Below are 144,179 nucleotides of genomic sequence, written 5' to 3'. Positions count from 1 at the left end.
TAAGGGGAGGTAGGTATAGGACAGATGTCAGGGGTAGATTCTTTACTCAGCGAGTCGTGAGTTCATGGAATGCCCTGCCAGTAGCAGTGGTGGACTCTCCCTTTTTATGGGCATTTAAACGGGCATTGGATAGGCATATGGAGGATAGTGGGCTAGTGTAGGTTAGGTGGGCTTGGGTCGGTGCACCATCGAGGGCCAAAGGGCTTGTACTGCGCTGTATTTTTCTATGTTCTATGTTCTATGAAATCATAGCACCCAGAGGAAACCCACACAGGCATGGGGAGAATGTGCAAACTGCACACAGACAGTTGTCCAAGGTGGGAATTGAACCCGCGTCCTTGGCACTGTGAAGCAGCAGTACCAACCACTGAACCACCATGCAGGAGTTATAGAGAATGCAGAGTTCGATGATGACTGACAATGAAATGCCAAGCTTTGCTTAAATTCAAACCAAGCAGGTTAACTCTGATTTATCAAAGGATTGCCCTGAGGAATGAACCAGAGACTAGCTGCTAACTTAAAAATAATGTGACAAATACAACGTGCATATATGTTCTTTCTGTCTACAAAGACCTGGTTAAATCTGTACAACAAATGCAACAGATTGCCAATTCTGGAAATTTCAAATAAAAACAGAAATTCTGGAAATACTCAGTATTCTGGAGATAAATACATTAAGGAATTTGAAGACGGTATGGAAACATGAATTTGAGATGGTCAGCCATGATCTCGAGAAGTGTGGCAAGCTTTACCAGCTAAACAGCATACTTCTGCTCCCCTGTTCCTAAATAATCCTGAGTCTGGTAAGAATTGCAGATGATCCAATTAAGATGGTCAGTCAGGCTCACAATCTGGCATACCAGTGTGTGTACTGGAAAATACACATAGTACTACACAAGCCTGTGTTCATTAACTCAATGCTCTCTCCACAGGTGCTGCCTGACCCTTTGAGAACTTTCAGATTTTCTGTTTTTATTTCAGATTTTCAGCCTTGTCAATATTTGGCTTTTGAAGAAAGTGAGGACTGCAGATAGAGTCATAGAGATGTACAGCATGGAAACAGACCCTTCTGTCCAACCCATCCATGCCAACCAGCTATCCCAACACAATCTAGTCCCACCTGCCATGTTGGAGATCAGAGTCAAAACGTGTGGTACTGGAAAAGCCACAGCTGGTCAGGCAGCATCCGAGGAGCAGGAGAGTCGATGTTTCGGGCATAAGCCCTTCATTCCTGACTTTTCCAGCACTTTTTGTTTTGGTGTGCAGATCTAAGCAATGTGAAATGGTTCTAATGTGAATTCCCATTTAATGGCATAGCTTAGTTTAAGCAGAAAATAGCCTTATGACAAATTTTGAGGATATGCATATTCATGTGGATGCACTGTATATGAAATGTTGAAGTGTCAGTAATGATAATTGTTAATCCAGTATATATCACTAAATCTGAAACCACCACATCTCAATTATTACCTCTCTGTTGAATCATCATGAATATGTCAGCTAGCATTTTAATTCAGCCTTTGACCTATGGATATGCAAATTTCTCATTCCCTTCATTTGTCCTGAGCACAATCAACATTGGCACTGTGTGAACTGTGGTAAATCACTTTTTTTCCAACACTACATTTAATCTGCTGGTATTCTTAAAACCTGTCCCACAAATTAAAATACTGATGTATCACTTCAGAATTAGATGTGTGCAAAATTTTCTAAGTAGAATTAATCTACCTCTTCTTGATGCCTATGCATTCCAATAGCAATCAGCCAAAGGACTGTTTCTCATTAAGTGTCATGGATTATTAACTAGAATGTTGGATGGATTTTGTTACATTGAATTTGTTATGTTCATTCACAGATGCGAGCATCGCTGGCTGGATCGGTATCTATTGCCAATCCCTAATTGTCCAGAGGGCAATTAACAGTCAGCCATATTGCTGTGGATCTGGAATCACATTTAGGCCAAACTAGGTAAGGATGGCAGATTTCCTTTCTCAAAGGACATTAGTGAATCAGATGGGTTTTTATGGTAGTGAGCAGTAGTTGCATGGTCGCTATTTATTTTTATTGAATCCAAGTTACACTATCTGCCATGATGGGATTTGAGTCTGTGTCTCCAGAACATTAGCCTGGGGTCAAGGATTATTATCCCACTAGTCCGCATTACCACTACCTTACAATAATGTCAGACACGACCTTAATGTCCAATCTCATCTATTATGTTTGATAACAATGCAACCTTGGATCATCATAGACTTACCAGAACAAAGAGCTGCTCTTTCATTGGAAAATGACGACTAGCGGTATTTTGACCTGAGGTCCACTAGGAGAGAGGTTGAGAAGGAGAGTCCTTCATGGTAATCTCAACCAATGATGAGAATTGAACCCACAAGTTCACGGTCCAGCCAACTGAACTAACTAATCCCCAATGCAACTTCAATTCTATAAGGGTACAGGAAATTTTCAGAAGCGTTACTTTTAATTTTGTAGCATTAACTCTCCCATTTTGCTGCCAAGAATATGCGTGATCTGAAATGTGGGCTGCAACTTTCTTGTTGTGGGAGACAGATAAAGCCTCACTTATTGGATATGTTAAATGTTAAATACGGTCTCTGGGGAGTGTTGTTATCGCACTTTAAGTGTTCAGACATTAAATAGAATACATAGTCTGGTCTAATGTGTTGTTACACATTTTTAGAGTATTTCATGACTAATTTAAGATCAACCAATTGTAGAAACTATCAAATGTGATCAGAGTAAATTACTGACAAATATTCTCAGACAACTGGCACCTCATCAGCCAGGCTACTTTGGTGTCTTGTGAACCAGTTTTTTTTTGTCAATTATTGTATTTACTGCCTGAAATCTTCACCAGAAAAGCAATCAGTGGAGCCCATTAAAAACACGTTTAAAGGACAGCTGTTCGTTCTAAGTGTTTTAACTGGATCTTACTGTGAAATTGTTACTGCACACATGGACTGATGTTTAAAAAGTGCTTTCAGCTAGCAAGATGCTTGCATATGTCTTATTCCCATGTGTAGGTTTAGATACCAGCTCACTGTGTTGCTTGAATATTGAACTTTGAATAATAGTGTAACCTCAGAATTTCTTTTAACACACATACCACATATCCTTAGGTATATCCAGTGCACTGGGCATTCCAATAACTGGATCATGAACAATATGTAAGTAATGTCACTTAAGAATTATCTATCCTAAGGATTTCATGAATATTGCTTTATTTGTAAGCCTGTCTAGTTTGATTGGGCCCCTCTCAAATAACATGAGAAAGAAGAAACCATTGATTCGCAGAAATGCATGACTAAATAAAACAGCATGTGCGCAGCCAAACTTCATAGCATTCCTGTCACACATAATGAAATCATTCTACTAATTAATCCATGGTGCTGGCTGAAATACATCCACAGAGGTCAGTGTCCCATCACAAAGTCACCCTTTATTTACATGTGCATAGTCCACTGGCTTCCTCAGAGTGAGCAGAATCTCTGACGATCCTGATTGATCTGTCAGCCAGAGTTCCCGGATTCAACCAGATTAACAGCCCAAATCAGGAATCTCATATTCTATGAGGTCTGTCTGGTTGACCCAGTTACAATCACTACACTAGCACTGTTTCTTGATCCAGCAAAGAAAATAATTCAACAATATTTATTTATAAATAACATATAAACTTTATACATTCTTTTACAGATAAAGTTGGATTTTGAGTAGAATATGAGAAATCATGTCTATTTTTTGATCCAGTCACCAGTATCAGTATGCAATGTAATGTAACACTGCAATTTTGCTCATTATTTCAGGCTTCCAGCACTGACATCTTTGCAACAGTCCATTGGATATATCATGTGTATATTATTATTTGGAAAACGTTTTTATTTGAGTACACTGTGCTGACATTCTCTGATGAGAAGATTTCCAATGTTCACTGATTCCATTGGAGTACCTTTTGAGCAGTATTCCTGTCTACTGTCTACACTAAGCGTGGCTGATTGCATGTTTGAAACTAAAAAATCAGCATAAGTACCTCCAGGTGAGAAAGGAAGTGGGTAAGAAAGTGAGAAGATAAGCAACAAATGTTCCTGAACCTACAAATGAGAACTAGCTAAATTAATTGTAGCTTCAGAACTTCTCTCAGTGTGGCTGTAAAAGGGAGCTTTGACTACTTAAGGGTACAAATACAATATTCAGGTATGATTTGGAGATGCCAGTGTTGGACTGGGGTGTACACCAGTTAAAAATCACTCAACACCAGGTTATAGTCCAACAGGTTGAGTTGGAAGCACCAGCTTTCGGAGCGCCGCTCCTTCATCAGGTGGTTGTGGTGTACACAATTGTAAGACACAGAAACTTTTAGTATAAATTCTGTGTCTTACAATTGTGTACTCCACGACCACCTGATGAAGGAGCAGCACTCAGAAAGCTAGTGCTTCCAATTAAACCTGTTGGACTATAACCTGGTGTTGTGTGATTTTTTAACTATATTCAGGTATGTTTTGGTGTAATGGAAAGAGGTCCAGCGTTGTTGGGGATCTGTCCTCTGGCATTGTAGAAGGTTATTAGCTCGGTCATGTGCTGACTGAGTTTTAATGGGTAAATTCTGATTGGAAACAGTCAACTCTACAGAAGGCAGTAACTGACTGAGGTTTAGTAGGTTTGTTGTCATTGCCAAGCAGAGTCTATCATTTACCCAGCATAACTGCAGCAAAACACTCAAATTGTTTGTTACAATAACTGGATAACAAATTCTTGAGAACTCTTCATGCAAGGTCTATATTTTGCAATTCTTTTATCAAACCAAATTTAACATGATTGTTTACTTTTATAAGCATCTGGGGAAGAACCCTATAAATAAGTGTTATGGACAGCATATGCAACATCACCATCTACCTTTTTCATTTCAGTCTGAAAAATCCTGATTTTGTTCAGTGCTAATCAGGCTGAAATGGTTATTGCTTATGTCAACTTCAGGAACAATAACATTGCTTTTGATATCGTGCACTGAGCTACTGGTATAGACAAGGAACAGGGTGGGGAAAATACGCTTCCTGAAGGACTTGTTGTTAAGCTGTTGCAATAAGAGGATTTATGTAACAGGAAGTTATTTATATTCCCTGACAGAATTACATATCAACCACATGTCACCAGCCTGTTGCTTTAGGCTTCACGTTCATGATCATGCAACTTATTTTTTCTGGAACACAAAACATAGAAACTGAGAGTGCTGTGTTAAAATCAGGTGAGGAGGTGTTGGATGTCTCTGGTTATGTGGTATGATCATAAAATAACCACAAGGACAGGTTTCCTTGAGCTAAACAATGAGATTACTTTTATTATCCTTAAACTCATTGAAGTAATATAAGAAAATACATGCTGAATTTTGCATGTGCAAACATACACAGTCAGCATTCAACAACAAATCATAGAGTGGGGAGGTATAAGGTGGTCAAATTGTAAAATGTCTTAAAAAAGGAAGAGCCTGTAGTTTGGTGCCTTGGCTTATTTCAAATTCAATAGTTTTGGTGTTTCTAATTTAAAGACATCAATGATTGAATTAGTTGTTCCTCTGGAGGCAGTATTGTTCAGTTAAATTCTTTTAATAGATTTCTTTCTGCAGGACTTCCCTAAATGATCATAGTCAGAAAACAGAATTTAAACTCACAGCCCAAGAAAGCTATCAGGTGAGTTGAAGAATGAAGGAGGCAGTCTGTGTAAGGTAATGTGTCTTTAAAGGTTAATTATGGAGTCTGCATAAGGCTCTACCCAATCTGATGATGTCACACAGTGGGTGGAGAATCAAGGACCCAAGCTCTGTATCTTGATAGGGCTAGACATGACATTGAAATCGACGTTTCAGGCAAAAGTCCTTCCTGATGAAGGGCTTTTGCCCGAAACGTCGATTTCGCTGCTCGTTGGATGCTGCCTGAACTGCTGTGCTCTTCCAGCACCACTGATCCAGAATCTGGTTTCCAGCATCTGCAGTCATTGTTTTTACCTCTTAGACATGACATGTCTGACTACTGATGATATTAATAAATATGTCCAACAAGGCAATATAATTTGTACCTATCTTTATCATGCACCATCCTAAACATTGTTCTTAAAACAAGTGCCTCTTCTTGTTAAAACTCATTAGGAATTCATCCTCTTCTACTGTTAACTGAACAGATCCTTAGATCCACTATAGAAAAGATGAGTAGTGGCAGTACTTTACCTTAACATCAGGCTGCCAATGTTGGCAGGAGACATCCCACCTCAGTCTTCTCCCTAAAATTGTGTCTTTAATTCTGCTGCAGAAGCACATGATTAAAACTTATAAAATGGTTGACTTTCCTGTGATCTGCTAGAGGGATCAAAAGCAAAGATTGCCTGTATGTTCCAAAATTGACATCCTTAATTCCTGTTGGTTACCTAAGAGTTCATTGTCCAAGCAATTAGCCTTAATGACTTATATTCATGAGTTGAACAACTCAGACGATTGCCTAGATGCTTTGCTAATGAGACAGGAGATGTGAGTAAATCACACTCCTTGAAGTCAGTGACTTTGATGGGTTTTGCAGACAGACTGCCTCCATTGCATTGAATTGGAATGTAGAATGCATAACAATACAAATGGAAATAGTCATATTGGGCTGAGTTCAAGTCACTTCAATCTCTATCACTGGAAACATCACAGCTCTATATAACAAGAATCGAAATATGACATTCTAAATGTTAAGCAAATAAGTCTGATTTTCCACCCAAATGAGGCAATCGTTTTGCTTCCACAAGATCATTAGCATGCATTAGCCATGTCATTATTACTGCCTCATTTATATGCAGAACCCCCCCTTGTAATGCTGAAAAAGCACAGTAGATAAGGCAGCATCCGAGGAGCAGGCAAATCAACATTTTGGGCAAAAGCCCTTCATCAGGAATAGAGGCAGGGTGCCTGCAGAGTGAAGAGATAAATGAGAGGGGGGGGAGGTGGGGAGAAAGTAGCAAAGAGTACAATGGGTGAATGGGGGTGGGGGATGAAGGCGATAGGTCAGAGGGGAGGGTGGAGTGGATAGGTGGAAAGGAAGATAGGCAGGTAGGACAGGTCATGAGGGCAGTGCTGAGCTGGAAGGCTGGAGCTGGGGTGAGGTGGGGGAAGGGGAAATGAGGGAACTGGTGAAATTCACATTGACGCCCTGGGGTTGAAATGTTCCAAGGCAGAAGATAAGGTGCTCTTCCTCCAGGCACCAGGTTGTGAGGGAATGGCGGTGGCGGAGGCCCAGGACCTGCATGTCCTTGGCAGAGTGGGAAGGGGAGTTGAAATGTTGGACCACAGGTGGGCACCACTCCCCACCTCTTCCTCCGCTACATTGATGACTGCATTGGCGCCACCTCATGCTCCCGCGAGGAGGTTGAGCAATTCATCAACTTCACCAACACATTCCACCCTGACCTTAAATTTACCTGGACCATCTCTGACACCTTCCTCCCCTTCCTGGACCTCTCCATCTCCATTAATGATGACCGACTTGACACTGACATTTTCTACAAACCCACCGACTCCCACACCTACCTCTTGCAAAAATGCCATCCCGTATTCCCAATTCCTCCGCCTCCGCCATATCTGCTTCCAGGAGGACCAGTTCTACCACAGAACACACCAGATGGCCTCCTTCCTTAGAGACCGCAATTTCCCTTCCCACGTGGTTAAAGATGCCCTCCAATGCATCTTATCCACATCCCGCACCTCTGGCCTCAGAAACCACCCCTCCAACCGTAACAAGGACAGAACACCCCTGGTGCTCACCTTCCACTCTACAAACCTTCGCATAAACCAACTCATCTACCGGCATTTCTCACACCTCCAAAAAGATCCCACTACCAGGGATATATTTCCCTCCCTACCCCTTTCCGCGTTCCGCAAAGACCATGGACCTGACTATCTGGTCAGGTCCACGCCCCCCTACAACCCACCCTCCCATCCTGGCACTTTCCCCTGCCACCGCAGGATCTGTAAAACCTGCGCTCATACCTTCTCCCTCACCTCTATCCAAGGCCCTAAAGGAGCCTTCCACATCCATCAAAGTTTTACCTGCACATCCATTAATATCATTTATTGTATACATTGCTCCCGATGCGGTCTCCTTAACATTGGGGAGACTGGGCGCCTCCTAGCAGAGCGCTTTAGGGAACATTTCCGGGACACCCGCACCAATCAACCACACCACCCCAACATTTCAACTCCCCCTCCCACTCTGCCGAGGACATGGAGATCCTGGGCCTCCTTCACCGCCACTCCCTCACCACCAGATGCCTGGTGGAAGAATGCCTCATCTTCTGCCTCGGAACACTTCAACCCCAGGGCATCAATGTGGACTTCAACAGTTTCCTCATTTCCCCTTCCCCCACCTCACCCTAGTTCCAAACTTCCAACTCAGCATTGTCCCCATGACTTGTCCGGACTTGTCCTACCTGCCTATCTCCATTTCCACCTATCCACTCCGCCCTCTCCTCCCTGACCTATCACCTTCATCCCCTCTCCCACTCACCCATGTACTCTATGCTACTTTCTCTCCACCCCCATCCTCCTCTAGCTTATCTCTCCACGCTTCAGGTTCACTGCCTTTATTCCTGATGAAGGGCTTTTGCCCGAAACGTCGAATTCGCTGCTCATTGGATGCTGCCTGAACTGCTGTTCTCTTCCAGCACTACTGATCCAGAATTAAAATATTGCTGCCAATCCACTTTGTACACCAAAAAGCACCTATCATATGCATTAGAATAGATTGCTTCTCACGGTTCTTCACTTACATTATTCATGCACAACTCACTTTGTTCCTACCAGATAACACTTCTGCCTCCAAATCTATTTGAATTTAATCCCTGCCCTCCCATCACTGTTTGATCACACAGCATTGCCCTTTGATGTGAAGGGCACTGCTTGTCACTGGCCACCCGATTGCTTTCCTATCTTACTGGTGGTGGAAATTGAAAAAAGATTTGTACACTTTGTGTCTTTCACTGTGTCTCACACCTGCACACACACACCATGGGTGCTGGGGAAAAAATAAGCACTACCGCAGTTAGGCGGTAGTGTGGGGGGTAAAAAAAGAAAAAAAAAGAAAAATAAGAAAAAAAATCAGGAGTGGAAGGGCACTGCTGAAAAAAAGAAAAAATAAAACCAGAGTGTAAATCACACAGCATTGCCCTTTGACGTGAAGGGCAGTGCTTGTCACTGGACAAAAAAAAAAGAAAAAAAGAAATAAAAAAAACACCTCTGCCTTGCCTTGGCTTTTTGCACATTGGTCCCTCATTCAGAATGTCTATCTTACAATGCTTCTGTTTTGCATGCTAGTCAGACAGCTTGTCATGTGTGTCACCAGTAATCTGTCCAGAGGGTGAATGTTATTTAACCGAAGTTGAGAGGACATTCCACATCATCCACCCTTAAATTCCTGCATGCCTACCAGTTTGACTCCCGAGATGCCTCAAAGAAGCTGATGTTAGATCTTCTGCCGAGGCCACTCCTCTCCAACCCCACCAATTCCCTTCAGGTAAGAGATTCTAGGGGAGTTGAGAAGGGTAGGCAGAAAGTCAAGGGACATTCTCTGACTAAGATCGAAATCTCAAAGGAAGAAGGCAGGGTTCAGCTCAAGGCCTCTGATTTGGACGCCAGTGCACTTCTGTGGAAAGGGAAAACAATTCAGTTCTTGAGTAAAGGTTGTATTGATTTTTTTTTCACCATGTATTGTTCTCTGAACAATTCTGATCAGCAATTCAATATACATTTGTCCTGAGCTATTGGTAGATGTCTGATTGACAAATCTTTGGGACAGTATCAATGCTACAAAAGTATTGATACTTTTGCTATTTAAAGCATATTGTGCCAAAGAAGTCTGAATGATAAAGTTGTGTAATCTACAAAATTGAATTGTTTTCTAAATGTAACAATTTCTTTATAGCCACCTAAACTCAATTGATCACTCTGTGATTAATTATCCATCGAGAATCTGCCTTGGGCCTCCAATTTCACCAGTCCTTCTGTTACTTTACTGTAATGCATATAAATGTAATGAAAAAAAGATAAAATCTGCATTTGTGCAGTATCATTCATGGTGTTCCAACTTGCTTTACAGGCAAATTTAATTACCTTTGGCTCGTGGTCACTTGGATAGTATAGGGAATGTTACTAAATTGTGGAGGAGATGCAAGGATCCAAATGACCTATTCCTGCTCCTAAAACACATCATAAAATACAGCATGGAAGCAGGCCATTTGGCCCAATTCCACACCTACCCTCCAAACACTAACCCAGCCAGACCCATTCCCCTAACCTGCACATCCCTGAACACTATCAGCAATTTCACATTCACCTAATTTGAACGTTTAGACTGTGGGAGGAAACCCATGCAGACACTGGGAGAATGTGCAAACTTCACACAGACAGTTGCCCAAGGCTGGAATTGAACCCAGGTCCCTGGTGCTGTGAGGCAGCAGTACTAACCACTGAGTCACTGTGCTGTCATATGTCCAAGTGTTACTTTGGATGGATGAGTTGAGCTGGGCTAGATGTCCTTTGTGAGTATGTTGTGAACAAATGCTGGCGTAATTGGCAAGGTGACTCAGTGGTTAGCACTGCTCCCTCACAGCACCAGGGTCCCAGGTTCAATTCCAGCCTCGGGTGACTGTCTGTGTAGAGTTTGCACATTCTCCCTGTGTCTGTGTGTGTTTCCTCCGGGTGCTCTTGTTTCCTCCCACAGTACAAAGATGTGCAGGTCAGGTGAATCGCCTATGTTAAATTGCCCCTAGCATTAGTCAGAGGGGGGTGGGTTGCTCTTCGGAGGGTAGCTGTAGACTGGTTGGGCTGAAGGGCCTGTTTCCACACTGTAGGGAATCCAATCTATAATGGTTGAGGTCCTCCTGTTGTAAGTGAAGGTTTGCCGTTAGTAGGTTTTGTGGGTGAAATTGCAACAATGGGACTGTATAATAGGCTCACAGCAAAGCACTAACATGCATACATGGCACATGATTCTCAAAAGTATTTACATTTACATCAATTTTGTCCCATTGTCAATTTTACTATAATCACACTCTATTCTGGTGCTTATATATGCTTTCAGTTTTTGTGCTAAAATTGTGTTGCATAGTAGACATTACAGTGGGAAGCAAAAATCAACAGAATCTTTACACTTGTCCATCAAGAATACTGATACAAAACTGTACACCATTTAGACTCTGAAAAGTTACATCACACAGAGAGACCTGAGGGCTCCAATGCTGCTCACTACTCATAACGATCTTTGTTGTTAAATCATTCTATATTGTTGCTCAGGAGTCATTAGATTTTTCTGGGATTACTGATACTCTACAATGCAATAACATTTCCCCCGCCCCCTTGTATGAAACAATTATCCTGAATAATATTATGCACCCGAGAGGAGGAAGTCTTCGACTTTTATAGAATGGGAAAGATCTTGTGCCGTTTACCCGTGTTGCAGGTATTGAATTATTCCTCCAAATATCCATTTACTGTCACCAAGTACATTTTGTGGAATGTGCAAAACATGTTTGTGAGGACTGAGGCTGTCGCTGAAATCAGTGTCCTTATCTGTACAGAGTTACAAACAACTAATGAAATCATTTCCTGTAAAATTAACAACATTGCATGAGGCTGATAAAATAAAATTTGTCCGCTTTAGTTTGCTCAATACAGTGTGATCAATGATAGGGTATGCAAAACCTAACACAGTTATAACATAGCTGTGGTAATGTTAACATTAATGATACATACTGCCAATAAGCAGCAGTTGTACTGGGCCATGACCATCTCCAATATGAGAGAATCTAATCACAGCCGTTTGTCACTTAATCACAGAATCACCCACATTCTGGGGAGCAGAGGGAGTCCATTTGGCTCATCATGTCTGGACTAGCTCTCTGAGCTTTTTGACTCATTGCCAATCGCTTATCTTTTCCCCATAGTCTTGCATGTTGTTTTTGTTTAAATAAGAATCAAATGCCCTTTTGAATGCCTCAGTTGAACCTGCCTCCAGCACACTTTCTGGCAGTGCATTCCACATATTTGCTACTCTTTGAGTGAAAATGTTTTTTTCTCACATCACATTTTCTTCTTTTGTAAAGCATTTTAAACCTGTACCCTTTCCCCATCCCTGGTCCTTTTACGAGCAGAAATGCCTTCTCTGTCCAGGTCTGTCCTGATTTTGTAAACTCTTGTCAAAGTTGCTGTTAGCCTTCTACTCTCCAAGCAAAACCATTCCAACTTCTCTAACCTATTCTTATATTTGTAGTTTCTTATTTCTGCAACCATTCTTGTAAACCTCTTTTGCATTCTGTCCAAAGCATTGACATTCTTTCTGAAATGTGGCACCCAGACTGTACTTAATGTCTTATATAAATTTAATGTAACCTCTTTGTTCTTGAAATTTATACCTCTAGTAATGAAGCCTAGGATGTGCTATGCTTCATTGACAGCTAATTCTACCTGTTCTGCCACCTTTAATGATCCAGGTCTCTCTGGTCCGACAAATAATTGAATATAGTATCTCTATTTTCTTTCGTTAAAACTGTATCATCTCACATTTCTCTACATTGAACTCCTCTGCCACCTGTCTGCCCATTCACCACCTTGTCTATGCCCTTTTGGAGTACTACTTTGGAGTGTATTTTGTGCTGTCCATGTAGGAACTTTGGTCCTGGGAAAACGCTGTCTCATTTTTACTGTATCAGTTGCAAATGGTAGAAATGGCAAATAAAAAGCCACTCTACTCTACTCTACACTGTTTTCCTCACAGTTTAAAATGCTCCCAAATTTTGTTTTGTTCACAACTTTGAAGTTGTCTCCTGCATGTTGAGATCTAGGTCATTTATAATGGCATTACCATCACAGAACCTTCCATTATCAATATCTTGACGGCTATCATTGGCTAAAAGCTGAACTGGAATAGCCATATAAATACCATGGATACAAAGAGTATGATGTAAGCTAGGAATGAATAACTCACCTCCAGTTTCACCAAGGCTTGTCTACTATCTACAAGTTAAAGTCAGGAGTATAATGAACACAACTGTGCACTTGCCTGGATGAGTGCAGTTGCAACAAACACTCAAGAAGCTTGAAGCCATCCAGGACAAAGTATCTGTTTGATTGGCACCCCATTCACAACCTTCTACATTTACTTCCTTTACCACAACGAACAGAGGCAGCGATGTGTACAATCTACAAACATACACTGCTATAACTCACTAAGGTTCCTACAACCAAATCTTTTAAAGCTGCAAGCTCTACCCACCTCAAATAGCAGAGGCAGCAGAAGTATGGGAACATCAACAGTTTTGAGTTTCCCTCCAAGCCATACACCATGTTGTGTCTGAACTATATCACCATTCCTTCACTGTCAGAGAGTCAAAATCCTGGAACCCACTTCCTTACAGCACTCAGGGTGTACCTACCACCCAGAAATGCAGCAATTAAAGAAGACTGGTCACCACCACCTTCGCTGGATTATTAAGAATGGGCCCTAAAGGTTGGCGCAGGCAGTGATACCAACATCCTAAGAATGAATAAAAGAATTCCACATGCTATTTGTTACTAGCTGACAACAATGGATATTTTCATTTCTATGCTTGTTTGATGAATGCTGGAAACAGAAGCATTGATTATTCAAAGGGCCATATAAGATGTTGTGAGAGTGGGATGTTTCACAGGAAAGAGTGGCCGGTAAACAGGAAAAATACCAGTGCCCTTAATTTCCCTTCCTATATCTGCCCCAGTCCCTCATTGACCCTTACCTGTCTACCTGGTCTGATTGAAATCTGGACGTAGCTGAGTTTCCTGCAATATGGCTCTTCTTTATTGGAGCTGGATCCACAGGAGCCAACTGGACCTCCCAGTCACCATCCATTTCAATTCCTCCAACCGCTGCCTTTCTGACATGACCAGTCTTAGCCAAAACAAACCACAGCTCCTATTGGAGGAACACCACCTTATCTTCCACCTGGGCACCCTACAATCTGGAGGACTCAACATTGAGTTCTCCAATTTAAAATAATACCCCTCCTCAACACCAGACTCCCTTCCCAGCCCCTTCACCTCCCTGCCATTCCTCCCAGCCACCAATCGGATTCACTCCTTTCATTGACCAACCAGGTCGTACCCTCTACCTGTCTTCACCTATCTCCCCTTCACCACCTAGTCTCTGCCTCCCCATTTCTCCGCAGCTCCCCCACATCCACCCCCGGTCCTGAAGAAGGGTTATACTCGAAACCTCCTGATGGTGCCTGGCTTGCTGTGTTCTTCCAGCATCCTGCCTGTCTACTTTGGATTGCAGCATCTGTCTACTTTGTCTTCTTTATTAGAGACTGACTATAGTGAAACCTGTGGCTACTGCTGTCAATGATGCTGCTCGGACTAGATGGCCAACAATTGTGGGAGGGACATCTCACCCTGAACCTTGTCGGTGGGCAAGCCTTCACTTAAAACTCTCCCACAATGAGTGTGCAATAAAGTGACAGGTGAAGTATAATGTAGGGAGGTATGAGAGTATTCGCATTCTTCATGAGACTAGAGAAGCAAAATTCCTGCTAAAAATTGAGGAAATTGGAAATGTTGGTCTTCAGATAGATTGGAAAGTACTCGAATAAATAGCACAGAAAGCAAGTATGCAGCATGGCAAAGATTTGGAAGTTAAATTGCAAGGGCAATTCATTAAAGGGCACCATATCATAAGATTAATGAAGTCTTGCTCCCAGGCCTTGTTAAGGCTATACCTGCAATACTAAAGTTTTGATCTCCATATCTAAGGAAGAATACACTCACCTTGAAAACATAACAGCAAATGTTCTCTAAATTGAAGCTTCAAATGAGAAGCCTGTCCTACAAAGAAAGACCAATTTTTAAAATTAATTTATGGGATATGGATATTGCCAGCAAAGCCAGCATTTTTTGCTTATTCCTAACTGTCCTTGAACTGAGTGGCTTGCTCATCCATGCCAGAGGCTGGTTATGAGGCTGAAGTCACATGTAGGCCAGACCAGGTAAGGTTGGTAAATTTCTTTTCCTAAAGGATTTTAGTGAGCAACTGTTTTGAAACACAGTTATTTACAAGGATGGCTGCAGGTTGAGGAAGTAAGGAATTTAGTTCACTTAGTGAATTCTGTGCAGCTGTGGGTTCCAGGTAGATTGGATCTGAGAGATTGTTTACAAGTGAAGCTGTTTGGTCCCCAGTCCAAAAACCAACGATAGAAGACAAAGCTTCTCTGTCCGTCAACAACTATGTGATTGATTGTCAGGTAGCTAAACAGCTTGGGCTGTGAACAAGACAGAACTTTGTCAAACGAGAAGAGAAGATCAGAGCAGCAGCCAGAAAACTCTCTCAGTTCTCTACATTAAACCACTTTAAGCTGAAGTAAACCAGCTTTTCTTTTCCTTTAATGGATCCCACAATTTGTAGGTTGAATCAAATAAGAGACCTTTCAAAAAATGAAACAGCCACCTTGTGCCTCATGCAAACCAGTGGAAGTAATTCAGAAAAAGGATGATCAAGGAGAAATCTTCAGATAACAAGAAACAGTTTTCCAATGCTTATGTGTTTCTTTTTGTTCTGTTTTTGCATGTTTGTCTGTGTCTATATAAAGGGGAGATTATATGGAGCTTAAAGTTTTAATTTGTTGAATGTACCTAATTTAGTTTATTTATTCATTTACTGGTGGCTAGAATCTAATTACCTGTAATAAATAGTGATTCTTGTTAAGTACAGAAACCTGGTCTGTGTTTTCAGTCAACCTGGGTCTCAAGAACAGGAGTTTGGAGTTTTTTTTATATTTCTTTGAAATACTTTAACTTTGTGATGACATTGGGAATACTAGGGTTTGATTTCTAGTGCGCTATCCCAGTGAATCATGACATTATGTTTCTACATCCAATTCTTCCGTGCTTCATTTTGGTTCAGCTGTTTAAATTAAATATTTGGCATTTGGCCCTATATTTCAGCTGGTGTTTGAGTATATATGGCATTCATCAGCTCTACCCTGAGTGAAGTGACAGAGTCACTTATATCACAGCTGAAAATTCCAAGAAATGCCAACAAGAAGATAATCATTATTATTGGTAAAACAGAATTGTAGATAAAACATAAACTCTTGAACATGATCTGGCTCATACTATTTTCCAGACACTGCATAAGTTTTGATTGCCCTCATTAATAAAATTCTTAAATGGTGATATATCGTATATAAGGATAATTACGGGATTTTCCCTGAGATTAGTGGGCTTTTTCAATAAATATTACAAAACTTGTTTTCTTGTGAATAAATTGAATTGGTATGTTCCTGTATTGTCCCAAACATCTGGTCATTGTGGAAGCAGTAGAGGCAAATAATTGCTTATTGATGGGTCACTAAGATTGAAAATGTACCCATAGTCCCTTTTATGTCAGTCGGACTTAAACTCTGCCCTTAGTTTTTCAAGATCCAGGGTCTGATTTTCTGAGGAGTAGTAATCTCAGGCAGTTTGGCAAACCATGTCCCTTTTCAGAGCAATCAGCTGTGGTATTCTGAAATTTTAAAATCCTGACAGCTGCAGTCAAACTATACGTAACCATAAAAATGGAAAAAAATAAGAGCAGGAATAGACTATGTGGCCATTCAAGCCTGCTTTGCTATTCATTACAATCATAGCTGATCATCCAACTCAGTAGCTTGCTCCGGCTTTTCCCACCTATCCTTTGATCTCTTTAGCCCTTTTTCCAACTCCTTCTTGAAATCATAACATGCTTTGACTTTGACTGTTTTCTGTCGTAGTGAATTTCACAGGCTCACTACCTTCTGGGTGAAGAAATTTTCCTGGCTAGACAGGGCAGTTAATAAGGTGTTTAGCACACTTGTCTTCATTAATCAGACCTTTAAGATTTGGGATGTAATTTTGAGGTTGTACAGGATATTGGTGAGGCCTCTTCTAGAATACTGTGTGCCATTCTGGTCGACCAGCTATAGGAAAGATATTATTAAGCTATAGATTCAGAACAGTTGGTTCAGAAAAGATTTAACAGGATGTTTCCATGAGTGAAGAGTTTGTGTTATAAGGAGAAGCTGGATAGACTGGGACTATTTTCAATGGAACGTAGAGGTTGAGGGGTGACCTTATAGATGTTGATAAAATCAGGAGTGGGGGGGGGGGGCTAGGATATAGATTGGGTTAATGGTAGATGTCTTTTCCCTACGGTTGAGGATTTCAAAACTAGGGGGCACAATTTTAAGGTGAAAGGAGAAGGATTTTAAAAAGATATGAAGAGCAACCTTTAATACACAGAGAGTCATTTATATGTGAACTTCCCGAGGAAGTGATGGATGCAGGTACGGTTACAACATCTAATAGACATTTAGATAAGTACAAAAATAAATGTTTGGAGGGATATGAGGAGAAAGTGAGGACTGCAGATGCTGGAGATCAGAGCTGAAAATGTGTTGCTGGAAAAGCGCAGCAGGTCAGGCAGCATCCAAAGAGCAGGAGAATCGACGTTTCGGGCATGAGCCCAATTTCAGGATATGAGCCAAGTGCAGGCAGGTTGGACATGTTTACTTTGGGATTAAGATTTGTATGGATTGGTTCAATCAAAGGGTCTGTTTCTGTGCTGTACAGCTCTATGACTCTATAACTCCAAATCCTTAAATGTTCGTCCCTGGCTCTGGACTCCCTTGTGATTAGGAACACCCTTCCTGCATCTACCCTGTCAAATCTTGTTGTAATTGTATTACCTTCCAGGGGATACCCTCTTGTTCTTCTGAACTCCAGCAATGTAATCCTCATCTGTTCAACCTCGCTTCATATGTCAGTCTTGTCATCTCAGGAATCAGTCTGGTAACTATTCACTGCAATCCCTCTATTCCAAGAAGATCCTTCCTCAGATAAGGAGATTATAACTGCATGCAATATTCCAGGTGTTGCCTCACCAAGAGCCTGTATAATTGCAGTCAGTCGTCCCTGCTCCTGCACTCGAATCCCCTAGCTATGAAGCCCAATGTGCCATTTGCCTTCCTGTGGATTGAAGACTGAGGCTTTAGCTCAGGAGTCTTTGACAAGGAGGTTGAGTGAAGTGATTACGCCACTGTTGAAGAGGATGAAGACATGATTGCCAAGCTGGTTCAGTAAGCTATGTGCTTGATGTGGGAGGTCAACGACTCTGGTGTGTGGCTCGTATAAGTGTGGAAAGTGTGTGCACGTTCAGCTACTGACAGAGCATATTGCAGTACTGATGAAAGAACTCGAGGACCTTAGGCTCATCCGAGAGAACGAGATCTTTCTGGACAAGACCTTCAACGAGGTTATTACACCGACCATACCAGAAAAGAGCAGAAGAGAGCAGACGATGAGGAAGGCAGAGAGGAGACAGGTGCAAGAGACCCTGGAGGAAGTACCTGTCAGGAACATATTGAATCTTTTGGAAACAGTAGAGACAGATGACACTGCTAGTCCGCGAGGCGGTCAGGTCTGTCAATCAAAGGTTGACGTGGAGGCAGAGCGGAAGAGTCGGACTTCGCACAGAGCCGTGGTAATAGGGGACTCCATAGTGTGAGGAACTGACCAGGGCTTTTGTAGCAGCAGATGGGACTTAAGGATGGTGTGTTGCCTTCCTGGTGCCAGGGTTAAAGCCATCACAGACAGACTGCAGGAAATCCTCAAGAACGAAGGTGAAAAGCCAGAGGTGGTTGTACATGTCAGCACAAATGATGTCGGGAAGAAGAGGAGGAACATACTACAGCGGGACTTCGGAGAACTAGGAAGAAGGCTGAAAAGCAGGATGTCCAAGGTGGTTATCTCTGGTTTGCTTCCAGTTCCTCGGGCTGGAGAGGCCAGAAACAGGGAGATAATGGACTTGAACGTGTGGCTGGGGAACTGGTGCAGGAAGCAAGGATTTAAATTCTTGGATCATTGGGGTATGTTTTGTGATAAGCATAAATTATACAAGAGAGACAGTTTGCACCTTAATAGATTAGGGACCAGCATTCTGGCAGGCAGGTTTGCTACTGCAACACAGCTACGTTTAAACTAAGTAGCGGGGGGATGGGATAAATTGGATGTTTAAGAAGGAAATCAAAGGGAAAGTTAGAACAAGGGAAGTCAAGAAAGACAACTGTATCAATGAGGCAAAAAACTCAGAAAGGGATCATGCTGTAAGGTTGAGTGAAATAGGAGTTGATGGGAAGGGTGAGGACAGTAACAAATTAAAAGTACTATACATGAATGCACAAAGCATTAGAAATAAGATAGATGAGCTTGAGGCTCTTTTGGAAATTGGCAGATACGATATTGTGGGGATAACTGAGATGTGGCTTCAAGTGGACAGGGCCCGGGAAATGAATATTCAAGGCTACATGTGCTATCATAAGGACAGGCTGACGGGCAGAGGGGGTGGGGTGGCCATGTTGGTAAGGGATGATATTCAGTCCCTTGCGCGGGGGTACCTAGAATCAGGGGATGTAGAGTCAGTGTGGATAGAACTGAGAAAGTCTAAGGGTAAAAAGATCCTCTTGGGAGTTATCTACAGGCCCCCAAACAGTAGTCTGGATGTCGGATGTAAGTTGAATCAGGAGCTGAAATTGGCCTGTTGCAAAGATGTTACTACAGTTGTTATGGGAAATTTCAACATGCAGGTAGACTGGGAGAATCAGGATGGCATTGGACCTCAAGAAAGAGACTTTGTGGAGTGCCTCCGAGATGGATTCTTAGAACAGCTGGTGCTGGAGCCTACCAGGGAGAAGGCAATTCTGGATCTGGTATTATGCAATTAACCAGAATTGATCAGGGACCTCGAAGGGAAGGAGCCATTGGGAAGTAGTGACCATAATACAATAAGCTCCAATCTGCAATTTGAGAGGGAGAGGATACAATCAGAAGTGACAATATTTCTGTTGAATAAAGGGAACTATGGAGCTATGAGGGAGGAGCTGGCCAAAGTTCAATGGTGCAACACCTTAGCAGGAATGACATTGGTGGAACAATGGCAGATATTTCTGTGTATAATGGAGAAGTTGCAGGATCAGTTATAGAGTCATAGAATCATAGAGATGTACAGCATGGAAACCAACCCTTCCATCCAACCCGTCCATGCCGACCAGATATCCCAACCCAATCTAGTCCCACCTGCCAGCACCCGGCCCATATCCCTCCAAACCTTTCCTATTCATATACCCATCCAAATGCCTTTTAAATGTTGCAATTGTACCAGCCTCCATCACATCCTGTGGCAGCTCATTCCATACATGTACCACCCTCTGCATGAAAAAGTTGCCCTTTAGGTCTCTTTTATAACTTTCCCCTCTCATCCTAAACTATGCCCTCTAGTTCTGGACTCCCGACCCCAGGGAAAAGACTTTGTCTATTTATCCTATCCATGCCCCTCATAATTTTGTAAAACTCGATAAGGTCACCCCTCAGCCTCTGATGCTCCAGGGAAAACAGCCCCAGCCTGTTCAACCTTTCTCTTGGCTCAGATCCTCCAACCCTGGCAACATCCTTGTAAATCTTTTTTGGACCCTTTCAAGTTTCACAACATCTTTCCCATAGGAAGGAGACCAGAATTGCATGCAATATTCCAACAGTGACCTAACCAATGTCCTGTACAGCCACAACATGACCTCCCAACTCCTGTACTCAATACTCTGACCAATAAAAGAAAGCATACCAAATGCCTTCTTCACTATCCTATCTACCTGCGACTCCATTTTCAAGGAGCTATGAACCTGCACTCCAAGGTCTCTTTGTTCAGCAACACTCCCTAGGACCTTACCATTAAGTGTATAATTCCTGCTAAGATTTGCTTTCCCAAAATGCAGCACCTCGCATTTATCTGAATTGAACTCCATCTGCCACTTCTCAGCCCATTGGCCCATCTGGTCCAGATCCTGTTGTAATCTGAGGTAACCCTCTTCGCTGTCCACTACACTTCCAATTTTGGTGTCATCTGCAAACTTACTAACTGTACCTCTTATGCTCGCATCCAAATCATTTATGTAAATGACAAAAAGTAGAGGACCCAGCACCGATCCTTGTGGCACTCCACTAGTCACAGTCCTCCAGTCTGAAAAACAACCCTCCACCACCATCCTCTGTCTTCTACCAAAAAAGGAAGAAAGATCCTAGGAGGAGGCATGGGTGGCGGTGGCCAACGAGGGAAGTTAAGAAACATATAAAGTTAAAAGAGAAAAAGTATAACATAGCAAAGATAAGTGGGAAAACGGAGGACTGGGAAGCTTTTAAAGAACAACAGAGGATTACTAAGAAGGAAATACACAGAGGAAAAATGAGGTACGAAGGTAAACTGGCCAAAAATATAAAGGAGGATAGCAAAAGCTTTTTTTAGGTATATGAAAGGCAATAAAAATGGTTAGGACTAAAATTGGGTCCTTAAAAACAGAAATAGAGGAATATATTACAGGGAACAAAGAAATGGCAGAAGAATTGAATCAGTACTTCAGATCTGTTGTTCACTGGGGAAGACACAAGCAATCTCCCTGAGGTAACAGTGGCTGAAGGACCTGAACTTAAGCAAATTTATATTTGCCAGGAATTGGTGTTGGAGAGACTGTTAGGTCTGAAGGTTGATAAGTCCCCAGGGCCTAATGGTTTACATCCCAGGGTACTGAAGGAGGTGGCTCGAGAAATCATGGATGCGTTGGTGATTATTTTCCAGAGTTCGATAGATTCGGGATCAGTTCCTGCGGATTGGAGGGTGGTTAATGCTGTACCACTTTTTAAGAAAGGTGGGAGTGAAAAAGCAGAAAATTATAGACTAGTTAGTCTGACCTCAGTGGTGGGAAAGATGCTGGAGTCTATTATAAAGAATGAAATTACAACACATCTGGATAGTAGTAACAGGATAGGACAGAGTCAGCATGGATTTATGAAGGGGAAATCATGCTTGACTAATCTTCTGGAATGTTTTGAGGATGTAACTCTGAAGATGGACGAGGGAGATCCAGTGGATGTAGTATACCTGGACTTTCAGAAAGCTTTTGATAAAATCCCACATAGGAGGTTAGTGAGCAAAATTAGGGCGCATTGTATTGGGGGCAAAGTACTAACTTGGATTGAAAGTTGCTTGGCTGATAGGAAACAAAGAGTAGTGATAAACGGCTCCATTTCTGAATGGCAGGCAGTGACCAGTGGGGTACCGCAGGAATCAGTGCTGGGACTGTAGCTTTTTACAATGTATGTTAATGATATAGAAGATGGTATTAATAATAACATTAGCAAATTTGCTGATGATACTAAGCTGGGTGGCAGGGTGAAATGTGAGGAGGATGTTAGGAGATTACAGGGTGACCTGGACAGGTTAGGTGAGTGGTCAGATGCATGGCAGATGCAGTTTAATATGGATAAATATTTGGTTATCCATTTTGGTGGCACGAACAGGAAGACAGATTACTACCTAAATGGAATAAATTTAGGTAAAGGGGCAGAGATCTGGGTGTTCTTGTACACCAGTCAATGAAGGTAAGCATGCAGGTATAGCAGGTAGTGAAGAAGGCTAATAGCATGCTGGCCTTCATAACAAGAGGGATTGAGTATAGAACCAAAGAGGTTCTTCTGCAGCTGTACAGGGCCCTAGTGAGACCACACCTGGAATACTGTGTGCAGTTCTGGTCTCCAAATTTGAGGAAAGACATTCTGGCTATTGAGGGAGTGCAGCGTGGGTTCATGAGGTCAATTCCTGGAATGGCGGGACTACCTTACTCTGAAAGACTGGAGCAAGTGGGCTTGTATATCCTTGAGTTTAGAAGACTGAGAGGGGATCTGATTGAGACATATAAGACTATTAAAGAATTAGACACTCTGGAGGCAGGAAACATGTTTCCGCTGATGGGTGAGTGCCGAACCAGAGGACACAGCTTAAAAATTCAGGGTAGACCATTTAGGACAGGGGTGAGGAGAAACATCTTCATCCAGAGAGTGGTGGCTGTATGGAATGCTCTGCCCCAGAGGGCAGTGGAGCCCCAGTCTCTGGATTCATTTCAGAAAGAGTTGGATAGAGCTCTCAAGGATAGTGGAATCAAGGGTTATGGAGATAAGGCAGGAACAGGATACTGATTAAGGATGATCAGCCATGATCATATTGAATGGTGGTGCAGGCTCGAAGGGCAGAATGGCCAACTCCTGCACCTATTGTCTATTTTTTATTCTATTGTTACCGCTTGCTGTACCTTCATGCTTCCCTTCAGTGACTGGTGTACAGGAATACCCAGTATATATATGGTAAATGTGATGGTAGGATTCCGGGAGTGTTGGGTACCAGATGGGTAAGGAGAGCCAGATAAGCAGGCTGTCAGCTGGGGATCCATTGTGTGCCAAGGGTAGAATGTCGGATGTGTCTGGGATAAAATGCCAGGTTATTAGGATGCCAGCTGGGTAGGGAGCCAGTTTGGAGTAGGGTGCCAGGTGGGTAGGGTTAGATTATGCACTTAATAGTATAATGTCTCTGATTCAATATTTTCCTTAATTTCATCCGAACTCTCCAAAGTCTCTTATTTAAATAGAAGCTTTCAGGGGTTCTAGGAGTAGAGGGATCGCCCAGTGAAAAGTTCAATTTCGTTGGCAATTCCTTCAGACTGTGCTATAATGGGGATTCAGCTGGGGTTCCCATCTGCAACGTTAATCTACACGTAAGTTACAACTGCATGGGCAGTGGGAAATCTACACTCCTCCCCCTCCTGATCCGTACAACTATTAGAATTATCATAGAATCTCCACAGTGTGGAAGCAGGCCATTCAGCCCATCAAGTCCCTCTGACCCTCTGAAGAGCATCCCAACCAGACTCATCCCCCTGTCCTATCCCTGTATTTCCCATTGTTAATCCACCTAGCCTACACATCCCTGGACACTAGGTGCAATTTAGCATGCCAATCCACCTAACCTGCATATTTTTGGATTGTGAGGAAACCAGAGCACCCAGAGGAAACCCAGGGAGACACAGGGAGAATGTATAAACTCCACACAGACAGTCGCTTGAGGCTGGAATCAAACCCGGATCCCTGGCATTGTGAGGCAGCAGTGCTAACCACTGAGCCACTGTATTACCCATGTGCTCTAGACAGCATTATTGTTGTAATTTTAAATGTATATCCCTGACATAGAGTTGAAATTACTCTTTCACGCTGTTTGCTTTTTGAAACTGGATGAAAGGACATAGGCTATGGAAAAAATGGGGGAATCGCACAAGATGTCTAATGAGGCATTTCTTTATGTCGAGGTAAATTGCATTTTGCAACAGATTTCCAGGTGTCAAGATGAGATTCTCTCCAGGCAGTGGTGAGATATCTGTTAACAAGGATTATTGCTTATTCTCACCTTCATTAACTGCACACCTCACCTCAATAATATTTGCCTTCCTATATTATCACCCACTGTGTGGAAACTAGATGCTGAGAAGTCTCAATGTGGACATTTGAGCAGATACTTGGCGAGTCCATCTCACTCCTTGCTCCTCCAGATTACTCGCATCATCTCTGCCCAGCCTAGCCGAGCCATGACATTAGCTACATTAGCCAAAGCCGAAATGGTCACTATCCTGCCCCACTCACTATTGAGTGTAGACACAGAGTCAGGCTGCCCATCCTGATTGTCAGTTATGTTCAGTCCAGGGGTAGACATCTCGTACAGTGCACGTCAATCTCAATCCCCACGGCATGATCAAGCTGCCTGCATAGCAAACACACTGCACCACATTTCAAAGTCTGTGAGGAGTAATCCTCAGTCAAGTTGATGAGGGTTGCTGTCAGGAGTCCTGGAACAGTTAGCCAAGGGCAGATTCCACACACAGCTCAGGGGCTTGGTCACTGTCTATCATTCGCTTGTGGCATTCATGGTCTTACCACAGTCCAGGGAGTAGGCCACAGTCAAACCTCTTGAGCCATTGTAAAGCAGTCAGGGTGTTCATGTAACACCAGTTAGGGAACTGCACTGAGAGCACTCAGGGGTCTTGTCAGTCTGTATTGAGAGCTGATGTCAAAGTCTAACAGGAGGAGGGAGAGCAGTCAGTCCTAGGGGAGGGGGTGGGGTGTCCATACTTTTAGGAGGTGAAGGGAAAAGGGACTGGGGGAATAGCAGGTGCTCTGATGCAATAGTGGGAGCATTCAATGCTGTTTTGGGGGGGGATGCAAAAGCATGTGTTGAGGAAAAGACAAGTATAGTGACATGGTGAGTCTCGAAATATGAGGCGGAGAGTTGGTGGACAATGGGAGGGCATGGAAGTCTATGGGCTGGTATATTACTTGGAGTGACACCATCATGATGGACATCAACAGACTAGTTCTGGGGTTCGGGGGTAAGGAGCGAAATTGGAGGTAGAGTGTAAATGTAGGCTGACTGAGTAAAAGGTAAAATCAGACATGGAGCCCTGGTGGCGTACCTGACAACTAGGCTGAGGCCAGTGCTGAGTTTGTTCACAGGATCTGAGATCCTTGCCATCATTTTCTGATTGCTAGAACTGGAAATTGCCAAAGACACTGCCCAGGATGGGCAAAGTCAGGTTGATGGACAAGGTCACAAGTTCATATCTGCTCACTGAGAGACCAATGAAGCTGCAATGGCATCAGTCATACACTTCCAGATTACAGCTTCACATCATTTGCAATCACGTCATTGTGCATCTGATATGCAATTATTGTTCACAAGTGATGTCCACTGTACAAAGGTCCTTTCAAATTGCACATAGACATCTCAATGAATCAGAACCAACTTTAAAGCAGGCAGATATGGGCTACTTCCAATATAATTCTCCCGCGATGTCCAATGGCGCAGTGGGGCACAGAACTGAATCCTGCTCCATGTGCACTATGACTATGATAATTTACACTATCAGTACATAGGAACTTACATGGTTGAAATGGGGCTGAAACGGGAGGGGTTTAAAGTGTATGGAGCACTCCCAACATGCTGTCATGTGTTTGTCACCCAATCAGTAGAGCTCCTCTACAAAGTAATTCCCTCTCAATATGCCATCATACCTCAATACGTGGCCCTCTTTCTCTGGATAATGCATGTTTTATTACATGGAGAAATATGTACAATTGTCATCTGCAAGGTAAGTCAATGCTAACTCTTCTCAGAGCTAAGAACCTGTTCTGCTTCTTATGATCCCAGCGCAGGCTATTTCTGAAAGGATCAATGGGTCGAGCCATAAGTGGGATGCCCATTACAGTAGCAACTTGCTAAGGAAATACAGGCAGGTGGAGGAGGACCAGAGGCAACAGCAAGCCAGGAGCAGCAGCAAGTGTGATGGAGGGTGAAGAAGAGACTCCAGCACAGGAAGACGTTGCTGCTGTAGGCTGCATTGGGGAATGCAAAGGCCAGAATCTTTCATCCTCAAGGACATTTCCTCAGGATAAGTGAGGCACAGTGTTGTCACAAGCTTTGTATGCCCAGGGGCACCATAACTGAACTGTGCCAGCTGTTGAGTAGAGCCTGAGACCTCCCGGAGTGGTAAAGGGCACCCTCTCCCATTGGCTCATGCTGAGTATAAATGGAAGATAACCTTCGGTGTTATTTCAATGCTTCCATTATGTGAAGGTCCATGAGTGGACAATGATAAGATGTTTGTCTGCAGTAACCATTAGAGAAAACAGGAGGATATGGGCTGATGATTAAAAAATGATTTGGTGGTGTATGTGCAAGGGAGTGTCAGCTATCCCAGCTCAGTGCCATGAGCAGCCTGAGTCTGTGTTTGCTGTGCCAATATATTGATGGCAAAGGGTAACTCCAGAGTGCCAATGCTTGGCCAGGTGTTTTCCTGGGATTGCAAGGCAGCACAGAAACCAGGGATGCAGATCCATTCCAGAATGTCTGGGAGGTGTTGAGTTTTTCTGCCCAGGTTGAGTGGGGGAATCAAGCTAGCACCAGACAAGGGGAGTACCATAGAGGCAGAATATGTAGACAAGTTTGGAGTGGTAGAGCAAGGAAACAAGTCAGGTCTCACTGAGAGTAACTCTCCTTAAAATTTGACAAAATTGACACCACCAAAAAAAATTTAGATTCACCCCTTCCTCTTCATTTGTTTATCATAATAATATACTAACTTAAGACATTAGACGGAATAGACTGTATGGACTTTGAGCAGGAAAATCGATGTTTCGGGCAAAAGCCCTTCATTGGGATAAAGGACCTTTGCCTGAAACGTTGATTTTCCTGCTCCTCGGATGCTGCCTAATCTGCTGTGCTTTTCCAGCACCACTCTAATCTTGACTCCAACCTCCAGCATCTGCAGACCCACCTCTGCCTATAAGGGCCTTGAGCCTTTCCACCATTCAGTGTGATTATAGTTGATCTTGAACCTTAACTCACCTTCCCACCTGTTCCCAAATCAAAAGCTTCCTGGCAGATTGCACACTGGCACACACTGAATCTACGTGCACTGGTGATGGAGGGAATGGATCTGAAGGTATTGGTTCAATTACCAATCAACAGGCTACTGTAGTGGATGGTGTTGAGCTTCTTGAGTGTTGCTGGAATTGCATTCATCCAGGTATGTGGAGAGTATTCAGCACAGTCCTTATTTATACCTTGTAAATATTAGCAAGCTTTTAGGATAAGTATGTAAATTAGCTCACTGATCTTGAAGGTTTGTTTTCATCAATGAGAGTCTTTGGTGAAGCATTGATGGTATGTCCCATCTTTCTATTTATAGGTCTTAGTTTCCTAAGGTGGGTGATGTCATTTCTGGTTCTTTTTTTGAGGGAAGGTAGATAGGATCAAAATTAATGTGTTTATTGATGGAGATCTGGTCAGAATGCCATGTCTCTAAGAATTCTCGTGTTTGTCTTTGTTTTGCCTGTCCTCGAATGTGTGTGTTGTCCCAGTGAAAGTGGTGTCCTTCTTTGCCTATATGTAGTGAGGAAGTGAGTCACTCACCTCAAAGTTGCAACCCTCTGATCTGCTGTTATAGCCACTGTATTTCCACGGTTGGTCCAGTTAAGTTTCTGAGCAGTGGTACCCTCCGTGATCATGATGGTGGGAGATTCAGCAATGGTTGAATGTCAAGTGGAGATGGTCAAATTCTCTCTTGTTAGATACAAGTTAAGACACTTGTATGGTATGAATGTTACTTGCAGTAACTTTATTATTCCAAACTCCATGAGACATATTTCACATATTAATCTTTTACATGCCACCTCCTCAAACGCCTTGTGGAAATCCAAATGTATTACAGTTTCTGGGTTCCCTTTATCTAGTCCATTATTTAGATGCCCAAAAATCTCAAATAAATTCGTGAAACACGATTTCCCTTTTGTAAAATTATGTCAACTCTGTCTGATCATACTGATTTTTTATATGCATTGTTAATAACACATTTATTGACAGTGGGTTCCATTATGGTTGTAACTCATATCAACTTTTTTTATTTCTTGTCCATTCTTGTCAGTAAGTCAGCAAGCCTCATCTCAATCCTATCCTGGTGATATCAATCTAATTGATCCACTCTATTCTTGCTAAAAATCCCAAATGAAAAAATTGATGATAACGACAACTGTTTACCATAAACACTGTAAATAAATCTAATTCTTTTTTAAAAATACACCCGTGTTTTTAATTAAAAGTACAATTTGCAAGTACAGTCCATTAGAGACAGCATAACGATAAGAAAATTAGAAAAGTAGAGAGGGGGATGGGACTAAATTAAAATGGGAAAGTGCCAGTTTTAAAGTTATCATTGTAACACCAAAGCAATACAGGGTTCAAAGAATCTATTTGAATTGATTTCTAATAAACTCAGTTAAAGTTGCTCAGGTTTCAGTATCACAACAAACTTGTATGAAGAACCAATATAATTTAAGTCAATCTGAACTAGCATTTTTGAGAGTCATGTTGAAAGTTCACCAGCTCTCTTAGAAGCACCACATTAGACCCTCATTGTGAGATGTGTTGGGAGGAGGTAGATGGAGGGGGATTAATGATACTGAAAGTAAGAAAGTCAAGTAAGAAAAAAAAGACAAGAAAAAGAAGGCAAATGAGTTCAATAAACATTTAACATTCAAATATAGAAGATTCAATGGACACTAAAGCCTGCTTATATTGTCCATATTAAGGACTCATTCTTAGATTGTGAGTTGGGGTGTTTGTCACTTTGCAAATGAGAATGCTCTATCTTTGCTTGTCTGATTCTTATGATGATAGAAGGAGGATGTAAACAGAGGGCTGATAGGTGATATGATAGCGATCTTTGAAATGTATAGGGTTATCATAGAAAAGATGCTGCAACTTGTGGGAAGAGATTGAAACAAGATGTCATAAATACAAGATCATCAGAAATATCTGAAGAAATTAATGAGAATAACCAGAGAGTGATTAATATGTTAAGTTTGCTTACCACGAGAAATAGTTGAGACTATTAACACAAGCTACAGAAATACATGAGGAAAGAAGGAACAGAATGTTGTATTGATAAAGATGAAGTGAGGTGGGAGGAGGTTCATATGGAACAAAACACAGCATGTGTCAGATGTTTAAATGGCTGTTTCTGTGAGGTAATTCTGTGACAATCAAACTTAAATCATGTAACTGTACCAGACATAATAAACAAATCCTGATGAAAACTTTCATCTGGCCTTTATTGCTTCATTTCAACATTCAAGTTGTTTTTTTCTTAATTGTTATATATGCTACTTTTAACATATAATCTTCTGGTTTGCTAATCTAGTACTGTAGCATTAACAGTTGAGCAACTTGATAACAATATATTTATAGCTCATAGGAAACGTGCACTTTCCACACTGACACTGGGGTTTATTTCCTCTCCTGTAACTAAAATCATAAGTAAAATCTATTTAAAATGGAATCACACCCTGTTTCCTCCTGAATTGGCCAGATCCAACTGGGTTGATCCTCTGCTGAGAGTGGCTCCTGCACTGTGGGGAATCAATTGAATGATCGTCACATGTTAGCCCAACTCCAGATGGTTTCAGTGTTCCCATAAAATCATAATTGTTTTAATTTCAAGCGTTATCAACTTTACAAGTATGTGTCTTGCTGATCTTTGAGGTCACAGGCTCACACAGACTTTCTTTTGTTTTTTGATTTCCCAATGCATATGGAGGGCATTGGGGAGGCTTTGAGCAACTGATTACACTCAATTACCCCACAACTAACATTGTGGTTATGTTGCTGGTCTAAAAATTCAAAAGTCTAAATCCTGTAATAGCAACCTATGAATTCAGTGACTCTTGTCACTTGTTTCCTGTTATTGGGAAATAATAATGAAGACTGCTGGGTTGTTATTAAAACGCATCTGCGTCACTAATCGAATTCAGAAAAATAAGTCTTCCACTTTACTAGTCTTCCCTACAACATGTCTCCAATCTCACACAATGCAGTTAACCCCTGATGCCCGGTTGAGGATCCCAGTATCAGTCATCTCCTAAACACAAATAAAAATGTGCAGTGTGCCACCGTTGGTAACAGAAATATAACGGTGCAAACTTGACAAAGATGTACAATTATTGCACAATTACCAAGGCCAACTTGCTGGTCTCACTTCCTCTGTTCAATTCCATTTATGTCTGTACAAAATATCCTTCTTGTGCAACCAGGTTTCTCCACATATATCTTTACTTCCATTATGTTGACACTACTAGAATGTGGGCTTCAGCAACTCGGAAAGGAAACCAAACTATATCATTTATCTTTCCTCCCCCATTTTACAAGTTGTATGAGACCTGCAGATCCATTTTGTGGGTGAACTCTGAATGAGAATCCCAAGCATTAACTGGCTAACTGGTTGAAGATAAGCTGTTAAGTTTGGAGATGGATTGTGGAGGATCCAGCTAAAACATCAGGTATTGAACGGTCCAGCCACACCACAAGGTCCTGGCCAGTTTCAATTATATCAACAGTTCCTGGTCAACCTGAACTAGACTGCCAGTTTTTGGTTATCACACAGATCACTGGAAATTCAACAATTTCAACTAGACCACCATCTGCTGGACTTGAAAATGGACTGGTATTATTGAATAGATCTCACTGAACCATCATGTATAGATGAAGAAAAAATATGTAAAGCATAGAAACTTTACAGCACAGTATTAGTCTGTTATCTCTTGATCTGTAATACTGTATGTTATGGTATTTCAAACGTACATCCAAGTAGTTTTTAAATGATTCCACTGTATCAGTAATTGTGTTGCAAACTCCTGTGGGTGAAAACAATTTCTCCTCAACTTCTCCCTGGCCTTCCTGTCATTGACTTCAAATATATGTACCTTCATTATTGCCTCTTTTCTAAGGGAATTAGATCCTTCTTATCCATTCTACCTAGGCACATCATACTTCGAGATACCTCAACCTAAGTATTCGTTCGTCTCCTCTGTTCCAAACATCTTAAAGCCCAGCTTAACCAAGCTTTTCTTGTCGGTAAAAAGCTCTGTTACTAGCAACATCTAATAATTCTTATTTGTACCCTCTCTCATACAAGCAAATCTTCCTGTAATGCAGTGACCAGAATTGCATGTAATACTTTAGCTGTAAATCTAATTAGTGTTTTTATACAGTTCCAGTATAACCTCTCTGCTCTTATATTCTATGCTCAGCTATTAAAGTAGGTATACCATCTGCCTTCTTAACCATATTACTTATTTGTCCTTCTATTCTTCCAGGTGTTTTAGAAGCTGTTCCATTGTTTTGGAACTTTGAAGAAGAATCAAACAATGACACTTAAAAACAAATGGAAAGAATGAGAGCAGGTACCACGTGGGAGGTGAAAACAAGGAGCATTGAACCTGCACAGTTGACTGACCAGGCAGTGAACTTTTACAGCATCTCTGGACATCAGAGTTCAGTCTATGCAAAGCATGGTGCATATATGGAATGAACTGCCAGAGGAAGTAGTGGAGGCTGGTACAATTATAACATTTAAAAGGTATCTGGAGGGTATAAGAATAGGAAGAGTTAAGAGGGATGTGGGCCGAATGTTAGTAAATAGAACTAGATTAATTTAGTATTTCTGGTCAGCGTAGACAAGTTGGATCAAAGGGTCTGTTTCTGTTTGGTACATCTCTCTGACTATGACCTGTGGACATGCAATCTAATTTCCCTCTATTTCCCAACAATTCTTACTATTTTAACATTTATTGACCTGATCAATTGTTATAAATTCAGAGGAAGATTTACAAAAAGCTTTGCTCAGAGCTCATCCATGGTTTCCATAAATCTTCCACTGAAATTATAGGGGACCAGGGAATTCCCAGAATGAATATTAGCAAGTTATTCAGCTACTGGAGCAGTAGAGCCAGATATGACTCTGTTCTCATTCAATACCATACAGACCCTCCCAAAGTGTAGAAATGTTAGCACATTTTCCCACTCCCTAATACAAAAGAATTGATGCTAATTAGAGTACTTTCTTGACTAAGCTAACCGACAACATAGTTAACCCGCGACCATCTTGACCTGGTGGCTCAGTTCCACATGAGCCATTACTTTTACTAATATAGCCCTAATGAGACTTAGCAATTATTAGTATTTGGAGACATGGTTGGTCTGTAATCTCTGGTGTGAAACTCCATGGTACAATAAGCCACAATGCAATGCCATATTTCTGTTGAAAGGAACTTGCCGACGTAACAAGCCCTGTATAAATTAGATGGTTTTGACAGCTGACACACTAACATGTACAGGAAAATTTCTCTGGATGTAGAGCTGGAACTGTGTGCATTGGGAGATGTCTCAGATGTGAAATGTTGTACAAGCGAGGTTGGAGGATGATCCTGGTCATGAGCCGATGCTGTAACAATCCCTGTGCATTGTAATTTTTACTCTGCAGCGCTGGTATTGTGTTATAAACAAGGCCTGTGTAAGTAATGTATTTGAGTTTAGCACCAATGTGGGTTTTTTCTCTTGGACACATACTTAGTAGCTTCTTTTTGACTTATTGATTTTTTTTCCACTTCTACTCAAAACATAACTTTAAAGTTGTGTCTGGATGTTGGTTTGACATAATTGATGATCATTTGACTCCCTAAGCTGCATAAAATGTTTCTGGTATTTACCCTTTGTAATCTGTGTTTTTAATCTGTTAACTTGTTTTTTGCAAAGATTGTTAAGGCAATACTAAGGGTCTGCATGTTCTGGATAAGGCTGGCAGTCTAAGAGGTCTAGTTTTATGTGTGTGAGATTGTTCTCCTCCCTTCCTCCTGGCAGATTGACAGACTTTATTTACAGTAGTGCCTCAATTTCTATGGAACATTGCTATGCTTACTACTACAATTCAAAGAGGCAATTTCCTTTCAGTTAACTTAAACATCAAGCAAGGAAGTATTTACTTTGGAAAGGACTAAGGATTTGGCACAAGATTCGTGGAGCTTATGGAAATTTCCTCAAGATCCCGCATTTAAGGGAACAAACCTGGATGCTAAGACGCGCAGTTTTATTCATCATGCCTGTGTTGGTGCGGTTATCCAAACAATGATCCAGGACACCAACAGTCATGTGATGGCTACATCATCCTTCTTGCAATGTTGCAAGGAGCCCTATCTTTTCAATTAAATGTAACAATGGGAGAGTATTAAATATTTAAAATTGAAGACAGAGATTTTCTTATGAAGCTTTCCCTTGTCCTTTGTCCCAAAGCCAATAAGAAAAATACTTTTATATATTTTTAAGACATTGGTGGAGCTGAGCAACATCATAGTTATGGAAATGTACAATCTATGTGCAAGTTTGCATTTTACATCTTTATATGGGAAGTGCATAGGAATGCAGATATATCAATCAAACTTACACTGTTGTTTTCAGCAAGAATAAGCAGGCTGGAATCCATTGTGTAACTTCTCTTGAATTTATGTAGTACCATGATGCAATGCAATGTTCATGCTGAGGTTTTTCACTGTCTAGCCTCTTGACTATAACCAGTGAACCATCAAAAGCTTCAACTTCATCATTAGTCAAATGTAATTGTCACAAAGAATAGCAAAAGTCTGGAATGGTCTTCTCAGAAAATATATGGAAGCTGAAGTTTTCAAGATTGAGGTGGAAAGGTATTTGTTAAGTAAAGGACATCTAAGGACATGGTGTAAAGATGCATAATTGGGGTTGACGTAAAGGACCACAAGATCAAGCTAATTGAATGACAAGAAGGAAGGTTCAAGACATTAAATATTGAGGGGTATCAATAAGGGGAATAACAAGTGTCTTTTCCCTAAAGTGGGGGATTTCAAAAGCTGGTGACATGGTGGAGAGATGGTGTTGGAAAAGCACAACAGGTCAGGCAGCATCCAAGGTGCAGCAGAATCGATGTTTCAGGCTAAGCCCGTCATGGTGACATGGTGCAATGAGAACCACGTCTCTCTCAATGTCAGCAAAACTAAAGAACTGATCATTGACTTCAGAAAGCAAGGAGGAGAACATGTCCCTGTCTACATCAAAAGAACTGAGATTGAGAGGACAGAGAGGATCAAGCTCCATGGATAACCGACAACCTGTCCTGGACTTCCCACATAGATGCCACAGGCAGAAAGGCACAACAATGCTTCTTCTTCCTCAGGCTGTTCGGGAAATTTGGCATGTCTGTAGAGACCCTCACTAATTTCTACAGATGCACCATTGAAAGTATACTGTACGGGTGCATAACAATCTGGTATGGCGAATGCTCTGCCTAGGATTGTAAGAAACTACAGAAGGTGGTGCGCACAGCCCAGACCATCATGATAGTCAACATTCCATACATGTACTCCACTTACACAGCTCACTGCCACAGAAAGAATGCTAACGTCATCAAAGACACTTTGACCCTGATAATGATGTCCTCCAAACTCTTCCATCAGGCAGAAGATATAGAAAGCTGAACACACTCCACAAAGCTCAGGAACAGCTTCTCCACTGCAGTTATCAGACTGATGAATGGATTCTCTAGCCTAAATAATGCTGATCTTGCTAAAGCTGATCTCGGCTAGTGTACGCCCCACACAATATAACCTGTATGCTTCAAAGTCTTTTGACCTGTACATTCTTGCTTACTATGATCTGCCTGTACTGCTTTTCAGCAAAGCTTTTCACTGTACTTTATACATATGATAATAAATAAATAAAACAATCAATCAAGATTAGGGGACATATTTTTAAGGTGAGAGGAGAAAAAATGACATGAAGGGTAATTTTACACAGAGATTGGTTCGTGTGTGGAATGAACTGCCAGAGGAAGGAGTGGATGTGGGTATGGTTACAACATTTAAAAAGCATTTAGATAAGTACATGAATAAGAAAGGTTTGGAGGGATGTGGGCCAAGCACAGTCAGGTGGGACTAGCTTGGTTTGCGATTATGGTTGGCATGGACTGGTTGGGCCAAAGGGTCTGTTTTGTGTTATATGACGATATGACTCTATAAGTATTCTTCTCCTGTTATAATGTTCCTAAAAATGGAATATATTACAAGATAACTTTAATGCCAGGAACAATAGGATCTAAGCTACAGTCAGAAACTTAATATATCCTTAATATGAAAGTTTTATCAGGTCTGATTCTGGTAGATTGGCATCTTGAGCAAATTGATTATCAAATAAGTAAAATGTTTATAGTCTTTGGGAATGATCAATTATCACAAGTTGTATCAGCATGTGACGCCAACAACTGTACACATGTGACTGGATAAATAGCTGCCACTATTCTCATTTTCTGATTGGGTCTACAGGGCCTACTTAGTCTAAATGTTAGAGGTAAATCACTAGGTAGTCTAACGAAAATATGCCCTTGTCTCAAACAAAGGTTAGTTAATTGCGTGATAGCAATCAGTTGCAAGTTACATTAGTAAGATGGACATTGATACTAAAACTTTTGGGAGACTTAAAATAACAGACCTGTTTCCCTTATAATTTTAAGATATTCTGCCTTTTCCAGTCAACCGCAATGAAATAGTCAAATTGTATTGAGCTTAATATAGTTTTCAGTATTAACCCTTGAAAATTCATCACCTTCTGCTAACGCGGAGGCCTATGACCAGTGGAGTGCCACAGGGATCGGTGCTGGGTCCACTACTTTTCATCATTTATATAAACGATTTGGATGTGAGCATAAGAGGTATAGTTAGTAAGTTTGCAGATGACACCAAAGTTGGAGGTGTAGGGGACAGTGAAGAGGGTTACCTCAGATTACAACGGGATCTTATCAGATGGGCTGAGAAGTGGCAGATGGAATTCAATTTTGATAAATACGCGGTGCTGCATTTTGGGAAAGCAAATCTTAGCAGTACTTATACACTTAAAGTAAGGTCCTAGGGACTGTTGCTGAACAAAGAGACCTTGGAGTGCAGGTTCATAGCTCCTTGAAAGTGGAGTTGCAGGTAGATAGGATAGTGAAGAAAGTGTTCAATTTGCTTTCCTTCATTGGTCAGAGTATTGAGTACAGGTATTGGGAGGTCACATTGTGGCTGCACAGGACATTGGTTAGGTCACTTTTGGAAAATTTGTGCAATTCTGGTCTCCTTCCAATCGAAAAGATGTTGTGAAACTTGAAAGGATTCAGAAAAGATTTACAAGGATGTTGCCAGGGTTGGAGGGATTTGAGCTATAAGGAGAGATTGAATTGGCTCAAGCTGTTTTCCCTGGGGCATTGGAGGCTGAGGGGTGACCTTACAGAGGTTTATAAAATCATGAGGGGCACAGATAGGGTAAATAGACAAGATCTTTTCCCTGTGGTGGGGGAGTTCTGAACTAGAGGGCAGAGGCTTACGGTGAGAGGGGAAAGATATAAAAGGGACCTAAGGGCAACCTTTTCATGCACTCCATACATGTATGGAATGAGCTGCCAGAGGAAGTGGTGGAGGCTGGTACAATTACAACATTTAAAAGACATCTGGATGAGTATATGAATAGGAAGGGTTTGGAGCGATATAGGTCGGGTGCTGGCAGGTGGCACTAGACTGTGTTGGGATATCTGTTTGGCATAGACAAATTGGACCGAAGGGTCTGTTTCCATGCTGTACATCTCTATGACACTATGACTCTATGTTAATGATAAAGGTCAAATAAACAATCACTCATCAAGGATTAATCAACTGCATAGATTAGTTTATTTAAACCACATTATAAATTATAATGAAGGCATTAAACGAAAGCAAAGAACTATGAATACTTGAAATCTGAAAAAAGGTCTTAATGGACTCTGCTTTTTCTCCACAAATGCTGCCAGACCTGTTAGTTTCTCCAGCAATTTCTGTTTTTATAATAGGAGAAATATTGCTTTCTTCGTAATTTAAAGGTAAAGCACATTAACTGAAAACTAACATGATATACACCACAGCGGATCATGGAATCGATAAAGATAAAGTCTCTTAACTGCTAAATGTGCATAAAACATCCCCATTTTTAGACAAAGAAAGTTTAAATAATTACAAATCACGTGAGCCTGTCAGGCTTTACAATGCATACGTAATGTGCTGCTTTGATCTTTAAGAGCTTCTATGTCTTTTTAAAGTTCATGATTTTCAAACTAGTCTAATTCTGTCAAAGATTTAGCCTGCTGTCAGCCCAGTATATATTTTTTTCTTTATACTCTGCTCTAACAATTGTTCAGTGTCCTCAACTTCATTCTTTTGTCTGTTGAATTTCTTTAGAGCCTTGACCTCTCCCAGTTGCCAGGTTTGGAGGATTTGAGCTCTAGGGAGAGGCTGACTAGGCTTGGTCTGTCTTCACTGGAGCATTGGAGGCTGAGCAGGTTTATAAAATCATGAGGGGCATGGATAGGTTAACAGACAAGGTCTTTTCCCCAGGGTGGGGTAGTCCAAAACTTAGAGGGCATTGATTTAAGGTGAGAGGGGAAAGATTTAAAAGAGACCTAAGGGGCAACTTTTTCACACAGGATTGTACGTGTATGGAATGAGCTGCCAGAGGAAATGGTGGAGGCTGGCATAATTACAATATTTAAAAGCCATCTGGATGGACAAATAAATAGGAAGGGTTTGGAGGGATATGGGCCAAATGCTGGAAAATGTGTCTAGATTAAATTAATATAACTCTTGGGCATGCACAAGTTAGATTGAAGGCTCTGTTTCTGTGCTGTACATCTCTATGACTCTATGACTCTATTTTTGTTCTAGTGATTGTCAGGTTTCCTTCATGCCCTACTTGAATGCTTTCACAAGACCATCAGTGCTGGTATCTATTCTATAAGGATATCTCATCAATGTTTTGCAGCTCTTTGTTGTACGTACTGATCCTCTCCACCTGTTTCTCCAACATTACTTCAAATTCAAATCAATGTTTCCGTACCTGCTTCTGCTGAGCCTATTCCCTTTTATATGTTGGTTAATCCAGATCTTCCTGTAAACTGGCAATCTTTTCATTAGTTTGATGATGCAGAGCTTGTCAATAATCTTGCTTCTTTCTTTCTTGCTCAGCTTGAGCTGTGAGTTGAATGGAGGTGTCCTCTGATTCATCATCTCATAGATGGTATTCTCAAGTTAGGATTCATCCTGAGCCTTTTCCTCCTGAACTTCCATTTTTTTCTCCATAGCTGAGAATTTAGCTCCAATAATTCAAAAGGAAATGCAATGTTGCATTCTTCCTTTATGTTCAGTTCTACAAATGCTTCTTCAATTGACAGATGCAGTTCCTGTTGTGTCTGTGATGTCTGACTGATTCCATAGATTGTGAATAGTGCAAAGACACAGCATACTTGCATAGATGCAAATGCTTGTTCAACTGTGTCTTCAATGTAGAATATCTCAACATTTCGGTTCATTGGTTGTATTGACTGCATTATTAACATGGAACTGGTGAACCATTGTATACTAAATGTTTTGCATTTATGGATTTCTTCATGGCTTCCTGTGCCAATTAGTATGTCTCTTAGAATTTGCAGGGATAGTATATTGGCAATTGCCTCTCTGTCAAATTTAGCTATTTTTACTTTTGCCTTTGAGATTTGAAACATCATCAGCTATAGTGCAAATTAAATACAAAAGTATACTTATTTGTTCAGGTTCTGATTTAATGTCTAATTTCAAAGCAATTGTGAATATTAAGAACTGTTTTCTCTAACAAGTTCAATTCTGTGCTCTATTTAGACCATATCTGAAATGAAATCTTCCTAACAATATTACCTCCCTTGAATTTCTCTCAATCGCTCCTTAACATGATTATTCATTTTTCTCACTTCAAAGTTTTGCAACTCTACAGTGTTGCTGACTCAAAATTCTGGAAGTCCTACCATATGGGAATTGTGGGTCAAACGACAGCATGGGAACTACAGGCAGTTCAAGAAGGCAGCGCACTACCATATTCTCAAGGGACAGACAATAAACACGAGACAATGAGCGACGCCAACTTCTCATGAATAAACTAAAAAAATTACATCCTGGTGAAGGTGAAAGACTTGAAAATCCTGGGTATATGTATTTATGTTGATCTGAAGTGGGAAAATCAAGGAATCTGTATGCTTTCAAAAATAAAGAGATGTTCATCCTCAGATCCATCTTCCTTTCCAGACTACATGTCCATGCTCTATTACTGTTCTTCACTGGTTACCTCTGTCCCTGAGTCGAGCACACTGTGCTTTTGTGACACCCTGGTCTCTCAGTACGCAAACCACCTAAATTCAAATAATATAGAAGCATGTGTTCAGTGTGATGTTTGGATCTCAATACCAAATTTCATGGCACAAAGCTCAAAAATCTACAAACAAGGAGAATTAGCATTTCTGTTAAATTCAGCAATTATTTGATGCAATCCATCTAATTTCAGAACTGGTTACCCTCACCTTACCCAGAACAATAAAGATAACTTTGACGTTTGTCTGCATTAAACCCCATGAGTCGCAGAATAAGACGGTCGTGATATTATGTAATTTATACATGCTTTAGGACCTATAATGTAAAAATAGTGAATTGGTTTGTAACTTTAATGTAACCTTATTACAGCATTACCCTTATTTTAATGTCTTGTTAAATGTCCTGGCTAACTAACAGGAAACAACAAAGATGAATGGGTCATAGTCAGGAGGGCAAACTGCAAACAATGGAGAACTACAGGGATAAGTCCTGGAGCTTCAACTTATTTAGAATCTAAGTTAATGACTTGGATGATGGGACCAGCTGTACTGTAGCCAAATTTCTTGACCTTACAAAGCGTGATAAGGCTAAAAGAATTCTGCAGAGAGATATAGATAGGTAAAGCAAATAAGCAAGAAATTGGCAGATTCAGAACTTATACACTTTGGCACATAGAATAACAAAGGAGAATATTATTTAATTGGTTAGAGACCACAGAATGTTGCAATATCAAGGGACCTGGATGTTCTTGTGTATGAATGATAAAAAGTCAACATGCAGGTCCAGCAAGTAATTAGAAAGGCAAATAATACTGGTATTTTTTGCAAGGGAGATGAGTATGAAAGTCAAGAGGTCTTAGTACAACTTTACGGGGCATTAGTGAAATCATACCTAAGGTACGTGCTCAGATTTGCCCTACTTAATGATTTACATACTAGCTTTGGAAACTGTTCAGAAAAATTGCTGAAGAAGAGTCACTGCACTCAAGCATTTACTTTGTTTCTCTCTCCATAGATGCTGCCAGACCTGCTGACTTTCTTTAGCGATTTCTGTCTTTGCTTCAGACAAAATTTACTCGGCTGATTCCCGGCAAGAGCAGCTCATTTCATAAGGAAAATATAAGTAGAGTAAGCCTTTACTCATTGGACTTTAGAAGATTGAGAAGAGATCTAATTGTAACATACAAGGTTATGAGTTAGGTTGACAGGATAGATGCAGAGGGGTTGGGGCAGGGCTGAATTTTCCCAGCCATTGAATAATGTTAGCATTGATGAGAAAGCTGGAATAATAAGTAGGGAAATCGCTGATGCCAAGAGGAAAAAGTTCCGTTTTCCAACCAAATGTTTGAAGAGCAAGATGTCACACTTGCTAGGGATTGCCAGACGCCTTTTTATGATTAATTCCTGGGACATAGATGTTGCTGGCTGGCAAACTCAGGAAACCCCAGCGATCCCACTGGTGGCTAATACTTTGCCTGTTTGCAAGCATGCAGTTTATTTACTGGTAACCTCTTATGGTTTCTAACTTTTGTCAACTGTAGCAGACAGCATCACACTGTAGAAGAATGCAGGTAATACATTTTGAAACATAAATATACCTACTTTGGAACTCTCTGGATCAGAAAGCAATTGAGTTGGGCCTGTAAAAGATTTTTAAGGCAGGAGGAGATAGATTCTAGTTAGGCAAGAGAATCAAATTTGATCAGGCGATAGATGGGAATGCGCAATTTGGAACACAAACAGATGTGTGTGATCTTACTGATGGCAGAACAACCTTGAAAGGTCAAATGGTCTATTCCTGTTCCTAGTTTGTATGGTCATATAGCAGAATGTTAAACTGAGACAGAACAGGTCTCACAGCACCATTTTGCAGAGTGAATAGGTATCTCCAGTGTATGCCCAACAACTACCATCATTATTTGCAGATCCAAGTATTAGTTCTCGCACTGAAGTGTTAACTTGGAAACCTTTGCTATCCCACTCTTTGGCCATATGAGTCATTTGGCAGACTTGATCCTTGTGACAGAATTTCTGTATGGAAATTAATTTCTTTTGTTGTTAATGTGAAGTACTTAAATTTCAAATTAGATCACACTAAAGTCACAATATATTTGAGAATTCATTCCAAGACACATCAAGTAGGTTTTGATTTGATTCAGTTTAAAGAACAATATAGTCTTCGAGAGGATAATTATGCTATTGTTCTGCAGGAACAATGATAATAGATTTATTGGTATTTCAGAAATGTGTCAGTGACACATAATTCATTTAGTAGGTAAAGGGGTGTATTTTTGGATTTAACTGAGAATAAGAAATGGTAGAATTTAACATGTAAACAGAATTTAGCTTCATTCTTCAATAAATAAACAAAAAATTCTGAAAATGCATTATGTATCAGTCAACAACTAGTAGAGATTGGAAGTTAATATTTCAGCAGGTACTTTTCATTAACTTCTTAAGAAATTTGTCCTTGACATCATCTTTGACTTATCTTAAACTGATCTCTTTAAGCTTTCAGTACTTTTTTTGTTCTTACTTTCAGATTTACAGCATCCGTGCTTTCTTTCTCTGGGTCATACATTGTGAAAAATGAAAAGGCAATAATTTCAATCGTTGTTATATAATAAAAACCATGCTGCTAAAGGTAACAAATTAAAACACCGACAGCCAAGCTATGTTCCTGTCCATTCAGTATTAGTCCTGTACTTCCTTTTTCCCAGTCTCCAGTAGCACTAACCCACCCAACCCAAAGACCCCTGTCGAGTTCAGACTTCCTTCCACACGGCCGCCTCCAGTGTTAGCTAAAATCATTAGTCAGTCTTTGCTGTTTTTGTGACTATTTCCTGTGCAAATCCCTTCCTGTGCACTGGGACACAATACTGACAGAAAGAACATTTTCCACAGTCTCTGCCAGTCATCACTGCTTTTTCCCAATCTGGAGATTCGCCTGTTTCACTCACATCTTTCTCTCTGTGCCACAGTCTGCACTGCTGCAAACAGATGTAATTACCACTACCTTAATATACTGTTTGATTCTATGCTGCATAAAACAACAACTCCAAAACTTGTTCAGACCAACTTAATGAATTTTTCTGGAATTGTCAGCAGCGTAGGGGTTAAGACTGTCTGCTAGAAATTGTGGAATTAACAGCACAAAAAGACAACATTATTGAGGTGGATTCAAAGCTGTCAAAGGTATAGATGATATAGACCTATACCTTTCCCATCTAACCTTGAAGCAAAAAGTAGGGGATGTTATGCCATTCTGTTGCTCAAATGATAAATTTAGGCAGACTGCATGAAAAATTGATATAGCAAAGCATATAATTGAATTTGTAATGATAAGAATATTTGAAAAAGGAGCAGAAGAGGACCTTCAGGCCCAGAAAGCCTGCTCCATCATTCAATGTGATCTTGGCTGGTTTTGTAGTAAAAAATGAGGTCTGCGGATGCTGGAGATCACAGCTGAAAATGTGTTGCTGGGTAAAGCACAGCAGGTTAGGCAGCATCTCAGGAATAGGGAATTCGACGTTTCGAGCATTTGTAGTGTTAGGTTTTTACAGGTTAATGTGTGTTACTGTGTAAATACCACCTCCCATTATGGTGTTATAAAAAAACACATGACTGAGACACTTGGAGAGAAAATGATCAGGCTTCACCAGTGAATGACCTCTTCATGAAGAGCAGTATACAATCAAACAGAGGTTGCTTGAACATACCAATAGTTCAGTAATCATTCCCAAGCTAAACTGATTAACATGCAAAACAAAGTCAGTAGTGCTGGACTGCAAACAGAGTTTTAAACAAGTTGAGAAAGTGATGCCAAAACTGCAGAACTCAGGAACAGACAGTTGAGGAACTCTATTTGTCTAAGGAGCGACTTTAAAGGTCTTAAGAGTCAGGAAATCAACTTTCTAAGTTATTCACGGCTGCACCACACATGCATGATGGTCTGTGAATAAAACTCCCACCCATTGATTACAAGCTGTAAATCAGAGACCCAAGCAAATATCATGGATTTGGTGAGCCACCCTACAGTTATACTCCCACCAAAACCTCATACAATTGTAGCAAGATTTCTTTATTTTTATATTCCAGCCCACTTGCAATAAAGGCCAACATGCCATTTACTTTCTGAATTGCTTGCTGTAACTGTAAGCTAACATTTTGAGTTATTTGTATGAATACACTTTTAAATCTCTCTGGCTATCAACCCTTATAAGTTACATAACTTTCACAAAATACTTTGCATTTTTGTTCTTTCAATCAAAGTGAATAATCTTTCAGTTCCCCCATTATACTTCATCTGCCACGGTTACTTATTCTCTGTCAATTCTTTTGCAACTTCTTCGTGGTGACGTCACAGCATATATTTTTACCTAGCTCAATAGCATCAGAAAACTTTGATATGCTACTCTCTCTCTCTCTTTCTCTCTCAATGTGAAATTGCTGTACACTCGTGATGAACCAATCCTCTATCGATGCTAATAAATCACACCCAACTCTATGATCACTTATCTTATAAATTAAGCTGTTGTGCAGTACCTTATAGGAAGCCTTTTACTGGCTTCTTAGCTTTTTAGTTACATGTTCAAAATACTCAAACAAATTTGCAAATGGGTTTCTCTTTCTTAAAACTATATTGACTTTCTAAACATGTTTTGGTTTCAAATTGTATTATTAAAACTTCCTTCATAAAAGGTTTTAGCAAGTAGCCAATGACTGAAATCAAGTTGATTGTCCTGTGGTTCACTGTTGGGTCTCTGTTTCCTTGCTGGAAAGTGCTGTTATATTTGCTGACTTCCAATCTGCTGAGACCATCTACGAAAAAGATGATTTTATTCTTTGTTCAATGTCTGCCATTTCCTCATTCCCTGCAATAATGTCTCATGGCTCTCCTTCTAATGGACCAATTTTTTTTTAGCTACACTCTTACTTTCTATATGCTTGTAAGCTCTCTTACAATCTGTATTTTATTCTGACTAGGTTAGTATTACAATCCATTCTTTCCCCTTTATATAATTTCAGATTTCTAAAACACTTTCCATCAAACTTCTTTGCAAAATAAGTCTCTTATTTTCATTGAATATTGTCCTTTACCTTCTTAGGAATGCACAATGGATCTTTTTTTGCTGTGTTTTTGTTCTACAACCTAATGTATTTCTGTTGAATATTTTGATTTGTTTCTGTTTATTTACTGTCATAAATTTGAGACTCTTTACCCAATGAATCTTAGATAACTTTCCCTTCATATCTATTTAATTGATTTTGTTTAAGTTTAAGATTCTCATTTGAAATTTGCACTATGTCACTTTCAAACTTTATGTGGAATGCGGTTGTATTACAATCACTATTTCTTGTGCATCCTTTACTATTACATTACTAATTATTCCTGTACCATTACACAATACTAGATCTACATGGGAGCCAAAACAATTTTATCTTTAGTTGATTCCACAGCAAATTCCTCCAGAAAATGTCACAAACGCATTTTCCAAAAATATCTTCCAGATCATCTTTGATAATTTAATAAATCTGATGGTAATGAAGATCCAGCTCCCCCATAACTGTTAATTAGGGCGGAATCTTCCCAGTCACTGAACAACATGAGTATTGGCAAGAAAATGATATGAGAAGGCCAGTGAAAAGGTTTTCAATGTCAAAAGTAAAATTTCTCACCAAGTACTGAACAACAACATTAGATTCTCACTAGTGAGATGTAAGAGATCTATTTGCATGTTTACTTTGCATTTACAGTTCATTCTTACCTAACCTCATCTCATTTATGCAGTTTTCCAATCTGCAGTCTGCCAGATAGAAATTTAATGCTGAGAATCCTCAGTGTAAAAGGGAGAGAGATAAATTGTAACTCTAGCTTGCCACTTGCTCCTCTGAACTTCCAGCTTGAACACATAACACCAATATTTTAGGGGCAGGGCTCAAGGGTGGAGGAGCGGGAAGTGGAGGAGATGCGGTGGAGGGCATCGTCGATCACGTCTGGGGGGAAATCTGCGGTCCTTGAAGAAGGAGGCCATCTGGGCTGTACGGTATTGGAACTGGTCCTCCTGGGAGCAGATGTGGCGGAAACGAAGGAATTGGGAATATGGGATAGCGTTTTTACAGGGGGCAGGGTGGGAGGAGGTGTAGTCTAGGTAGCTGTGGGCGTCAGTGGGAGTCACCCCGTGGCTCAACACTTTAACTCCCCCTCCCACTCCACCAAGGACATGCAGGTCCTTGGACTCCTCCATCACCAGACCATAACAACATGACGGTTGGAGGAAGAGCGCCTCATCTTCCGCCTGGGAACCCTCCAACCACAAGGGATGAACTCAGATTTTTCCAGTTTCCTCATTTCCCCTCCCCCCACCTTGTCTCAGTCGAATCCCTCGAACTCAGCACCGCCTTCCTATCCTGCAATCTTCTTCCTGACCTCTCCGCCCCCACCCCACTCCGGCCTATCACCCTCACCTTGACCTCCTTCCCCCTATCACATCTCCATCGCCCCCCCCCCCAAGTCCCTCCTCCCTACCTTTTATTTTAGCCTGCTGGACACACTTTCCTCATTCCTGATGAAGGGCTTATGCCCGAAACGTTGAATTTCCTGTTCCTTGGATGCTGCCTGACCTGCTGCGCTTTTCCAGCAACACATTTTCAGCTCTGATCTCCAGCATCTGCAGACCTCACTTTCTCCTCCAATATTTTAGGACACACTTCATGAACATTCCCTGCCCAGGGACTTTGGCATCTGGTACATACCTGCCTCACCGCACTGTTATGGCATATCTCCTACTCCACTTGCAAGATGGTTCAGCACTTCAATGCTGCACTTTGGAGCACATTGGCAGTACTCATTGGAATGCTGCTGCCTGGATATTTTGACACTCATCGTACTTCTGTCTTAGATTAGATTACCTACAGTACGGAAATAGGCCCTTCAGCCCAACAAATCCACACCGATCCTCTGAAGAGAAACCCATGCAGACCCATTCCCCTACCCTATATTTACTCCTGTCTAACACAGCTAACACAATGGGCAATTTAGCATGGCCAATTCACCTAACTTGCAGATCTTTGGATTATGGGAGGAAAGTGGAACACCCAGAGGAAACCCCATGCAGACACAGGGAGAAAGTGCAAACTCCACACAGACAGTTGCCTGAGGCTGGAATTAAACCGGGTCCCTAGTGCTGGGAGGCAGCAGTGCTAACCACTGAGCCTTGCCTTTTAGTACACACAAAGCCAGCCAGTTTGGTATGCTTGTCAGTAATCATTCAAGGAGGTCAGCATGATGCTGTACATCAGTCTACATGTGCTATGTCATTAACACAATTGTACATGTTGGCAATGCTTTTTACTTGGTTGCCAGGACCTGGGGGTTTCAGCATCATCACATGAGCAATATTGATCCTCATCAGCCAGCACCAGGATCCTCTTATCTTAGAGGGTGAGGAGACAAATGTCACATGTCCCACCACCCACCTGACTCTCTCCACGCAATAATGGGCCATTTTCTTCTACAATATGACAAAGGAAGAGATTGAGGGAGACGGAACTTTATGGAATAACTTTAGTACTGGTGCAGGTTGGAAAAGAGAATTCAGTGTCTGAATGTGTAGTGATTGGAATGAGGTTGGTCAAGTGGATCTCACTGAGTATGAGATCCCTGATTGGAGTTGTTAACCTGGGCCAATCAGGGAGTCCTGGCTGACAGATATAAACAGGAGTCTCATATTCTTAAAACCCTTCTTCTCTGGTTTTGGTTGCACTTCAGCCCCATGCTCCTGATCTTCGGATACCCACTGTGGATGGGGTTGGGTAGATCGTGAGTCTGCTCCTGGGCCTGACCAAAACTGGTTCAGTGGGTTGTGGATGGGGTTGTTAGGGCTGACTGACTGCCCTTCTTCCGTGGTTATATCAGAGCCCAGGTGTCCCTGGAGAAGGTGCACCCGGTGTCATAGAGATGTACAGCATGGAAACAGACTCTTTGGTCCAACCCATCCATGCCAACCAGGTATCCCAACCCAATCTAGTCCCACCTGTCAGCACCCAGTCCAAATCCCTCCAAACCCTACCTATTCATACACCAACACCAACACCTCAAGATTTTCAGGGAAAGGTAGGCATCACAGGGAGTGGAGTGTATTATTTCCCCCTCCAACTCTATTTTGATTTAATCCCAGCACCCCCTCCCCCTCACATTGTTTGATCACACAGCATTGCCCTTTGAGAAGGGCACTGCTTGACACTGGCCAATTTGGTGTTTCCTAAAGAAAAAAAAACAAAAAAAATTTTAAAAATACGTGTCTCTGAATAAAAGTAAACAGGAGTCTCAGAGAATCTCCTCATTCTAGGAATTGACACTAGGTTAACAAGTCAACATAGCTGTGCTTAGGTAAATAAGAGGTGACTCGATGATGGGATACCAGCCTCTGTGCAGTTATTTCAGATTGAGTGATTTAGTGGTGCAGGTTTAGTGGTGTGGAACATTGGTCTGAGTGAAAGCAAGAAACAGAAGATGTAATGAGAGAGGTAGACAATGGTGGCACTTAGCATGGTAGAGTGAAGAAGGTCTTTGACCTTCTTGTGGCATTGCTGAACATTTCTCCAGTCTCTGGAGATTACATTGATGCAGGTGGCAATCTCAGACAAGGGTGGCATTGTGACCTCCTCTGCTGCTCCTGGGGGATGAAAACAGTCCTCCTCTGTGCCATCCTTTCCACCAGGATCTCCGGGGCTCTGTCTATAGTGCGAGGCACCAAATTTCTCTTGTCTGCTATGTCTGTGAAAAATAACATGAATGGTGCACAGTCTCTCTGGAATGACAGTGCTTGACCAAGTGAACAATTGCCTTTAAAATGGCATCAGCACCAGGATTCCCAGAAAGTGCCAGCAGTGGCCAGTTTTTATTAATGGTGGGTGAGAGAATATGTTGGGTGGGAGGCTATAGGGGCAGGATGCATAGATAATGAGGTGAATTTGGGAAGATAGCTTGAGAAAATTTGCTAAACCTCGTAGACAAACATCCTCCATGAAACTGGCTACATTTGACACTTAGCTGATTTTTGATAAGTTTCAGCCCGTCTTTATTATAGCCATCAATAATTTTTTTTATGATCTATCCAGTGTTATAACCGCGACTAAGATGCCTATAAATTAGTTTCACCAGTGTTCCCTGACCTTTGCTGTTCCAAACTTTCATTTGCGTTGATTCTATTTAATGATTCCTCAGTCATGGTTCTTTCTCACCAACTTTATGTCATCATTTATTAAGAGAGTTACCCCTTGTTCTTTCCCATTCTGCCAATCTTTTCAAAATGTTAACCAGAAGAACTGTGGATGCTGTAAATCAGAGTCGAAAATAGAAATTGCTGGAAAAGCTCAGAGACTGAGGTAGGGTGACTCAATCCAAAATGTTAACTCTGATTTCTCACCATAGATATTGCCAGACCTGCTGAGCTATTCCAGCAATTTTTGTCTCTTTTCAAAATGTTAGCCATGATGTGGAGGTGCTGGTGTTGGACTGGGGTGGACAAAGTCAAAAATTACATGACACCAAGTTATCGTCCAATTGAAACCTGCACCTCTATTCTCACTGATTAAAGACTTAATAGTTGTCTAGATTCGTTCAATATATTTGCATAAGTTGTATGACCGTTTGATCTTGTACTATATATTCTGTGTCCAATGTATTCTCTCTCACTAGCTGCCTAAGGAAGGAGCAGTGCTCCAAAAGCTTGTGGTTTCAAATAAGGCATTTGGTATCCTTTCCTTTGTTGGTCAGAGTATTGAGCACAGCAGTTCGGAGGATTGTTGCAGCTGTACAGAACATTGGTTGGGCCAAAATTGGAATATTGCTTGCAATTCTGGTCTCCTTCCTATCAGAAAGATGTTGTGAAACGTGAAAGGGTTCAGAAAAGATTTACCAGGATGTTACCAGGGTTGGAGGATTTGAGCTATCGGGAGAGGTTGAATAGCTGGGGCTGTTTCCCCTGGAGTGTTGGAGGCTGAGTGATGACGTTATAGAGGTTTATAAAATTATGAGGGGCATGGATAGGATAAATAGACAAAGTCTTTTCTCTAGGGTGATGGAGTCCAGAAATAGAGGGCATAGGTTTAGGGTGAGAGGGGCAAGATATAAAAGATACCTAAGGGGTACCTTTTTCACACAGAAGGTGGTACATGTGTGGAATGGGCTGCCAGAGGAAGTGGTGGAGGCTGGTACAATTGCAACATTTAAAAGGCATCTGGGTGGGTATATGAATAGGAAGGGTTTGGAGGGATATGGGCCGGGTGCTGGCAGGTGGGACTAGGCTGGGTTGGGATATCTGGTCGACATGGACAAGTTGAACCAAAAGATCCATTTCCCTGCTGTACATCTCTATGATTCTGTGAATGGAAACAGAGAAAACGTAAGTTCACCAACTTTTCTTTAATGGTTCCATACCTATTGAGAGACTTTTCTTACCCACCTATTGATACACATCAATCAAGCTGATTTAAAGAAAGTTAGGGGAGAGAAGGACAAAACTCACAGAAAACGTAGAAATAAAGTAGCCACAGAAACTCATCTGAGATTGTAAAAAACTGTTGAAGAATCTTTATGATGGTGAGAAGAGCGTTAGGAAGAGTGTTTAGTGAAGGCTTCAGGATCTTGGAAATATCTTATGGTTAAACTTCTCCTATGGGAAATAAATAGCATGGTGTGGGCGAGGTTATTCAGATACAATGTGCATTGTTCAAAGATCAATAAGGTGCAGGGTGTCCCTTACAATGTAGCAATAAGATCAGAACCACATCGACCTCAGATTGCCATCTACAGTTGGACACAATGTTCCTTCTAAGCTACACATGTGCTTAGCAGTGCTGAGGTTCCATGTATGTTAATTGACTTGCTGACGAAGTTAGGTTTTGAAAGTCCATGCTGTTTATGGATCTCGGAGGACAGCTCACTGAACTAAACTTTGGAAGGAGTTTTGGTTGTATATGGGGTTAACATGCAAGAAGGAGTTCTAAAGAACACTAAGCCTGAAGATAGCACTTTACATACCTCTCCCAGACTAGTCTGTCCTGAACCCAAACACTAAACCATAAAACCACACAACGTAAGAGTAATGAGGTAGATTTTCCTTTACAAATGGGTGTAATGTTGCAGTGAATTTGGCAGTTGGACGGTTTGAATAACAGACTGTGGCTCAGTAGCACCAGTTTTGTGCCAAAGTGGTATAATTCTTGCCTCTTAAGAGTACCTCAATTTTGCAAAAAGATCTGGGAATCTGTGAGAATGCTGACTTGAATAACTTGCCACAAGGCTGAGGTAAATTTATATGCAGGGCATAAACCTTCAATCAGCTCTACATCCTTTAATTCTTAACATTCATTTAAAAAGAAAACACTTAGAGTTATTAATAGATCAGGAGGCGAGGTGGGACCTGCTAATGATTTAAAGTAACTGTCCTATTTTAGCTGAGTTATGACTCAGAGATGAGATGCTATCTTGGCAGTGTAACAGTCCCGGGGATTACTGTTCCTTAGTGATGTTCCGGACGGGAATGATGTGGAGGGTAGCACTCATGTCTGGTACAATCCTTGCTCTCTTGAATCACCGCTTCTCTCGGCACGAGTGACGCTTTTCCTCTTTGCATTGAGTCCAGCAAACCACTGTGCGAGGGGGGAACGCAAGATTCCCAGGAGGAAAATGGAAATAGGTCTTACTCCCAAACAATCTGCTCGGCTTTGATAAAGGCTTTGACAACCACCTTGATGAAGGAGCGGTGTTCTGAAAGCTACTGTGCTTCCAATTAAACCTGTTGGAATATAACCTGGTGTTGTGTGATTTTTAACTTTGATAAAGGGACTGCATCAAAGAGCCATTCTTGACAGCAGAAGCTAAAGTCTCAGCCGGACCTAACCGCACGCTCTGTTCGTGGGAGAACTTGGGGATTGTACAACATTCATTTCCAACTCCTGGATTTGCTCGCTGTGTTATTTTTATAACCATGTTTGTGTGCCGGCTGTACTCTTTGACGTTCGCTTTTCATCTAACAGGTAAAACTTCCAGAATCACTTTTTTTTTCGTTCGTTGGTTTTGGTGAAAGTTGCATTTTGTGTTTGGAAAAAGATTTCTCCAGCACACTATTTCATCTGCAATATACACCCTCCCAGGTTTCCCTCGATGGTGACTGGGGGTGTCCTGAATAGAGCTCTGTCGATTTGGAGGTGAAACAGTTTCTGCAGCTTCTGGACAGAGCCCCCAGTCCTAGAGGTTACAGCGCAGAAAGCTGGAGGAGCAAGATGTAAGGCAGATCTCATTCATAAGTATTTCATCGGGCGGCAAAAGAAGGATGAACAGGGTGTTTTCTTGCTCCACTACAGTCAAGTGTTACCATTTTAAGATTTGAAGGTCTTTGTTTTTGCATTTTACAGAGCAGTGCTCCCCCTGTCGAATAAAAGGGCCTTGCTCCTGGAGCCTGACTGGGATATGGGCAATCTGATGTGATTTACAAATGAAAATGTTGCCCCTCCAACTGAGGGATGGATATTCGTCCCTTGTTCACACCAACTCAAAGGAGCAAAGCCAGTGTGTGTGCCAGTTCAGGGACTATTTTGATCACTAACTTGCTGGCAACTCGGGGAGCAAGTGTCCCTTTGCAGCAATTGAACCTGACTGAAATTCTTACTGAGAAAATGAATGAGGAAGCTTTGATACATTTATGATTTGGAGATGTCGGTGTTGGACTGGGGTGTACAACATTAAAAGTCACACAACACCAGATTATAGAGGTAAAAACAATGACTGCAGATGCTGGTAGTCCAACAGGTTTAGTTGGAAGCACTAGCTTTCTGAGCACTGCTTCCACAACACCTGATGAAGGAGCAGCACTCCGAAAGCTAGTGCTTCCAATTAAACTTGTTGGATTATAACCTGGTGTTGTGTGATTTTTAACTCGATCCATTTAGGAATAGCTCATTTGAATTTGTAATCAGAAGAAGCTCATATAGAAGATTCTAAGCAATTTTTCTTTAATTAAGGTGAGTCAGATTATTAAAAATATAATTTTTAAAATACAGTATATTCAGTAGCATCTGTTGTGACTTCAGAAAACAGTGAAGTCACAGCCAATTAAGTGCTTTGGAAATATAAGCACAAATGTAACTTAGGATGCACCGGAGTGTATCCGTACAAAGCAAGCTCCCACAAATTGATTGATGATCAAGTATCTTTTATGATGCTGATAGAGTGGGAAATGTTGGTCAGGACATGGAGGATAGTTCACCTATTCATCTTCAAAATATTGTCAAGTGATCTTTGGTGCCCACCTTATAAACCAGACAGGGTCTCAGTTTAGCATATGAACTGAAAACAGCATCTCCAGCAGCGCAGCACTCTTCACTCCTGCAGTGAACTGGTTGTCATTCTTTGGGAAGGATGTGAAGGCTTTGGAGAGGGCACAGAAACACTTTACCAGGTTGTTGTCTCGTTTGGAGGGTATTAGCTATGAGGGAAGATTGAACAAATTTGGTTTGTTTTTACTTGAACATCAAAGGATGGTGGGCGACTGAATTGAAGTTAACAAAATTATGAGATATGGATAGAATGGATGGTCGGATCTTCTTCCTGGTGTGAAAATGTCAGGTACTAGGGGACGTAGGAGTAAGTTTAAAGGAGATGTCAGCTCAGTTCTTTGCGCTCATATCTTGAGAGGGGAACATGAACTTTCAGAGTCAAAAGTACTACCAACTGATCCTTGGCTCACCCAAAAGAATCACATCCAAATAAAAACAAAATCACTTTTTACGATGGTATATCCGTGCAAGTTGTTGCGGAAAGACCTATATAAAGTGGTGGAATTTATGGAGAAAGCATTAACAAATGGTAAATATTGTAAATGGCAGAACCCCTTTGTAGCAGTATCAACATACAGAGGGGTCTAGGCATACAGGTTTATAATTCTCTGAAAGTGGCAATGCAAGTGGATAAGGTGCTCATGAAACCATACAGCATGCTTGCTTTCGTCAGTCAGGGTATAGAGTAGAAAAAGGGACAAGTCATGTTGCAGTGCACAGACCTTTAGTCAGGCCACATTGAGAATATTGTACATAGTTCTGGTCACCACAATGCCAGAAGGATGTGGAAAGGATACAGAAGTGGTTTACCAGGATGTCGTCTGGTTTGGAGGATATTGCCCATGAGGAGAGATTAAACAAACCTGGCTTGTTTTCACTTGAATATTAGCAGATGAAGGGAGACCTACTAGAAGTTTACAAAATTATGAGAGGCGTAGATAGAATAGATAATCAGAGTCATTTTCCTGGTGTAGGAATGTCAAGTATTAGGGGAAAGAAGTAAAAGGGATAAGTTTAAAAGAGATTTGAGAGGTAAGTTTTTATCCAGAGGGTGATAAGTGCCTGGAATGTGCTGCCAGAGAAGTCGTGGAGGCAGATAAAATAGCAATGTTTAAGAGGCACCTTGTAGGATATATGTATATCAGGATGTAGAGGTATACAGACTGCGTGGATGCAAATTTTGTTTTAGTTTAGAAAGGCATCATGTGTCAGTGTAGCTTTGGTCAACTGAAGGGCCTGTTCCTGTGCTGTACTGTTCTCTGTTCTTTGTTCCAAACTCGACATGTTTAGTATTCTTACTGCACAAAAATGGATAACAAGCATCAGTGAAAAGTGAGTCCTTATCTTGGCTTATTATTACTTTCAGAAAAGTAAAAAGATGCAATCTGATTGAACCACAATCAAAGTTAAAAGTACGTGTTTATCCAATGTCATAAGTATTGTGAGTGGGTTATGGCTCCACTCTTGGCCAGAAATGAGCTCCAGAATACTTTCCGTGGAGAAAAGACAAAAAAAACGCTAAACAATACACAAGATAAGAACATGCATGTTGATGTATTCAATTAGCACGTTCACGAGTGCTTTATCCTGTTTAAAATGTTGTGTTGAATGTTGATGTTTCAGAAAGTTCCCAGAATGGTGAAGGTTTGTTTTTCGTTTATGATCCCCACACTACCCTCCCACCCACAAAAATAAGTTGTTTTTTAGTCACTGATTTCCAGCATTTCACAGAAGCACTTTCAGAGATCAAGGCAATTAGATTATCTCACTAAGTATTCTGAGGTGTTGCTTTTAAGACTCACTTTTGCACGGAGTTCATCTGTACATGAACATTGAAGTCCTGAAACTTCGAAAATCAACAAAAGCTTCAAAATGTTTCTGAACAACATTTTCACACTGCAAACCACGCTGTCATTATTCAGTAGTACATGAATGCAGTTCATCAGCCTTTAAGCTATTCTGTCCACTTCACTCACTCAGTCTCGAGGCTGCATTAATTTTGATGAGACCCTGGTATAACTAATTTCCAATTATTGCTTAGGCTATAAATATCACCATCTATCTAATAACCAAATGTAATTTATTATTCACTAAAATAAAACAATGAACTGAGGATGCTGAAGATCTGAAACATGTATTAATCGTTACATGTTTTTACTATGCGCACAAAATATATTATTAGTATTTGCAGATGACAGAAACATAAATGGAGGCAAAGGTAGTGTTGAGGAAGCAGAGAGGCTGCAGAAGTACTTGGACAGGCTTTGAGAGTGGGCACAGAAACAACAGATGAAATGCAATGTGGGAAGGTGTGAGTTTATGCAGTTTTGAAAGTAGAATAGTGGCATAGATTATCTTCTAACCTGGGAAAGGCTTCAGAAATCTGAAGCACAAAGGAACTTGGGAGTTCTAGTTCAGGATTCTCTTAAAGTTAACATGGTGGTTCAGTTGGTGATTAGGAAGGCAAATGCAATGTTGGTGATCATTTCAAGAGAATGGGAATACAAGAGCAGAGATGTATTGCTGAGGCTGTATAAGGCTCTGGTCACACGCATTTGGAATATTTTGGGTGGTTTTGGGCCACGTATCTGAGGGAGGATGTGCTGGCATTGGAAGGATTCCAGGGGAGGTTTACCAGAATTATTTCAGGGATGACGACCTTGTCATATGTGGAATGGTTGAGGACCCTGGGTCTGTGTTTGATGGAGTTCAGAAGGATGAGGTGGATATCTAATTGAAACTTACATAATACTGAGAGGCCTAGATTGAGTGGGCATGGAGAAGATGTTTTCACTAGGAGAGACAAGGACTCAAGTAAGAGAGACTAGGACCAGAGGACACAGCCTCAGTGTGAATGGACGACCCCTTAGAACTGAGAAGAAGAGGGCATTTGTTCAGCCAGAGGATGGTTAATCTGTGGAACTCATTGCCACAGAAGGTTGTGGAGGTCAAGTCATTGAGTTTATTTAAGAATAGAGACAGATCAGGTCTTGAGAAGTAAAGGGGTACAAAGAGAAGGCAGGAGAATAAAGTTGAGAAACGTATTGAATGGTGGAACAGACTCAATGGGCCAAATGACCAAATTCTGCTCCTATGTTTGAAGGTGTTTATGGTGGAAAAGTGCTTTAAAGTACATCATCATGAATAGGTTTATATGTGCCTTGAATCTAGTGCACGTCTGATGTCTGTTACACTCCTGAATGTCATGTTTCAAAGTATAACATTTGTCAAGGAAAGAAAACTTAGGGATTTCATTTATGATTCTTATGTGGCCTTAACAGAAATAGGGAGGCTGAACATAATTCTATCTCAGAAGTGACACCTAGCTTGACAGACTGTAAGTTTTAATTTTGCAATTTGTGGGCGGCACGGTGGCACAGTGGTTAGCACTGCTGCCTCACAGCGCCTGAAGACCCGGGTTCAATTCCCGACTCAGGCGACTGACTGTGTGGAGTTTGCACATTCTCCCCGTGTCTGCGTGGGTTTCCTCCGGGTGCTCCGGTTTCCTCCCACAGTCCAAAGATGTGCGGGTCAGGTGAATTGGCCATGCTAAATTGCCCGTAGTGTTAGGTAAGGGGTAAATATAAGGGTATGGGTATGGGTGGGTGGCGGGTCGGTGTGGACTTGTTGGGCCGAAGGGCCTGTTTCCACACTGTAAGTAACCTAAGACAATCTAAATCTAAGACAATCTAAAGCTATAAATTAATAATTGATCTCAGTACTTTATAATTGCCTCAATGGACCACCTGGCTGTGAGAAATATTGTGCAGTGGCCTTAACAGAAATAGGGAGGCTGAACATAATTCTATCTCAGAAGTGACACCTAGCTTGACAGACTGTAAGTTTTAATTTTGCAATTTGGCTATCACCCTCATCAATCAGTGAACATATTTCGAAGAAGCTTCCAATGTACTTTTGACAAAAGAACTTCAATTTATTGCACAAACAAATAGAAAAAAACCCCATCAAGTTATATAAACGATATGTTTAACAATTTAGAATTGTAAAGTCCCTGCAGCGCAGATAGAGGCCATTTGGCCCATCGAGTCTCTGCCAACCCTCGAAAGTGCATCCTTTCCAGACCATCACCCCTCCGCATTACACCATATTTACCTCGCCTGCACATCTCTGGATAGTATGGGACAATTTGGCAAGGCCAAACTACCTAACCTTTGGACTATGAGAGGAAACTGGAGTACCTGGTAGAAACCCATGCAGACACAGCGAGAATGTGCAAACTGCACACAGCCACCCCATGCTGAAGTTGAACTTGGGTCCCTGGTGCAGTGAGGCAGCACTGCTAGCCACTGTGCTGCCGTGCTGCCCTTGCAAAGCTTTTATAAACAGCAAAGAAATTTCAACCCTTTTTTTTCCAGCATTATCCTTTATAGATGCTCAACACCAGTGAATTATCATTACTATCTTCACTGTTTAACTTCTTACTGAACTGACATGTTGCAAGCCTTTTCTTTCTGCACATTCACCTAATGTGAATCCTCCCATCTCAGGTACAGGAAAAATCATTAACTTCTTTCACTGAACTCTAAGAAAAGAGCTTTTTCAAGTTACTTTGACTACTTTCAATGCTACAGCCCATCTGCTGACATGGATTTTTTTTCTTCTGAACTGAATCTGTTTCTGCCCTTAAATTTTGCTTGGTTGGAAAAGCTCAGTTAATGAATACTTCCACAATTACCTCAGTTTGTCTAGTCCATCATGAACTTGATCAAAAACAAAAATAAAAATTGCTGGAAAATCTCAGCGGGTCTTGCAGCATCAGTGGAGAGAAATCAGAGTTATGAGTTTGGGTCCAGTGATCCTTCTACAGAACTAACGTCTTTCCTTACTTAATCTCTTGATGTTGCAAGGATGTTGTTATATGGGTGAGGTATCAAAATGTATAGCCAAAGATGTTTTTCCTGATCTAATTAACAAATTGATTTATGAATTTGTAATTGCTTTGATACAGTTTTGATAGTTTTCATATCGAGAGAGCATAATGTTCCAAATAATATTGTAAGCACCTCCGAATCTGATTGGACAGTTCACTTTTAAATTTTCAATTTTGGATTCATATTTCAATCATTGTGATATTTTTATTTCACTCCATATTTCTTTCATCATGAAAAATACATTTATGTTCTGACTATCTTGCCTGCTGTATCACTGTAACGTATTAACACCCTCTTATTTTTCCCTGTATGGAGTACTCATTACATTACTGACATTACTGACATCACTGACTTTCATTTTGATTCGATAAGTTCCCGTGAATCTTGCTTTTAAAGGTTCCCCAAAGACATTGGGTGTTGGTAACAGGCTGAATCAACTTAAGATGCTGGAAATCTGAAACAAAGAAAGAAGATGCTGCAGAAACTCAGCATCTGTGAAAGACAGAATTAAAGTTTCAAATCAAGTATGACTTCTCTCGAATTGCTGCAGGAAATCTTGTTAAACGTCCAGAATTCTGAAGAAGAGTCACACTGGACTCACGTTGTTTATTCTGTTTCCAACTCTACAGGTCCTGCCTGATCTGCTGAGTTTCTCCAGTGTTTTCCGTGCTTGTAACAAGATTCTCCAGCAACATAATTCCGAGCTGTTGTCCAGTCTGCTCTAATTTTTATTATTTGCTGAGAACTTTAGAAACTTGACACAAAGACTGGAAGTGCAATCTCTCAGTTTTGGTTGATAACTTTCCCTTCAATTAGCTTAAAGGGTCTTCTCACTTCATGTACATTTATCAGTTGGAAGGGACTGAATCCAGTGCACTCATTAGGACATCCTTGACAACAAACTATAGGCATGGTTTTTAAAGTACAATGCCATCTTTCGAATGGTCCTTGAAATTGGAATTGATAAACTGAGACTGTAAATTGTTTTATTCTCAATCTGTTGGCTATTTTGAATACTTGCAACATTAATCTGTGCATTACCAGGATGTTGCCTGGTCTGGAGGGAGGGTCTTGTGAGGAAAGGCTGAGAGACTTGAACCTGTTCTCATTGGCAAGAAGAAGGCTAAGGGGGGATTTGATAGAGACATACAAGATGATGAGAGGATTAGATAGGGTAGACAGTGAAAGTCTTTTTCCTAGGATGATTACATCAGCGTGTACGAGGAGGCATAACTACAAATTAAGGGATGTTAAATTTAAGACAGATGTCAGAGGTAGGTCCTTTATGCAGTGAGTGGTAAGGGCGTGGAATGCCCTACCTGCTAATGTAGTCAACTCAGCCACATTAGGGAGATTTAAACAATCCTTAGATAAGCACATGGATGATTTGGGGATAACGTAGGGGCATGAGCTGAGAATAGTTCACAGGTCGATGCAACATCGAGGGCCGAAGGACCTGTTCTGCTCTGTATTGTTCTATGTTCTATGTTATATCTGATTGTATTTGTTTGGGTAATCCATACCTTGTAAAAAATTGAACTAGACTTTCCATTCCCAGTTTTGCTGTAATTTCCCCAGAGACACTCTGCAGGAAATCTTGTTAAAATATCTTTAATTGTTAAAATATACTGATTTCCATGCTTATTTTAAAACAAGGGTCTAAGATTCAGATACTGATGAAAAATCTTTGAATTCTGGTATCAGAACAATGCTGGACTAGAGCCCTGGCTAATCGCATAACTAGAGTCATGGATGGGAGTGGTGTACAAAACTCTTGTACACCACTTGTAACAAAGATGTGGGGAAGAAAATAAATGAGGAGATAGAAAAGGCAAGTCAAAAAGGCACTTTTACAATAATTGTAGGGACTTCAGTATGCAGATGGACTGGGAAAATTAGGTTGGTAGTGGATCTCAAGAAAAGAAATTCATCGAACGTCTACGAGGTGCTTTTTTGGAACAGGCAATTCTGGATTTGGTGATGTGGAATGAGGCAAACCTGATTAGGAAGCTTAAGGTAAAGGAACCCCTCATTGGAAATGATTGTAATGTGATAGAATTCATCCTGCAGTTTGATAGGGAGAAGATTGTATCAGATGTAACAGCATTACAATTGAGTGAAGGCATGAGGGAGAAGCTATCCAGAGTTTTTTTGAAGGGAAACCTAGCAGGGAAGACAGTGGAGCAGCAATGGCAGGTGTTTCGAGGGATAATACAGGAAGCACAGCAGAAATTAATCTCAAGGAAGAAGAAACAAACTAAGGGGAGAATGAGGCAACCATGGCTGACATAGCAAGTCAGGGACAGCATAAAATCAAAAGAAAATGCATAGAATGTGTGAAGATTAGTGGGAACTCAGAAGATTAGGAAGCATTTAAGGACCAGCAGAGGATAACTAAAAAAGCAAAGATGTGCTGGCATTGGACGAGGTGGACAAAGTTAAAAATCACACAACATCAGGTTATAGGCCAACAGGATTATTTAGAAGTTCAGCTTTCAGAGCATTGCTCCTTCATCAAGTAACAAGAGTGGGGCAGAATCATAATACACAGAATGTATAACAAAAGATCACAGTGTTATGTAACTAAAACGATATATTGAGCAAACTTATATTGCAATCAATATATCATCAGGAATTCATCATTCACCACTCTAATCTTGACTCTAATCTCCAGCATTTCCAGTACCTACTTCTGTTTATGAGATGGCTACTTAATCCTATCTTGTTGCACAATACCAGGTCTCAACTCCTGAACATGTTGTTCTAAGAAACTATCCTGAAAACATGCTATGACGTCTCATTGAGGCTACCTTTGTTCATCTGGCATTTTCAGTCTATATAGGTATTAAAATGTCCCATGATTATTTCTATACCTTTCTGACAAAATTATTTCTTCCTCACTTATTCACTCCACTGAATGGTTACTGCTAGGGGGTGTGTACAAATGACTTCTTGCCTTTTTCATTCCTTATTTGTACTAAAACTGTTTCCCCATCTTGACTTTCCAATCTTAATTCATTACTATGGAACTCTACTGAGCTAATACCATCATTAACAAGGAGAACCACACCTGCACCTTTTGCTAGTTTCTTATCAATTCTAAATGTCCTCTACCATTTACGATTGAGGTCCGAATCCATGTTATTCTACTGCCGTATCTCTGTAATGGCTACCAGGTTGCATTTATCAATTTCTATTTATCTCACAATTTATCTGCTCTGTTTCAAATGCTGCATGTGTTCACATACAGAATATTCAGTTTCATCCTTTCACTCTTTTTGTGGATTGTGGTGTTATCTGTTTAGTGAATCTTAGATTCCTTTCCTGCACAGTCTGCTTATCATTTACCACATAATACCTTTTACTTTGTCCTTGAATCTACTCTTTGATTTATCACATTTTCTCAAAATTTTGATCCATTACCCTTGATCATTTAGTTTAAAAACCTCTCCACTTCCATAGTTATGCAGTTGGCAAAATCACTGGCCCCAGCATGGTTCAGGTGAAGACAATCCCATCAGCATAGTTCCTTAGTGCTTGTGCCACAGTCTCTCCAAATCTGGTACTCGTGCCTTCGAACACATTACTTTTTCAGAAGTAAATTCTGTGACATTGTGTTATTATTTCTGCAAAGGTTTAAAATATTCTAGAACTTCATTTATCATAATATCTGTCCAATAAAGCTTTGATAAAGACAGGTGATGTAAATGAAATTGCATTTAAAAGTGCAATAAAATGTTTCACTTTGTGTGCTATAAAATGCTCTTAAATAAAAGGAATTTGGCTTGATGCAGAACATCATTATTCTTGAGAACTTAAACGATAAAAGGGATCAGTCAGCAAGATGCTAGAAGTGACCTTTCATTTTTCCTATTTTGTGTGATGCGTTATTCATAATTTATCCCTTTTAAACTTCTCAAAAGTGATATAAAAGTCATTTTTAATAATAGTTTTGCAGATACACGCAATGTTTGTGACTCTACCACATGCTTTTTGTAACATATTTTCTTTCAGACTTTTTGACACCATCTTGTTATTTCCACCTTGTAATTAAATTTCCCTTTTGATTTTTAATTAAGGTGATAATTAATTATCGCCATGCAGGACTGCCGAACCCGGAGACCTTTTGGTGCCAATCTGTCCTGATACCTAACTAGCTGGAGGGAATCATACTATCTTGCCTGTCATGACATAATTCCCAAGTGTTTCAGACCAGTCATTTTCCTCACTGAATTGATTGTTCCCTGTTCTCCCCCCAATCCTCCAACCCAGACCCCATCGAGAGTCAAAAGTGACAGTCTTCCCATGCTGTACACAAACCACGCATCACACGCACATCAGATACCTTCCCCCTCCCACTTGTTCAGCCTCGTCTAATTTCTCAGGCTTGAAGTTGGCCAGATAATTCTCAGACCTTCACCTTTTATTCTGCCCATGTAGTGGGCCTTACTCGACCCCCACCATGTCATCCAGAATTCCATGATGGCTATACCACGAGACATGCTGACCAAGCACACAGAAGTCTTTAACCCTGGCCCTCATAATAGACATTTTTCCTGACCACTCTGACGGTGCAAACCCTGCTCTTGCAACACTCTGAACTTATGGCTAACACCACAGTAATGGCTTTGTAGTGCAGTGGTGGGATACTTTCGTAGCTTCCACATTAAGCTTCTGCTTTTTGAACTTCAGACTCTTTAACTGAGAGGGGCAATCAACTGGATACCAGAGAGGAATTGAAGAGTGGTGTCAATTATTCTCCTACACCATCCTTCCTTCTGCTCTCAGCCCCTTTGCAGGGCCCTCCTTCATTTATTGCTGACTTCCTACTCCTTGGCCATTTTTATAGCCAATTCTGTCTGACACCTTGAGGACCAATATGCCCTTTTCACTCTTTCCAACAATCTGAAAACCTGAAAACAATCTGTCCAAGCCCAGCACCTCCTAAATAACATCAAACTCAAAACCACATTCAATTCTTCCAAAAGTATTGCCACACCTCTGTTCTACATTAATAGACCATTAAGCCCCTCATTAATGCATGTAAGGAACTTCCTGCCTACTGAAGGCAGTGCTTTGGATTCACAAAAATTAGTCAAGGTCAATATAATGCTGAATATATTTCAAACATCCTAGAGTGCAGAGCATAGCTTTGTGAGTTTGAACCATTGTTGTGTATATTTTATGGATGGAAAACATGCACAAAGAGGACTATTTTCTAACTCCATATCTCTGACTCATCATGAAAATACCATGGAAGCTCTGAGAGTTTATAGCTAATATATGTCTATGCACATTTCCTGTTTACAAAATTTTCACTTCCCTTGGAAATTCCACATTCTTTGCTGAAGATGTGTGTAAACATACCATCCTCTGACCTTTAGTTTGTGGTGGCACTCACATTTTGTTGTGTATAAAGTATTGAATCATCCAGCTCCCCAGTCTGTACTGTGGAGAAACACCTACGTTCTATTTCCCTGCTTATCAAATTTCATTACAGTTTCATACCTTTTAGAAAGCTTTTAAATCATAATAAAATCAATGTATTTGAATAAAATATATGACTTTAAAATAGGGACTGAATTATGTGTTCATGTAATGGTTTAATTACCCATTGCTTTCTAATTTTGATTCATTTGAAAATTAAACTTGTTCTTGACTCCCTGTGTGAAATGCCATGGTAACTTCACTGGTGTGTTTATATCTATACGTAATATATTAAATTCCATACATACATATTTCTTTAAAAAATATATTATATATCATAGACTCATTTACATCTACCTCCAAGTGTTTATATCGATGACCCATTAAGAACTAAGCTTACCTCCAGTTCTAGCCTCCTTTGCATCCCTGAGTTCCTTCACCTTTCCATTGGTGATCATGCTTTCAACTGTCTCTTAAGCTCTGCAGTTCTGTCTGTAAGGCTCTCCACTTTGTTACCTCTCCTCTTTTGATGCTTGTCAGACTTCATTGACCAACTTTTGTTGACTAATGCTAAGTGTGTTTTTTCCAGTGTCATTGAAATTGTTAAATTGTCAGTGCCAGTCCTAAGAAGTGTCTTGGGTTATTTTACAATGTGATAAGTAAATTCATTTTGTTGTGATAACCATTGCCATTTTGTGGAGGAAAATTAGCTTGTGTAACATTACTCTGCCAAATTGCATCAGTTCCCATGTCTGTCAGTCCCACAGGCTGTTGAGGTTGCTTTGCGATGATGCAGTATCCAAATTTCTCTCCCTTTATGTTCATGTTAATATTGGAACAGGCAGGATTTATGATAATTTGGAAAAGCATTGTTTGATGGATGACAGTCAGCATGGCCTTGTGAGGGTCAGGTCATACCTCACAAGCCTTATTGAATTCTTTGATGATGTGACAATACACATTGATGAAGGGAGCAGTGGAAGTGGTGTATATGGATTTTAGCAAGCCTTTTGATAAGGTTCCCCATGGTAGGTTCAATCAGAAAGTAAGGATGCATGGGATACAGGAAATTTGGCTGTCTGAATTGGCTAGCCCATAGAAGACAAAGGATGGCAGTGGATGGAAAGTATTCAGCCTGGAGCTTGGTGACCAATGTTGTTCCACAGGGATCTGTTCTGGGACCTCTGCTCTTTATTATTTTTGTAAATGACTTGGATGAGTGATAGAAATGGAAACCATTATAAAGGGTAGCATTACAGAACTGTTCAAAAAGCTAAGGCCAAGAAGGAACTGACAATGGATTTGTCATTCATTCATTTTATTCTACACTAATTTTATTCTTTGATTTTGCTGTTGTATGTCCCTGAACAAAAAGACAAAGGAGATGGAGGGGATGTTATTTATTTTTCATATTTTAAAAAAGGTGATAATGTTTCATCTAAAATCCTTGTTTTAAAGGAGAAAGCAGTGTTATTAAAGGTGAAGTGGAAACATGAATAGAGGGATTAACAAGAGATTAAGAGTAAAAGACGTTTCTCATCTTAATAAAATGAAGCTAACAGGAAGTCCACTGGATTGGTATTCTTTTCATTCTTTATAGAAGCAAACAATTTGCATAGACTGGGAATAATGCCAGAATTTACTGACGATAAATTAGAAGATAAGAAAGTGAAGGAAACTTCCAGATGAGTGAAATATTAAGAAAAACAAACAATTCCCTAATTATACCTTAGAAACACAAATAAGTTGAGGGATGAAGATAGCTAGATCTTTACAAATGAAATGACAAGAACAAAATGTCATTAAACAATGGCATATTGATTTCTTGGTCTGATGTCCGGGGTGCTCTATACAGGAACAAGGAAATAATTATAAATTTGTACAGGACGCTAATTTATCTTGCTAGAGTATTTTGAATATTTTATGGTGTGGATTTGTTAGATGACACCAGGAATGAAAGAATTTACTAATGATGAGACAAAAAAGTAAAGCTCTGTTCACTTAAGTCGAAGAAGTTAAGGCAGGATCTTGGAGTCATGTTTGCAAAAATTATGAAGGAATTGATAAATCACAAAATAAAATACCTACTGCCTGGTGAATTGTTAAGATTAATTTCACATGTGATAAGATTGAGAACCGAGCACAACATCCGATTGAGAGTCCCAGCAAGCAATTATTTTGTGAGTCTTTCTGTGCCTTCATCAAAATTGAACTCTCAGTGTCAAAGAAGGGTACAATAGCATTGCCAACTGCAATAGAAGATTTTCCTGCCGATTTCACAACACAGTTTTACAACTCCAATCATCTGAGTCAATCTTGTATTCCCCCATCTCAGTACTTTTTTTAAACCATATCAACAAAAGTATTCAAAGAAAGTTTGAAGAAATATTCTTTTTAATACCCTATGATTTCTCTTTTGGGTATCTCACAGCACTGTCCAGAAATTTTATCCACAATTGCCGAGGGAACTCTGTGTTCCTGTGTAGCTCATTGAAAAAATGCTGGAAAATCTCAGCAAGCCTGGCAGCATCTGTAAGGAGAGAAAAGAGCTGACATTTCGAGTCTAACTGATCCTTTGTCAAGAGTCAGTTAGACTCGAAATGTCAGCTCTTTTCTCTCCTTACAGATGCTGCCAGACTTGCTGAGATTTTCCAGTGTTTTCTCTTTTTTAGTTGCTATACCATGCTGTGATGCATTCAAATAGGATGTTTTCCATGGTGTATCTATAACAGTTGCTAAGAGTCTTTGTGGATGAATTTCCTTAGCCTCCTGAGGAAGAAGAGGCATTGTTGTGATTTTTTGACTGCAGTGTGGAGTGGACCAGGACAAATTGCTAGTGATCATCACTCCCAGGAACTTAATGCTCTCAACCATCTTCACCTCAGCACCAAAGATGCAGATAAGGGTGTGCCCTCCACTTTGCTTCCTGAAGTCAATGACCAGCTCCTTTATCTTGCTAACATTCATGGAGAGATTGTGGTCTTTACATCATACCGGTAAACGCTCAATCGCTTTCCTGTAATCTGTCTCGTCATTGTTTGAGATCCAACCTACAAAGGTGGTGTCGCCAGCAAACTTACAAATGGAGTTGGGGCCGAATTTGGCCACACAGTTGTGATCATTTAAAGATAACAGTTGGGGGGTGGGGGAGCCAGTATGCAGCCTTGTGGAGTACTAGTGTTGAGAAAACATCTTCTCCACATTCTCTCTATCCAGGCCTTTCAGTGTTCTATGAGTTTCAATCAGATTCCCCCTCGTCCTTCTAAACTTCATTGACTACAGACCAAGAGTGCTCAACTGCTCCACATATGGCAAACATATATGACAAATCATTCCTGGGATCATCCTTGTTAATCTTCAATGCCAGTACATTAGATATGGGACCCAAACCCGCACACAGTATTCTTAACATGGTCCGACCAGAGCCTTAACCAGCCTCAGCAGTACATCTTTGCTCTTACATTCTAGGTTTCTTGCAATTAATGCTAACAGTGCATTTGCCTTCCTAATTGACAACTGAACCTACATGTTAACCTTAAGAGGATCCTGAATGAGCGTTTAGGAAATACTCTATGCTTCTTTTCTTCCCACCAAAATGCATAACCACACAGTTTCCCACATTGTATTCCATCTACCATTTCTTTGCCTACTCTCCTAGCATGTCCAAGTCCTTCTGCAGTCTCCCCACTTCCTCAAAACTACCTGACCCACCACCTATCTTTATGTCATCTGTAAACTTAGCAACAATGCCCTCAATTCCTTCATCCAGCTCATTAATGTATAACGTGAATAATTGTGGTCTCAAGTTGTGGAACTCCACGATTCATTGGCTGCCATCTGAAAACGACCCCTGAATGTAGACATGTGCCATTCAATAGTGACTTTCCAAAACAAAAAGAAAATTTGATAAATTGCGCTGATAGAAAAGCTAAATCTGCGGACGGTAGGTGAACTGAAGGCATTGACTTAAAGGTGTCCTCAGGATGTTTCAGTGTCTTTGCACTGTTTGTCTTTGGCATTTTCATTTTTTAAAAATTGTTTTTCACAATTCTTTAAAGACTTGATTGAAGGAAATGTTTTTATTGACTTTGTTTTGAAAGGGGGCATATGTTTCTGTCAGGGAGAGAATGAGAGAAATGTTTGAATTTAAAATATAAACCGTCTGTAACTTTTGTTTTCTACTCCATTTACCCCAGAAAATGTATTGAGAGAATTCAAGAAAACAGCTGGATATTTAATTGGTTTTAATATGCAGTTGTACTTTGTTGATGGTTTAGATTTTCTTCCAGTGCCATATCTATGAGACAATGTGGTACAGCTTAACTTTATATAAGTGGATGAAAGTGAATTGGCAAATCATAGAGTCATACAGATGTACTGCGCATGGAAACAGACCCTTCGGTCCAACTCATCCATGCTGACCAGATATCCTTAATTAATCTAGTCCCATTTGACCCACATTCCTCTAAACCCTTCCTATTCATATACCCATTGGATGCGTTTTAAATGTTGTAACTCATTCTATACACACACCACCCTTTATGTGAAAATGCTGCCCCTCGGGTCTCTTTTACATCTTGCCATTCACCCCTTCCATGCTCCTCATGATTTTCTAAACCTCTATAAGCTCACCCCTCAGCCTCCAACGCTCCAGGGAAGATAGTCCAAGCCGTTTCAGCCTCTCCCTATAGCTCAAACCTGCCAATCCTGGCAACATCCTTGTAAATCTTTTCTGAACCCTGAATGTCACAACTTCTTCTCTTGTAGCAGGGAGCTCAGAGTTCACTTTAGATCTCTTCCTGTTTTCACTTACATTCAAAGTTTTGAATCTCCGTTGCCCATTTCAGACAAGGTCTGTCTCAAAGAGTGAGAAAAAGAGAAGGATGGAGGGAGGAAGAGACAGAATATAATTAAGAAGATATGAAAGTGTATTTTTGAAGGAAATGAAGGGAAGCAGGAGAAAGGGAGCATCTTTGATAGTGATGACTTTTACTTGGGTAGGGGCAAGGATAATGGATGGACAATAATGAGTTGAAGGTGAAACAAGTGACTGCAAAGCAAAGTAGAATGGTAGAACTCAGCATTGAGCAGATAATGCAAAGGGGTGGGTTAAGATTAGTTTTGAGAATGAGGTGACATTGGGAAGCTAGTAGGGTAGTGAGAAGGTGAAGAGGTAGACTATTTTAATTGTCATGACTAAATATAATACAGACTATTGATCTTTGTGTTCCATGAGTCAGTTTAATACCTGGACTAACAAGGATTGAAATAGTTTTAAAAAGGAACCAAAATACTGACTTAAAATGGCCACAGAGATTTCCTAATCCAAACAGATTGGCCAAATTTCATGGAACTTACATGGCTTAGATTGAAGATCCATGAGCAAAGAAACCAGTCAAATCAGAATAAATGGGAGGTGTGAAAAGATTCCAATTCCTTATTTGGTTTACACCATTCTGAGAACCTTTACTTATTAGTGATGAAACATCAACTGGAATTATCAACCCCGACACAATGACCTCAACAGGCATAGCTTATGCAGTCAACTTGTATTTCAAGAAGTGCTTTGGCAGACCAGGAAGGGCTGAAAAAAAGAATACAAAACTGAACAACAACTGAGAAGGCAGTCAGTCTGAAGAAGCAAAGTGCCTAGCTTAACATTAACTGTAAAGAAGAATCAGAGGATCGAGAACTTGGAGGGATAGCTTTAGTTACTCAACACTGCTGAGGTCCAAGAGTTCAATGAATCGGCTGTGGTCCTGGTTAAAACATGAACACACAAGGGACTCTAAACTGTGACTATAGATACATGGCCACTGATACCTGGAAACAACACTACTTGGAAGTTTCCCTCCAAGCCATTCACCATTCTGAATTGGAAATATATCACTGTTCATTCACTGTCCTTGGGTGAAAATCCTGGATTTGCCTCCCTGATGGCATTGTGGATACACAAATGGACTGCAGTGGCATCTCACCACTATTTTCTCATGAGGAACTAGGAATGGGCAATTCAGTTGGCCCAATTAGCAATGCGGGGAGAAAGTGAGGACTGCAGATGCTGGAGATCAGAGCTGAAAATGTGTTGCTGGAAAAGCGCAGCAGGTCAGGCAGCATCCAAGGAACAGGAGATTCGACGTTTCGGGCGTAAGCCCTTCAATGCCCACATCTCACGAATAAATTAAAAAAACTTATCTTCCTTTGTACTGGACATTATCTGTTTAGCTTTTATAACTTTGTACTGATGTGAGTTTGTGTATGAAGGTCCAATGTACAAAGGCCTTGTGTTTGACATTCTATCTTTATTATTTTCTATAAGATCAACAGGTAATAAAATTGATTTTTCTTTCACACAAGAATATTCTGTGATTGACTCACAGAAAAAAAACTACATTTTAATTGATAAAGGGAAGTTCTGTGCTTAAAAGATCTTAAATATTTTTCATTACCAAATGAGGAGGTTGAAAACAGAGGAACTGGTTTATCCTTTCCCACTTGATCCTAACAAGCAGAACTGATCTGGTGAGGAGAACCTTGATTAATTGCAAGCGGGATTGGAAACAGATGCACTAAGGTCATGTTTTCACCACAGCCCTGTATAAATGTAGATATGTGTTTAAATTGATTTAATATAGAACACAAACAAAACAGTTAATGCTGGCAGAATTGATTTAAGAATGCAGATCTTATATTTCAAGCATGTTGACACTGTGATAATAGCTTTGGAGAAGGATGAAATTTTAGACAATGGGACAGGATATATGTCTGTCTGGATCTGTGTGTTCAGCAGTCTCTTTAATGACCTAAGGGTCATTACATCCCAACAAAGTTAAACTCAGTAAGAATTTGACAATGTATGTTTATTTTCATAATTGACTAATTGATATATGAAGCAAATTTCAGCTAGGAACTTCAGGAATATTCTTCACACAACTTCCTAGACATAGAACTGGTGTAACTTCCTAGACATAGAACTGGTGTATGTGTTGTTCTCTGAGGCTTGAGATGGATGTTGGGAAAATAATAAATCAAGTTAATTGTTAAATGATCATCAACAAAGCTCTTCCTTTTCCAACTCTGTTGTTAAAAGTTGAAAAAGGATACTCATCCCAAAGGCAGTTGCAAACATTGACCACTGCCCTCTTTAGAAGAGCTGGACTGTGGCTCTCTTATGGTGCAGTGGGAGTGTCCCTACCCCAGGAACAGGAGGTCTGGGTTTAAGTTCCACCTGTTCCACAGTTGTATAATAACATCTCTGAACAGGTTGATTAGAAAAATAGGTTAAATAAACAAAAAAATGGAGCTGGGATTAACCCAGAATCAGCTTCTGGTTGCAGCTCTTTCACAGCTGTGTCATGTAAGAGAGAAGATTAAATGAACACCAGTGCCTAAAGGCCTGTTCAGAAACTTGCATTATTGGCTGATTTGAGTCTTATGGCTTCAGTTATGAATCACTGAGCTAAATCAGGGACAGATCTGTTTATGAACAGCCTTCACCTTCACACCTCTCACGCTTACCCCACCATGCTAATGTTCAATGCTTTACTTTATGAACTGGCAAACACCACCCCACACCCTTTCCCATCCTTCATTTGTACCAACTCACCTTCCATCTCCTTCCCTTCTCTTTGCTTGCTCTTTTTCTCCACACTCTCTGTCATTTTCCACTTCTATTCCTTTACTATTCCTCCTTCCCTGTTTCAAATGTATGAGTCATAGAGAGATAGACCCTTAAGTCCAACTTATCTGTGCCAACCAGCTATCCCAATCTGACTTAGTCCCATTTGCCAGGATTTGGCCCAGATCCATCTAATCCTTTCTTTTCATATACTCATCCAGATGCCTTTTAATTGTAATTGTACCAGCCTCCACCACTTCCTCTGGCAGTTCACTCCATACTCGCACCACTCTCTGCATGGAAAAGTTGCCCCTTAGGTCCATTTTAAGTTTTTCCTCTCTCATCGTAAATCTATGCCCTCTACTTTTGGTCTTCCCCATCCTTGGAAAGGGCCTTGGCTATTCACCTTATCCATGTTCCTCATGATTTTATAAACCTCTATAAAGGTCACCCTCAGCTTCAAATGCTCCATGGAAAAAAAAACCCAGCCTATTCAGCATCTCCCTATAATTCAAAATCTCCAGTCCCAGCAACATCCTTGTTATCTTTTCTGCACCCTCTCAAGTTTAACAATATCCTTCCTCTAGAAGGCCAACCAGAATTGTATGCAGTATTCCAAAAGTGGCCTCATCAATGTCAAGTGCAGCTACAACATAACACCCCAACTTCTAGACTCAATGAAGTCAGGCATGCCAAATGCCTTCTTCACCAACCCATTTACCTGTGACACCACTTTCAAGGAACTATGCACCTGCACCCCTAGGTCTCTTTGTTCGGAAACACTCCCCGGATCTGGTTTACCTTACCAAAATGCAACATCTCACATTTATCTAAGTTAAACTCCATCTGCGATGCCTTAGCATTAGCCCATTTGATCAAAATTCCATTGTAAAATGAGACAACCTTCCTCATGTTTTGGTGTCATCTGCAAACTTCCTACATCCACTTCCAGAATTTTTATATAAATGACGAAAAGCAGAGTCATTATCTCTTCACTTTCTAATCACATGTTTAACCTGAATGCAGTACCTGGTCTTCATACCCCTGAATAATACCACAGCAGATTGAAAATCAGCTGAAATATCAATGGGAATTGTGTCTACAGCATCCTCGCTACATCAGAGTTATGTGTCTCTCAGTAATATTATAATTGCAGCTGCTCCTGTCTCAAGAACAGTTACAAACAGAATCACTTTCTGTTAACTTGCCTTGGAGGAAAAAGTGTTTCAGGTTTCACTGAGGTTATAGTAGAATATTTAAAAACAGGTTCTGGTGATTTATCTGTAGTTCCTGTTCAAATCCTGATTTCATGTACTATTCTACTCAGTGATACATCACATGGCTCTGTCTCACACACATAAAAATTCTGATGAGGTGCTATTATCAATCAAACAGACTGAGGAAATGAACTAGACATCGTTTCAGAACTATGACGGTGCAGGAAATGAGAAAACAGCTGCATCACCCCCTGTGAAATGTGTCAGTCTTCTTTTTGATGTGGAACATGCTATTCCATTTTCTAAATATCAGCTCGAAGGTGTACGATACCAAAGGTCAAGCCCTCTCGATTACAACAACCTAGCAAAGCTCTTGCTGTCAATAGTAACCCCTATAATGTTACAAATGGGGAAGAACAAGGAGGAATGAGAAAATGGGAATAGCTAGATATGATAGGAAAGACATTTCAGCCTGTTAGAACATTGAGCAAGAGGTCTGTAAAGATAACAATTCAGAACATGATTACTTGCAGAAATAATGGGGAAACTTTCTCTTGTTAGAGTCTACGGACAATGAGCTGTGATATTTCTCTTGGGAGAGTTACGTTACCATGTCCTCTTCAAAGTGTTTTACACTTACTTTGATCATTGTACTTTTTTCATTTAATAGAATGTGGACATCACTAGCTAAGCTAGTATTTATTGCCAATCCTTAATTGTCCTGAGACAGAGTGAGAGGCTAGACCATTTCAGAGGGCAGTTCAGAATCAACCACATTACCTGCAGTCACACGTTGGCCTGGCCAGGCAAGGACAGCAGATTTCTATTTTTACATAACAACCAACAGTTGTAACATGACCAACGTTATTATATTCTAGATTTTTATTCAATTTAAATTTCACTATCTACCCTGGTGTGATTTGAACTCATATCCCCGGAAGATTTGAGTGTAAAATTTTGGATTACCGGCTCAGTGATATTACCACTAAGCCACTACCAATGCATTACCTCCTGTTGTGACCTTCAGCTATCTATCAGTTAGAGCTATAGAGCTGTACAGCATGGAAGCAGACCCTTCGGGCCAGTTCGTCCATGCTAACCAGATATTCTAAATTAATCTAGTCCCATGATGCCCTTTAAATCTTGTAATTTTACCAGCTTTCACCACTTCCTCTGGCAGCTCATTCCAACCACACATCACCCTCTGCATGAGAAAGTTGCCATTTCGATGCCTTTTAAATCTTTCCCCTCTCACTTAAACCTATGCGTTCTAGCTTTGGTCTGCCCCACCCCAGTGAAAAGAAATTGTCTATTTATCCTATCCATGCTCCTCATGATTTTATAAACCTCTATAAGATCACCCCTCAACCTCCAAGGAAAACAGCCCCAGCCTATTCAGCCTCTCCCTGTAGCTCAAATGCTCCAACCCTGACAATATCCTTGTAAATATTTTCTGAACCCTTTCATGTTTCACAACATCCTTCCTTTAGCAGGAAGACCAGCCATTTGTGCCGCAGTGTTAAGCCAAGCTAATGAGCATAGTTTCACTGGATTAATAACCTGAGCAACGGGTTGTAAAAATTAAATATCAATCTCGACAGGCAATATTTATGGACCTACAAAAGTATTTTTGATATTTAAACATGGAAGGAGGCTATTTGACCCATTCCGCTTGAATCAGTGCCAGTTCCATTTTAGTACTATCTATTCAAGTGATAATTTCTTCATTTTCCTTGCAAACCTTTAATATCTTTCCATCTTCAACAATTTATTTAAATCCTATAATTGACTATCTATCTAACAGCACTTGTTGACATACCCCCACTATAGGAATATGGTCATTCATCATCATCTCAAGGGCAGATAGGGATAAATGATAATTGTTAGCCTTGCCAGCATTATGGCAGTCCCTAGGCATGGCTCCCCCCTCCCTAAACCATCTTCCATTTGTCACAACAAGATTACTTTAAAAATAATCCCCTTCATAGTGGATACTTTTCACCCAAACCAAAGGAATTTAGATTGTAAAAGCAGCCAATTGAATTGGATTTCTTGAGTAAATGAAACACTGAGTAGAAAATGAGGACTGCAGATGCTGGAGATCAGGGTCGAGAGTGTGGTGCTGGAAAAGCACAGCAGGTCAGATAACATCTGAGGAGCAGGAGAATCAGGCATAAGCCCTTCATCCTGATCACTCTGAATGAAAGAGTGAGTTTATTAGCTGAGTTTATTAGCTGCTAACCATGAGATGAAATAATAATGCGACACGTGGATTAGCAACAGGAAGTGACAAAAAAGTAAAAGTTAAAAAGTATGGATTGGTCCCTGAGTTATTTGTTGCAGTTGTTACAGTGGATGTTCTTGAGATTGGTCATTGAACAGCCTTTTTTTGAGAGTTTTGGCTTTGCAGGTAGATTGAAATTGTTTTGTCTTGGTTCTTTTTGACAATGGTTGGGTGGCAATCCCAAGTCTCCATTGTCGTAAAGTACATTTAAGTCGTCATTGGACAAGCATATGGACGTACATGGAATAGTGTAGGTTAGATGGGCTTCAGATTGGTATGGCAGGTCGGCACAACATCGAGGGCCAAAGGGCCTGTAATGCGCTGTGATGTTCTATGTTTTTGTTATGTCTTTTTCCCTATTTCACCTGTAGTGCAGGGGTGTTTAATGGCTTTTGAAAAAAAGATGAAAATTTTAAATTCAAGGTGTTGCTTAAGTCTGAGACAATGTAGGTCTGCGAGCAAAGTGATGATGGGGGAATAGGATTTGGTGTGCATTAGGACTGCAAAAGCAGTAGAGTTTTAAATGGCCTCTTACAACACTTGCATTTGATTATCTATATGCTTATATTTGCAGCATTATTATCTTCAACCATAACCTTTGGAAAGCTTTTCCTGAACCTCTACACTTCTCTACCACTATATATATATATATATATATATATATATAGCTTCTTAAAACTTAACTCTTTAGCCAGGCTTTTGATTGTCTGCCCTAACACCTCTCTATGTGGCTGTATGTCAAATTCTGTTTGTGAAGCATGTGGGATGTTCCCAAGCTTTAAAAAGGTTAACAAAAATGCAAAAGTCATTGGTGTAATGCAAATGCACAATTAAAATCTTTGGTACATTTTTAAAATTTCAATTTACAGGTAACTTGCTACTCACTAAACCATTCATGCATTTGTAATTATGATAAATTAGGCATTCCATCAGATTAAATAATTTAAATATCTAAACTTTCCCTTCAAAAATGAAACATCCCAGTATTTTTAGATTAAAGAAGAGTATTTTCTGTTGAAATTGAGGGAAAATACTAAATTTGTGAAATAAATGTAAACACAATTGCTTTAATTTTCATATCTTCCAAGAGTTTAAAGGATTATAACCTGTACATTTTATAGAATACAAGACAAAAATCCCATCTGAAATGAATTGTTATAATTGGTTTACAGCGCCCATGAGTTTCTAGTAAGCAAAGTTTCTTACAATATTCAGAATAGGGAATGTGTAGTTTCAAAACATAACCTTAATGAGGAAGGCCTGAAAGTCATGTGACTTTCATTGCAAATTTTCACATCTTGAATCTTCAATGCTTTCTATGTATTTTTTCATACAGGAGCAATTTTGGACCTCTACCTAATCACGGACCTCAATTCTTCGAATGTATTTCCTCTTTCCTGTGTGTCCGGTGAGCGTCGTTCTGATGGACCTGAACTTAGAATGGAAAAGGACAGTTCAATAGTTCAAGTGAAAAAACACAATTTCAATTATGAAACTGACTCCAGCAGACACAATGGCATCCAGGCGACAGGCTCCAGTAAGGATTGGGAACAGGTGGGGATCTACTACTGCGAAGGAAGACGACAGGCAGAGAAAACTCACATTGTGACAATTATCAACAGCAATGCAGGTAATCATTGGAACAACAGTTAGACAGAAACAAAGTAGCTTTGACTGAGTCTTAATTTGGTATTGATGCTTTCTGGCACATAAGCTGTTCTAAAACAGTTTCAGTCAGGGAAATCATCACCCATGGTTGAACTCAAGTTAAACACCTAGTCAGCCATTACTCTTACCTCTGAGTCCTAAGGTTCTGTCTCCAAGTTCTCATTCAGGGCTTGTACATGAAAATTAAGGCTGACATTCCAATGGTGCATTATCGAAGGGATGCTGCATTGTTAGAGGTGCCATGTTTTGAATGCAACATCAAATCAAGACCTCATCTGCCTGCTAATGTCAAAGATGATTTGGAGATGTCGGTGTTGGACTGGGGTGTACAAAGTTAAAAAATCACACAACACCAGGTTATAGTCCAACAGGTTTAATTGGAAGCACACTAACTTTCGGAGCGATGCTCCTTCATCAGGTGATAGTGGAGGGCTCGATCGTAACACTGAATTTATAGCAAAAATTTGCAGTGTGATGTAACTGAAATTATACATTGAAAAATTGATTGTCTGTTAAGCCTTTCATCTGTTAGAATGCAGTGATAGTTTCACTTCTTTCATTTGTAAATCACAAAACCCTTTTTTTTTAAAGTTGCATTCTCTGGTTAGCTCGGGTTAACAGCTAACTCGAGAATACAACTTTAAAAAAAAGGGTTTTGTGATTTACACATGAAAGAAGTGAAACTATCACTGTATTCTAACAGATGAAAGGCTTAACAGACAATCAATTTTTCAATGTATAATTTCAGTTACATCACACTGCAAATTTTTGCTATAAATTCTGTGTTACGATCGATCCCTCCACAATCACCTGATGAAGGAGCGTCGCTCTGAAAGCTAGTGTGCTTCCAATTAAACCTGTTAGACTATAACCTGGTGTTGTGTGATTTTTAACAATGTCAAAGATGTCTTAGCACTATCATAAAGAGGATCAGGAGAACTATTCTAAATGTCCCAGTCAATTATTTTTCTCTTTGTTTTCTTTTTTAATGTGGGTTTGGAATTTTTAATTTGGGTGGTATCGCATTCTCAGATACAAACAGTCTGATATGCAATTCCATTGCTGGAAGTGGAATTCAGTATTGGGCAAGGCAAATAATAAATCTAATCTTTACTTAGCTGTGACGTATTCCTTTATTGATAGGTTTAAAACTGCTGTCTTTTGCAGCCTCCATCTATTACCCCGCCCATAACCTTAGGTCTCCCTCCTCCTCCTTCACCATTGCAACCTGTTTCTCCCTGCTCACACCTGTAGCTCTCTTCTTAATCTGTCCTCTTCTTCATCTCATTATGAACGTTCCTTTTTCTTGACCGTCCATGCAGACCACTTATGCTGTCCCTTTCTTACTGCTTGGAACCCTCGTTCTTCCCCCATGGCAGCCATCTTCTTCACCCATGGCATCCAAAGTGCTCTCTAAGCCCTCCTTGTGTCTCTTGGAATTCCGGGGGAGATCCAGCGAAAGTTTGCAATAATGAACCTGGGGATGAAGGGCTTGTCATATGATGGAGTGGTTAAGGACTCTGGGTCTGTTCTCAGTGGAGTTTTGAAAAATGATGAGGGGGTTTTAATTGATACTTTCAGAACACTGAGAGGCCTGGATATAATGGACTGGCGAAGACGTTTGCACTGGTAGAGAAACTTGGACCCAAGGGCACAGCCTCAGAATAAAGGGGATGATCCTTTAGAACTGAGATGAGGAGCAATTCATTCAACCAGAGGGTGGTGAATCTGTGAAACTCAGAAAACTATGGAGACCAAGTCATTGTGTGTGTTTCAGACAGAGATAGATAGGTTCTTGATTAGTAAGAGGATCAAAGGTTACAGGGAAAAGGCAGGAGAATGGGGTTGAGAATCATATCAGCCATTATCAAATGACAGAGCAGACATGATGGGCTGAATGGCCTAATTCTGCTCCTCTCTTTTATGGTCTTTTGATTTTTTGGAATCTGAGCTTATTGGATAATATTTAATATCATACTAAGGATGACAACTGAAATCTTACCACATATGTTTGTCATACAGTTTGGTTCTTCATATTTTTAGCAATTCAACATGCTATTTCTGTATAACTGGGTGACTTTAGCCCCCTCTAGTGCTCAGATGCACCTTTTGCGGTTATATAGAGAATAATCATATTTTTCACAGCATTCCATAACTCAGCTATCTCTTATGATTCTATAACGTATCCAGTTCTATCCAAAACTGTGGATACTATAAATCTGAAATAAAAGCAGAAAGTTCTGGAAAACGTCAGCATGTCTGGCAGCATCTATGGAGAGAGAAACAATTACCGTTTCAGGGTCCAGTGTGTTATTAAGTTATAGAAAAGCAAAATACTGTGGATGCTGTAAATTTGCACTGTTGGGAGTTAATGGTTCAAGTCTGGTATTTCTTCTTCAGAACAGTTAATGTTAAATCTGTTGCTTTCCACAGATGCTGCCAGATGCCGAGTTTTTCCAGCATTCTCTGGGATTGCATTAGTATTTTTCAGCCAAATTTCCACAGGGACACCAGAGAAAACGACTCCTATATCTCTACGTTTAGTAACTTTTTCAACCATCAATGCTAACATCTCCATGTGGTGGTATTTATTGGGTAAATCATTATCTATAAATAGTTGTCAGATTTGTGTTTAACTTTCTCTGTCACGAATAATATCCACACTGTCTCATTCTTTTTCCTCAGTCATTAACACTGCCATTTTCTTGTGGGATTCTTTTCTGTCCTTGCCCAAGGGCACTTAGGAGTTAACCACAGAACTGTGCATCTAGTGGTGAGGGAAGGTTTCCTTTCCTGAAGGATATGATTGAAACAGATTTTTCTTTTTCAACAATCCTGTATTTAACAATGGTTACAATTACTGATACTAGACTTCTATTCCAAGTTTACTTTACAACTGAATTTACGTTGTAATTTAATGATGGGATTTCATTTTTTTTATTAATCCAAGCCTCTGAATCACTGAGGCAAAAGTGAATACTGTAGATGCTGGAGATAGAGTCAAGAGTGTGGTGCTGGAAAAGCACAGCAGGTCAGGCAGCATCCGAGGAGCAGGAAAATCGACGTTTCGGGCAAAAGCCCTTCATCAAGAAACGTCGATTTTCCTGCTCCTCGGATCCTGCCTGACCTGCTGTGCTTTTGCACCACTCTCTTGACTCTGGATTAATGAGTCCAGTGATACAGCTTCCATACTTAATACTGTGCTCATACATGTACCCTACTCTGTTTGATCATTCTTGTTTAGCCATCACTAGAGGTGTTTATGTTCATTAACTCACAAATCTCTGTCACCTGTCTCTATCACTGTCTCTGGGAGCTCTCCTCCATCATGACCAGTTGTTTCAGCATTTGGTAACTCCTCCTCTAGCATCACTAGCAGTGTCAGTGTTTGCTGGACACTGTCGCATCCTCAATAATCACTTGGAAAAAGAAATTCTCTTTTTCCATCATTGTCATTGTAAATTTTCCACCACTGAGTCACATTGTTTCAACACATAACATGGTTTTGTTTTGACATTCCAGCTGAATTCTACCCGAGCAAGCTCACAACAACAGTGAACAAGGGGGAAACAGCTCTGCTTGTAGTCCAGAAACTGAATGCTGTGAATGAAGATGTCATGTGGAAGTGCAATGGTGAGTGAAACAGTCCGTTCTTGAGCTTTCCCTTCAGCTGTGTGTCAGCTTCCCTGCAGAGAAGCTATTAATCAGCACACAAGGAATAGGAGCAGAAGTAGGCCATTTGGTCCTTCAAGCCTGCTTGGACACGCAACAAGATTATTGCTAATCTGTCCCAGGCCTCAACTGCTCATTCATGCTAAGTCATTATAGCCCTCAAATCCCTGATTGTTCAAAAATCAATCGATCACTTCTTTATTGACTTTCAGTGATGTAAGCTTCATAGCTCTCAGGGGTAGAGAATTCTTTGCATATTCACTATCCTCTGGGAGAAGAAATCCCTTTGTATTTCATTTTTACATGAGTACCTCCTTATTCTTTTTTATTCTTTCACTGAATGAGGACATCACTGACTAGGCCAACATTTATTGCCCATCCCTGATTGCCCAGAGGGCAGTTTAAGAGTCAACCATTTTGCTGTGGATCTGGAGTCACATGGATGCCAGACCAGATAATGATGGCAGTTTCCTTCCCTAAAAGACACTAGTGAACCAGATGATAATCAACAATGGATTCACAGTCATCATTAGACTCTTAATTCCAGATTTTTATTGAATTCAAACTTGATCATCCGCCATGGTGGGATTTGAACACAGATTCCCAGGATATTACCCAGGTCTCTGGATTAACAATAAAGCAATAATACCACTAAGCCATTGCCTCCCCTAAACTCTGTAACTATGCTCCCTAGTTTAAGACTCCTACACTCAGTAGAGACACCTTCTCAATACTTACCCTGTCAAGCACCTTCAGAACCATGTCTGTTGTAAAACATAGCCCTCACTTGGTAGTTGGATAGTGCAATTCCTACTTAAAGAATTTCAAAGGTGTTAAGTGCAACTTAACCTAATGTGCAGGTTGAGAAAGACAGTGGTGTTGCTGAGGAGATGAAATGCTGTTCAGGGCAGGGGCACTTAAGTAATATGCACAGAGGTTGAGACAAGATGGGTGCAGATCAATGGAGCCTGCAGAAATGGCACAGTGGCAGGGATCCAGAAAGATCAAGCAGGATTACTTGTGTCCAATTCCTGATATTGGGAACACTGTCCCTAACTGAATGTGCTAGGGATGGAGAAGTGAGGCATTGCTTCTGACAAGATATCAGTTAAGCTCATCACTGCGACAGTAAAGGCTGTAAGCCCACACGGAGTTAATGGTTCTCATGTGTCTCCCGAAAAGTGGCCTACAGTAGGATTGCTCATTCACCGACAGTGCCCAAATAAGGAATCCAGCAACGAGCACTGTGCACTGCCCTTGTATAAGATCCTTTCTTCCTCCACCTCACTGGCAAAGTCCTATCTCCAACACCTTATCACTCCACTCGCCTGTCTCCAACAATCCAGTGATGGTCCCTGATGAAGGAACTATTTCATTACTGGCAGTGTCCACCAACTCCCATGGCACTGTTGGTAATAGAGTCTCATTGTCTCTGAATAGGCAACAGCTCTCATGAATGGGATTTCCACCCCACTGGGACCTTAATAACATGGGAGATGGATCCTTGCTTACTTAAGTGATTGATTATTAATAAATGGGTCATATATAGACAGTAACACTGCTGAGCTCTCATCAGAGGGAATGTCCAGACACAAGGATCACATTCTGTCTACAAACTAAGGACATAGGTTTAAAGTGAGAAAAGGGACCTAAAGGGGAACTTTTTTCACACAGAGCGTGGTGTGTGTATGGAATGACTGCCAAAGGAAGTGGTGGAGTCTGGCATAATTACAACATTTTAAAGGTATCTGGATAGGTCTATGAATAGGAAGGGTTTAGAGGGATATGGGCCAAATGCTGGCAAATGGGACTATATTAAGTTAGGATATCTGGTCGGCATGGATAATTTGGATGAAGGGTCTGTTTCCATGCTGTACATCTCTATGACATGATATGTGACACATGCTTGGGAGGAGAAGGTGACAATAACCATATGATTCCCAAAATTTCCCACGACTGGGCAGAGGACATTACACTGCATCTTGTTGTACCTATTGCTAACTAATTGATAGATCTCAATTACTATTAGTCATCAACTCGAGAATTGTTGTAACATAAGATACCTACATGGTGAAAAGTGAACTAAATGAACCCAAGTCTTTTCTCCATCAAGTTATTCTAGTGTTCCGTTGCAGCTAAACATTTGTCATCTTTCAGTCTTATTGTTCCAATCTACCCCTTCCTCTTTGTCACTCTTACTGAATTCTTGAAAGTGTATAAAGGATGCTCTTGTTTTCTCAGGTACCTACTTCAGTACAATTCACGTTAATGAAATCGAGAATGGGACTGTTTCCTTGAAGATCGATAATGCAACTCCTTCTCACACCTGTGTTTATAGCACATCAGCACTTAGTGGGAATTTTCTGAATGGAGTTTTCTTCAGACTGATAGTCCGAGGTAAGGCCTAGTTTGAATTTGGCAGAGAATGCAAAGGTACAAATTGAGGGAGACAAACCACAGTATTATCTGAACATATGTAAGTGATAGTTCAAACAGCATTTCTTCATTTCAATACAATAATAGCATCAAGATGATAATGTAAAGAAACCATGTTCAAATACAATAGTTGAAACTTAAGGAAGGTTTTTCAAAAGCTTGATCTGCAACAAAATATTTGCTGAATTTGAACAATGTTATTACACTTACTGTTCAAGGACTTCAGATTAATGTTATAAAAATTCACAAAAGAAAACATATTGTCAGATCATCATAAAATTGCATTTGTCTCATAGCCAGCAGTAAAGTAACAACCAAGCCTTTTCCAACCACAATTCCATACATTTTTTCCAGCAGAGGCTGCTGGAGTCTGTAACAAGAGCTACCGCGATACACGACCAAGCCAAAGTTAGTCTGCAGCTATAACATCCCAATGCACTCACTTGTGTCAATAAGAAGTTCTCTTTATGCATCTCTTTGATTTTCCTACTCTATCACTAAAACATCTCCCACTTGCACAATACCTTGTTGCACTGAATTGTCACCTCAGTTACAGTGCAGGAAAATGCTCACAAATAGTAATAATTTCTCACCTAAGTGAAAGGGGTTACACTCAGACACACTATAGGCAAACAGTTCTTTGGTGGCCTCAAATTAACTATAAAATATGCAGCACAAATTTCAGATCTGAATATTAATACTTGACCTCAAATTTTACATTTTTGTTTGAATGAGTTTGTGAGGTAGCTCTTTGTGTTAATAGCCTGTTTTGAAGGCTGGGTGGTCAGTACATATTATTACTCAAAAGGTTAAAAATGAAAGGAATTCACTGAATGAAAAAGTAGTCGATTTCTCATTTGTAATGTGTCAGCAAAGAAAATGAATATGTTGCATCCATACTTCAAACATTGATGACAAGCCTTGTTTATTAGGTAAAACAAATTCTGAAATAATGCTAGGATATATGCCCAAGAAATCGTGCATAAGTTAAGTTTGACTCAATACTTACCAGATACTAATTTGATGTTTTATTTACACCATTATGCTATGTTACAGCTTGTCCTCATAAGAAATGGGGAACAGCTTGTGATAAAGACTGCCCTGATTGTCTCAATGGGGGAATCTGTCATGAAGGTACAGGGGAATGTATCTGTGGACCAGGCTTTTCTGGAGAAAACTGTGAGATGGGTGAGGAATCACAATTATTAATATTGCAAAGTGAGATTTTGTAAATCAGTTATCCATAGGGAGTTTATGTCTCAGTATTCATATTTAATGTGTGTACCAGTATTCATTTGAAATGTATATATGGCAAGCAACTGACCTATTGATTGCAATGTTTTGTACTGAAACTTGCTTACTGTGAACCACAGAGCTATAAGCCATCTACATGCTTAGAACTAAAACTGTATTGTTCAATAGAGATAATTAGTCATAGTCATATTCAGAACAACAGTGCTAAACTTAAATGCACTAATTTTAGTAGAGAACATACTCCACACATGTATATATACTTAGCAAATATTAACCATCATTTAGTAAGCAAGGTAATAAAAGCACTTGATGAAGAAAAATAACCACACAGTGAATTTTGCCTTATCATTTTACTATTAAGTTAATTATAAGTTAATTCCTATTCTGAAAATCAGTTGGACACATCTAGATTCCCAAGCTCACCTTTTGAGGCTAATTGCTAACATCTCAGACTGGACTGGACTGAAACACAAGAACTGTAACTCTGGAATTAATCCAATATACATTGCTGCATATGCATTTAAGTGCATTCCATCTCTACAATGCAACACGTTTTGTACTAGAATGGTACAATCCAGTACACAGTACACTAAACACCAACTCCACCCAATACAACAACAACAACTTACGCACAGCCTTTAATGTGGGGAAAAATATAGTAAGGTGCTCCATGGTCCTGTAAGGAAAAAGTGCTGGTGGTGAACGAATTATTAACAGTGCTGTACTGTTTCTCACAACAAATAAAATACACACCTTTATGATGTCATCACCATAACATGGCAGATGACTTCATGGTATAAAGCTCTCAGTGTCCATTTTACTGAGCTCTGTTCTCCGGCAGCCTAACCTGTTTGAGGGAAGCATCAGCTAAAGCCCAGACAAGCAAGTGTTTGCAATTCATACACACGTATACAAAGTGCTGTAATAAAGGCTCAATGAATTCTTTCAGCACTGTGTGACTCACATTTCATTCTTACATTGTGGGAGCTCATTAAAGTATCAGTGTGATAGTGGCAGATCATCAGTACATCACGCACATCATGTCATGTCCAAGCAGAATGAGAAAAAGGCTTTCTAATAGTTGTGGGTTTTAGGGATCTTGTGGAGGTAGATGGTCTTTGGGAAGAAAGGCTAGAGTGTTCACTCTAGATGGGTATAAGCACAGCCACCAGTGGTGAGACAAAGAGAGGAAGATATAACAGGAGAACAATGTCAACAGAACAGAGTGTACTCTGGGATGGAACAAAAGTTTGTAGGGCCAGAGGTGTTTAGAGACATAGAGAGAGGCAAGGTCATAAAAAAATTTAAACAGGAGGATGATAATTTTAACTGTGACGTTGGGGAGCAGGATGGTTGAACTAAGCCATCTCTGCACAACTATGATGATCAGTGCTTTACAATAAATTGGGACTTGGTTTGTGATAAGCAGTGACTGTAAATGTTTCAGAATCTCAACAAATCATTATCTGGTTTTTAGTCTGTGAGAAAGGAAAATTTGGTCGCAATTGCCAGGAAGACTGTAAGCGCCAGAAGAGCTGCAGCGGCTATAGATTTTGTCTGCCTGATCCCTACGGTTGTTCATGTGCTGCCGGTTGGCGTGGGAGGAAATGCAGTGAAGGTCTGTATAAAAAATAACATCCCCTTTATAGAGCTGAAGCCTTGTTCAATGGTGCACAAAATTAAATATTCTAATTAAATATTATATTTGTGATTAAGCAATATGTAAAGGTGATTTTGGGTAATTGCATCATAAAAATGCTATCAGATAATAAATTCTGAAGTCAAGCACAGCTATTGAATTTGCCACTCATCTTGGTTCATCCTGGGAATACCAAAGAGTAGATATATACTTTTTTCTAACCTTCACACTCAAGAAACTGAGTGTTCCCCATGGCAGAGATCAGGAAACCCTCAGAAACTCATTGCTTTGACTTCAGAAGTCTTCCACTGTCTGCGTGGGTTGAATGAGTAAATTGGCACAACAGGTTTCATTGCCAGACTACTCTAGGAAGGAACCATGCCTAAAAAGAAAGAGATAGCAAAGTCAAAAATTAATTCAATATAAATTTTGACATCAATGATGAGGCTTGTTCTATACCCTAAATAAACATTCCCTAAATATAGATTAGAACAATATTGGCGTTCTTTCACTGTCACTAGAGTCAAGATCCTCAACTTCTCTCCACAATGACACAAGATATATATCTTTAAGGGATAAAATCTTGATGTCATCACCATATCATGTCATGTGACATAATGATGTTAAGTTTGTAGTCTCCATTTTATTGAGCACTGCAATCTTCTCAAGGGAAATTAGAAGTAGATAACAATTGCTGCCTGGCCAGAGGACCCAAATCCAATGAATGAATGAATGAGCAAAAAATGATCCATTGAGTCTTTGGAATGAAAAGACTCTCAGTTTGAAGGTTCTGAAACATTTTTGATTGAAAGGAACCCTCTTCAAATAGATAATTCATTGTAGAACCTCCTCCCTCCACCACTAGTTAATACTATACCATATTTATGAAATGAAAATGCTGCAAAATATAAAGTGTTTTAGTGATGCTATTAAAAAAAACAGGTCATTTTCTGCAGTCCTCCATACACATTCCCTTGCTAAATGACAAAGTCAACACAAACTGCATGGTGCTTGTCGTGACTGCACTCTGCTTCCTGTCAAATTATTTTGTGGATGCTTTATAGAAGCCACTTTGAGAGACAGACAGATCTCTTTCTACAGGATCGTGTTTCTGTTTAGCGACATGTCTGTAATTTCCCTTTTTATAACAAAATGCAAGAGATAGGTATTCTCCTGCAAGTACAAAGTCAGCTGGAAGAAAACTGTATCATAACAGCTTCATTATATAATGCCTTTCACATCTTTAAAATGCCCCAAACTACTTGTGGTTGATTAATTACTTTTAAGTTTCAGTCATTGTTGATTTGTAGACAAATAGCAATGATTACAAGAATGAGATGAATCAAGTAAATTCCTTTCAAATGCCTCATACAAACTATCAGATTTATCAGGGAAAGTTCCTTCAATATATATTTTGAGCCCCAAGTTAGTCTTAAAAATAATTTCCCTTCCCATGCCTCTCCAACTGCACCCTAGTCACTGCTATTCAATAGCATAAAGAACCCTCTCCCACAATACCCATCAGCAAGACTTTTGAATTATAAAACCAATTAGCAGGTTCTGCAAATTGCCGTTAATTAGTGTACTACATAGCTGAAAAATGTGATGGTACTTAGGCCGTGCAATTACTTTTCAACTCTGTTTATTTTGGTAGAAAGCTATGTTTATATTCAAAGTTTTATTTCTAACTCAACAACAGCTGTTTGATTCACTTGTGTCTGTTTAAAGTGATGCCAGCAATACATTGACTTTATTCTTCCTACTGATTTAAAATGTCTACAGTGTGTAACTAGTGCTCATCATTTTGTTAAATGGCTACAATGCCTCAGCAGCTACGTTAAAATTGTGAAAGGCTAGATGTACCAGTCAAAACCAGCCTTCACCTCTTCAAGGGGAAGTGTGCTGTGGCTGCAGGAGGTGTTGGAAACCATTTTGGTGGCTCGGTGTATCAGGGACCTAGTTTCATTTCCACCCTTGGGCAACTGTCTGTGTGGAGTTTGTGTAATTATCTCTGTGTCTAGTAGGTTTCCTCCATGTGTTCCAGGTTCCTCCCACTGACCAAGAATGTGCAGTTCAGGTGGATTGGCCATGTTAAATTGCCCATAGTGTCCAGAGATGTTTAAGATGAGTGGATTGGCTATGGGAAATCCATGATTATGGGGATAGGGGAGTGGATCCGGGTGGGATGCTGTTTCGAGGGTTGGTGTGGACTTGATGGGCTGAATTGCCTGCTTCCACACTGGAGGGAGCCTATGAACAGCCTTTAAAGTGTTAATTGTGATTTGTCTCTGAGTCACTTGTACCTGGCTGTACATAATGTTAGGGTAAAAAATGAGGTCTGCAGATGCTGGAGATCACAGTTGAAAATGTGTTGCTGGTTAAAGCACAGCAGGTCAGGCAGCATTCAAGGAATAGGAAATTCGACGTTTCGGGCAGAAGGGCTTATGCCCGAAACGTCGAATTTCCTATTCCTTGGATGCTGCCTGACCTGCTGTGCTTTAACCAGCAACACATTTTCAACTGTACATAATGTTAGCATATCCAAGTAACATCTTGCTATTTTATTCAAAACCAATAAAGGAAAATTCTTCAGGGATTCAAAATATCACCCAGTTAGTGGAGGCTGTTGCTTTATTTACTATGTTCAGTGTCTGAGTATCTGTGTGCTGCCAAACATAAAGTCACCCAACTTAGTGAGTTTCCATTTAGTACCTTGCTGCCTCACCCAGCTGACTTGGGCTGGTTAAATAACACCCGTTTAGGCGTTCAAAGGCTGAGCATTTTAAACAGTTTAACTTTACCTTTGAGAAAGATGCCCAGCTTGCTAGCAGTCTGTTTTTTGATAAATTTATTTGTGCAATTGCTGCAGCTGCTCATTCCTCAAATTAACATAAAAACATTTTCAATATTCAAATTCATGAAGAAAGTGCAAAGGTAGAGCAATATTCCCACCCCTCATCCTAACAGCTTCATGTCATTCTGGAATACATCACCAGCTCTGTCTTTCCTTGTGTAAAATACACAATTAGACATTTTTGTATATAGTAAGCAAGTAAATTAGCATTAAGCAATATGTAATGTATTACTAGCTATCAATCACCAGCTATGCAGAATCAGTAACTCACTACTTGCTGAATATTCTCTTGTTGTTAAAATGTACTGTGATAATCTGTAATATTTTAGGAACATGTATCCCTATGTGGACTCTGCAATCCATTGAATTCCATCCTCCATAATAATTTACTGCAAACTATGTATTGCCCTTTTATAACATACAAATAGCTTCAAGTCATTTCATCCATTTTGAACTGGAGGATATGTGTGAAATTTTCTGAGGGCAAGAGTCTGGGTGGGTTGCTACTCGACTCCTTCAGGGCTTCTTCCGAAATGCAGAGTGTGCCTTCATTGGTAAACCCCTCTTAGTATCGAGTAAACAGGGCTCCACAGAAACCACAGCCCTGTTTTCATGGCAGTCATTTGCCTTATTCTGAAATACATTGCCCCACCCTCACAACCACTTTGACAGTTACTGTGAAACAGTACGTGCAGAAGGTAAATCTGTGGGCAAGGATAGGGTGCCAGGTAGATAGGGTGCCAAGTGAGTAGGAGGTAAGGAGGTGGATGCAACATCAGGGGAGAAGCGGGAGGGTTCAAATCCCAGCATATTATGCCCTGGGCATGGAAGGGGCTGTCAGGCCCAGTGGAGGGGTGTCAGTGTGTTCCAGGCATTAGGGGGTGGGGCTGCTGGGTGGGTTTGTTGGGTTCAGGCACATAGCAGAGTGTCCATTCAGGGTCTAGGGTGGGTGAAAGCAGCCTGGGAGAATAATGAGGTAATGAGTTGTGAGGTGTGATGTAAAAAGGTATGGGTCAGGGTGGGGCGTGCTCAGTTGAATAGTTACTCAACAGTTAGACCAGCTATTTAATAGTCCAACATTCCCTAAGTAACTATTTACTTAACTGCGGTGGAACCCTCTAGTATGCTTTAATTTAAATTGAGACTTTTGGAGGATTTCAGGAGTAGGGGAATTTCCCAGAGGAGTTTTCAATTTCCTGGACAATTCCTTTGGGCTCTGCTCTAACTGCAGAATCCCATCTACATTTAGATCTACATTACTTACAGTGTGGAAACAGGCCCTTTGGCCCAACAAGTCCACACCGACCCGCCGAAGAGCAACCCACCCAGACCCATTGCCCTACATTTACCCCTCTACCTAACACTACGGGCAATTTAGCATGGCCAATTCTCACCTAACCTGCACATTTTTGTTTGGACTTTGGGAGGAAACCCAATCAGACACGGGGAGAACATGCAAACTCCACACAAACAGTTGCCTGAGGTGGGAATTGAACCCGGGTCTCTGGCACTGTGAGGCAGCAGTGCAAACCACTGCACAGAACTGATTATCCGGCCATTAGAAAATCTGGGCCTATGATTTAAGTTGCCTGATGTGGATAGCTACCTGATTTAAAATTATGTTCACAGAGTGTAGCCCAAACACCTATGGACCAGAATGTAGGCTGAAGTGTCAGTGTCAAAATGGAGCATCATGTGATCGATTCCATGGCTGTAAATGCCCAGTTGGATGGCATGGCCAATACTGTGAGAAGTCAGGTACGAGACACTATGATTTCACTTCTGAATGTGTATTGTTGCATGCATGTGCGTTTGTTGGAGTAGGGACCAATGTTTACTTTCCTCAGACGAATGGTTGCTAGTTCAAAAGAAAGAACCAATTTAAAAGGAGCTTTCATTCATGTATTATCAAGCAGGATGCAACCTTTTGCACCATTCAAATTATTGTGTTTCATGAGCTGTGCTCACCATGCTATGATTTACTCTAGCATAATTTGTAAAAAATAAACTCAGTATTACTTATTTGAATGCCAAAATTAACATTCTGCTACAAAATAAATCCTGCATTAAAGCAGCTATCAAATTATTTGGTTGATTTCATGGCAAAGCCTGCTTTATTATTTTAATTTGGTACGTGTGGATCAAAAAATATAGGAATATGCACACTGGCACTAGCAGAATCTAAAAATCTGGAAATAACATTTTATTATCAGATAATTCCTAAACATTTGTTGAGTTCTTTAGCAAAGAAAACTGCAGTTTCATACAGTCTGGCTTATGTATAAATTTAATCCTATATCGTCTTTGTTGGTTCTTAATCAACTTACGATGTGACGTTGTAAGCTATTTACTTGTGTCAAAATACTCACTGGCTCATATAGAAGATCCATTAATACCAAAGCAACTAAGATTGGACACACAATACCAGTTTTGCCAGAAAATCCAAGATCTCCAGAACAAAAGGGTTGTAATAATACTGGAGACAGTAATATTGATGATTGTAGCAGTATAGGGATTTTGGAGTTACTAATAACGTTGAAGGTGAGGGTCTGGATGATAATGTATTGTACAATTAAAACACTTGTGTACTTATTAAGCTAAATAGTAATACATTTTAATAAAAGTTAGTAATATATATATTTTTTCCCTTAAGATCACATCCCAAAGATCGTTGACACATTTACAGAAGTTGAACTGAACCTTAACTCAAGCCCAGTAATGAAATGTTCTGCCTCAGCAAAACCACTGCCCAGTAACAAGGAAATTCAGATCCGTAAACCTAATGGAGCAATTTTGAAGGTGAATCTCACAAGAGATATTTCTCTAACTTACAGACTTTACCAATCTAAGCTTAAAAACTTGAATTGCAGATCAAGAGTTTGTGACCAACAACTGTTTGTATTGCTATGATCAATGATTAAGAGAATTATTCCAATTTTTTTCCATTACCAGTATTTCCTACATATTTACTATTATATAGAATTAAATGGATTTTTGGAATCTTTTATAGTGGTAGTGCCCCTACTTCTGGGCCAGGAGGCGTGGGTTCAAGTGTCACCTGTTCCAAAGGTTTGTAATATTATCCCTGAACAGGTGGATTAGAAAATACCTTAAATGGAGTTTTGCAGTACAGAAAGAAGCCATGTAGTCCAATGAGTCTATGTTAGTGTTGATGTTCTGCAGTTTATTTTATCTCACTGCATCATTGTATCTATGACTATTCAGGACTATTGAGATAAGCACGCGACAGCATGATCACAGGAAGAGAAAGAAGCTATAAATACTCAGCCATGATTGCCGAGGAAGAGAACTTTTGAATTATATACATAGAATCATAATCATAGCAGGGGCTGGAGGCCAGTGATCTACACAGAGAGTAACGTGATTGTTAGGGAAAGGTCTGTGATCGATACAAGCAGCAACATATTGGGGAATGATCTGTGAGCCACAAACACATGAGTACAATCCCTGGATGAGACGCAGAATAGCTATACACTGAGTCAATTGATGATAAAATGAAACAGAAGAATCGTATGCACAGTAATATGATGAAAGTTGAGATGGTACATTGCAGTTAGATTTGCAGTGGCCTCATCTGATGATAAACACAGTTTGAACTATGAACACTGTACATGTGGTTTAATTACATCATCGGTCCTCAGCAGTGGAGAAAAAGTTTAAATAGTTCAATGATGTATATCAAATTTGAATGTATCTTTTCTAGGCGTTCAAATGTTATTTGATCATTAATTTACTTACTGTCATTGGTAAGATTCCATAACATTACAATCTGTATAAACGGCAATGATCAAAAAAGCACAGCCGTCATGTGCACCCTGAGCTCAGGAAAGTTGACGTGTGGCATTTTGCATTCCTCTCATTATAGAATTGTGCAATGATTCTAAAACAACATCTGTTCATATTCCACTTCCAACATCGTATAACATCCCAAAGAGCGACAAAAGTACTAAATAAACTTTGACGGTGAGCCACATAGGAGATATTACATAAGATAGCCAAAACGGTGGCACAGTAGGTAGGACTGCTGCCTCACAGCACCAGAGACCCGGGTTCAATTCCTGCCTCAGGCGACTCTCTGTGTGGAGTTTGCGCATTCTTCCCATATCTGCATGGGTTTCCTCTGGTTTCCTCCCACAATCCAAAAATGTGCAGGTTAGGTGAACTGGCCATGCTAAATTGCCCATAGTGTTAGGTGGAGGGGAATGGGTCTGGGTTGGTGTGGACTTGTTGGGCTGAAGGGCCTGTTTCCACACTGTAAGTAATTAATCTAAGAAAAAAGTGGTCAAAAAGGTATGTTTTAAGGAGCATTTTTAAAGAAGGAGGAGAGATGAAATGGTTGAGAAGTGTTGGGTGGTGATTCAAGAACTTTGGACCTTAACATTTGAAGGCTTGTGTCCAATAGTGAAACAATTAAAATACAAGAGGGCAGAACTAGAATAACCCTGAATATTGCAATGATTTGTAGGGCTGGAGCAGGTTACAGAGAGAGGAAATGGTAAGATTATGAATTGATTTCAAAACCAAGGTGAGAATTTTAAAATTGAAGCTTTGCTTAACTAGGAGGCGCTGTGGATAAGCAAACAGAGGGAAGATGTAGGACGCATACATCAGGTTTTTGATGACCCCTAATTGACACAGACAAAAACAAGGAGGCTAATCAGAAGGAGAGTTAAATCTGTCCAAAGGGATGGATGAGGGTGCAGCACAGAAGGAGGCCATTCAATCCATTGTGCCAATGCTGGCTCCCTAGTTGTGTTATTAAACTTTTCCTCACTCATCCACTCTTCACCCTCAAAAACCATGCATGCAGATTATAATGTTTAAATCCAAGTTTAGGCTATATCTACAGAGATCCTTTTGGGCTCAGCAACGCTAGAGTGAACCACTGGTGCAGTGAAAACATTAAGATGATAAATTAAAAGCAAAATCTGAAAGCCCAATCTCCTGCATGTATCATACAAACAGCACCCCAGAAATGTCATCTTTCAGATTAGCTGCACTTGAACTGGGTGGACCTGAAGCAAGTACACCAATGTAAGCGCCGGGAGAATTAGTGTCATGTACTTTTGCAAGCAGATAACTTACAATACCAACAGGTGGAGATCAGGGATTAACTGCTTGCAGAATTCCTTCAGTGCTTATTATTGATGTTCCTGCATTGCTCTAAATAATGGAGACCACGCTCAGTAAATTTTCACTGAGAGTGCATTCAATGGTTGAGCAGAAACCATTGTATCTTGTAAGGGAAAGTTGATGGCTGAAGTAAAAGAAGTAAAGGATTCGGCAGAGATAACACAGCAGTGAGATTTGCTTGAGTAAATCAGCACAGACAAATTCGGCCAAATGGCCTCCCTTTGCAGTTCCAAATGAGGCTCCACCACCTTTCCATCCAAAGTCCGTCGAATTGTCATCATCTTAGGAATGTGGGATTTAAAACTTTATGCAAACTAGTAAAATTAAGCAAGATGTGTATCATTGATTCAGACATGGATATTTGAAGGTGACTGTTACTATTCTTTACCAGAATGTGGTCACATATAAATCATGCCCAGGTCCAGCAAAATAAAAGTCTTTCAGGTTCTCCCATTGTTGTTTAATGTGCTTGTTTATTTAATGAAGCTACTACCTGTTATGTTTAATGGTTTTCTATATGTTTAGCCATGTAGCATATACCTGCGTAGCATTTGCAGGTCAGTTAGTTCAGTTGGCTGGATAGCTGGTTTGCAATGCAGAGTAAATGAACAGAGCAGGTTCAATTCTCGTACTAGCATTCTCAAACTTGCCTCTCCACATCTGAACTGTGATGACACTCAGATTAAACTCAACACCAATCGTTTCTCTTATGAGAGAGCAACCTAGTCAGACTATGGCGATTTTACCATCACCTTATGTACCACAGAGTCATATCCGGAGGTTTATTAACAACTAAGTATATGCACTAATGTGACATCTCAGATGTACATATTTGGCCTGGACTATCTGTTGTATTATATATGTTTTTATATCTCCTGACTAGCAGTCTGGGCTGTTGGCTGAATGCCTGATGGCTGAATTTGCAGAAAGGTGGAGTTCCCTTCTGTTAGAGCATCATATGTTGAGTGTCAATTATCTGTCTTAAAGCGATAATGCCTTTTGCGATCTTTGCAATAGTGCAACTCTATCTTTAGGTTAGAATTGCTTCTAATCTTCACCCAATGGTGCATCTCTTGACATGCCTTAACTGTCTAAGTATTTGGATGCTAACTTCTTTGTAAGCAACCGACATTGTTTTTCCATTCAAGTGCACACTAATGCAGTCCCCTGGCAAATTTCTGTCTGCTGCTTATCTCTACTTCCTTAATGTAAGGAGCAAGAATTCACAGTGGCATGGCCGGATCCTAGTCAATTGCAAACAGTGAGTTCTGAGGGTATCTTCTCGTGCAGATAAAGAGTGGATGCTGTGTCACTGTATGGAATTCCTTATCATTTTATAGAATGAGGATCTATTACCATGTTATTGTATGCAAGTCCATTTTTCAGATAAAAAGAGTAATCAATTATTGTCATATTTTCAGTGAAAAGTCTGAAATTAATTGCATTGTATTTTGTATTTTCATTCACAGGCAACCAAATCCATCATGCAAGGGAATTTAACCACTTCAGAATTCAAATTGCCACAGATAAGTTTGTTGGATGCGGGGGTCTGGGAGTGTAGAGTCAGCACATCCACTGGCACTGACTCGAGGAGATTCAAAATCATTGTGAAAGGTAGGAGACTCTGAAAGCTTAATACTTTGGGCTGAGATTTTCACATTTGAGTTGCTGTGTGGAATCTTTTAAAATCTAACTGTACATAGTATTATTGTGGACTGAATTATTGTCCTGGGGTCCAGATCATTCCTGTATCCCAACCCCAAATGGTGCCACGGTGACATGTTTGTTGAATTCCAGACCAATTAGTGGTCAAAGGTTGCCCTCACCATCCAGTTAAGGAGGTCCTGAGCACTGAGAGCACCACACGGGGGGCCATGGGTTAGGGGAGAGACAGGGTGGGAGGTGAAGGTGTTGGACACATCTGCTGAACGGACAGTTCCAGTCAGAAGAGGAACCTGAATAAGTCTAGTTCATAGAATCCCTACAGTGTGGAAACAGGCCATTCGGCCCAACAAGTCCACACCAACCCTCCGCAAATTTCCCACCCAGACCCATTACTCCACCCCTATCACTTTACATTTCCCCTGACTAATGCACCTAACCTATGGGTAATTTAGCATTGCCAATTCACCTAACCTGCACATCTTTGGATTGTGGGAGGAAACTAGAGCACGCAGAGGAAACCCACACAGACACGGAGGTAATATGCAAACTCCACATAAGACAGTTGCCCGAGGTTGGAATCAAATCCAGGTCCCTGGCGCTGTGAGGCAACAGTGCTACCCACTGACCCACTCTGCCACGTGATTGTCTACATGCTGGGGTGCCATTTCATCGAGGAACCAGCATGTTCCATAATGGCCTAGATACAGAATGCACCAGAAACAAGCACACCACTAACAAATAGAACCTTTGCCCTTAACTTCAGATCAAGGGCAGCACATACATGGGGACACCACCTTCTGCATATTTCCCTCCAAGCTACTCACCCTCCTGACTTGAAAATAAAACACCATTCCTTCATTATTGCCGGTCAAAATCCTAGAATACCCTCTCTAAAGGCATTATGACTCTGTCAACATGAAAGTCACTGCAGTGACTACCTTCTCAAGTGCAACTAGGGGTGGACAATAAACACTGGCCCAGCCAGCCATCCCTATATCCCATGAGTGAATGTATATCAATCTGACTGAGATACTAAAAATGTCTTCCCTCTGATGATTTGAACTGAAGAAAGTTTAACCAAATCTAATTGAATTTGGCGTGAGTTGAAAATTATTCTTCATTAACCAATATGGCATTATTATCTTTCCTCTGTAAATGGATATACTTTTTCAAAGTTTTACTTCTTTTGGACAACTATTTTTGAGATGTCATTTATGGATTTACCTTTTGACTCAGTGTTTTAGATTGTTCTGATGGATCATTTGTAAGGTTTAATTTCAAGAAACTAATGCCAATTTTCATTTCAGAACCTCCTGTCCCAATAAGCATACCAAGACTCCTGGAAAAGAAAAGCAAGCAACTAAAAGTGGATCCAAACAGCGTGAACTTCACTGGAGATGGGCCGGTGAAATCTGTGAAACTGCTCTATAAACCAAATGACAGTGGGGCGCAGTGGTCTTCAATAGTAGGTAAATAAAGTCACAGAGTCATAGAGATGTGCAGCACGGAAACAGATTCTTTGTTCGAACTTGTCCATGCTGACCAGATATCCCAATCCAATCTCGTCCCATCTGCCAGCACCCAACCCATATCCTTCCAATCCCTTTCTGTTCATATACCCATCCAGATGCCTTTTAAATGTTGTAATTGTATTAGCCTCCTCCACTTCCTCTGGCAGCCCATTCCACACATGCACCACCCACTGCGTTAAAATGTTGCTCCTTATGTCTCTTTTATATCTTTCCCCTCTCACCCTGAACTTATGCCCTCTAGTTCTGGACTCCCCGACCCCAGGGAAAAGACCTTGTCTATTTATCCTATCCATGCCTCTCATAATTTTATAAACCTCCATAAAGTCACCCCTCAGCTTCCGACACTCCAGGGAAAACAGCCCCAGCATATTCAACTTCTCCCTATAGCTCAATCTTCCAACCCTGGCAACATCCTTGTAAATCTTTTCTGAACCCTTTTAAGTTTCACAATCACATCCTTCTGCTAGGTAGGAGACCAAAATTGCACGTAATATTCTAAAAGTGGCATAACCAATGTCCTGTACAGCCTCAGCATGCCCTCGCAACACCTGTACTCAATACTCAGACCAATAAAGGAAAGCATACCAAATGCCTTCTTCACTATCCTATCTAGCTGCGACTCTACTTTCAAGGAGCTATGAACCTGCACTCCAAGGCTTCTTTGTTCAGCAACGCTTCCTAGGACTTTATGGATAATATTGCTATTCAAAAAGACCAATAACGGTTAGATGGTAATGCAAATCATTGAGAACTGTGTCTCTAATTATGAGGATGGTTTTCCACAAGACAATTTTCTTTTGACCCAAAAATCATGGAAAGTTGCATTAGCAGAGAAAACACATGAAGAGTCCTCTCTTGGTCTGATTCAGGTTTGCAGCTAACTCTGCCTTAGAATTTTCTGAGACCAAGTATTTCTATTTCTGGTGCTAGATGGTGCAAGTTCTGCCTGAGTGATAATGTGTTAAAATCACTTTAATTCCGTAGGTCTTTATATATTATGCATTATGGATATGTGTATATCTTTATTTACAGATCTGGATAAATAATTAGGTAAGTGAAGAGGGCGTACAAACAATGTGCAAGAAATTTGGGTTGTAAATGCATGTTAATATGTTGGGACCAATGAGAGTGTCTGCACACACTGAAACTCTGCCAAAGTCAGACCACTTCAGCCTGCAGATGTGCATATACAGTTGGTAGGTGGCTCCAATCAAGGCTGGACAGTACCCTTCCAACAGTTCTTCACTTAGAGTCACAGAGTCATACAGCACAGAAACAGACCCTCCAATCCAACTCATCCATGCCAACCTCTTTCAAGTGCATTGATATAGGAGCAGGAGTAGGTCATTCAGCCCTTCCAGCCTGCTCCGCCATTCAATATGATCATGACTGACCATCCAACTCAGCACCTTGATCCTGCTTTCTCCCCATATCCTTTGATATTTGAAAACATTCAATGTTTTAACCTCAACTTCTTTCTGTGGCAGAGATTTCCACTCTCTCATTGAAGAAATTTCTCCTCATTTCTATCCTAAAAGACTTATCCCTTATCTTTAGTTTGTGACCCCTAGTTTTGGACTTCCTCGTCATTGAGAACATCCTTTCTGCATCTAACCTGTCTAATCCTGTTAGAATTTTATAGATTTCTGTGGGAACTCTCCTCATTCTCCTAAAGTCGTGAAGATACTCATAACAGTTTCATTCTCTCCCTATGTAGATGTGTGGTATTCACCTTGAGGGAGTCCAGTGATGTCCTAATAGTGCTCTACACATTATTGAACTGGTCTGGCACATTTTATGTGTCATTTGAGTAGAATCTGCTAGTCCTATGTGTACTAAAACACTTACATGTACAGATTGGCAGCAATTATTACTGAAGTATAATGTAATAACGGGTAAAAAATGAGGTCTGCAGATGCTGGAGATCACAGCTGAAAATGTGTTGCTGGATAAAGCACAGCAGGTTAGGCAGCATCCAAGGAATAGGAAATTCGACGTTTCGGGCATAAGCCCTTCATCAGGAATGAGGAGAGTGTGCCAAGCAGGCTAAGATAAAAGGTAGGGAGGAGGGACTTGGGGGTGGGGCGATGGAGATGTGATTGGTGGAAGGAGGTCAAGGTGAGGGTGATAGGCCGGAGTGGGGTGGGGGCGGAGAGGTCAGGAAGAAGATTGCAGGTTAGGAGGGCGGTGCTGAGTTGAGGGAACCGACTGAGACAAGGTAGGGGGAGGGGAAATGAGGAAACTGGAGAAATCTGAGTTCATTCCTTGTGGTTGGAGGGTTCCCAGGCGGAAGATGAGGCGCCTGGGAACATAACAACATGACGGCTGGAGGAGGAGCGCCTCATCTTCCGCCTGGGAACCCTCCAACCACAAGGAATGAACTCAGATTTCTCCAGTTTCCTCATTTCCCCTCCCCCCACCTTGTCTCAGTCGGTTCCCTCAACTCAGCACCGCCCTCCTAACCTGCAATCTTCTTCCTGACCTCTCCGCCCCCACCCCACTCCGGCCTATCACCCTCACCATGACCTCCTTCCACCTATCACATCTCCATCGCCCCTCCCCCAAGTCCCTCCTCCCTACCTTTTATCTTAGCCTGCTTGGCACACTCTCCTCATTCCTGATGAAGGGCTTATGCCCGAAACGTCAAATTTCCTATTCCTTGGATGCTGCCTAACCTGCTGTGCTTTAACCAGCAACACATTTTCAGCTATAATGTAATAACACCTTGACTGGAATTAAGAAATGTCTTGTCTCCATTATTTCAGTTGATAATAATGAGCCAATCACACTGATGAATTTGAAACCTTCAACAAGCTATCTGGTTCGAGTACAACTCACTCGTCCCGGAGAAGGAGGAGAGGGGCCCCCAGGTCCCGATGCTATCTTGGAAACGGATTGTCCAGGTATGTTTTTAGATATGTCTATTTGATTGATGGAGCTGTTACCAACATGCTTCGTGAACTAAAATTTCTCGAGGCAAATTCTTGCATATGCACAGCACATAGTGACTGAAAGGTCTTGTGACACAGTGAGTAGTATCCCTGCCTCTAAACCAGAACCTTAAGTTGATACCCAACCCAAGACTTGATGGCCAAGGGATGTGTATTCATAATGCAATCAAATATGTTATCCTTCTGATGTACACCAATGGCAGACACTAAGAATAGGAGAGATTCATGGTTAGAAATATGGTAGAAAGAATATCAGTGTCTACCATCACAATCCATAGCTCCAGTCAACAGCATACACATTGTCACTTTCTGAGTGATCTGTAAAATTACCACATGGCACAATGGACAGGTAAGTCACACTGAATGCTGTGCAAGTGTTTTATGCTTTCGAAATAAGCTTTGTTCATGTTCCTGCTGTAGAGTCTTTGTTCCAGGAAAAGTACCTTTGAAATTCAACGAGTGAATTATTGATGTAAGCTCTGTCCAGCTCATCCCTTGGTATCATTCCTGAATATGATGCTTTTCAGTAAGTTATGGGGTTTGAATCTCTCCATGCCAACTCCTGTTCATAAAGCTAAATGTCCATCCCAGCAAAGGAGACCATACTAAGAGAAACACAGAGAATGCTGGAAAAACTACAGGTTTGGCAGCATCTGTGGAGCACACCTCTCTCTTGCCAGACCTGCTAAGTTTCTCAAGCATTGAATGGTGAATAACTTGTAGTTATTAATGGACATGGTTGTACTAATTAGCATGTCTCCTATAAAGATGACGCTTATCCACATTTATCCAATTATTAATTTTGCATTGTTTGTACTGTATAACACGTAATTATCTTTGTTATCAGTCTACTCGAAGTGCTGCTTTGCGGCTTTGCTTGCTGTATCCCATCCTCCATGGTAATGCACCAGAATTCAGTTCCTTTCCTTTTTTTGTCAGAACCCACTATGGTGGCAAAGATTGACCGGGCTTTGGCTGAGGGTAGGGACACCATCTCAGTCAGCTGGAACGTCTCCAAAGATCATGAGCCTGGAACTGGGTTTGTGGTCCGAGTCACTGGCTCTGGAAATTCCATAAAGAAAGAGGTTCGAGTGCAGCCCCTGTCAGTCCGGTCAACACAGATAACAAATCTACAACCTGGACAAGCGTACAAGGTGGACGTCATGGTATACCATTGTGACAGTCTTGGGCCACCATCTGAGTCAGTCATGGTGGAGGTAGATGCAGGTAATGTAGGATATTCCACAGCTTTTTAGGTTTTTTTCCATACAATTGAACCTGGAAAGTAAATTGATCTGAATTGAATTGAATTTATTGTCACGTGTACTGAGGCACAGTGAAAAGCTTTGTTTTGCGAGCAATACAGCAGACCACATAGTTAAGTAGCATTTCCAGTTGTTTTTCACCAATTGGGATCTATAATCTTCTATATGACAGATCTTTTTAAAAATTTTAATAATGATGTGAAGTTACTGAATAAAAGCACTTTTAGCTCACCATCTGAGACAGATGAATGAAACAGATGTTCTTTCTCCTGCTCACTCCCCATATCTCTTGATTCCCTGCAAGTTCAAGAATCCACCAAACAAAGTCTTAAATGTGTTCAACAGTGGAACATCCATCACCCTCTGCAGTGAACATTCTGAAAGACTTATAACTACCTGAATGAGGAAGGTTAATCTGATCTAGTTCTAAATAATCACCTACTTATGCTCAATCTGTGTCACAACCCTCTCTCGTCAACACCATCACTATGTGTTTATGGACTCCCCTTCCATTCTAGAAAGATAACCTCACACTGCCTACCCCTATACTGCTCAACCTGAAATGTTAACTCTGATTTTTCTCCACAGATGCTACCAGACCTACTGAGCTTTTCCAGCAATTTCTGTTTTTGTCTCACACTGTCCACCCCTGTGAAGCCTCTTTAATAGTTTGTATGTTTCAATGAGATCATCTTTCATTCTTCTAAACTCCAAAGAGTATAGGGCTAATTATTTAACCCTCTCATATAACCCTTTTATCCCAGGAACCAATCTGGTGAACTTTTCACTGCATTCTTTCCAAGTATACCCTTTGTTAGAAGTTCACCTATTAGCCAATCTATCCAGAAAGATGACCTGTAAGATCATATTTGTTCTCAAACACCTACAATTTAGCAGCTTTGATTTGATTTGATTTATTATTATCACATGTACTGAGATACAGGAACACCATTGTTCAAGGAGGCAGCTCACCACCACATCCCCAAGGACAACTAGAGATAGCTATTGAATGCTGGCCCCACTACGATGTCCATATCCCATGAATAAATAATTTTAAAGAGTTATTGTTTGATCAGAGTTGCTGATGTAAGGGTGGGTAGGTGCTCTTAGCTTGCCCGGAGCATGGTCCCACACCCACGCGTCATTTATTCCACTCTATTGTGGGACGCCCCTTCTGTACAGATAGACCATCCCCTGCCTCTTGCAGGAACATAGAGCCTGACTGAATAAAGTCATCTCAGTTGTTGGAGCTGCATTCATCTTGGAAAGTAGAGAGTGCAACATCACACTCCTGACTTGTATCTTGGTGATCGTGAACAGGCTACGGGGAGTCAGGAGGTGCAGTATAAGCTTCTGATCTGTTATAGTTACAACCTAGATGTGTGTGGTTCAGTTAAGCTTCTGAACAATGGTAAACCTCAGGGTGTTAATGATTGGAGATTTACTATTAGCTTCGCCATTGCATGTCAAGGGGAAAATATATATATCTAGATAGATAGATAGATAGATAGATAGATAGATAGAAAGACAGAAAGAAAGGATCCCACTCAGACCCATTCCCCTACAATCTTATATGTATCCCTGACTAATGCACCGAACCTACACATCCCTTAACACGTATGGGCAATGTGGCATGGCCAATTCACCCAACCTGACCATCTTTGGATTGTGGGAGGAAACCCATGCAGATACGGGGAGAACGTGCAAACTCCACACAGGCAGCCACCCGAGGCTGGAATAAAGCCCGCATTCCTCACTCTGTGAGGCAGCCATGCTGAGCACTGAGCCACTGTGATGCCACATCTTGACCTGTCTTTTGTTGGAGATGATCATTGCCTGGCAATTGTGACGTGTGAGTTTTCCTTGTGACTCATCAGGCCAAGTCTGAAAGTTGTATGGAGTCCTTCAGGATCTGAAAAGGTGTGAATGGTATTGAACGCAATACAATCCTCAGTGAACATCTCCACTTTCAACTTGATTATGAAAGAAGGTCTGAAGAAGCTGGTGATTATTATCCCTAGGATGCTACTCTGTAGAACTCCATGCCTCTGGACCAAGAGACCTTGGTTGAAGTTCCACCTGCTCTAGAAATATATACTAGCATCCCTGAAGTGGTTGATTAGAAAATATCTATTCTGTAGAACTCCTGTGATGATCTGGGAGTGAGTTAATTGACCCCCAACAACCATAACCATCTTGTGCGAGGTAGAGCACTCACTAAAGAGGAATTTGCTACTAATTCCCATTTTGCTTGGATGCTTCAGTGCCACATTGGGTGAAAATGGGTTGCCTTGGTTTTGAGAGTAGTGGCTCTCACCTGAATGTTTCAGTTGACAATGAGATTATGACACTGTTCGGAGTGGGAAGGCTTTTCCTACCACACTGGGGCAGGCATTGATTAATAGCTTCAATGTAGAGAAGTGGAATGCATAAACAAATAGCACATTGCCTCACAGTGCTAGGAACCCGGATTCAATTCCAGCCTTAGGTGATTGTCTGTTTGGAGTTTGTACATTTTCCCACGTTTGTATGGATTTCCACCCAGTGTCCTCCCAGTTGAGCAGGTTGGAACATGAGAACGTAAGAGATAGGAGCAGGAGTTGGCCATCTGGTCCATTGAGCTTGCTCCGCTATTCAATAAGATCATGGCTGATCTTTCTCGTGGACTCGACTCCACTTATTTGCCTAACCACCATAACCCCTAATTCCTTTACTGTTCAAAAATCTACTGGTCTTTGCCTTAAAAACATTCAATGAGGTTGCCTCAACTGCTTCACGGAGCAGGGAATTCCACAGATTCACAACCATTTGGCTGAAGATGTTCCTTCTCAAATCAGTCCTAAAACTTCTCCCATCATTTTGAGGCTATGAACCCTAGTTCTAGTTTGATGCATTGGCCATGCTAAATTGTCCAGGGATGTGCAGGCTGGGTGGATTAACCATGGGGAATGTAGGGATAGGGAGGGGTACTTGGATCTGGATGGGATACTCTTCAGAGGGTTGTGTAGATCCAATGGGCCGAATGGATCCTTTTGCACCATGGGGATTTTGTGAGTCTATGAAAGAATGGAAAAGAAGGATATTTGTGTCAGACTATAAATTTAACCATGACATTCATAGAAAACTCTAGGCACAGCATGGAGTAATTTAAGATGAAAGAGATACCTATCCTTCAAAATTCTTCTGCTTATCATGACAGTTGGTAGCTCAAATATCAGCAACAATGTCGTGTAGAAGACATTCTCTACTATTACATGATATAGTGTCCTATGGTATTGTGTGTGACACAGACAGCAGTTTTATTGTATTCTGTGTTCCAATTCAATGATACCTGTATAGTATATGGTGCAATTCCTGTGCTATCTGAGTTTCACAACATAGTGTTCCATGACATTCTTTGTTAATAGGGTACATTTACATAGTAATTCCTGGTTTAACAAGGGGCAATCTCCATTTTCCAAAGGGAGTGAGTATTAATGCTACACCTATTAATCCAAAAACATCAATAATATTCTGGGTATGCAGATTTGAATCTTGCCATGGTATGAGGTAAATTTTGATTTCAATAAAAGTCTGGAACTAAGAGTCTAATGAAGTCAATTTAGGGAAACAAACTGCGGTCCTGACCTGGTCTATCCTGTGTGTGACTCCGGACCCAGAGTAATGTGATTGGTTCTTAACTGTCTTGTAAGCAATTTGGGATGGGCAATAAATCTAGCCTAGCTAGCAACGCTCACATCCTGTGAATGACTGAAAAAAATCTCTCTGTCGCACATTATTATCTCTTGAAACTTTCATGTTTTGTAGGGGTATCAATATGAATTTATCACAGTGATAAATGCCATGGTGTATATTCTGAGATTTTCTCCAATGATCACTCCCAGTTTCTTGTGGTATTTGCATATGGGTTGTTTGAGGTAGCTTGCTCTTCTGTCATGGGTTTATCAAGTGATTAGTGGTAGATGATATACTATAATAGAGGATTCCTGGATAAAGAGAACTTCCTTTTTATTTGTTCATGGAACATTAACATCACTGGCTCGAGGGCAGTTAAGACTCAACCACACTGCCATAAGTCTGGAGTCCACATGTACACCAGATCAGGTAAAGATGGCAGATTTCCCTCCCTAAAGCACTTAATGAACCAGATGGATTTTCACAATAATCATAATTTAATTCCAGATTTTTATTTGATTATATTTTACCATTTGCCTTGGTAGGACTGGAACTCGCAGCCCAAAACAGTGACATGGTTCTGTATCTCTAGTCCAGCGACTCTATCACTTCACCGCTGCTTCTCTTCAATGCATGATAACAATATGTACAACTATAATTGATTAGGCATAATTACACGTGAGTTTAGGAACTAGTGCAGATGCATCTGCTCCCTCCAAAAGCTAGAATAGAACTTCTTGTTTCTATCTACACCATATGTCTTATCAGTGGAATGGATGAAACCAATGTGACATGAGCAAATCCTCTTTAGAACCCCTGCTTTATACAACGTATATGTGTTATTGTGCTCCATGAGGTGCAATGCTGTGGTATCACTTTATTGCATAGGGACTGTAGAATGTTGTCAATGTGATATGAAATGCCAATGCTGCTTTTCACAGGTGTAGTAGCCCCTGCTACTTCACTGACAATGACATTAATTTCAGTATTTTGCTACATTAGTGATATGGTCAATTATGTATTTTATCAATATTAAGTTTAGAATAAAAGGATCCATTAGCCATGTACCTTTAGTAAACGACAAAATAATTTATTTAATTGTGAACAAGAGATATCAGCAAAGATGTAAAGCTAGCTTAAAATATATAAGTAGAAATATTTGTCCTTCTGAATACCTCAACAAACACACTCACAAGTTAAAGGAAACAAGAAAACTGATTCATCTGCAAGAATTTACTTAGAAAGGCAAATGAGATTTTGGCAATAAATATTCTTGAAGGCAAAAAAGATAAAGTGTGGAATGTTCAGATGGCTGTCAGTGGCTGGCATTTGGCATGTATTAGACATTGCACATTGGACATCTCTGGGACTTATCCAGAGGCAGATGTTCAGAAGATATCAAGGAAAAGTCCCTCAGAGTCTTCTCATGAGAGCAGCTGAAATAGTGTTCCAGTTACTATACTAGACGCAACAAAGAGAACTGCTGAGCTGGGAAGTCTCTTTCTTCATGGTGACTTCAGTCGTTAGTATTGCTGTCTCAGCTCCAGAGACCTGGGTTCAAGTCCAGCCTTGGACAGCTGTCTGTGTGGAGTTTACACATTCTCTTCATACCTGTGTCGGTTTTCTCTTAATGCTCTAGTTCCCTCCCACAGTCCAAAGATGTGTGGATTGACTGTGCTAAATTGTCCATATTGTGCAGGCTAGGTGAAGTAGCCATGGGAAATGCAGGTCTTCAGGTATCAGGGGGTGGGAGGGAATGTTCTAAAGAGGGCCAGTGTGGGCTGAATGGCCTGCTTCCATATTGTAGAGATTCTATGTATCAGCAACTCTGACTGAAAATAAAACACTTTAATAAGAAGTTAGCTCCCTGACATTCATAAAGCTCAGGCAAATGTCTTCTAGGAAACAAGTTTAGCCTTAAAAAGTTCCAAACTGACCTTTTTATAAAAATGCACAGGTATCCATTGAAGGGTATCCATAATCAACTTTTTCCACAATCCTTCTAGACTCAAGTCATGTAAAAATATTGTGGAAGCCTTCCTAACGGTAGGAATTACACAGTGCTGAGGTAGTGGCAAGGCCCGCCTTTAGGTCAGAATCAGGAGATCAATTATGAATGCATGTGGAGAAAAAAGTGCATGTCAGTGAAGAAGTTGATTCTGTTTGTGCAGGCCCGCCACCTCCCAGAAATCTACAGGCTATCCCCTTGTCCCTGACCAGCATACAACTGAAATGGCTGCCGCCTCTCAGCACAAAGGAGATAAACAAATACACCATTGAGTACCAGCAGGTGGAATCACTCAGCAAGCCCACATGGATTGATACGACTGGAAATAAAACTCTCAATGATCTAAGTCCCAGCACACAGTACCAGTTTCGTGTCCGTGCCCAGTCCAATGTTGCAGGTGAATGGAGCATTCCTGTCACATCTTGGACCTTCAGTAACTGTAAGTGAGATTTGTTTTCCCTTTTCCTCTCTCCAGTTTTGGAATTTGTCCTTTCAGCTGCTTTCTCTCTGTTGGACCCTCTCTCTTTGCACCTTTTACTGTGACTGGCTTTCCATTGCCTAAATGAATGAGTAAATATTCTCTTCCTTGTTTTGAACTCCAGCTATTCCTCCAGCACCTTATGACATTAAAATATCAAACGTTACTGACACATCTGCAGTGATCTCCTGGGTGTTACCAAAAAAACATGCCATCTCCTCTGTGGTTATAAGATGTAAGGTGTATGGTGCAACAACATACACTGAAGATATATCAATCAACTTGGCAGAGATGCCAACTTCAGAGTACGTCTTGAAGGAGTTACAACCTGAGACTCCCTACTTAGTGGAGGTCTTAGCCAAGAACAATAAGGGGGAGAGCAAACCAAATGTAATGAAAGAACTTCGAACGGCAGCAACTCCACCAGGTAAGAATTGTAAGAACTCAGCTAACTGCAGTATGAATCTGGATTTGTATATATAAATATATGTATGTACAGAGGAATCCTAATTATCTGAAGGACACAGCCAGGCAGTATTTCATTCGGTTAATCAAATTCCAGGTAACATAGTTTAGCTGAGCATCAGGACCTTGCGATCTTTAGATTAGATTACCTACAGTGTGGAAACAGGCCCTTCGGCCCAACCAGTCCACATCAACCCTCTGAAGAGTAACCCACTCAGACCAATGCACCTAATAGTATGGGCAATTTATCTGACCTGCACATCTTCAGACTGTGGGAGGAAACCCACACAGGCACAGAGAGAACGTGCAAACAGACAGTTGCCCGAGGCTGGGATCGAACCTGGGACGCTGGTACTGTGAGGCTGAAGTGCTAACCACTGAGCTACCGTGCCACCTGGTGGGTGGTAGATTATCTTGCAGAAAATCAGATTATCTTGCTGGATAATCTGATATTTGGATAATTGCCAGATAATCGAGGTTTCACTGTATTTATACTTATAAGTGAGAACATGTAGGCTTATCTTGTTAATAGTAGCTGAAAATGTGTTGCTGGTTAAAGCACAGCAGGTTAGGCAGCATCCAAGGAACAGGAAATTCAAAGTTTCGGGCCAGAGCCCTTCATCAGGCTCTGGCCCGAAACGTCGAATTTCCTGTTCCTTGGATGCTGCCTAACCTGCTGTGCTTTTAACCAGCAACACATTTTCAGCTCTGATCTCCAGCATCTGCAGACCTCACTTTTTACTCGAAGATTTTAACCTACTGTGAATCCTCTTGCAAGGATGCCTTCCTTGAAGAAGCTCTCTTCCTCCCTCTACAAGGATTTCAGTGAGTCTCTCTCTCACTGCACCCCCCAGGTCATCTCCTCTGCACAGAAGCTCTTCAGCCACGTTCTCAAACAGACTCGTTACCACAGCCACATCTCCTTCCTCAGCACCTGCCTACGGAACCGACTGATCCCACACGGACTCCGGACTACATTCCAACCAACAAAATTTGGACCCAACCAGGAATTTCCTGATGAAGGGCTCTGGCCCGAAACGTCGAATTTCCTGTTCCTTGGATGCTGCCTAACCTGCTGTACTTTAACCAGCAACACATTTTCAGCTCTTATCTTGTTAATATTCAGGCTCAATATGCATTAAAAGAACATCAAATCAATCCTTGCCTTGTTTCCTAACGTGGCTTATATTTCTAAGCACAGCATACTAAAATGTCCCAAGTGACTTCGCAATACTGTTACCAGACAAAAATTGACACATAAGAGACATGGTCAAAGACTTGGGGTTTAAAGAACATTTTAAAAGGAGGGAAGAGAGAGAGAGAAGTCGAGTGATGGAAAGATTTAAGGAAAGGACTACAGAGATGAAAACTTAGTCAGCTGAAGGAATTATTCTGAATATTGGGATGAAAGAAATTTGGGGTATGCAAGAGGCCAGAACTGGAAGAATACAGAGTCCTCAGAGTATCGTAAGAATACAAAAGGGTTTAGATGGATTTGAACTCAAGGATGAGAATATCAAATATGAACCATTGCTTACCTGTGAGCCTACTTATGTTGGAGAGATCAGCGTTGTGTGTGGTCAGATATGAGTTTGGTATCTGTCAGGATACGGGCTACAGTTCTGTAGGAAATAATGGGTAAGTCACTTAAAGCTTGCTCCAGGAGGTCGGTTTTCTGCAAAGTCTTAAGGCATGAAGTCAGTATAGAGGTGAAGCAGTTCCAGAGATTGGAACCTTAGTTCTAAGCATAGCTGCCAATGTCAAGAAAAGGGAGTGAGAGGATTTTCAAAAGGCCACATGTAGAAATACAAAAAGGAATTGTGCATGTCTAAGAGTCAGCTTACTTGTCTTGAATGTAATGCATTTTATAGTGCAACATTTTCAGGATCGACCTGAGTGCAAAGTCCAGGATGATCAATTGTGATGATACTCATTGAATCAGCTCAGTTATACAATAGGTGTAAATTGGTGCACAAGGGATGTTTGCAGAAGGTGTAATTGTAAAGTCAATAACACCAAAAATGACTTTTGCTTCCTCACATTGGCTTTGTTGCCTTTCCTTAGCTACTTCTGGTATTGTTCAGACACCAAAACCTTTGGAACCTCTCACTGGTGGCGACCAGCAACTCTTGATGGCCATTGTGGGTTCAGTGTCCGTCACCTGTCTGACCATCCTCCTTGCACTCCTGGGTCTCTTCTGTGTACGTAAAACCCTTTTTCAGCGACGTCGAACATTCACTTACCAATCAGGATCTGTAAGTAGCACTTAGGTTAAGGTAAATACATAGCATAATCTGATGATTCTATTCAAATCCACATTTCAGATTAAATATTCTGTGGAAATCTCCAAATCCACTTGTTCATAACCTCTTAGGAATTTTCAAAATGCACGGTCGGATTTAGTGCGAGTGCAGAACTGTTATTCAAATTGATTTTATTATGAGAAATTTAGTTTTGACTGTTTAGTATTGGTCTTTCACAATACCAGTTAAAACCCTGTTTTACCTTTCCTTCTCTCTCTCTCTCTTCTTTTGTATTTCTCCTGTTCTTTATCACTGTTTCTTGATTGCTGAGTTTGGTTTATACATTCTTTTTGTCATGTGAAGATGGAAACAAAATGATCAGGCAGTTTAAGATGGATGTAGTAAAGAAGGAGAAGCTTCAATGAACCAAATTATTACTTTTTAGTCCTTGATTCTACCTACACATTTTTCTTCTGTTTGAATTCTGTATTTCTTCCTTTTTATTTAAGCTGGTCTTCATATTTGTTGATCATTAAGGTTTGGAGCACATCCACTAAAGGCTGCAATAAGTTCCTGTATGTTCAACTAAGATTTGTTTTTCCCACAAATCTTAATATGTAAAAGTGTGATTTATCCATAAATCCTTGGATCTCTTGAACCTTTTAAACTATAAACCATCTTGTGTTTTTTGCATGACTGGCATGTCAGTGGTGAGTAAGTTGTTGGAGGGGATTCTGAGGGGCAGGATTGACATGTATTTGGAAAAGCAAGGACTGATTAGTGATAGTCAACATGGCTTTGTCATGGGATATCATGTCTCACTAACTTGATTGAATTTTTTGAAGAGGTGACAAAGAAGATTGATGAAGGCAGAGCAGTGGACATTGTCTATGTGTACTTCAGAAAGATGTCTAACCCAGTTCTGCATGATAGATTGGTTAGCAATTTTAGATCACATGGGATCCAGGGAGAGCTAGCCATTTGGATGAAAAATGATGTTGGAGGGTTGTTTTTCAAACTGGAGGCTGGTGACCAATGGTGTGCTGCAAGGATAGTTGTTGAGTCCACTGCTTTATGTCATTTATATAAATTATTTAGATGTGAGTGTAGGAGGGATGCTTAGTAAGTTTGCAGATGACACCAAAATTGTGGTGTAGTGGACAGTGAAGAAGGTGGGCTGATAGGCCGAGGAGTGGCAGATGGAATTTAATTTTGATAAATGTGAGGCGTTGCATTTTGATAAAGCATATTAGGGCAGGACTTGTGCAGATAATAGTAGAGTCCTGGAGAGTGTTTCCAAACAAAGAGACTCTGGAGTGCAGGTTCATTGTCCCATGAAGGTGAAGTCACAAGCAGACAGGATAGTGAAGAAGGTATTTGGTATACCTGTCTTTATTGGTCAATGCGTATAGGAGTTGGGATGTCATGCCACATTTGTACACAACATTGGTTAGGCCACTTTTGAAATACTGCATTAAATTCTGGTTGGGGTTGGAGGGTTTGACCTATAGGGAGAGGCTGGGGTTATTTTCCCTGATATGTTGGGGGCTGAGGGGTGACTTTATAGAGGTTTATAAAATCATGGATAGGATCCTCTTCCCCTTTTTAGCCAAAGTATTTCCCGCGGATAGTCTAAAACTAGAGGAAATGGGTTTAAGGTGAGAGGGGAAAGATATAAAAGGAACCTAAGGGGCAATGTTTTCATGCAGAGAATGGTATGTATATGGAATGAGCTGCGAGAGGACATGGTGAGGGCTGGTAAAATTACAACATATAAAAGGCATCTAGATGGGTATGTAAATAGGAAGAATTTAGAGGGATATGGGCCAGATGCTGGCAAATGAGATTAGATTAATTTAGGATATCTGGTTGGCATTGCCAAGTTGGACTGAAGGATCTGTTTCTGGGCTGTACAACTCAGTGTCTTTTGCACTCAGCAGCTCGATATTGGGAGAAACTGTCAGTCTGCTATTGTCACTGGTTCCTTAACACTGTATTAGGTCATGCTAAGGCTGGTCCATAACAGGAGTTATGTTGTCATTTGCTGCAAGCATCCTTCTGTTATTGTTCATCTGAGACAGCACAAAATAAACCTTCGAGCAGTGATTCCATTTCCGCCAAGTAAATCTGTGTTGTTTAAGGAAGGATTCCTTGTTACAATTCCTTCCTAGATGGACTTGCATACTCTCAACTGTTATAATTTATTATCCTGAAATAAAAGAAACGTTTGTAGCCTGAACACTTCACTGAACTGTTGCAGTAACATACCAATAAAATCCTGCTTGGCCACAAGGCAACAAATAGGTAACCTTCAGTTTTATTTGTTTGCTCTGAGGGTGAAGAGACAGTCCTTCAGTTTAACTCTGGAACTCTGACGCTCACACGCAGGCCAAAGCCACAGCCCGAGCCGTTGACTTACCCCATCCTAGAATGGGACGACATCAAATTCGAGGATGTTATCGGAGAAGGAAATTTTGGGCAAGTCATCAAAGCCTTAGTTAAAAAGGATGGACTGAAGATGAATGCTGCAATAAAAATGTTAAAAGGTATTATTTAAAATGTTAAAAGCAGGCCCTCCAATCTGGAGTTTTTGCTTGATTACGCTAATTTTTGCTGGGAACTTTATGGAATTACATGTAGCATATACTGTATGCAACACAATTCAAGTTTCTGCAATCCTTTCTGCTAACATGAGATTAGAATCCAGCCCTTCCTACAAAACTGGCCACACCCCACGGTGAATTCATTATCATTGGGATTTTCTGGCTGATTTGTTCATTTATAGCCCTTCAAAGGGGGATCAGAAATTAAATTGGAGGTTTGGATACTGAGAGATATATTTTCGAAATATTTGAAAGGTTTTAATTGAAAATTTATCGGGGGAATGTACTACTGTACATGAACAAGAAAATCACATTACATATTGTTGAAAGCATGTAAGTGTACTGTTTGTTGGTAAATGGTAAAATGAAATGTTTGCTATAAGTGGTTTTTGAGCATTGCATTTCATTCACTGTAAGCTGGATGCAGGATGTTGGTCGAGCAAAAATGCTCATGCAAATGACTTTTTCTGTTCTTAAGTTTACAGTAATTCTTTTGGCTAAATTTTGCTAACTCTTATACTGTTATGGATGTGCTGTACTTTACACAGAATTTGCATCTGAGAATGATCACAGAGACTTTGCTGGAGAACTGGAGGTTTTATGTAAACTTGGGCATCATCCCAATATCATCAACCTGCTGGGAGCCTGTGAGAATCGAGGTAAGAAATTACACAATTCTACTCAAAGGTAAAAAAACTATAAAAGAATATAGAATTTAGCATTATGAAGAAAAGTATCCAATCCAATATTTTCAAATACATGTTAAATGGCTCTGTGCTCATATTTTCACAAATTAGCCCTTAACTGCACAATATTCAGAACTAAATCTCAAAATGCATAACCTGCATCCACGTGTTTATTTGGAGATTATACCAGAGTGTATGTAGAAGACAAGCGGGATTTAGCTCAGGTAACAGTCAAGGGTTCAACACACAAATATGCTAGGGTCAATGATCAGGTGAGATGGCATATAATTATTCAGAGATAAATCGGAGAACGTACATGGATCAAAGGTCTTTGAAGTCAGGTAGTATACATGAATTAAGAATTTAGTGAACTTGTACACAGAAATCAATAGTAGATTAATAAAAATGATATGGATTAAGGAATAGGTCAGAGAGCAAGCAAGAGTCGAGGGTTAGATCAGCAAGTGTGTAGGTACCAGTTACCTTAATTCGACAGAGTTACATCATTCTGATATGATGGTTTCACAATGTCGCCTGTTTGACCCATCAGGTTATCTGTACATTGCGATTGAATATGCCCCATATGGAAACCTTTTGGATTTTCTACGGAAGAGCAGAGTTCTGGAAACAGACCCAGCGTTTGCAAGGGAGCATGGAACTGCATCAACACTGACATCTCAGCAGCTCCTACAGTTTGCATCTGATGTGACAAAGGGAATGCAATATTTGAGTGAGAAACAGGTGAGAAATGGAATGAAAGGGATAACATTTTTATTTGTTGGTTGACATCATTATGGTGCCAGTGGCTGAGGGTAAATGCGGTCATAATCATTGTGAGTGTGCGAGTTAACTATGTTTGTGTATATGTGATCCTTGTATGCATCACCTGTGTACGTGTACAAGAATGTAGATGGGGAGGCTATAGCCTAATGGTATTATCACCAGTCAACAGACCCAAGAAATATTCTGGGGGCCCATGTTGAATCCCACCATGGCAGATGGAGTTAAAAGTCTAATGAAATCATTTCAATTGCCGAGAAAAACAAAAATTCACCTGGTACGCTAATAGTCTTTAGGAAAGGAAATCTGCTGTTCTAACCTGGTCTGCCTACGTATCACTCCAGACCCACAGCAATGTGGTAAATTCTTACGATGGGCAATAAATGCTGGGCTAGCCAATGACCCCCACATCCCCTGAATGAATAAACAAATAAGTGTGTGTGCTGTTAGTGCCTCCAGTGCACAGTTAACTGAATAAATATAAGCGTGTTGTTTCAAATTTGTGTATTGAATTTGTTGAAGATTTTAACTTGGGTATGAAAGTGTACTGTAGGTGCTTTGTATGTGTAAAATAGTGTAGTTAAGTTGAACTGATGCTGTTCTGTGCACCCTCTGCCACATTTACAATTGTTCCTATGTTCCTCTCCTCCATCCCCACTTTATCGTCTCTATACTTGCTTAAAGCCTGTCATATCTCTAACTTGCTTATGTCCAGACACACGATAATTGACCTGAAATGCTTACTTCTAAATTTAATAGTAAACTTTATGCTATTTTACTTGCTGAACATTCCAGTATAATCTGCTTATATTTCAAATTTCCAGCATCAACAGTATTTTATCACTGTATTAGAGGATGTAGTGGTTATTAGTTAATGTTTGAATTGAGTTGACACTCCCACTAAGTGGAGTTGTCGGTGTGCTTTGTCCACTTACACATCAACACATGGAAACCTGCTGAGACAGTAGTACATGAGCTTTCATAATAAGTCACAAAAAATTGCACAGATGACCATTTTCATTTCATTGAGTCTGAATCCCACTGTGAATTAATCTCTGATCATTGCTTCAGGCTGAAGTGCTCTGCTGTTTCCAAATCTGATGCAAGAATTGTCTCAGTTCATTCATAGGGATCTCGCAGCCAGAAATGTGTTAGTGGGAGAAAATCTTGTGGCGAAAATCGCAGACTTTGGGCTTTCCCGAGGGGAAGAGGTGTATGTAAAAAAGACAATGGTAAGATTTGAATACAAAAGTATTTTATCCAACAGGATGTTTTTATATTTCTCCATCATTAATGCCGCCCGTGAATTATCTTGCCGTATATTATCTTACTATGCCGAGAGTGGCTTTGGAACATTACCTATTCACCTTTGGTGAATTCCTGAGGGGTTGAAATTCCCTGAGTGCCATCCTTCAAATGAAATATTAGATCAATGCCACATCCACAGGTCCCTGTGGCTATAGTAGGCATCAAGGATTCTATGGTGCGATTTAAAGCAGAGAGGAAAATTCTCTTGGTGATACAGCCAACATTGTTTCTTCAACAAATACATGTAGATCAATTGATAATACATCTCATCTGTTTGTGGGATCATGCAGGGTAAATAATGAGTCACATTCATTTCTCAATTTCTTATACGTGTTAGCTTTATGTCTAATTAAAAGGAATGTAATATGTATATTTTTTATGCTCTAAGCTATAATCGTTTCTATAAAGAACCTTATTTTGCTGCTGCCACCTGTAGCTACTCCTGCCAGGAGATCTGCTGTCATGGTGTGCCCAGCTGATCTGTCCTGTGTCATCCTGACATGTTCACTGTCACTCACCTTTGACCAGTCAGTGAGATCTGTCATCCAACTATGTCTTGGCCTATCCCTCTTTCTGCCAACCTCTACTTTGTACTCCAGAAGAGATTTGTGTAGTTTTTCAGCTCTTATCAAATACAGTACTAACATTTCTGCATCACTTTCTAAAAAATTGTGAAAAAGGCTTATTTAGCCAGTCAGGTCTCCTCATATTTCTTCAATTAAAATATATGATGTATTCAAGTAACAGGAATGTTGATTGAATAAAGGTTTTAACACAACAAACTGTACTTTATGAAGTTTGTTTCACTCTTACAACTTCAAGTAGGTGGTCTGTATGTGAAATTTATGTCTCAGCATCCATGTTTCTACGAATCTTTACTTATCATTCAGGTTTCTGAAGCATGGAGGATTATGGAGTTTGTGTCCCCTTCTCACAAGATTGGGCTCATCAGTAAATTACTATCAATATCCTTCTAACCCATGCATCACATACCATTTTCTGCTCCCGTGTTATTCCAGTGTGATCGCATTCACTTCAGTGTTCATTGTAATTTTCTCTAACATATTCATGCTACTACGTTTCTTTTTATTATTCTTGGTGTTCATACTGTATCCTATTAAACCTTTAGACTTAGACAGCCCGTATCAAACAGCATATTCTTTCAGCTTTTACCAGCAAGCAAGGTACTAGCTACAGGCAAGTAAACCATACTCGTAAAAGATATATCATCATCCAACATTAGGTGTGATTCTATTATTGGACAATATTTTCTAAACAATCCTGAGTGTGCCAAGAATTATATGGACAACCGATTTAGGATTGTTTATCGGACTCACAGTGTGATGCACATTTGTGCTCAGGAAGCTACATATGTTATTACAAGGGGCTCTGTTCTTTGCAAGAAGAACATGTATCTACACTACAGACAATAGCCATTCTCTGGCTCATTTCTCCGGCCTTGACCAATCACAGCCAACCAACTAGCTTGAAAATTTAAACCAATCCTGGCAGTTAATTGTCATTCATCATTAACTGGTGCAAACACCATGGTTTTGCCTCAGCCAATCAGAATCCAATGAATCAGCACTCGCTACTCTCATACAGTGTAATATTTTCACATTACATTGGTATTTATTATGAATTATCCTATTGAGAGCAAAATGAAAAGTCCCCACTGACTATTGCTTTTACTACTTGTTTCATTTGTTCTGATTCCTCAAACCTAGAACAATCATACTTGTTTTGTTTTTTAAGTGTGAATGCTACACTAATGCTTTTATACTTCAACATGTCAAACTTTAAAGAGTTGCTCATTTTGTTCCCCTGTGAATTGTTTAGGGAAGGCTTCCAGTGCGATGGATGGCAATTGAATCCTTGAACTACAGCGTCTATACAACTAAAAGTGACGTGTGAGTAACCAATAATAAGAAAGAGAATTTTGACATTAGTTCAGTTCAAGTCACTTTGTATGTTACTCACTGATGTACTAATGCAACCAGTGTTATCTCACCTTGCATGTAGGCTTTTATGAGAAAATAGGAAGCAACAGTCTTTGAATGGTTCTGAGGAAGGGTCACTTGACCCAAAACGTTAACTCTGATTTCTCTCCAGAGATGCTGCCAGGCCTGCTGAGCTTTTCCAGCAATTTCTGTTTTTGTTTCAAATGGGCCATTGGGTAACAGTTAGCACAGTATGTGAGATTAATACAGTGTAGCATAGAATAGTGCCGACAGCATGGATTCAAAACCTGTATAAGCTGAGATAATTCTCTGGCTACCTCACCTTGCCCTTAAAGATATCATGATAATGAGCTGCAGTTAGCAAAGCTTGAACATGAAAAATAGAGAATAGAGCACATGGAGTTATGCCGTGGTAACGTTTCTGGGATGTGACTTTCAACAATCTGTGTACAGGAGAGGTGAGGTGTTATGCAGGTACCTATTATAATCCTGGACCAATTTTTCTTTCCATTGAACTAAGTCAAAAGCAAGGTCAAGCAAGAGATGCACACTCAGGCCAATCAACTGGACTCTGAAATTGAAAACTGCATCCATAATTTTTATCGGTTTTAAAGAGAAGCTTCCCCCAATTGTTATTAAAAGAATTCCTATCCTGATTCTTACTTCCATCAAACTAACAATTAAACCTCAATTTCTAATGTGGTGATGCCATTTCGTTTATTAGTTTTCTGCTTTAATAAATATTCTTGAAGTTAAAGATTATCCTGCATTTGTACAAATCTAATTGACATCATTGTATGGAGAGGTGAGAGTAAACCAACTGTTTCTGGCCGTGGTGACTGACTCCGAGCTATTCTATGTCAGAGTGTCTCCTGATACTGCTATCAGCCAGTCAGTTGGAAGCATGCTAGGACTTATAGCAAGATTCACAGTAAGCAAACAAAATCTATTCATTCGTCAAACAGAGCCCAATTAAATATTGCCGACTATAAAAGAAATTCAGTGATAGCATCGGTGTGAGATGTATCAAACAGACCTCACAATTTAAAATGATAGAAACTTCTGATTAAAAGTGATTTTTACAGCATATTGAATCAAGGTAGTTCCACAACATAGTTTATGAGTCTAGGGTCAATCATAGTCACTTTAAGCAGTGTGATCTGCTGAAATGATTGATGAGGGAGTTGCTTTCCACTCAGGACTGGAATAATATGTGTCACCATATGCAGTCATTTTTATAACCTAATGTTTGTTGAAGTATTTAGTCTCTCCATATCTGCACCCATTCAAATATTCTTCCAGAGTCATCAGGCTGAAGTTTATCTTCTGCACTGACTGATTTGAAAGCACAAGGGGCACAAAATTTAGCAGACTGCTTTCTGCTACATAATTGCCTCCATTTTATGAGGCAGGGTACCCCATAAAATCCAATCCAATGAGACAATTTGCTAAGACAGAATGATAAATAGTTATGTCTTTACCATTGAGTCTTGGGGAGGTACATCTTGACTGTCATTTTTGCCTGAAGTTTGGCTTTATTCTCCATCATTGGACCTTACAGACAGGCCAGCCCTGTCTGCACTGTCAAATTCATTTCACAACTCAAGGCTCTACAGCAGGCATTTTTTAATTGACCAATAATTGCAAGTTAATTATGAGAAAGATCATTCAATGCATCTTGATTCATGCATTAGAAAAATCCCAACTCCCCCAATTCCAGAATTTATTTGTTTCCTAAATAATCCTGGGATTTGTAATTAGTGTATCTCAAAGTTCCTTTGCATGTGGTAATCATGTTTTATGCAAAAAGCTCTTGATAACTATTGTACCTTTTACAAATCTTATCCCAGTATTTACAGCCTTTTAATCTTTCTCCGGTGCTTCAATGTTCTTTTTTAATGTGCGGAACAAATCTTAACCCTCAAAGATTGATTCCAGCCACCACTGGTGCACAGGGGCAATATTGTGTACAGAAGATACACTGCAGCAACTCAGCAATCCTTCCTCCCAAATCTGTGATCTCTAACACTTGGAATGCCAATGGTAGTAGATACTTGGGAATTTACAAGTTACAAGCCAAACTCTATCCTGAATTGAAAATATGTTACCATTCCTTCAACATCACTGGACCAAATTCTTGGAACTACTTTCCTACCAGCACTATAGGTGTGCCTGCAAGTGATGAACAGTAGCGATCAGTTGTGAAGGGTAATTAGAGACAGGCAATAAATGCTGACTCTGAAAGAATAATAAAAACCTATAGTGCTCCATGTAATCAAAATAAGATTCTTCATAATAAACCTAATTTTATGTCTACTCTTCCACAAATGAATCTCAGCATTTGTAATCATTATGGCCTTATAACATCTTTTCCTAAACATTTGACGTATACTACAGAACATTACTTTGCCTTCCCTATAGTTGAACCTTTGTACAGAGACGTTGCTGGTCCTCTGTTGTTTTTTGTTCTATCTCTTGTATCCATTTGGTGGCTGTCATTTACTTAGGCAGACTACTACCATTGAACTTCCTCCTGCCTCTTTCACCATTAAGCTTCTAACCAATGCTTTGTATTTAAAAGGAAAAGATTTAAAAGGGACTTTAGGGGCAACTTTTTCACGCAGAGGATGTTGCATGTATGGAATGAGCTGCTAGAGGAAGTGGTGGAGGCTGATACAATTACAACATTTAAAAGGTATCTGAATGGGTATATGAATAGGAAGGTTTGAGAGGGATATGGGCCAATTGCTGGCAAATGGGATTAGATGAATGTAGGATATCTAGTCGTGGATGGATGAGATGGACTGAAGGGTCTGTTTCCATGCTGTATAGTTCTATAACTCTATGTACTGCTGCAGTTCCTAATACATAGGCTGCTATCTAGCAGGTTTTGTCTTTACAGCATTCATACCTATCTATTTTCCAATAAATAGAAGTCTGACAGTTTTTCTTCTGTCATCTGCTTCTTATTCAAGGTTTCCTCAATGCTATTTCTTCTCAGACCTGTTTTCTTGATGTTCAGCATCTTAATAATATATTGTTATTCTATTGAATGATCAATTCATCTCACTCCATTTATCTTTAATTTGGTACTTCAGGGGGACATATATCTAAGAAAGTACTGACACGCAGCAATGGTTAAATGCTGATGATGCAGAGTGGACCTACACTCCTGAGGAGAAGTTTCTGTAATTTGATATCAAGCTGATTCTGCAGGAAATATGACTTCGCTGATGTACTCATTCGGAACCACGCATGTAAAGATAACTTTTCTCAGGAAGCAGCTGGTGTTCATTCAGCCACAGTTTGTATCCAGCGGTGCATGCCGCAAGATACTCAAAAAAGAAAATGTTTCCTGGATTTCTGTTACTTCAGTTATTTTTCAGACTACACCATGCAAACCATGGGAGGAAAATTGTGCCCAGATAAAGTTAGCCTGATAATAATTCTGAAAGCCTTTGGAGGATCTCAGAAAGCAATTTAGTCTGTTAGCCTCTTAAGCCAAGGCTGCAGTGCGTGAAATAATGAAGGGTCAAGCACAAAATGAAGGGAAAGAAAACTCTCAAGATATAAACATGCTTCCACAGGCAACTGATCGAGCCTCCAACTCACTAAGTGGTTGCTGTTGAAGAAGCAGTATTGCTGCATAATACTATTCCTCTGTATGTCTACATAGTACCATTCCCAAGGCTCAAGACAAACAATGACACAAACAATTCTAAGGAAGCAACATTTGTAAAATAACCTACTCTTTAAACTATTTATCGCATTGCATAGGAAACAATTATAAACTAAAAATAAAACCGATATTTGTCCCATAACAAATATCAGTTATTGCTCAGAGTCATTGCATTTAGAATATCCTACAATCAAAGCCCACTCTTTGCTTGAAAATGTCAAGATAGTACTCATTACCAATGCTTAGATATTACTCAGAACCATAAGGATTACTCCAGACAACCAGTGACCACTTACTGCATGGAGCTATCAAAAGTATTCTCCCCTCTGTCGGCATCCAATTCCTGCTGTTGGACCTGTTAGATTATTACTGTTACTGAGCTATGAGTGATGGCATGCTGTTCAAATGTTATTGTCTGTTAATCTAATTGCAAATGATTCTCATTTGAATTTTATCTTCCTTCAGCTGGTCATTTGGAGTGTTGTTATGGGAGATTGTCAGTCTTGGTAAGTGAGATCAACCTGCATTTGTTTTTTGGATTGTATGTTTTTACTCTGAATGAAAAAAAATTTAAAAACTCACCTGTAGCATCACGGCCCACCATTGTCGTTTCAGCAGCAGGAAGTGTGGGAGCATTGGGCAGAAGGCTCACGGTGGGTGGCACGGTGGCACAGTGGTTAGCACTGCTGCCTCACAGCGCCTGAGACCCGTGTTCAATTCCCGACTCAGGCAACTGTCTGTGTGGAGTTTGCACGTTCTCCCCGTGTCTGCGTGGGTTTCCTCCGGGTGCTCCGGTTTCCTCCCACAGACCAAAGATGTGCGGGTCAGGTGAATTGGTCATGCTAAATTGCCCGTAGTGTTAGGTAAGGGGTAAATGTAGGGGTATGGGTGGGTTGCGCTTCGGCAGGTCGGTGTGGACTAGTTGGGCCGAAGGGCCTGTTTCCACACTGTAAGTAATCTAAGGCTGTCGGGAAAGTGAGCAAAAAATGTTAAAACTCATCTCTAGCGTCGAGGCTTGCATTTTACAGGAGTAGAGGCAGAGGTGAACACCAGGAGTTGCTGGCAATATATTTGGGCAGTGGAAAGATTGGGAAAACTTTAAAGGTCAACAGAAAGCCACAAAAAGTGCTATAAAGACAAGTAAGATAGAATATGAGAAAAAGCTAACACAGAATATAAAGACAGATAGCAAAAGTTTCTATAAATACATAAAATGAACTGAGTGGCAGAATGAGAAGGGGCAGTTAGTTATTTGATATGATGAAATGGCTGAGGCATTGACCAGGTACTTTGCATCTGTCTTCACAGTGGAGGATACTAATAACATGCCAATAAGTGACAAAGAGACAGAGACAGGTGAGGACCTGGAAACAATTATTATTACAGAAGAAGTAGTGTTGGGTGAGCTAATGGAGCTAAGGATAGATATGTCTTCTGGCCCTGATGGACTGCATCCCAGGGTACTAAAAAAAACAGTGAGAGAAATAGCAAGTGGACTGGCGGATTTTCTAAAATTCGCTGGACTCTGGAGCAGTCCCAGCAGATTGGAAAATAGCAAATGTGATGCCACTGTTTAAAAAGGCAAGTAGACAAAAGATGGGGAATTATAGACAATAAGCTTAACCTCTGTAGTGGGAAAGATGCTTGAGTCTATTATCAAGGAAGAAATAATAGGGCATCTCGAAAGAAATTGTCTCATGGTACAGACGCAGCATGGGTTCATGAAGACATTTCAAGCAAGGGGGACAATGGGGACCCAGTGGATGTGGTGTACCTAGCTTTCCAAAAGACCTTTGACAAGGTGCTGCACATGCGGTTGCTGCATCAAATGCATGATGTTAGGGATAGAGTATTAGTGTGGATAGAGGATTGGTTGACTGACAGGAAGCAAAGAGTGGGGATAAACGAGTGCTATTCTGGCTGGCAATCAGTGACTAGTGGTGTACCTCAGGGATCAGTGTTGGGACCACAATTATTTTGTAGATAATTTGGAGTTGGGGACCACAATGTACAGTGTCAAAATTTGCCGATGACACTAAGATGAGTGGCAGAACAAAGTGTGCAAAGGACTGTGAAACTTTGTAGAGGAACATAGATCATTGAGTGAGTGGGTGAAGGTCTGGAAGATGGAATACAATGTTGTAAATGTGAAATCATACATTTTGGCAGGAGTAACAGCAAAGTAGATTATTATTTGAATGGTAAAAAGTTGCAGCATGCTGATTTGCAGAGGAACCTGGGTGTCCTTGTGCATGAATCGCAGAAGGTTAGTCTGCAGATGCAGCAGGTAATTAGGAAGGCTAATGGAATTTTGTCCTTATTGCTTAAGGGGTTAAAAACAGAGAATTAATTGCTAAAAGCAGAGCGGTAATGTTACAGCTGTACAAGGTGCTGGTGAGGCCACACCTGGGGTACTGTGTGCAGATTTGATCTCCTTACTTAAGAAAGGATGGATTGGCAATGACGGGGATACAGAGGAGGTTCACTAGGTTGATTCCGGAGTTGAGGGAGTTGTTTTATGAGGACAGGCTGAGTAGATTGGGATTATATTCATTGGAATTCAGAAGAATGGAGAGTGGTGGGAGGTAGGGATCTTATAGAAACATGTAAAATTATGAAGGGAATCAATAAAATAGAAATAGATAAGATGTTCCCACTGGTAAGTGAGACTAGGACAAGAGGGCATGGCCACAAGATTAGAGGAAGCAGGTTTAGAACTGAACTGAGAAGGAACTTCTTCACAGAGCAGGTTGTTAATCTATGGAATTCCTTGCATAGGGAAGTAGTTAATGCTACTTCAGTAATTACTTTCAAAGCTAAGGTACTTTTTTGAAAAATAAAGGAATTAAGGAATATGGTGAAAACACAGTAAGTGGAGTTGAGTCCACGAGAAGGTTAGCCATGATCTTACTGAGTGGCAGAGCAAGCTCGAAGGGCTGGATGGCCTACTGCTGCTTCTAGTTCTTATGTTCTTAAGATCAGAATTACGTCTGGGATGCCCCAGGTCTAACCAAGATTGTATAAAATTGAAGTATGACTTCACTATTCCTGCACTCAAATCATCTTGCGATAAAGTTAATATTCTATTAGCACTCACAATTGTTCGCTGCACCTGCACGTTAGTCTCCAATGACCTATTAACAGTCACCCAGAAACCTTTATATGTTTACCTTTTCTAATCTTTTGGAATACAAGAAATACACTGTATATGTTCCTCATACTAAAAGCAGATCACCTCACATTTTTCCACATTATATTTCATCTGCTATACTCTTGCCCAGTTTGAAGACTGTCCAAATCCTTTTGAGGCCACTCTGTATCTTCCTCACAGTATCTATTCTGACTTAGCTTTTTGTCATCCACAGGCTTGGATATATAACATTTGATCTCCATGTTTAAATCAATATATATATTGTGAACAGCTAAGGCCCAAATACTGATCCTAGTCACAGCCTGCCAAAGTGATAAGCATCTGTTTAGTTCTAGTCTATTTTTTGCATGTTAGCCAAAACCAGCATATTACCTTCACTCCCATATTCTTTAATATTGCTAACCAACCTTTTGAAGGAGACTTTACCAAAAGCTTTCTGAAAATCCACTATATTCATTGACTCCCATTTGTTAATACTTCTCAAAAAATTCTCAAAAAACTCCCAACAGTTCATTAGACATGATTTTCCATTCATTTGTTCATGTTGATTATGTTCAATCAATTCATATTGATCCTGGTGTCCATCGTTTACCTCATCATTTTCCCTACAACCTAATGGAAACCAACAGGTCTGTAATTCCGCATTTTCTCTTTGCAGCTATTCTCAAGTCAAGGGTGATATTTTCTACTGCTCAATCTGCAGGATCCATTCCAGAATCATTCACTATCTCTCCACTGTTTCTTTCAACACAGTAGCATGCAGAATGCCAGGTTGTGGGCACATATTAACCTTTGCTCCCATTAGATTCTCCAAAACACTATTGTTATTCAAACTAATTTCTTTCAATTCCTCAAAATCCCTAGTCCCTTGGATCTCTAATTTTTGGAATTTGCTTATATTTTCCTTAGTCAAGGCAGGCACTTAATAGTTATTCAGTTCCTATGTGGTTTGTCCATTCACCATTTTAAATTCTCCTGAGTCTGCCTGCAACAGTGCAGAAGAACAATATAGTACAAGTCAGAATTTATGAAAATCAAATAATCAAGATGCTCAGGGGTAAAAGGCCTCCCTGATTGCTGGCATACAAGCAGCCATCAAGTAATTAGCAATCCTCCCATGTAATAGAAAGACTACAGTACTGCCTGCAAAATGCTGTAGGCCATTTAATTACAACTAATGGATGTCATAATTATGAAAACTGACCGTCTAGCTTCATGGAGGGTAGCCAGGTAATCTACAGTATAGACAAGCAGGAAGCTGGAAGAACACAGCAAGCCAGGCAGCATCAGGAGGTGTTTTGGGTGTAACCCTTCGTCATGATTTGGGAAGGTGCAATAAAAGAGGGTGGCGGGGTTAGGGTGGTGAGGTGGGGGATAGGTGAATACAGGTAGAGGGTATGACCTGGTTGGCCAATGGGACGAATGAATCCGGTTTGTGGCAGGGAGTGGTGGAAGCGATTGGGAGGGGCTGGGAAAGGAGTCAGGGGATAGGAAGGGAGATTATTAGAAATTGGAGAACTCAATGTTGAGTCCTCCGGGTTGTAGGCTGCCCAGGCGGAAAATGAGGTGTTGTTCCTCCAATTTTTGGTTTGGTTCATTGTGGCAATGGAGGAGGCCAAGGATGGTCATGTCGGAAAGGAAGTGGGAAGGGGAATTAAAATGACCGCAGAGGTTCGGTCAGCCCTTGCGGGACCAGCTGAGATGCTCGCCGACCCGTTCCCTAATTTTACATTTGGTCTCACCGATGTGAAGAAGACCGCATTGGGAGCACCTAATGCAGTAAAGTAGGTTGGAGGAGAGGCAGGTGAACCTCTGTCTCACCTGGAAGGACAGGTAATCTGCAGGTGAGCTGGCCAGTGCTGGAAAACCTTTCTGGATTGCATTAGGGAGCAGTCACACATGATTCCCTTGTATTTTACCAGCACCAGCAGCCTTCATTCTGGCCACCTGGGCAGAAGCCAAGTTCTTTGGATTATGGTCTGGTAACATCATAATTATGCTACCATTTACATCCCTCTGTGATGTAAGGTGTAAAATTTATATAGACTCATAGAGTCATCAAGATGTACCAGCCTCCACCACATCCTCTGGCAGCTCATTCCATACATGTAGCACCCTCTGCGTGATAAAGTTGCCCTTTAGGTCTCTTTTATATCTTTCCCCTCTCACCCTAAACCCATGCCCTCTAGTTCTGGACTCCCTGACCGCAGGGAAAAGACTTTGTCTATTTATCCTATCCATGCCCCTCATAATTTTGTAAACCTCTATACGTTCACCCCCCCAGCCTCCGACGCTCCGGGGAGAACAGCCCCAGCCTGTTCTGCCTCTCCCTATTAGCTCAAATCCTTCAAACCTGGCAACATCCTTGTAAATCTTTTCTGAAGCATTTCAAGTTTCACAACATCTTTCTGATAGGAAAAAGACCAGAACTGCACACAATATTTCAACAGTGGCTTAACCAATGTCCTGTACAGCTGCAACATGACCTCCCAACACCTGTACTCATTACTCTGACTAATAAAGGAAAGCATACCAAATGCCTTCTTCATTATTCTATCTATCTGCGAGTCCACTTTCAAGGAACTATGAACCTGCACTCCAAGGTATCTTTGTTTAGCAACACTCCCTAGGACCTTACCATTAAGTGTATAAGTCCTGCTAAGATTTGCTTTCTCAAAATGCAGCACCTCGCATTTATCTGAATTAAACTCCATCTGTCACTTCTCAGCCCATTGGCCCGTCAGGTCCAGATCCTGTTGTAATCTGAGATAACCCTCTTCACTGACTACTACACCTCCGATTTTGGTGTCATCTACAAACTTACTAACTGTACTTCCTATGCTCGAATCCAAATCATTTATGTAAATGACAAAAAGTAGAGGACCCTGCACCGATCCTTGTGGCACTCCACTGGTCACAGGCCTCCAGTCTGAAAAACAATCCTCCACCACCACCCTCTGTCTTCTATCTTTAAGCCAATTCTGTATCCAAAACATTTATTTTGTCTTTTGATACGGTGGTTTGTGACATTTGTCTGTCAATGAAGGTGTTCATGACTAACTTGCAAGTATTTACTGTAGGGAAGGATGTGGAAGCAAGAGAACTTGAGGAAATAAATAGTGATATCTTGAAAAGTGTCCATATTATAGAGTAGGAGGTGCTGAAAGTCTTAAAAAGCATAAAGGTAGATAAATCCCCGGGGCATGATCATGTGTTTCCCAGAACTTTGTGGGAAGCTAGGGAAGAGAGTTCTGGACCCCTTGCTGAGATATTTGCACCAGTAATAGCCATGACTGAGGTGGCAGAAGACTAGAGGGTGGCTAATGTGATGCCATTATTTTTAAAATACTATAAGGAAAAGCCTGAGAACTACAGAATGGTGAGACTTAGATCAGTGGTGGATAATCTGAGGGACAGGATTTAGATGCATTTGGAAAGGCAAGGACTGATTAGGATAGTCAGCATGGCTTTGTTTGAGGGACATTGTGTCTCACTAACTTGATTGAGTTTTTTTGAAGAGGTGACGAAGAAGATTGAAGGCAGAGCAATAGATGAAGAGAGATCAAACTGAGGTATTCAAGATAATAAAAGATGTGTTTAAAATAGATGTGGAAAGGATGTGTCCTCCTGTGGAACATTCTAGGATGAAAGATCATATTCTTAGGATAAGGGGTAGCAAATTTAAAACAGAGTTGAGGAGAAACTACTTCTCCCAAAAGGTTGTGAGACTGTGGAATTTGCCGAAGTGCAGTGAATGCTGGGGCAGGTGTGAGCAATTTTAAGGAGGAGTTAGACAGATTCTTAATTAGTAATGGTTGAAAGGATATGGAGAAAATGCAGGAAAATGGAAATGAGGACCATATCAACCATTTCCAAATGGCAGAGCAGACCCGATGGGCCAAATGGCCTAAATCTGCTCCTCTATGTTATGAACTTATGAATTTATGAGCATTGTCTGTATGGACTTACAGTAAAACATTTGACAAGATTACACATGTTAGACTGGTTATTAAGGTTAGATCGCATGGGATCCAGTTGAAGCTAGAATTTTGGATACAAAACTGACTTGAGGAAAGAGAGGGTGGTGGCGGAGGGATGTTTTTCAGACTGGAGGCCTGTGACTAGCGATGTGTCACAAGAATCAGTGCTGGATCCACTGCTTTTCATCAATTATATAAATGATTTGGATATGAGTATAGAAGGTATGGTTAGTAAGTTTGCAGTTTACATCAAAATAGGTGTTGTAACGGATAGTGAAGAGGATTGTCTTAAAGTAAAATGGGACTTTGATCAGACGAGCAATGGGCTGAGAAGTGGCAGGTAAGAGATTAATTTAGATAAATGTGAGGTGTTGCATTTTGGTGAGCCAAACTAGGGTAGGACTTAAGCAGTAGTTGGTCGGGCCCTGGAGAGCGTTGCTGAACAAAGACACCAAGGGATGCAGGTGCGTTGTTCCTTGAAAGTGAAATTGCAGATAGACAAGAGTAGTGACGAAGGCATCTTGCACTCTCGCCTTCTTTTTTCATAACACTGAGTATAAGAGTTGGGATGTCACGTTGCAGTTGTCTAAGACATTAATGGGCTGAAAATGTGTTGCTGGAAAACGCAGCAGGTCAGGCAGCATCCAAGGAGCAGGAGAATCGACGTTTCGGGCATGAGCCCTTCTTCAGGACTCATATTAAGACATTAATTGGACCATTACTGTTTGCCTTTCTATTGGAAGGATAGTACTAAATTGGAGAAGGTGCAGAAAAGATTTACAAGGATGGTGCCAGGACTGGAGTATTTAAGCTGGAGGAGAGGCTGAATAGGCTGGGGCCTTTTCCCATGGAGCAATAGAGACTGAGGGGTGACCTTAGGCTTATAAGATCATCAGGGGCATGGATAGGGTAAATAGACAAGGTCTTTTTCTGAGGGTGGCAGAGTTTCAAACTAGACGGCATACATTTAAGGTGAAAGGGGAAGGATTTAAAAAGGATCTGAGAGGTAACCTTTTCACATTGAGAGTGGTGTATGTATGGGGAACAAGCACCCAGAGGAAATCATGGAGGCAAGTACAATTACAAAATTTAAAAGACATCTGGTTGGGTCTATGAATTGGAAGGTTTTAGAGGAATATGGACTAAGTGCTAGCAAATGAGACCACATCAGGTTGATATGTCTGGTCAGTGTGGATGAGTTGGACAAAAGGCTCTGTTTCTGTACTGTATCACTCTATGACTCTATTTCTGTAGCTTTTCTTTTGAAACACTCTATGAAAGAAAAAGAGTTCATGAAGAGTGAGGGCATTTGTTTTGATTACAAGCAAACATATTAAATAATTTTTATCAGGTTTCAACCTGAGAAACTCTTTTTAGTTTGAGATTGCAGAAATCATGGCTGAAGCTGATTGTATAAGACAGTTGATCCTGAAGATTAGATTCCCTACAATGTGGAAACAGGCTCTTTGGCCCAACAAATCCACACCAACCCTCCAAAGAGTAACCCACCCAGACCCATTTCCCTCTGACGAATGCACTGAACACTATGGGACCTGCATGTCTTTGGACTGTGGGAGGAAACTGGAGTACCCAGAGGAAACCCATACAGCCACTGGGAGAATGTGCAATCTCTACACAGACAATCACCCAAGGCTGGAATCAAACCTGGGACCCTGGTGCTGGGAAGCAGCAGTGCTAACCATTGAGCCAGCATGCCACCCAAAGAAGAAAGGGGATTATTTCAAACAGTTAAGAAATAGGTTCCTTCAGTGTAAAGAGAGTTTAGTGTGGAAGTTCCAGAGCAGAAATGCTTTGTTAAATTCAAAATGGGTTATTTGAACCTTGGTTGTGTGAAGATTCAAGGAAAAGGCTTTTGAATTTGCAAGACAGAGAATCAAAGTCATAACTAAATTAAGCCCTATACACGTTAGAGAAGGGAGTGCTGCCTCATGTTTGAGTGTTGCAAAGAAATGCTGATGGGATTAATGTGATTGTCTTTTACTGGGCATTTCAAAATGTTTTATGTGAATTGTTTGATTTATTCCATTTAATTATTCATTTATTTTATGTAAAAATATTTTGCTTTATTGTGATAACCAAATCTGCAGCATTGCATGCTTGTATTTCAGTGAAATTCCGCCTTGTTAGAAGAAAACAAAAATGTGATCTACCCCTTCAGCCTCGTCCAATAATAATCTCAGCTGGGATTACACTGTCTTACTTTTCGAACTTGATGGCGGCCTGTATTATATGTCATGGACTCTCATGTTGCTTCACATCAAAAGAAATCTCTCCAGTTTCTCTATTTATTTTGTGCTATTTCCTGTCTCTTTATTGTAGGTGGAACACCATATTGCGGAATGACATGTGCAGAACTTTATGAGAAATTACCACAGGGCTTCCGGATGGAGAAGCCTCTGAATTGTGATGATGAAGTGTGAGTATCTAACTGTTGATCCTCATATTTACTGCCACCATGCTGACTGTAATCCCAGTTGCAAATGTGTTGCTGGTCAAAGCACAGCAGGTTAGGCAGCATCTCAGGAATAGAGAATTCGACGTTTCGAGCATAAGCCCTTCATCAGGAATAAGAGAGAGAGAGCCAAGCAGGCTGAGATAAAAGGTAGGGAGGAGGGACTAGGGGGAGGGGCGATGGAGGTGGGATAGGTGGAAGGAGGTCAAGGTGAGGGTGATAGGCCGGAGTGGGGTGGGGGCGGAGAGGTCAGGAAGAGGATTGCAGGTTAGGAGGGCGGTGCTGAGTTGAGGGAACCGACTGAGACAAGGTGGGGGGAGGGGAAATGAGGAAGCTGGAGAAATCTGAATTCATACCTTGTGGTTGGAGGGTTCCCAGGCGGAAGATGAGGCGCTCCTCCTCCAGCCGTCGTGTAGTTGTGTTCTGCCGGTGGAGGAGTCCAAGGACTTGCATGTCCTCGGTGGAGTGGGAGGGGGAGTTAAAGTGTTGAGCCACGGGGTGATTGGGTTGGTTGGTTCGGGCGGCCCAGAGGTGTTCTCTGAAGCGTTCCGCAAGTAAGCGGCCTGTCTCACCAATATAGAGGAGGCCACATCGGGTGCAGCGGATGCAATAGATGATGTGTGTGGAGGTACAGGTGAACTTGTGGCGGATATGGAAGGATCCCTTGGGGCCTTGGAGGGAAGTGAGTGTGGAGGTGTGGGTGCAAGTTTTACATTTCCTGCGGTTGCAGGGGAAGGTGCCGGGGGTGGAGGTTGGGTTGGTGGGGTGTGTGGATCTGACAAGGGAGTCACGAAGGGAGTGGTCCTTGCGGAACGCTGATAGGGGAGGGGAGGGAAATATATCCTTGGTGGTGGGGTCCGTTTGGAGGTGGCGGAAATGGCGGCGGATGATACGTTGTATGTGCAGGTTGGTGGGGTGGTAGGTGAGAACCAGTGGGGTTCTGTCTTGGTGGCGGTTGGAGGAGCGGGGCTCAAGGGCGGAGGAGCGGGAAGTGGAGGAGATGCGGTGGAGGGCATCGTCGATCACGTCTGGGGGGAATCTGCGGTCCTTGAAGAAGGAGGCCATCTGGGCTGTGCGGTGTTGGAATTGGTCCTCCTGGGAGCAGATGCGGCGGAGACGAAGGAATTGGGAATATGGGATGGCGTTTTTACAGGGGGCAGGGTGGGAGGAGGTGTAGTCCAGGTAGCTGTGGGAGTCAGTCGGTTTATAATAGATGTCTGTGTTGAGTCGGTCGCCCGAGATAGAAATGGAAAGGTCTAGGAAGGGGAGGGAGGAGTCTGAGACAGTCCAGGTGAATTTCAGGTCGGGATGGAAGGTGTTAGTAAAGTTGATGAACTGTTCAACCTCCTCGTGGGAGCACGAGGCAGCGCCGATACAGTCATCGATGTAGCAGAGGAAAAGGTGGGGGGTGGTGCCAGTGTAGTTGCGGAAGATGGACTGTTCCACATATCCTACGAAGAGGCAGGCATAGCTGGGGCCCATGCGGGTGCCCATGGCAACTCCTTTAGTTTGGAGGAAGTGGGAGGATTGAAAAGAGAAGTTATTCAGGGTGAGGACCAGTTCAGTCAGTCGAAGGAGGGTGTCAGTGGAAGGGTACTGGTTGGTGCGGCGGGAAAGGAAGAAGCGGAGGGCTTTGAGTCCTTCGTGATGGGGGATGGAGGTGTACAGGGACTGGATTTCAGTGTAATCCCAGTCTCAACCATACTCACAAAGCTTTTAGAACTTTTAGTGTTTTATGTCTTTATTTGTTTTATGTTTGTTTTCCACACTGGTGACCATTTAATTCCATGAATAGCATCACTAATATATTTCTTTCAAATGCCTTTTCTCTCATTCTGATCAGTACTTTTAATATTAATGGTTAGTCTTTAATTTTACAATTATCTAAGAAATCTCAGGTTCATCATTTAGGATTATTTATAATGAAGGTGCATGTGTCTCTGCGTGAATACTTATATGCAAACAGTGCCATATGCAAAGAATGCAAGGGAGACGACAATACCAAATAATTTAATCCTAATTTATCTGGATTTCATATCCAACAATTCTATTGTAGACTATATGCCCTCTACTGGGATATATTTGATCCTAGGTGAGCTTCCAACTTCACATTCACACCATCATTAAGACACCAATTTTCACCCTGTAACATTAGCAACCTCATTCTTCTGTCAGTTAATGTATTGCTAAAATCCTCATTATGCCTTGACTCTAGACTCAATTATTCCAATCTATCTCAGGTCAGTGCCTGAAATTCTATCTCCATGGCTTCTCCCCACTTATTAATTTGCTACAGCCTTAAAACACACATAGATAACTCAGTTCATGTAATTTTAGCCTACTGTGTATCTACAGTTTTAATTGTTCCACCACTGATGGTGATGCCTTCCATTGCTTAGCCTCCAAGCTTTGCCATATCTCTTTGCCGCTCTATTTCTGAAGAACAGTCATACCAGGCTTGAAATGTCAACTCTGTTTCTCCCTCCACAGATGTGGCTAGACCTGCTGAGTTTCTCCAGCATTCTTTGTGTTTGTTTCTTTGGCTCTCTGCTTCATTTTCCTCTTTTAAGACAACTCTTAAAGCCTACCTTTTTGATTTTGATCACTTGAAGTGTATTCTCCTAATATATTTTGGTGTTCTATAACACTCCTGCGAAGTGCCTTTGGCACGTTTATATAAAAATAAGTCGCCATTGTTTATTTCAGTGCAATATTATCTCTATTGAAACAGCTTATTTTAATTTTTTTTGCCTGCTTATAATAGATCTTTATTAAAACCAAGCCTAATCTATCCAAGTTCATGCAATTTACAAGGAGCCAATTTATAGTTAATTAACAGGCAAATCTCAAATTGACTTTCTCCCCTTTGATATTTTTTGCTGTAACTTAAATATTCAATAAGAAAATCAAATATTGTACACCAGCGTAAATGCTTATCTTTGCTTTTTTGAAACATTCTTAGCTATGAATTCATGAGACAATGCTGGAGGGACCGGCCCTATGAGCGACCAACCTTTGCACAGATTTCAGTGCAACTGAACCGAATGCTTGAAGCAAGAAAGGTAATTCAAAAATATTTGGGATTATTAGCCAAGTAGTGAGTAGTGCTCAGTCATGTAAATGACCCGTGAACAGTTGGTTATTGACATAACAATGCTGCTAACCTGAAGGGCCTCTGATGTGGGTTACACAACAGCTGTTCTGAAACCCAACATGCTTGCTGTGTACAGATGCAAAAGAGTCATGGGTGGAAATTTCAACTGAATAAATATATAGATTTTCCACAGAAATAGGTCAAGTTTTTTTTTATTTCTTTATAAGTTCTATTTTCCTCAAGTTTCTTTGTCACCTCTGCAGAGCTCTCTATGCACAGAGATTGCAGCCCACGTAACTTCCCGGAGTAGCTAGCCAAAACCCTTGTAATCCCTCTGTGTAGCCACAACCACAGTGGCCCTGAAATTGAACAGGAAGTGATGCAGCATTGTCCTCCAGGAAAGTGTCCAAGAGTTTTGTCCAACATTGAAGTGTATAGGGTCAATATGAGGATAGTCACCAAAGGGTGCTTCTTTTATGTCTATGTAGAGTCATAGAGTCATAGAGATGTACAGCATGGAAATAGACCCTTCGGTCCTTCCCATCCATGCCAACCAGATATCCAAACCCAATCTAGTCCCACCTGCCAGCACCCGGCCCATATCCCTCCAAACCCTTCCTATTCATATACCCATCCAAATGCCACTTAAATGTTTTAATTCTACCAGCCTCCACCACATCCTCTGGCAGCTCATTTCATACACATACCACCCTGTGCATGAAAACGTTGCCCCTTGGGTCTATTTTACATCTTTCCCCTCTCACCCTAAATCCATGCCCTCTAGTTCTGGACTCCCCGACCCCAGGGAAAAGACTTTGTCTATTTATCCTATGCATGCCCCTCATAATTTTGTATACCTCTATAAGGTCACCCCTCAGCCACCGACAGTCCAGGGAAAGCAGCCTCTCCCTATAGCTCAAATCCTCCAAACCTGGCAACATCCTTATACATCTTTTCTGAACCCTTTCAAGTTTCTCAACATCTTTCCGATAGGAAGGAGACCAGAATTGCATGCAATATTCCAATGGCGGACTAACCAATGTCCTGTACAGCCGCAACATGACCTCCCAACTCCTGTACTCAATACTCTGACCAATAAAGGGAAGCATACCAAACACCTTCTTCACTATCCTATAGGAACTATGAACTGCACTCCAAGGTCTCTTTGTTCAGCAACACTCTCTAGGACCTTACCATTAAGTGTCTAAGTCCTGCTAAGATTTGCTTTCCCAAAATGCAGCACCTCGCATTTATCTGAATTAAATTCCATCTGCCACTTCTCAGCCCATTGGCCCATCAGGTCCAGATCCTGTTGTAATCTGAGGTAGCCCTCTTTGCTGTCCACTACACCTGCTACCCTGCACTCCAGAAAAATGGGGAAGCCACTAAGGTATAAGAAGGTGTTGACAATACCCTCATTTGTTGAAAAATGTGGTGCTGGAAAAACACAGCAGGCCAGGCAGCATCCGAGGAGTAGGAGAATCGACGTTTCGGGCATAAGCCCTGGAAGAAGGGCTTATGCCCGAAACGTCAATACTCCTGCTCCTCGGATGCTGCCTGGCCTGCTGTGTTTTTGCAGCACCACATTTTTCAACTCTGGTCTCCAGCATCTGCAATCCTCACGTTCTCCTAGACAATACCCTCATCCCAATATTTGGACACAACACTCATTGGTTCCAGAACAAAGAGAAGGTCCCATTCCACATATGTTGCAATGTCTCCACAAGTACAAAGGAAATCCAGGGGTCTCAGTGTGTGTCTTGGTGCCTGTCATGACACATCAACTTGATGTTTGCAATCACTGAGTCAGTACTTTGGAGACAGAATTAGTCTAACATTGCCTCCTAGTCAAAAACTAGTGGAGCTGATCACTGGCATAATCAATAATTCAGAGCTTTAAATCGATGTCTCCTGATTTGGAAAGTGATGATTGTAATGGTTTGACTCTATGGTTTCTTAGGTTATGAATATATCTTTAATAGTGAAAGTGGGAGAGGTTAGAACAGTCAAACATGGAATCTGTTTGAATTCCGCCCAAACTACTGAGATGTATTTAACCCTGAATGGTCCGCTGTAAAATAAATATAACAATTTGAACCTTAGGTTCAAGTGATTGCGAATTTGCAGTCGAAGTAATTATTTCTTTGACCACATTTTTGTCATACACAAAGGTATGATTGCTTGAGGGACAGGGAAATATTATATTTATGCACTAGTAGGTATTCCTGGTAATTCACAGTAGAAGAGGGGTTTTACTTTCTAGGCTGCAACAATAGCTCCATTAAATAAGAGAGAAAGCATCCAACGGAATGCAAGGCCCTGTTTAGTCTGTAGGTTGATACTAAGGGAAGCTGAGTTCACAACCAGGCAGGGATATCCATACCAAAAAAGTCCAAGGTTTCAACCCTGACATAGGCTAGCCTTGCTGATTACACCTGGAGACTTGGTCGTGACACTTGTCTCAATGGCTGTCAGATAAATTTGGGAATAGTAAGGCTAGCAAGAGGGTATATCTATGGATTAAAAGTGAAGACCAAATTCTGCCAGCACTGTCTTATTCAGCAATGTGTACCAGCTACTGAGAAATTTACCAATTCTTCTTCGGCAGCACCTTCCAAGCTCTTGACCACTGCCATCTAGGATGACGGGCAGCAGCTAGATGGGAACATCAGCTTCAAGATTCCTTCTTATTGACTCACCATCAAGACTTGGAAATATAGTGCCAATTCCATCATTGTAGCTGGGTTAAGAGCCTGCAGTTTCCTCCCTGACAGTGTTGTGGGTGTACTGACCAAACAGTTTGCAGTAGTTCAAGAAGCCAGCTCGCTATGATCTTCACAAGGACACACAGGGATGGGCAATATCTAGAGTCCCAGGCAGCTCCACTTATTAAAAATAAATAAAACAAATGTGATCAAATCGTCTGTTCCATTTCTAATGGGCACAATTTCATTGCCTGCATCATCCGGCCTAGTTAGATATAAGTACTTTGAGGGGGTAGGGAAAAATAAATATACCTGTAATAAGTATTTAAACTTGTTAATTTCTCTCCATAGGCTTACGTGAACACAGCTTTATTTGAAAACTTCACTTATGCTGGAATAGATGCTACAGCAGAAGAAGTGTGATATCCAGCCTACCCCTGGGCTCATGCAAATAGGATCACTACCTGAGGTCATGTGGGTTCATGTTAATGATGCTCACAGACTGCTCCACAGTCTACAATCCCTGTTCAAAGAGATTGCAAAAAGCCTGAAGTTGACTGCTTGAGCCAACCAGCTAAAGTAAAATATGAAAAGAAATGATTACTTCCACATTATAAAGATTGATGTGAGTTTAAGACCTGTCCCTAATCCCTGTGACAGAGCGGATGACTGTTCTAATCCAAATGATGGAATGGGGATCTTCAAACTATCTTGTGAGTTGTGAGATTGAGGTTGCCTGCCCAGCTTCACCTGAAAGTCAGCTGTGGAAATGGCATCTTTACATCCAATAAATAAGACAGCATTACTCAATTCCAACTTAAAAACAAGACTCTCTGCAACGTGGCAGTTGGAACAAAAGAACTGAGTGAAATATAATAATAATGATGAAGTGTGAATGTGTGCAGTGGGGAGATGATGGTGTACTGGCAATATCACTGAACTAGTAATCCAAGGACCCAGATTAACATTGTGGGGACATGGGTTCAAATCCCATCATGGCTGCTCGTGGGATTCCAATTCAATTTATAAAAGTCTAAAATGCAAAGCTAGTTTCAGTAATGATACCATGAAGCTACCATTGATTGTTACAAAAAAGTATATCTGGTTCATTTAAAGGCCTATAGGGAAGGAAATGTGTCATCATTACCCGGTGCAGCCTCTGTGTGATGCCAGACCCACAATAAAGTGGTTGATTCTTAACTGCCCTCTGAAATGGCCCAGCAACCAACACAGCTGAAGGGCAATTAGGCATGGGCGAGAAATGATGGCCTTGTCAGCAATGCACACCTGCCATGAAATAAAGAAAAAAATGAATGTTTTCAGTGTAGTTGGTGTTTTATAGTATGTACATACACACTCTAAACTGTGTGTGTGTGTGTGTGTGTGTGTGTGTGTGTGTGTGTGTGTGTGTATGTGTGTGTGTGTGTGTGTGTGTGTGTGTGTGATGATAAGCAAACTTGCCAATGGAAACCTGGAGCACAAGGCTATTATTCCATCTTGACAAAATGCTGTACATCTCTAAATGTGCTAAGGTTTCTATGAAGAATTTTCTGTTTTTTTGAACCCCAAACAGTCGAGAAGTAATACATTTGTCCAAATTACATTGGACTTTAGAAGGGTGTAATTGGTCCTCTTTACTGACCTATGGCTTCTCAAAGTTCAGCTTTGAAGTCAAATATATGCATCTGAGTGTTAATTGAAAGATATTTCTTTTTCCGGATGTCCAATCAATGCATTTATACCATCAACTAAATTTTGATGGGTGAAGATTCTAAAAGATATATTTTAAGGTTTATAAAATGATGCACAAATGTGCTTTTTCAAAGAGCAAGTGCAGACATAATTGTCTGAATGGTTGCATTAGAACATAGAACAGTACTGCACAGGAACCGGCCCTTTGGCCTATGATGTTGGACTGAACATGACGCCAAATGAAACTAATCCCTTCTGCCTGCTTTTGGTCCATATCCCTCCATTCCTTGCATATTCATATGCTAATTTAAAAGTCCCTTAAATGCCCTTATCATATTTGCCTCAATCACCACCTCTGGCAATGCGTTCCAGGCTCCTACCACTCTTGGTGTAAAAGAACTTGCCCCTCATGTCTCCTTTGAACTTTTCTTCTCTCACCTTAAATGCATGCTCCCTAGTTTTAAATACTTCAACTTTGGGAAAAAGGTTCTGACCATCAAACCTTTCTATGTATCTCATAACTTTATAATGTGGAGGTGCTGGTGTTGGATTGGGGTGGACAAAAATAAAAAACATGCAACACCAGTTTATAGTCCAACAGGTTTATTTGGAAGTACAATCTGTCAGAGTACTGCTCTTTCATCAGGTAGTTACTTGACAAAGGAGCAGTACTCCGAAAGCATGTACTTCCAAATAAACCTGTTGAACTATAATCTGGTGTTGCATGAATTTTAAAATAATATTATACACTTCTATCAAGTATCCCCACAGCCTCTGCTGCTCATGAGAAAACAATTCACCTTTTTCTTGCCTCTCCTTATAGCTCATTCCCTGTAATCAAGGTGGCATCCTGGTATAGCTCTTCTGCAAAGCCTTCACGTCCTTCCCGTAATGTGGTGACCGGAAATGAATGCAGTACTGTAAGAGTGGCCTAACTAAAGACTTACAAAGCTGTAGCATGACATCCTGACTCAGTTCCCCGACCAATAAAGGCAAGCATGTCGTACACCTACTTCACCACCCAATCTACTTGCATGACCACTTTCAGGGAGCTATGGGCTTTAACTCCAAGATCCTTTTGTACATCAATGCTGTTCTGAGTGCTACCATTAACTGTATACTTTTCCTTAACATTTGATCTCCCAAAGTGCAGCAGCTCACACTTATCCACATGCCATATTGTCAGTTTCCAATGACTGGGTTTTAATGTGTAGACATGCTGACAGTGGATTGAGGAGTGGGAGAAGGACTGGAAATGTAACAGGAATCTTGTGAGGTACATCTGCCAATTACATTTTTAAACACCGCTACTATCATATGATTTCCAAGTTAATTAGCATCAGTGGGTGATGTGACAACTTAAAAAATACAACCTGAACTCCAAATATTCAAGTTGAAGGAAAGAATGAGGGAAAAAGGTATGGCCACGGAAAGTGGGAGATCAAAGACCATGCTTGGCTTCAATGATACCTGAGTGAAGGTGTTGCAGGGAAATTCTGGAGAAAAATACCATTGCATCACATCAGGTGGGTCAAAACATTTAAGGTCACTGATCGGTGCACACAGGGCACCCCACACCTTAAATGCATTATCTGGGCCGACGTGACACCAATTGTTCAAGTTCACTTGAGAATGTAACTTTCAAAAAGTTTTGCAATTTACATATGAAAGAACTGAAACCAGCACGTTCATTCTAAAAGATGAGAGACTTAACAAAAAATCCAGGATTTTTTCAATATATAATTTCAGTTACATCACACTGTAAACTTTTGCTATAAATTCTGCACCTTATGATCTTATACTCCACAACCACCTGATGAAGAAGCAGTGCTTCCAAATAAACCTGTTGGACTATAACCTGGTGTTGTGTGATTTTTAACTTTGCGCACCCTGGTCCAACACTGGCATCTTCAAATCATGACTGAGAATGTAGGATTTGAAGAGGGAAAGGAGATCAGGAGATTGAGTGTAGTCTCAACCTTCTGAATCCAATGCAGAATTTATTTCACTGATCTAAACAGGGCAGCTAAAGTGAGAGCAATGGCAAAAGCATCTACATCCTGATTTGTCACCATAACCTACTCTACCTTCTCAAGCCTAATGCAGCACAGTAGTTCTCTCGTCAACTTGTCTTGCAAGTCCACTCATCCTCTGTCTAAGCCTTTCCTCATTTCCAATCTGTCAGTCCACCACTGACACGCGCTCATCATTATGCAATATCATGCCTCTTCCCCCTTAGTCACTCTCAGCCAATGGTTTGGGTTTCTTCCTTCCCTTCTCGCAGGAGAAGATTTCAAAGAACATGGAGGAGTGACAGCTAGAGAACTGATGCCTCGATTCAGCTATTTAACTGCAGAATAGGGAGAGTTGGAGGTCAGCACAGTTTCCATTGGAGTTGGAGAGTTGGGGGCTTCCTAATTTCTTTGTGACAGAATTAAATATCAGACAACTCCAGAGTAGACAGCATTCAGCCATGTTGGCTTAATGTCATCAGCCAGTGAAATGTGATTATTTGTGCGATGGTAAAATTCAAATATTCTGACCTTGGCAATAGTTATCCAGACCTTCTCATCTACCACGGGGTTGTCCTGTATTTCTTAGTGAAGGTTATTAATCAATTTGAGGCAGTTGGGTTTGGTATGAAAGGGTTTCTTGATTGTTTGCAGGACTGTTTTGAATTTTGTGGCAGTGTTAAAGTAAGATGGAGGATGAGAATCAAAAGTGGATTTTGAAGGCGGTTGGCAAATTGGGTACGTAATTGAAATCTAAGTGAACATTACAACGTTGGGAACAAGCCAGGCGCTGGTGCGGCTGATGGTGAATTTTACACGTCACTTCTTGCCTCTTCCTCCTCTTTGGAATCATCTAAAGGTGGGTCTGTAGCCCTGTACCTTGCTGCTGTTGTACAGCCAAACATCAATAATGTCTAATATGGTACAGACGCAACACAGGTAATCTAAAGTTGCTAGTCAACTTGGTGTGGGAAGATAACTCCAGATTTATTCTGATACTGAATTGCATTGTCAGCGTGTTCTCTGATGACATTGTGGCATTAGTTTCTTCACTCTGACAACCTCATTCCTCATTTTCCTCAGACCACGTTTTGAGGACACATTCCAAGAAAGCTGGCTGGTAACTTGGTATTAAGGTGCAGAGAGGTCAGTCAGGAGGAGCTGCTGTGGGCAAAGAGCACTGCAGCAGCTGCTTGATTAGTATTGAAACAGGCCCTTTGGCCCAACAAAGTCCACACCGACCCTCCGTTAAGAAACCCACTCAGGCCCATTCCCCTACCCTATATTTGCCCCTATTTAATGCATCTAACATTATGGGCAATTTAGCTTGGCCAATTCACCTAAGCTTCACATCTTTGGATTGCGGGAGGAAACCCACGCAGACACAGGGAGAATGTGCAAACTCCACATAGACAGACACCTGAGGCTGGAATCAAACCTGGGTCCCTGGTGCTGTGAGGCAGCAGTGTTAACCACTGAGCCACCGTGCTGCTTGGAAATCGTGTGTACGCCTCCATTGTTACTGTTTCTCCACAAAACGCTGATGCAGACACATCCAACTGATCTGGCACTGCCTCAATTGTCACGTGCACAACTGATGACACCTGACACATTTGGGAAGCTGCAGCTAAACTCACAAACCTAAACGTCTGCTCACTCAGACTTGGGGGATGGGGGAAGCGGGGGGGGGTGGGGGCATCATTGGTCAAGGTGAGAAAATTCCGAGCCCTGGCAGAGCAAGAATCACAGAATCCCTATAGTATGGGAACAGGCCATTAACAAGTCCACATCGGCCCATTCCCCACTACTCTAATTTTCCCATGACTAACGCACCCAGCCTACACATCCCTGGACACTATAGGTAATTTAACATGGCTAATCCACCTAACTTGCACTCTTCGGACTGTGGAATGAGACCAGAGCACCCAGACGAAAACCACGCAGACTTGGGCAGAATGTGCAAACTCCACTTCGGCAGTCGCCTGAGGTTGCAATCAAAATAGAATCCCTGGCACTGTGAGGCAGCAGTGCTAACCACTGAGCCACCATGCCACCCCAAGGCGGGCAGCAACTCAGAAAGAAAAGTCACTCAGGTTTTGAATCTGTGGAACTCACTGCCACAGAGTGCAGGGGAGGCAAAATAAATCAACAGACTCAAGATAGAAATAGATATAATTCTAATGAAAAATGGGATAAACAGCTATGGGGAGCAGGTAGGAGCATATATTTGTAACCAAGATAAGATCAACCATAATCATGTTAAATGGTGGAGCATGTTCGAGGGGCTGATTTGCCTCATCCCTCTCCTAATTAATGTAGGTGCCATGCTTGGGCGACTTATAAAACTGTTCACTGTACTTTTCATGTGAAAGTACACATGACATTAAATTTCTATTGTATTCCACGGAATTCCTGTGTGCCTGAACGTGTAGAATGACATGTTCTAGTCTGACTGGTATACTTTAAATTGGAACTTCAGTGCAACCACTATGTTCCTTTCCGATTTATACTGTTTTATTCAGAAACGCCAGCTGAGTCAGCAATTCCTCATCCTGTGAAAGAATAAATAAGAAAACGTCACCTGTCTTCTGTATTGCTGGCCACAGACTGCAAGACCCCTGCAACTGTCTCTGACAGAATCCTGGAAAGATCTATCGGCAAAGACGCTGAGGGTAGTGGTGATTTTATCAGCCATTGATAAGTTCAGTTCAATCAGTATTGATCTGGGGTAAGACAGAGAGGGAATTTTACTTGTCGTGCAACACTCAACGTCGAAATTGAGTGTTCTAATTAGCAAGCTCCATTTCCTCAGCATTAATCTCCCTTGTCTTTAATTAGCAATATTTTTAAAAAATAAAGAAATGATAGCCCACTGTGGGTACTGGAAATCTGAGAAAAAGAGAAAAAAAGCCTGGAAAATTTCCAACAGGTCAGGCAGCATCTGTCGGGAAAAGCAGAGTTAACTTTAACTTGAAAACTAAGTGCAATGCTGCAGATCTGAAATTAAAGCAGAAAGTGCTGGAGAAATGCAACGGGTCCAGCAGCATCTGTATATATATATATAGAGAGAGAGAGAGAGAGAGAGAGTGAGGATTCATATTGGATTCAAAGTCTTAACTCTGTTTCTGTTTTCACAGATGCTGCCAAAGCTGCTGAGTTTCTGCAGCACTTTCTGTTTTATATTCATATTCAATGTGTTTTCTCCACCGATATTGTTTGACATGGTGTGTTTCTTCTGGCTTGTTTTGATCTTGTTTAATATAACCCAGATTTCACGGTACAGACTTGTTTTTAAATTGCATTTTGTTCTGTGCTCCATTAGCCGATTCTCTCCTTGACATTTTGTGGCACTTCATATAGAGTCATAGAGATGTATAGCACAGAAACAGGTCCTTTGGTCCAATCCGTCCATGCCGACCAGATATCCCAATCCAATCTAGTCCTACCTGCCAGCATCTTGCTCAAATCCCTCCAAATCCTTCTTATTCATATACCCATCCAAATGCCTTTAAATGTTGCAATTGTACCAGCCTCCATCACTTCCTCTGGCAGCTCATTCCTCATATGCATCACTCTCCATGCGTAAGAGTTGTCCCTTAGGTCCTTTTTAAATTGTTCTCCTCTCACCCTAAACCTATGCCCTCTAATTCTGGACTCGCCCACCTCAGGGAAGAGACTTTGTCTATTTATCCTATCCATGCCCCTCATAATTTTATAAACCTCTATAAGGTCACCCCTCAGTCTCCAACGTTACAGGGAAAACAGCCTCATCCTATTCACCCTCTCCCTATAACTCAAATCCTCCAACCCTGGCAACATCCTTGTAAATCTTTTCTGAACCCTTTCAAGTTTCACAACATCCTTCCGATAGAAAGGAGACCGGAAGTGCACGCATTATTCCAACAGTGGCCTCACCAATGTCCTATACAACCGCAGCATGATCTCCCAATTCTTGTACTCAATACTCTGATCAATAAAAGAAAGCATACCAAATGCCTTCTTCACTATCCTATTTACCTGTGACTCCACTTTCACAGAGCTATGAACCTGCACTCCAAGGTCTCTTTGTTCAACAACACTCCCTAGGACCTTACCAATAAGTGTCTAAGTCCTGCTAAGATTTGCTTTCCCAAAATGCAGCACCTCGCATTTATCTAAACTAAACTCCATTCTGCCTGCCAATTTATTTCCTTTCATGTGAGGGAAAATAACTTTGATGCTGTTAAGTGATTCCTATCCACCTTTAACATAATGTGAAGTACATAATAATTTTATCAAGGAAAGGGATATATTCATCTCAATAACAAAAGCATACTGCATAGTTAAGAAGAACCTAAATGACAGGAGCTGTTGTAAGGGTTAAGTAGTTTCCTCCTAGTCCTGCGTTCTTACTACAGGCAGTTGTCAACACAAAGTTGTAATTCTGAGAGAGCATCAGTTGGAAAGTCAATGGCCTGTTTCCTGCCAGCTTCCTTCTTCTGCTCACTGAGCGGTGAGGTCAGTTCCTCAAATCTGTCGTCTCAATCGAATGAGTAGGTGAAAATGAACACAATCTTTTCTTTTAAAGGGACATAGATGTCAGAACTTGAAGTTATCTTAACTTCAGAAAATTAGCTTCGCCATGAGTTAGTATTACCTTGTTTTTCAGGTGCAGTTTTGGAAAGATGTTATGGTTGAAGAGGTATCGCACTGCCTCTGTACCAGTTGCTCTGGGTTCAAGGCCTGTCTGGAAATTGTTGACCACAGAAGGAGCATGCACAATGTAGCCAAACAGATTAATGAT

The 144,179-nt window shown here is 40.8% G+C and overlaps 1 protein-coding gene across 2 annotated transcripts; it reads left to right on the top strand.

Annotated features, from left to right (window-relative positions):
• Positions 1-50,618: 50,618 nt before the first annotated feature.
• Positions 50,619-137,006, top strand: tie1 (tyrosine kinase with immunoglobulin-like and EGF-like domains 1). 2 transcript variants are annotated; one of them, XM_060830563.1, is made up of 25 exons: positions 50,619-50,633; positions 51,383-51,576; positions 75,650-75,943; positions 79,504-79,614; positions 81,895-82,050; positions 83,146-83,277; positions 84,821-84,961; positions 89,466-89,594; positions 90,490-90,635; positions 94,460-94,604; positions 95,963-96,124; positions 98,953-99,090; positions 100,078-100,365; positions 106,250-106,525; positions 106,689-106,991; positions 109,094-109,284; positions 111,608-111,818; positions 112,424-112,534; positions 113,112-113,302; positions 114,460-114,573; positions 116,489-116,559; positions 120,755-120,795; positions 129,761-129,857; positions 132,856-132,955; positions 136,044-137,006. In XM_060830563.1, the coding sequence occupies exons 2-25, from the start codon at positions 51,528-51,530 to the stop codon at positions 136,113-136,115; spliced, it is 3,669 nt and encodes a 1,222-aa protein (XP_060686546.1). In that variant the 5' UTR covers positions 50,619-50,633; positions 51,383-51,527; the 3' UTR covers positions 136,116-137,006. The 2 variants fall into 2 exon arrangements, with proteins under 2 accessions (XP_060686546.1, XP_060686545.1); XM_060830562.1 differs by lacking the exon at positions 50,619-50,633 and having other exon boundaries at positions 51,084-51,576.
• The last annotated feature ends 7,173 nt before the right edge of the window (positions 137,007-144,179 follow it).

The sequence above is a fragment of the Hemiscyllium ocellatum genome, chromosome 9, assembly GCF_020745735.1.
Source record: "Hemiscyllium ocellatum isolate sHemOce1 chromosome 9, sHemOce1.pat.X.cur, whole genome shotgun sequence".
In the NCBI taxonomy this organism is placed as follows: domain Eukaryota; kingdom Metazoa; phylum Chordata; class Chondrichthyes; order Orectolobiformes; family Hemiscylliidae; genus Hemiscyllium; species Hemiscyllium ocellatum.
The sequence above is the reverse complement of the archived record's forward strand: the minus strand, read 5'-3'. Positions and strand labels throughout refer to the sequence as shown.

What these genes read in the sequence shown, in the direction of transcription:
- tie1 (XM_060830563.1), top strand. Translation starts at nt 51,528, where the DNA reads ATGTTTGTGTGCCGGCTGTACTCTTTGACGTTCGCTTTTCATCTAACA. An exon ending in GCAGTGGTCTTCAATAGTAG is followed by an intron (nt 96,125 to 98,952) that starts GTAAATAAAGTC and finishes CCATTATTTCAG; the next exon opens with TTGATAATAATGAGCCAATC. An exon ending in AACGGCAGCAACTCCACCAG is followed by an intron (nt 106,992 to 109,093) that starts GTAAGAATTGTA and finishes GCCTTTCCTTAG; the next exon opens with CTACTTCTGGTATTGTTCAG.